This window comes from Pinus tabuliformis, chromosome 9, assembly GCF_031772625.1.
Source record: "Pinus tabuliformis cultivar Carrire ecotype Pingquan chromosome 9, CPIR1, whole genome shotgun sequence".
Classification (NCBI taxonomy): Eukaryota; Viridiplantae; Streptophyta; class Pinopsida; order Pinales; family Pinaceae; genus Pinus; species Pinus tabuliformis.
Window position 1 is genome coordinate 1,747,096,793 of NC_142307.1, and position 144,179 is coordinate 1,747,240,971.

General features: G+C 37.3%; 1 long non-coding RNA gene and 1 pseudogene across 1 annotated transcript in view; both read right to left on the minus strand.

The window, feature by feature from the left end:
• Positions 1-715, minus strand: part of LOC149155695 (uncharacterized) — a 1,169-nt gene extending 454 nt beyond the window's left edge. Inside the window, exons 1-2 of the long non-coding RNA XR_016263484.1 lie at positions 512-715; positions 1-271 (exon numbers count right to left, since the gene is read on the minus strand). The exon at positions 1-271 is cut by the window's left edge and continues 454 nt beyond it. This is a non-coding gene — a long non-coding RNA (uncharacterized LOC149155695). The remainder of the gene's footprint in view (positions 272-511) is intronic.
• Positions 716-19,335: 18,620 nt separating this feature from the next.
• LOC149155696 (putative glutathione S-transferase) lies at positions 19,336-116,642 on the minus strand (annotated as a pseudogene).
• Between the last annotated feature and the right edge of the window lie 27,537 nt (positions 116,643-144,179).

The following is a 144,179-nucleotide window of genomic DNA, read 5'->3' on the forward strand; positions in this document are numbered from 1 at the left end:
CTCTTTCTCTCCAACCATTGTCTTCATCCATTTTTCAACCCTCGGAAACTCAACCTCCTGTGCTGGCTTGCATTCCCCCAACGTTTCCATTGCATGGAACCAACGAGAATCGGAATTGAATGCAATATTCAGGAACCCAAACTGCTCTCCTCCGAAATAAGGCTTACTTCAAGTTCGACCTGCTGACAGCTCCTTCAGCGCCCCTTGGTATTCTAAATGCACAACGTTCTCCCGTGGTTTTGAAAATGGCATAAATTGCGTTTTCCAAAAACTGAAAGCAATCACATCATTTGAGATGCATTAGAATATCATAGAAATAAAACTAGCTCTAAAAATGCAATGAGATGATTTAGCCTGAGTGCAGTTATTAACGGTTCCCTTCTTGTCTACAAAGCCTGCCCAGAACCTTTCAAAGGGTCGGACATATGTGTTGGACAGCATGAAACAATTAGAGCCCAGCCAGACCTCAGCGATATATTGGAGATCGATAAGAGACTTACAAATGGCTTACCATTTTCGATGAGGACGGTCAACTTCTTGTGGACAGGATTCATCTGCAGCAGCAGGCCAGTCTTGGAGGCGAAGTGCTGTTCTAGGTATTCATATCTCACACCTTTCCTTTCCAATCCAATCAAGGCTCGGAGGGCAAGGGGACTAGGTCACGTGCCCTAATCCTTCACCTGCTCCCACCCCTCGCCCATCTTCATCATCTAGAATTGTGTAACTTCTGCACAATACACTTAAGTAATTTTGAAATTTCCGGTGTTTGGTTTCAATATAATAGTTTATTCAAATGAGAATATTGCGGTTGAACGGTGGACGAATTATTTTTTAAGAAACCCCAACAGTTACATGGTTGGGCGGGGTAGTTATAACGTCTTTGATGGGAACCTTACAACTGCAACGATAAATTAAGTCGCAGCTTACACATTTAATGAAAAAAAACAATTAGCCTTCAAAATTGTTGTTGGTTTGACGTGAGGGGACGTGATCAATGTGGTGTGTTTTATGATATGGATCTTTAAATTTATAGTCCATCACAATAGTGGTAGTTAGTTTAGGGACATTTGGTGAGCATATGTCTTATTCAACAAAATATCAGAACATGTTTTACATTATAGTCGTAATTAGTTTAATGTGTAGTTGAATATTTGATGTGCATAGAGTTTTAAATAGATTAAATATTCGATAAAATAATGTATTAGATGAGATGAGTTTCTATATATTGTAATTTTTTTCAAACATCATGTCAGCTATGTTTGCTCGGAGCATTTTATCTTGATTATTATTATAATATTTTCAAACATTATGTCAATTTATAATTATAGATTTTATGTTGAGCTCGGAGCATTTTACCTTGATTATATTATAATTTTTTCGAACATTAGGTCAACTTACAATTATAGATTTTATGTTTCTCTTGAGCATTTTATTTTGATTATTATTATGCATTAATTTTTTTATATGATCAACTTTGTTTTGACATCTTAACCTATAACTGTGGATTTTATGTCAATTTTGTTTACACTATTTCAATCTACAAATGTAGGATTTATCCTCAATTTGGTTCATGTGTCGATTTTATGTTGAGTTTGGTAATACCTCAACTTGCAAGTGTAGATTTTATATTAAATTTGGATTATTTTTCCTTTAGGGCATGTACAATTTGTAATTTTGAAAATAATGTTTAATTTAATAAAATGCCTTGTATTGCAATGTCGGTTTATTGAAGAGAATGGTTAGGTTAAATATGGACAGAGCATATAATTGCAATCACAATGTGATAAATTGCAAATTATAATTATTAATTATTAATTATATTTTATAAGTTTAGATGATATGTTAAATGTGATTTTAGTGTTCGGGAACTGCCTTCAGAATAGGGAGGCTGGGGCGGAGCGAGAGCAGGGAAGAGCGAATAGAGTTCAACGCGCGCAGGGGTAGTCAAGAACCCTATGAAGGGTAGATGAGGAGGGGGCTCCACTCCCTCCTATAAGGAGGCCCTGGCTAGCATGGGGAAAAAGCCTCTAGAAGATGTTAGGGAAAGAGGGGTGGAAGGAAAAGAAAGCACGGAAGCGGGAACATAAGAAACCGCAGAAAAGGATCAAAATGGAAAAAAAGACAAGGAGGTAGAAGACAAAAAAAAGGAAACTAAAGACAAGAAACACAAGGGACCCTACAAACCCAAAACAGATATAACTCCCAGGGTGATTTTAAATAATCTAGAGTTGCAACCGTACAGGGAACACATGGGGACATATGCCATCATCTGTAAGTTTATGGGACTATGGCCCACTGGAAAAACTCTACAATCATGGATCAGATACCACTAGAAACCCGAAGGAAGCATAGATCTTCACCTTGGGTCTAGGGCTTTATTTACAGTGGTGTTCACAAATATTGAAGACAAGGACAAAATATTTCAAGGAGGGCCCTACTTCTATGTTGCTGCAAGGCTCTATATGAGACCTTGGGTAATGAACTTTGTCCCAAAAAAGGAGGCTTTTACTTCAGTTCCAGTTTGGGTAAGACTCTACTCTCTACCTCTTGATTACTGGCAAAATGAATCGTTAGCGGCCATAGGCAATAAATTAGGATGCTATGTTAAAGCCTCTGAAGCCACTAGAAGGTGAAAATATACTTCCTTTGCCAGAATTTGTGTGGAAATGGACCTATCAGGAGCTCTACCGAAGGAGATAATCTTGGAAGTTTTTGATGAAGAATGGGTGCAAACAGTAGATTATGAGCACATTCCATTCAGATGTCGCAAATGCCATGAACATGGACATCTTTTTAGAGACTGTCCACTCAACAAAGAAATAAATAAAAGTAGAAGCAATACAGTGAAATAATCAGATAGTTTTCAAAAAGTGGTTAATCAAAGTAAAGTAAGTAAGAGAGGTCTGAAAAATCAGCAGTGTGAAGAATAACAGGTCAGGCAAAACAGTTTCCAGGTGCTTCAGGAAGAGGAAGAGAATACTAAAGAAGAACAAGCAATGGAAGGGAGTTCTACAGAAAAGGAGGAAGGGAAAAACCCAAAACAAACACAAAATGATGAGTACCAGAAAGAAGCCACTATGAGTGATGTTGAAGAAGAAATGGATCAGGAAATGACCTAGAATGACACGGACCCAGAGGACCATGAACTACTAGAAATTCTTGATAAAGAAAACCAAGACCTAGAAGGCTTCTTGAGGCAGGGCACCACGGGGGGAGTGGATTCGCGACCTCAAGAGGAACTCAGTAGAATACAACAACTGTTTCTATGGAGATCGAAAATTGGGGAGCCAGAGCGATGTAACAACATAGACAAGCAGGACAATAGAGGAGTGAAAATGACAAAAACTACACTGGGACTAGTCAATAGAAACCCAGGCAAGAAAAGAGGCAGGAAAAAGCAAAATGAACTCTTGATGGAGTGTGGAAAACTGATGATTGATTCAGGTAAGATGAAATATCTAGCCAGTTATTCCTTTACAAATATTTTATAATGAAGTTGACATCTTGGAATATTAGAGCACTAGGGAGTAAGAGAAAGCAGAGAATTCTTAGCAATAGAATGAAACAAGAAACATTGCATATAATGTTTATCCAAGAAATGAAATGTTCCATTCAAAAGGTAAGACAAATCCACAGTAAATGGCTCAACAACTATGAGTTTCTTGAAGTAAAAGCAGAGAATACAGCAGGGGGTTTACTCACTCTATGGAATCCCCACAAAATTGTCATTCTGGATGCTGAGGCATCCAGAAATTACTTATCCATTGTCATTTAACCAGTAGGAGAAAGAGATACCTTTCTTGTCACAAATGTTTATGTCCCTCAGAGAATAGATGACAAACTTAAGTTTCTGGATACCCTGGTGGATCTCAGGGGTAGACATGCAGACATACCCTAGATCATGGGAGGGGATTTTAACATGATTAAATCCCTTTCAGAGAAGAAAGGAGGAATAAGATCTCTAAGTAGAGACTCCACAGCTTTCCAAACTTTCTCTGACAACATTAATTTAGTGGATACTAATTGGAATACTGGCCTATTTACTTGGAATAACAGACGAGGAGGAGACACCCTAGTTGCCTCAAAGCTAGATAGATTCTTCATCTTTGAGAATCTTATGATAGATGGGAAAAAGGTAGCAGCACAAGTTCTTCCCTTTGGTGGCTCAGATCATTGGCCAGTCTAATTGGAAATTAAGGGCATAGGTACTCCTAGAAATAAACCCTTCAGATTTGAAAATATCTGGCTGTCTCACCCAGACTTCACAAACAACATTGAGAAATGGTGGTTAGAGGACTTGCAGATTCAAGGAACCAGAATGTATCTTCTTCACAAGAGATTAAAACACATAAAATGCAGGCTTAAGGAATGGAATAAGAATGATTTTGGAAATATTTTCGAAGAAAAGAGAGTAGTTGAAAACAAAATGCAGGCTCTCAACCAAGCTCTAATCAAGGAAGGCTTTGATAAAGAGATCAGTGAACAAGCGGATAAACAGTATAAAAAATGGGAGGATCTATGTAAATAAGAGGAAATATTTTGGAGACAAAAATCCAGAGTACAATGGTTAAAAGAAGGAGAGCGCAACACTAAGTTCTTTCATAGAACCACCATGGCCAATAGAGTTCACAACAATATCTCTTCAATCAAGAATGAAGCAGGGGAACTTCAGATATCCCATAAAGCTATAGAAGTTGTGTTAGTCCACCACTTCCAAGGTATAACACAGGAGAACATTTCAGATAGAGAGCAAGTCATCAGGGAAATTACCAGAAACATACCGAAACTAGTATCTAGGGAGGAAAACTTCAACCTTAATAGACCAGTAATGGAAGGGGAGCTAAGAGATGTAATCAAAGACATGCAAAATGGCAAAGCACCGGGCCCAGATGGTTTCAATGTGGACTTTTTCAAAGCTTGTTGGAACATTGTTAAGCAGGACATATTGAATGTTGTGGAGGATTCCAGGTCAAATAAAACTATTTTGAAAGCCCTCAATACTTCCTTCATCGCCCTGATCCCCACACAGGAGATTGCTCTTACACCGGATAAATACAAACCCATAGCCCTATGTAATGTAATATACAAGATTATATCCAAGGTTGTGGCTAACACACTCAAACCTTTGCTTCCAGTCCTGGTTTCTCCGGAGCAATCATGGTATGTGGAAGGCAGACAAATTCTAGATAATATCATTCAAGCGCAAGAAGTGGTGCACTCTTTAACTAGCAAGAAGCAGGCGGGTATGATCATGCAATTAGATATTGCCAAGTCTTATGACAAAGTAAATTGGGTCTAACTAAAGAAAATGCTGATTGCATTTGGTTTTGATCATCTCTGGGTTAGATGGGTAATGGCACCGGTGACCTCCTCCAGTTTTTATATATTGGTTAATGGCTCCCCCTCAGAGATTTTCAATCCTTCTAGAGGCCTCAGACAGGGGGACTGAATCTGCCCCTTCCTTTTTATTATCATGATGGAAGGGATGGGGAGAGCTATAAAACAAGTGCAATCTATAGGAAAGATTAAAGGTCTGCAGCTTACGAATAATGGGCAAGCATGCTTCAGGGACTCCCCATAGTCCAAGAAGCATCAAACTACAAAAGAATTCTGAATCTTTTTGCCTCGGCTTCAGGTATGGAAGTAAATCTCTCCAAATCTAAAATCTTTTTCTTCAATACCAATATTGCTATTCAGAAAAACATCTCTAGAATTCTTGGCTTCCAAAGGGATTCTCTTCCTTCAAAATATTTAGGAGTTCCTCTAACGGCAAAACCAATGCACAAAAGTATATGGGAACCTTTGATCAACAAGTTGCAGGATAAAGTCAGTAAATGGACCATCAGATCTTTAAACCTTGCTGGCAGACTAGTTCTTACCAAAGGAGTGCTTCAAGCAATCCCCATCTTCATGTTATCAGCCCTCCCAACTCCAAAAGGGGTCCTTCAGCAATTCAGAGATATTCAAAGAAATTTCATTTGGGGTCGGGAGGAGACCAAGAGAAAATGGCCCTTAGTGTCTTGGGATAAAATTTGTAAGCCCAAGAACCATGGAGGGCTTGGATTGGATGATCAGGAGATTCTGAGTAAGGCTCTAGGAGCCAAAATTTGGTGGCGTTGGGTCTAGCAACCAGAAACTCAATGGGAAAAGATATGGAAAGAAAAATATGCTAATTCATGGAAAAACAATGATCTTATAAGAATGTCGGAAAATATAAAGGGTTCTTATATTTGGAACAAAGCCTGGGAAAATAGAAGACTAGTACAAGAAAATAGCTTCTGGGAAATCAGAGATGGAAATCTTGCTGTTTTTTGGGAAGATAAATGGCAGCAAGAATCAATTCTGGTAAAAGAAGAGTTTATAGATCTTAAGAGTCCCAAGGTCTAATAAAGGTTAAAGATTTCTGGACACATCCTCATCTCACAGAAAAGTGGAGAGTCTGGAGAAACATAGATTGCAGTAATAACAATCTCCTGAAAACTAAAGCAGAGGAACTCAGGAAAATTATAGAACAAAGGAAGATCTTAGTGGTAGAGGGACAAGACCAACTGAGATGGGGAGAGAACAAAGAGGGCACCTTTAATCTTAAGGAAGCTAAAAACATTCTCCTTGGGCTAGATCCCCTGGTTCCAGACAAAATATGGCAAAACCTTTGGAAACATCTAGGGTGGATGAAAATCAAAATCTTCATGTGGATTGTTTATCATAGGAAAATTCTGACTTGGGACAACATAAGGAAGAGGGGTGTACAGGGGCTTTCAAGATGCCTGCTATGTGAAGATCAAGAAGAAACCTTGGAACATTTACTCAACAATTGCAGTTTCACATCCTAGTTATGGGATTTATTTGCTGCAATCTTCCAACAATCTGATAGGGAGAAAAGGAGCATCATTAGTACCCTCATTAATTGGAGGAAATTTTTTTTGGATAATGAAATTCTTAACTTAGCGTGGACTCTTGTACCAAGCTTCATTATATGGAATGTGTGGAAGGAGAAGAATAAAAGAATTTTTAAGGGAGAAAAAAATCCCCCTCAACACCTGCTGGAGTTAATCTAGAAACAGCTGGGAACCACAGTTCATAACCTTCGCAAAAAACCCCCCTTAGACACAGATTCAAAAACTCTCAGGCAGCTAGGGTTGCAGAGGCTCTCCCTCCTAGGCATTGACAAGAGGATCCTTTTGTCCTATTCGGAAAAAGAATTTTGGCATCCCCCTTCGAGAGGCTATTTAAAATACAACATTGATGGGGTTTCTAAGGGGAACCTGGGAACAACAGGGTATGGAGGTGTTCTCAGAAATTCAGAGGGAATTATACTTAGCATCTTTCATTACCACCTAAGCATAGCCACCAACAACATGGTCGAGCTTATGGCTATGGAGCAATGCCTAGATTTACTGAAGCAGGAGAACTGTCAAAATGTCATCATAGAGGCAGATTCAGAGTTAATTATCAACTCAGTGCAAAAAATTCACAATGGAACCGTACCGGATAAAGTTTCTAAACATTGGAAACTAATCCAAGTTTTCCAAAGGATTCAAATCCATATTTAGGGCCTACGCACTATCAGTTTCCACCATGTTCGCAGAAAGGTAAACAAGTTGGCAGATCTTCTGGCTAACCAGGGGGTCAGCTGCACAAGGAAAAATGGGTTGACGAAGTGGCAAGAGTTGAGGCCTAGTAGACTGAGAGCTCAATGCGATGATCAGGCATAAGATGATAGGGAGGTGTTTAGACCCAACACCTTGGGAAATAGCTCGAATGGATTTTTCCCTGGTTGAGCATTCCTTTTGGGTAATGGTTGTAGAAGAAATTGATCCTTGTCTGGTTATCTAGACTCAAGGTGTAAAAGTAATGCGGATCTCAGATGTTTCTCATAAGCCTTGGCTCGATGGAATACTTTTACCCTTGCTTTTTCCCAATCCAAGACGAGGTAGTTCTGTCTTTGACAGAGGAATCAAGTCTTTCGGTAACTGGAGGTTTCAGTCAACGAAGTCTACATTGCAAAACCACCTCCCAAGTGGTTTCAGACTGATCGCACGGCCCTCGGAGCGGAAATGGTTTTCGCGTGGTTACAGCGATCCCATTCATCTGGCGACGCGTGGCAGGGTGGGGGGGCGGAAAACTGCCCTCCATCGTGAAATAACTTTCCACCTTTTTTTCGTCGTGAAATTCTTCTCATCCGTTGGATTCGGGTGTTGCGAATCAATGGTGGTCTTTCGAAGTGCAATTTGGTGGGGCTGGGGTGGTAAACTTCTGGCTCTTTGGAGAAGCACGTCTTTTCTCGGCCGTCGATCTTCTTGCTTCGATGGGTTGTGGTGTTGGGTAGGGGTTTTTCGAGAGGGGGCCACGCGTTAGCACGCGAGTTTTCCGTAGGTGGGTCTGGAGTCTTGTCAGTATTATCTTAGGCTCTTTCTTTTTTACGTACTATGGTATGGGATAGCCCTTGGAGGCTTGGCTTTCTTTGCCTTTCTTTCTCTTCGTCATCGAGTGGACGGTGGTTTTTACTGTACAATATTTTTTGACGCATTGATATAGAAGGATCCATACTTGCTTAAGCAAAAAAATAAATGTGATTTTAGTGTTTAATGAATGAATAGGCATGTATATGTTGTAAATATATTTCTACAGCTGATGCAAAAGTCTGACTTGTTATAAGGAAATCAAGCTTTGTAAATATTGAAGTTGCAATATAGTATATACTAGTCTACAAATGGTTTCAAAGACCATGAGAATGCTAGAAAGGACAAAGAAATGGAGCTTGTGGGAAAATAATCATACATTATGAAGTGTTATACCATGACCTCATCGTTTTTTTTAATCTTGTACCTTACATGTCCTCCACCTTCCTTGACATAAAAAAAAAATCACCAAATGCATGTAGAAGCTTGACTTAAATAGTTTTGGGGTATGGTCTCATTACAATTATTATGTATACATGTAATAGTATTTCATTCTCCTACCTAATTGGAAGTTAACCATTTCACAACATCATAATGAACATTTTGACGTTTAAGATTTCCAACTCCTACAATGTCTTAGCACAATGTATTATTAATTTTTGTTATGGGAACTTGTAAGTGGAAATGGGGCCATCATGAATGCGCCAATGAAGGAATGACTGCACTGTAACCATGTTACACCAGAAAAATCCCTCTTCTGGACAATAGCAATCTCTGCAGATCCTTGATGGAAACTAGAAACTAGTAGGATATTTGAACTAACTTTCCCTAAGTTGGACTTGTTTGAATTATAAGAATTAAGGCTAATGGATGAGCCTCTTACCTATTTCATGAAATGATCGATGAAGATCCCTTGTTGTGACTTGATGTAGCTCCTTAATGCTTGATAATATCAGTAACCATAAACCATAAATAGATCAAAAGCATATGCGATATAATAATCCACACAAAACTTAACCTAACGATCAAGGAGATTAGGAATTGAATTTTCCTTAATAAACACCTTAAACAATTATAAACCATTCACCATTCCAATAATACAAATCAATGGGGAAAAGTGTTCATTTGTATTAATCAAAGATAAAGAGGACCGTTACAAGCTTCGCCTTGATACCATGAGGTTCCTCCCAAATGCCTACAATCTCCTCCTTAGATGACAAGCTTTCCGATCTCAAACTAATAACATAATTTTATCTTCTCTAAGTTCTGACCTCCTTTAACCCTCCACCCTCTAGTGATTTTATAGCCAAAGTGGAAGAAGTTTCAAATCCAAAAGAGGAGGGTGAGATCCCCTAATTGAGGGATTAGGTTTCCTTGATGAAAGGGATTAAGATGCATCATCTGAGGGTTCTAGTTCAAATAGTCATCGCGTGGAAGCTTTTGGTTGGGAAATATTCAACCAACTATGTTTCTAGAAAGTACTTTTTATTTATTCTCAGAGTTAGTTCAAGCGAATGCACTGGAAAAGATAGGAAAATTAGCGCATGTGAAACTTGACAAGGTGTGACAGCTATTTTCACCAAATTTCTCATCTCCTTCATGATATTTTTGGTGGTTTGACTTATAAGGGAGTTCAATCAAACATGTTTACGAATGGTAAAAAGACCCATAAATCGATCAAGTGTCATGGTCAAAAATTGATATGTAACAGATTTCCCCTGAAAGTGCGAAGTCTCTAAGATAAGTTTAAAAGATTGAAGTGCTTCATCATTCCAAGGATTAGATTAGAGAAAATGGTTGGAAACCTATTAGGAACATTCAAGGATTACAATGAAAATGTATATCAATAATCATCACTGAGGTAGGAATTCCTATACTTAAGGTAAAGCGAACTCAATGAAAAAATACGGAAAAACCAAAATCATATCCAAAATCATATAGATAGTAGACACTGTATGGATGCAACCATCTATCATAAATGGGTCTACATAATCATGAATATAAAATCTCCTCGCAATCTGGATTGATGAAACTAGATCGAGGGTCTTGATCTCCATATCTCAATCCATAGTATGAATGGAACCATGGGAGTGAATGTTTTGAAGTTGAACATGGTAGAAACCACTTGATTATTGACCAGTGATGTGAACCGTTAACAAGTGTGAGGGAAGCCACCAATAATGACCTTGTGTTCAAGGTACTTCCAATACAATCTATGAAGTGTGAATAAGTGGTCTGAAGTTGAACACTCATAGAATCATTCAATCAAAGGCCAATGATGAGAACCTGTCATCGAAGGCGAGAAACCTCACATTAAGGCATGCATGCCTCAAGGTACTGAAGGTTTCTAGATTAACTTCCTAGAGAATGAGATGAGGTCGATAGGAAGTGACCCATCGTAGGGAAGCCTATGACACAAAACAAAATGTCAAGTTTTGAAAATAGTTCTCAAGGATTGACTCAAGGATGGTCGACGCGATTGAAGGCTAAAATTTTCAAAGGAACTTAAACTGAGGTTCAACTTCTCTTGAACACATAACGACATGACAATTGATTTGGCAACATTTCACTTAATGATAATACCCAAAACCATGAAGAATTTCAATGAGGTTCAATTAATTGTAAGACAAATGGATTTCCCAACTCAAACATGAATGTGACGGAGTGTCATGTTCAAGAGCGACATGCTACCTTTAGAAATGAAATGTAAAATGGACACCTTTTTCGAATTTCCCCCCGCCATTACTCGCAAGTACCTCTTTATTTTTTACAAGCTTGATGAGGATTACATATGCATGGATTGTAAGCTCATCCTTCAGATGAGTCCATTGAGGTATTTTTAACAAACCCTAACAAGGAATGGTTCGGTCCCATTATGCTTAATGACTCCTAAACTATTTAGTTTTTATGAGTCCAGTAAAGAAGTAACCTGCTGTCATTTTCCTTTAAAGATTTTGAAAAAGACATAAAAATGAAACTCATTCAGTTCTTTTATCGTAAAATTGTAACGAGCCCGGAGAAGGTGAAGCTTGGTGCTTGTCAGTTTTAGGGAGTTAGGAGAAAAACATAAGTAAACTCCATAGTGTTATTTTTCGTAAATTTAGTCCCTCAAGCATGAAAAGGGAATAAAATAATGCAGAGAGAACTCTATTGACCATAATAAGTTAACGTATACATTTTTCGTAAATAGTCTTGGCTCAATCCTTAAAAGGGGTAAACTTATACTGAGTGGACAGTTGTTCATTTACTTTTACGAGTTGGAACAAACAAGTACTCAAGAATCTTTTAATTTTTAAAGAGTTTGAAAAGGGCTTAAAAGAGGACTCTATGATTTTTGGTTTTCATAATTTTTCAAGAGCACGAAAAGAAATACAAGTCTGCTAATAGTCAAAATGATTTTTTCTTGCTTGGTAACCTATCTTGCACATTTATACTCAATAAATCGTTATTACTGCTCAAAAATATAAATTTTACCCTCCTAAGAGGTCTTAAATATAAAAATAATATTTATTTTTAGCTCAAAAACCCTATAAAAGTGGAAAAAGTAAATTATTTCTCACCATTTGCATTTTTACAATTTGAGAGAAAAAAAGGAGTTTTTAACCACCAGACTTCTGGGATTGATTCCAAGCCAGCCAATGGACGAAATCACAAACCGCTTCTTCCAGGTAGAAGATATCTTCCTAACTTAGTTTTTTATTTGTTCAAATTTCCATTTTAAATTTTCAGTTAGTTTCTACGATAAAGGCACAAATGTAACCTTGCACTCATCCATTTTAAATTTAGTCAACAAACTCTTAGCATACTTACCCTGGGACAAGAAAGTTTGGCTAGAATCTCTTGAAACTTCTAGAACCAAACAATAAGGCAATTCTCCAAGGTCCTTCATCTCAAATTTTTGTGATAACTGCTGCTTGATTTCTTTAATGAGATTGTCTGCACTTCCTGTCATGATCAGATCATCTACATATAAATAAATCAACACTATCCGCCCCTCATCATTAAACATAGTATACAAATCAGGATCAATTTTTCTCCGTTTATAACCATGCATGAGGAAAAATGAATCCATTTTGTCGTACCAAGATCTAGGAGCCTATTTTAAACCATATAAAACTTTCTTTAATATACAGACTAAATTCTCTTCTCCCTTCTTAACAAACCCCTCAGGCTGCATTAAGTATACTTATTCTTTTAAATCACCATTTAAGAGAGTAGATTTAACATCTAATTGATGTATTTTCCAAGGATGCTTAGTGGCTGAAGCAATAATCAATATAATAGTATTCAATTTTGCAACAGAGGCAAATGTTTCATCAAAGTCAATACCTTCTTTATGGGAATACCCCTTTGCAACCAACCTTGCTTTATACTTATCAATAGACCCATCACTTTAAATTTCAACTTAAATAACCATCTGCAACCTATGGGTTGTTTATGATGAGGAAGCTTTACTAGATCCCAAGTATTATTCTTAATAATAGATTCATATTCCTCCTTCATTGCTTCCTTCCATTCACAACTCTTACTAGCTTCATGAAAATTAGAAGGTTCTGCAATGTTTAACATACCAGTCATGAGCACAAAATCCCTATACCGAGCTAGTAACTATTGCGGCCTGCTAGATCTCATAAGTGGTGGTGTGTCAACTATTCTACTTTGTTCTTCTCTTTGTGGACTGAACTCAATTTCCTCCTCTTTGTCTTTCTATTTCTGTTGTTGTTGTTGTTGTTGCTGACTGATCCCTGTTTCAACATCCTCATTTGAAAGTAAGGGTACATGCCATTCTTCATTGTCTTGAACATGATTTCCATCATCAACCTATTCATGGAATAATACATCTCTACTAACAAATACCTTGTGATTATAAGGATCAAACAACTTATAAGCCTTATACTCACTACCGTATCCAATGAAGTACATTTAATGGCCTTTGAATCTAACTTCTTCCCATTTTCTTTGGGAACATGCCCAAAAGATTTGCAACCAAATACTCTACGATGACTTACTACAGGCTTGAAGTCAAAAAATGCTTCAAAAGGAGTTTTATAATCAAGACTTTTAGTGGGACTCCTATTCTTCAAATACACTGCAGTATTGACAGCTTCTGTCCAAAAACCATTAGTTAGATTCTTACCTTTCAACATACTGCGAGCACACTCCACCAGTGTTCTGTTTTTCCTCTCAGCTACTCCATTATGCTGAGGAGTGTAAGGTGTTGTAAACTACTGCTGTATCCCATGCTCTTTGCAGTATTTGATGAAATCCCCTTTCTTGAATTCTCCGCCTTGATCTGATCAAAGAAACCTGATGAACTTTCCTGTCTTCTTTTCAATCATGTTCCTGAATTGATTGAAATACTCAAAGGCATGACTCTTCAATCTAAGAAAATACACCAATGCGAATCTTGTACAATCATCAACAAAGATTAGAAAATAGTAGGCCCCACCTAATGATCTTGTCTGCATGGGCCCACATAAATCAGTGTGTACAAGTTCGAGTGTATCCATCTATTTCTTATCTTTAACAACAGGGAATTCATCTCTATGTTGTTTACTGAATGTAAATGCTTCACAATCAATATGCAACATTTTCAAAACAAGAAGACCATTCAGCATACCTTTGTTCTGCAAGAGTAGAAGAACACTGAAATTGATGTGCCCAAGTCTTTGATGCCACATGTTTTCAACAGACTTATCCGATGACATCAATGCTTGTTGTGGTGTGCTCTTCACATCCAATTTGTAGAGTCCTCCTATACGAACACCTGTAGCAATAGGCTTCATCTGTTCCAATATGTCTTTAATAATACAATAAGATTTAAAGAATTCTACCTTGACATCCTGACCTGTAATCTTTGAGACAAAAATGAATTTCTTCTTAATACCAAGTGCATATCACATGTCAGATATATTCCTGATGTTTCCATCAGGTAGAGTGATAAGGAAATCTCCATGTCCTCTGATCTCGTACCCTCTATCATCTCCAAGGTATACTTTTACTCCAGTGTTGGATTCTCTAAAATTTCTAAACCATTGCTTTTTACCTGCCATATGTGAGGAGGCTCCAGAATCTATGAACCAAATATATTATTCATCCTCCTCAGTGGCTAGTGCAGTCCTAGCCATAAATAATCTGACATCTTGGTTCTAATCTACATCAGCCAGATGACCTGCATGTCTTTTCTGTTTGTACCTCTCCCCATCTGCCTATTTCTTATGGCAAAATTTAGCAATATGGCCTATCTTACCATAATATAAACATTTAGGAGTAAAATCATGTTTATGTGAGGTCATACCTTGTGGTGTTATTTTTCGTGATATGATGCCTTTCCTATTATCAGCCATTGCTTTCCCCTTTGGCTTGAACTTGGTCATCAATGTAAGATTTGGATTTTGAGGTTTGAGGGACAACCTCCTTTGTTCTTCTTGTAGCAAGATCCTAGTAAGCTCTTCAAAGACTGAAGGTTTTTCTCTTACATTCAACCTCGTTATAAACATATGATAATCATCCATCATGCCATTCATGGTAATCGTCACCAGATCACCATTCGACACATTCTCACCAATATCAGTTAGTTTATCCTTAACCTCCTTTATCCAAGATATGAATGAAGAAACAGACTCATTCTCCTCCATCTTGATGGAGAGAATATTTTTCCTGAGGTACAAAGTTCATCTGGTGTTCTTGATCTCATACATTTCTTTGAGAATCATCCATATATCATTCGCCATCTTACACTCCCGAATATGAGGGATGATGCAATCTTTGACTGATAACTTTAGGAGAACATTTTCATTCATCTCCCTTTTCTCTGAGCCTTGAATTGTTGTATTCAATCCACCAGTTGCAGTAGTCGTCTTGACCTCATCACCAGTGGCAATGCCATAGGCATTTTGTCCCTCAAGCAGAGTTTAGAGCTTAAACTTCCAATTGGTGTAATTGGAACCATCAAGCTTATTACTCTCATTGAGATAAGCTTCCACAATTTGGTTATTCATCTTGAATGAATAAAAAACTTCACCAATTTATAAACAACTCCGATCTTAAAAAAATAATCTGGGAAATGCCAGATCCACAAAAAAAGAGCCAAGATCTCCCTTTTTTTTCAATTTCCCCACCTTTTTCAAATGAAGAACTCCTCCTATTCTTTAAATAAAGAATTAATTCTTTAAAGAGTTTAAATAAAAAATATTTAAATAAAAAACCCATATTCTTTCCTTAAAACCAATCACCCCTTTTAATAACGAGCCACTCCATATTTTTTAATTAAAGATTTAAAACACTTCAATTAAAAAAAACTTTAATTATCTAAACGATAATTATTCAAACTTCTTGTTGCAAGGGGCCACCTCAACAGATATTAAAAAATGGTAGATTTTAATTCAACGCAGCAATGAACATTCAGTTCTCATGCCCTCTCACCAGATGGAAGAGGATCTCACGCTCCATCGAGGATTGCAATCCCCTGCACGTGGATTACTTCTTGGTGGTCAACTTCACCACAGCTCAAGTATGCCACCGATTTTCTCCTCTAACGGCTGCAATAGAAATGCATTGCCACGTAGCCCTTTCTAAGGCTCTCAACTCACCACGCATGACAATCACACTTGGACAACACTCAACAGTCCACAACTCTTCTGCTCGCATTCCACACAGTAATTCGGGTAGCAGATCTCCACGGATTTCAACCAGATCGCACACCCAAAAATAAAATCCTTCTCCACGTTGACAGCAGATGTTTAACAATGCAACAACTGTCAAATGCACGATTTCATGCTTCTCTGATCGATCCCACGCTTCTTCGATCAACAATATACAAAAAAAAAATGCAGCTTGAATGCCTCCTCCTCGCGGCCTCCTCTCAGATGGCAAGCTCCTCTTGGACAGCAGAGCACCAAAGTATTAAAAAACATGTAGTTTTTTTGTTCACCGAAACCGCAGCTTTTAGGCCTGATTCAGTACCCACCACGAGAAAAAAAACACACAACCCTTTTTTTTTCTTCACCTCAAGGTCGTCACATTTATCCACCAAGGATTCGCGAAGTTCGACGCAGTTATACAACACAAAATCGTGACATTCTACCCACAACCGTGCTGAGATGTGAAAATCCCACATGCGTTAAGTGTCACAGTGGGATAGTCGCATTTATGCACCTAAAATATGCGACGATTTCTCCTCAGTCGCGCCCTTCAGTGAGCGTATAGGATCCATAGCCCTGCAACTCTGATACCATGTCAAGAGTTGCATAGGGAAGACATGAAATGAAAACCAAAACCAGTCCACACTACAGCTTCACATTAATATGAATATTAATAGATACAATTTGTTAGGGACATCAAATCATAATCCTAGGAATACAGAAACTGAATAACTATAGAAAGGAAAATCACAACTACATAACAATAATAGCCTATTCTCCATTAATTCTAATGGGATTCAACACTCCTTTACTTCCAACACACTTTGCTATAGGTAGGGTGGCCACTGTAGTGGTTGATACATGGCATTCCAAAGTCTTGACTATTGGCATGAAGTTTTGACCTCAAAAAGAATATGAAGACCAGTTAAGGTTGTTATTTTCAGAGTTTTTTTAGGCTGCTCAACTTGGTACATGTCATTAAAAGCATTCTTTTATTTTTCTATAAAGTCTCAACTTGGTACATGTCATTAAAAGCATTCTTTTATTTTTCTATAAAGTTGTTATTTTCTGAGTTTTTTTAGGTTGCTCAACTTGGTACATGTCATTAAAATCACTTTTATTTTCTATATAGATTAGTAATTGCAAAGAAAACAACAAAAGAAATTTAAACTCAAGATTAATAACTGTAAGGAAAATAACAAAGTAAATTTAAGACATGACTAAGAATATTCTCTTATTGAAATTCTAGCTACTGGGAATATTCTCTTACATCTGAATTTTAACAATTAATGCACTTAGTTTAAATAGATGAGATTTTAGGTGCCAAATAAATTTTAGGTGCTAAAGGAATTTTGATAGTGTTGAATTCATTTTCATTAAAAAAAATTTAGCCAAATGTATTTTTCCCCAAAAAATAAAATAAAAATTACTAACTTGGAACGTCGTTAGACAAGCGAGTTGTTAAAAAATACCATATAATCTGGTACTACTTAGTTTCCGAGAGGCCTTATGTAAGGTCCTTGAGTTAGCCGGGCGCGAGTTGGTGTAAACGTGGGCGGGCGCACGATGCACGGGCGAGCACGCGATGAACAGGTGGGCGCATGGTGCACGGGCGGGCGTGCGGTGAACAGGCCGGCGCACGGTGCACAGGCGGGCGCGCGACGAGCTGGCGCACACGGTAAAGCGACGTTTGGGCGAGCTATATGCGACGAGAGTCTGAACGACAATTTACGACACTTGGAAGTTTATACCCGAATGAAGTGTGGGTGAAATAGATGGAGGCCGACTCATGTTAGAGGGCTGGCCGACATCTGCAAAGCGCTTGAGGGGTGTGTAAACTTGTATTTGGGGGTCGGCTCGGCAAGCCACCACCCACTCCAAACAGGCATATATATATTCATGTGTTTGGAGGCTCATTGGCATCAATGCATTGGACAAGCATCTTTGCAAGAGTTCAAGGAGAATACAAGTGCACAGAAAAGAGAAGGGTAATGCGCATAGCTCATGCGCACTTCTCATAGGAGGTTGCTCACTTGGCTAGCGTTCTTGGAATTGGTCGAAAGTTGGGCAAGGTGTGCCCGGGGTTGTTCTGAGGTGCGGATTTGTGTCAAGACTTGACGAGGGTGTCTTGGTGGCTCAGGTGAGCACCCGCGCATCGTGCAAGGTATGCACAAAGGTTGTAAAAGACAGGTTTGCCTCCGTTGTAAAATTGGCTAAGTATAGGCTTGGATTTTGCCAAAAATACTTGTGAAGCCTCTATTATTAAAGAAAGGTTGATTATAATATATTGTTGGGCAGACTCATTGTTCAGGGAGTTGTCCCTCCCTTTATACTGTGCAATTGTCTTCTTCGTTTATAATTTGTTGGGTCCCTATAATACTAGTGATTACCCCATTACTATTGTAGTTATACCCCTTATTTGTGCCCCTATTACCCCCATATTGTTATTTTTGTGCCCATAGAATCCCTCTATTGTTATTTTTGTGGCTTTATATTATTATTGTTAGGTCGGCTGGATTATATTGTGACTCCTTAGACTCCTATATATAGAAAGGAGGTTTTGTCATTTGTATCATCCAAGAATTGTTCATTTATGTAATGTAAAGGAGGTTGCCCCCTCGAAGAGGCTGAATTCTAAGGCGTTGATCTATCTTTTCTATCTTTTCTTGAGCTGGTTTCATAACATAATTGCTGTTGATAATGAATGAGTATGGATGTTCATTGGTATAAAGGATAAACATAATAGTACTTGGTTGCGAAACACAAACTAAGTAGGAGAAAGTGAATTAAGGCGTAGTCCACGAACATAAGTATTGGTGAAAAGAAAGTGTTCGGTGCTGCCGCACCTCGCTATAAGCGGTTGAAAGACTACCGCAGGTGTAGGGGCGTGACACCTTACCTCTAAATCTGGGATCTAGTTCTCAATAAGGGGATACTTGTCCGTATAAATACATATTATATAGCAATGTTGTCTCAACGATCGTACGATCGTAGTTTCGGATCAAAATCAATAGTATGTATTGCAACTTTCTTCCCCTAACACCATAAAATTATGGAACTGGCCAATTCAATGAGGAAGAAATTTGTCTCGGAGTGACTGTCACTACATAATTTTGTTGCAACGGGCACCCTTGACCCGAGAATCGGGTCAACGATGAGAAGCGGCTGGGCCTCGGATGACCCTAACCTACATTGGGGTTGGGTCAAGGATGGCCGTTGCAACAAAATTATGGTTTCACAGTCACTCCGGGATAATTTTCTTCCTAACTGGATTGGCGAGTTCCACGAATTTATGACGGGTCCTGGAAGATTTTGTACACGCTCTTTCTCTCCAACCATGTCTTCATCCATTTTTCGACCCTCGGAAACTCTACCTCCTGTGCTGGCTGGCATTCCCCCAACGTTTCTATTGCATGGAACCAACCAGAATAGGAATTGAATGCAATATTCAGGAACCCAAACTGCTCATCTCCGAAATAAGGCTTACTTCAAGTTGGACCTGCTGACAGCTCCTTCAGCGCCCCTGGGAATTCTAAATGCACAACGTTTTCCCTCTTTTTGAGATTCTCCCGTGGTTTTGAAAATGGCATAAATTGCATTTTCCAACAACGGAAAGCAATCACATCATTTGAGATGCATTAGAACATCATACAAAAACGTTTTCCCTCTTCTTGAGATTCTCCCGTGGTTTTGAAAATGGCATAAATTGCATTTTCCTACAACGGAAAGCAATCACATCATTTGAGATGCATTAGAACATCATACAAAAAAAACTAGCCGTAAAAATGCAATGAGATGATTTGGCTTGATCCCTTCTTGTCTACAAAGCCTGCGCAGAACCTTTCAAAGGGTCGGACATATGTGTTCGATAGCATGAAACAATTACAGCCCCGCCAGACATCAGCGATATATTGGAGAACGATAAGAGACGTACAAATGGCTTACCATTTTGGTTGAGGACGGTCACCTTCTTGTGGACAGTATTCATCTGCAGCAGCAGGCCAGTCTTGGAGGCGAAGTGCTGTTCTAGGTATTCATATTTCTTTTTCGATCCAATCAACGCTCGAGGGCAAGGGGACTAGGTCACATGGCCTAAACCTTCACCTGCTCCTACCCCTCGCCCATCTTCATCGTCTAGAATTGCGCAACTTCTGCACAAGACACTTACGTAATTTTGAAATGTCTGGTGTTTTGTTTCAATCTAGTTAGTTTATTCAAATGAGAATCTTGCAGTTGAACGGTGGAAGAATTTAAAAAAAAAAAAACCCAACAGTTGCATGGTTAGGCGGGGCAGTTATAACGTCTTTGATGGGAACGTTACAACTGCAATGATCAATTAAGTCGCAGCTTACACATTTATTGAAAAAAAACAATTAGACTTCAAAATTGTTATTGGTTTGACGTGCGCGGGTGATCAATGTGGTGTCTTTTATGATACGGATCTTTAAATTTACAGTGCATCACAATAGTGGTAGTTAGTTTAATGTGTAGTTGCATATTTGATGAGCATAGAATTTTAAATAGATTGAATATTCAATAACATAATATATTACATGAGATGAGTTTCTATCTATTGTAAAGTTTTTCAAACATCATGTCAACTATGTTGAGCTTGGAGCATTTTTTTCTGGATTATTATTATAATTTTTTCAAACATCAGCTTAATTTATAATTATAGATTTTATGTTGGGTTGAGCTCCAAGCATTTTACCTTTGATTATATTGCAAAAAAAAATTCAAACATTATGTCAACTTACAATTTTATATTTTATGTTGAGTTCGAGCATTTTATCTTGATTATTATTATGCAATAATTTTTCTATATGATCCGACTTTTTTCGACATTTATACGATCAAACTAATTTCGACATCTTAACCTATAACTGTGGATTTTATATTGAATTTGTCTACACTACCTCACTCTACAAATATAGAATTTATCCTAAATTTGGTCCATGTGTCGATTTTAGGTTGAGTTTGGTAATGTCTCAACTTACAAGTGTAGATTTTATATTAAATTTCGAGTATTTGTGCTTTAGGCATGTACAATTTTTAATTTTGAAAATAGTGTTTAATTTAATAAAATGCCCTGTATCGCAATATCCATTTATGGAAGAGAATGGTTATGTTAAATATGGAGAGAAGAGAATGGTTAGGTTAAATATGGAGAGAAAATATAATTGCAATCACAATGTGATAAATTGCAAACTGTAATTATTAATTATTAATTTTATTTTATAAATTTAGATGATATGTTAAATGTGATTTTAGTGTTCAATGAATGAATAGGCATGTATATGTTGTAAATATATTTTTACATGTAATGGAAAAATCTGACTTGTTATAAGGAAATCAAGCTTTCTAAATATTGGAGTTGCAATATATTATATACTAGTTTATGAATGGTTTTAAAGACCATGAGAACACTAGAAAGGACAAAGAAATGGTCTTGTGGGAAAATAATATTATATTATGAAGTGTTATACCATTACCTCGTCGTTTTTTTTACCTTGTACCTTACATGTCCTCCACCTTCCCTGACATAAAAAAGAAATCACCAAATGCATGTAGAACTTTGACTTACATAGGTTTGGGGCATGGTCTTATTACAATTATTATGTATACATGTAATAGTATTTCATTCTCCTACCTAAATGGAAGTTAACCATTTCACAACATCATAATGAACATTTTCATGTTTATGATTTCCAACTTGTACAATGTCTTATCACAATGTATTATTAATTTTTGTTCTGGGAACTTGTAAGTGGAAATGGGGCCATCATGAATGCGCCCATGAAGCAATGACTACATTGTAACCATGTTACATCGGACAAATCCCTCTTGTGGACGATAGCAATCTCCCTAGATCCTTGATGGAAACTAGAAACAAGCAGGATAATTGAACTAAATTTCCTAAAGTTGGACTTGTTTGAATTATAAGAATTTAAACTAATGGATGAGCCTCTTACCTATTTCACAGAATGCTCAATGAAGATCCCTTGTTGTGACTTGATGCAACTCCTCAATGCTTGATAAGATCTGCAACCATAAACCATAAAAGGATCAAAAGCATATGCAATATAATAATCCAAACAAAAATTAACTTGATGATCAACGAGATTAGGAATTGAATTTCCCTTAATAAACACCTTAAACAATTATAAACCATTCACCATTCCAATAAGACAAATCAATGGGGAAAAGTGCTCATTTGTATTAATCAAATATAAAGAGGTGCATTATAACCTTTCCCTGTATACCATGAGGTTCCTCCCAAATGCCTTCAATCTCCTCCTTAGATGACAAGCTTTCCAATCTCAAACTAATAACATAAGTTTATCTTCTCTGATTTTTGACCTCCTCTAACCCTCTACCCTCTAGTCATTTTATAGGCCAAGTGAAAGAAGTTTCAGATCCAAAAGAGGAGGGTGAGATCCCCTAATTGAGGGATTAGGTTTCCTTGACGAAAGGGATTAAGATGCATCATCTGAGGGTTCTAGTTCAAATAGTCTTCACCTAGAAGCTTTCAATTGGGAAATATTCGACCAACTATGTTTCTAGAATGTACTATTTATTTTTACTTTCTTGAATTCACCTGTGCAGGTTTATAGTGGCAGAGAAAGCATAGTTTTGTGCTGTTCTAAGAGTTAATTTGAGCGAATGCATTGGAAAAGCTAGGAAAATCGGCGTGGGTTAAACTTGACAAGGTGTGACAGCTATTTTTGCCAAATTTATCATCTCCTTCATGATATTTTTGGTGGTTTGACTTATAAGGGAGTTCAATCAAACATGTTCATGGATGGTAAAAAGACTCATAAACCAATCAAGCGTTATGGCGAAAAATTGATATGTAATAGATTTTCCCTGAAAGTGCGAAGTCTGTAAGATAAGTTTAAAAGATTGAAGCACTTTATCATTCCAAGGATCATATTAGAGACAATGGTTGGAAACCTACAAGGAACATTCAAGGATTACAATGCAAATGTATATCAATAATCATCATTGAGGTAGGCATTCCTATACTCAGGGTAAAGTGAACTCAATGAAAAAATATGGAAAAACCAAAATCATATAGATAGTAGACACAATATGGACGCAACCATCTATCATAAATGGGTCTACATAATCATGAATATAGAATCTCCTCACAATCTAGATTGATGAAACTAGATCGAGGGTCTTGATCTCCATCTCTTGATCCATAGTGTGAAGAGAACCATGCGAGTGAATGTTTTGAGGTTGAACATTGTAGAAACCACTTCATTACCGACCGATGATGTGAACCGTTAACAAGTGCAAGAGAAACCGCCAATAACGACCTTGTGTTCAAGGTACTTCCAATACAAGCTATCAAGTGTGAATAAGTGATCTGAAGTCGAACACTCACAGAATCATTTGATCGAAGGCCAATGATGAGAACCCGTCGTCGAAGGTGAGAAAATTGACATTAAGGCATGCATGCCTCAAGGTATTAAAGGTTTCTAGATCAACTTCCTAGCGAATGAGTTGAAGTCGATAGGAAGTGACCCATTGTAGGGAAGCCTATGACACAAAACACAATGGCAAGATTTGAAAATAGTTCGCAAGGATTGACTCAAGGATGGTCGATGCGATTGAAGGCTAAAATTTGCAAAGGAACTTAAACTAAGGTTGAACTTCTCTTGAACACATAACGACTTGATAATTGACTTGGCAGCATCTCACTTAACGATAATACCCAAAATGATGAAGACTTTCAATGAGGTTTGATTAATTATAAGACAAATGGATTTCCTAACTCAAACATGAATGTGACAGAGTGTCATGTTCAAGAGAAACATGCTACCTTTAGAAATGAAATGTAAAATGGACAACTTTTCCCAACCCCCCCCCACCATTATGGGAAAGTACGTCTCTATTTTTTTACAATCTTGATGAGGATAACATATGCATGGACTGTAAACTCATCCTTTAGATGAGTCCATTGAAGTCTTTTTAGCAAACCCTAACAAGGAATGGTTCGGTCCCATTATTCTTAATGACTCCTATACTGTTTAGTTTTTACGTGTCCAGTAAAGGAGTAACTTGATGTCATTTTATTTTAAAGGTTTTGAAAAAGTCACAAAAAGGTAACTCATTCAGTTCTTTTACTGTAAAATTGTAATGATCCTAGAGAATGTAAAGCTCGATGTTTTTTCTGTTTTAGGGAGTTGGGAGAAAAACATAAGTAAACTCCATAGTGTTATTTTTCGTAAATTTAGACCCTCAAACCTGAAAAAGGATAAAATAATGCAGAGAGAACTCTATTGACCATAATAACTCAACGTATACCTTTCTCGTAAATAGTCATGGCTCAGTCCTTAAAAGGGGTAAACTTATACTAAGAGGAAAGTTGTTCATTTACTTTTACGAGTTCGAACAAACAAGTACTCGACAATATTTTCATTTTTAAAGAGTTTGAAAAGGGCTTAAAAGAGGACTCTATGATTTTTGGTTTTCATAATTCTTCAAGAGCATGAAAATCAATACAAGTTTGATAATAGTCAAAATGTTTTTTTATTGCTTGGTAACCTATCCTGCACATTTAAACTCAATAAATCATTATTACTGCTCAAAAATATAAAATTTTCCTTCCTAAAAGGTCTTAAATATAAAAATAATATATATTTTTACTTAAAAACCCTATAAAAGTAGAAAAAGTAAATTATTTCTCACCATTTGTATTTTTACCATTTGAGAGCAGAAAGAGGAGCTTTTTACCACCAGACTTCTAGGATTGATTCCAAGCCAACCGATGGAAAAAATCAAAAATTGCTTCTTGCAGGGAGAAGATATCTTCCTAAATTAGCTTTTTATTTGTTCAAACTTCCATTTGAATCTTTCAGTTAATTTTTGGGGCAAGGACTTATAAAAAAATGTCCTCGGCCCCGTGCCAATTTCTTTCAATCCTATCTGTGCAATCGGATAAAATTTTCCAAATGGAAAATCGTGGCCTCTGTGAATATCTCCCAGAAAAATTTGCACAGTTGTGGCTTGTCTATAAAACAACGACAGTGTAGGTGGTGAGGGTTTTCAAAATGAAATATTTGGACCCCAAAAAATATGAGATCGACCTTAAAAATGATTCTAAAATTTTTTAAATGGTCATTTCAGGTTAATTGATTGCTCAAAATGGAGTGGAGGGAAAGAGAGCACGAAGCCAATGATTTGGTAGCTTTGGAAGATCCAGCTACCATGTAGGCTCTAAGAACTTGTGGCCTCCTGAAATACTTGCTCATTCTTGGGATTAAATCTCACGTAGATCTAATGACATGGCTGGCAAGAACTTGGAATGTCCAAGAACAATGTTTTGTGATTGGAGAGTATTGCATTACCATGGAAATGTAGAGGTACTACTGATGGGTATCTACGGTGGTTATGTAGAGGTGCAGCACCCAAGGATGGCAGAATTGTTATTTAGACCATCGAGCTCTTGCCCCTGAGAACCATTAATTTCACTGTTATCAAGCTGTGTTGTAGCGCCACCCTTCATTTAGCCACATGGGCACAGATGGAGATTGTCATGGAATTTTGGGAATCCATGATGCCCAATTTGTGCGAGGCAGTAGTTATAAACATGAACGAGTAGTTGACTAGATGCGAAAATGGGAAACTCAAGAATTTCAATTATGGCATCATTCTTATTTCTTTCACCCTAGGGAGGATTCCTCCTCTCCAGCCAAAACAAATTATAACAAATGAGGGGGATCCTAGGGATCCGCATATGATGAGATGGGTTTCACTGATGGCATGTCATGGTGGCGATGGATCGGTAGTGAGGTATACTCCCGATTTTTTTGACTGGTTAGGCCAGTAGATCATTTTGATCGATGAATTCCCATATGTCAGGATGGATTACAAAGGTGATACTGATATCCCACTTACAGTAGGAGCTTGTGGGGTGACGTAGGTGAGAATTTCTCATTTTGACATGTTTTAAAATTTAAAATTTTTAGGTGTTTCTTTCTTCAAAGGCTAATTATCTGAAATGCATGTGCAGATGTGGGCCTAAACCGACCAACACGGTTGAGGGGATATCATAGATGAGGCAATCAGCCTATTCTAGCTACAAAAGCTAATCCATAGGTAGTAGATATTTTGACAGAGCTAGAACAAAACCTACAGAGGTTGACCTTGGATATCCCAGAGAATGGGACATATGACATTTCTCTCAGATATCAGAGACATGCAGTTGGGGTTGCAGGGCCACTTAGACATTTACTGTGTTGAGTTGCGCTTGCTGTTGTTTTCTATCATGAGCATGATCATGCTTAGATGTTCTAGTTTCTAGGACCAAATTTTGATTTTTGGTGCTAGCATATTCGGAAAATAAAGGCCACAAGGCCCTATGTTCTCGTATTGCATATTTTCTAGACATACTTCTATGAAAACTCTATTTTAATGAAAACTACTACTTTGGCCTACAATTTATCTTAACCAATATATGAATGAATATTGTTTTAATTTACAAATGTCACAAATATCTATTTGACACACAATTAGCCAATGTATCTATAAATGTGTTTAAATTTCTTTGAATGTGTTGATATTCGATATAATCAAATTTCCTTTCCAAAATATGGACCCTTAAAAACATCCTTAACATTGTTGGACTTATTACTGCATAAACATTGTTTAAATGTAATACTACGAGCTATGAATCTACCCTAATGATCAAACATTGAATACCAAATCTGATGGCATCAGATAATAGCTTAATGACTATGCTATATTCTGCTATGTTATTTGTTTATTGACCGAGGCATATTCCATGAATAGAGACTAGCTCATCACTAGTGAAAAGATAACCTAGGTTGTGGAAGATATAATCTGAGTACTACAACTAGCACCATCAGCAAAGCCGATGTAATTCTGAGGGAACGTCGACATCTACAAATCAAGTGAAAAGCAAGAGAAGAAGGAAGTATAATATAAAATGTAAAAAACATTAACTATCGCACACACATAAAAAGAGTAAATAATGTACAAATCTCCACTAAAATTTTATGCATAATATTTCTTTAGGTAAAGACGATTTCTGGGCTTTCCTAAAGGAATAAAATTATAATCAACCATCGCATAGGCCCCTTTGGCTAATACATGTTTTATGATGTAAGGGCCATGCTAGATGGGTTTGAACTTTCCCACACCTAAATTGTCATGAGATTGATCATAAACCAAGAATAGGTCACCTTATGAATATGAATGAGGATTTACATTTTGATCGAATTGAGCTTTGACTCTTTTTTTGTGAACTTCGCTAGCTAGTGCAACATCACAACGATTTTCATCTAAACATGCTAAATGTCAAAAATTTTCTTTGTATTCAGAGGTAGCAGGTAGTAATTTGATATCTAGTTTTAGAGATGGGATTTCACATTCAATGGGAAAGATTGATTCCAAACCATAAACAGGTTAGAATGGAGTAAAATCTGTCCACGTTCTTACAGTAGTACAGTAAGCCCACAACATTGAAAATAGAATGGAATGCGAGTTCCTTTCTGAATACCAACTATTTGTTTAATCATATAGGTTAAAATTTTATTAACGACTTCAACTTGACCATTAGCTTATGGATAATAAGGACTAGATATGTCATGACATAGGACAAGATGTGCTGATAGTTTAACCATCACAAAGTTAGAAAAATGACTACCATGGTCTATAACAATAGCTTGTGGGACAACAAACCAAGCAATCACATGATTGAAAATGAAAATTGTTGCAGTTTCACTATCGTCTTTATAAGTAGGTATCACCTCAGCCCATTTTGTAAAGTAATAAACTCCAAGGATAATATACCCATGCCCCTGGCTGAGTGAGGGTTATAGGTAATGAAATCAATGCCTAGTTTGCAAAAGGACTAACAGTTATGATTCGGTGAAAAGGTGCTAGAGGTGCTTGCATTTTGTGATCATAGATTTAGAAATTATGGAATTTGTGGATCACAATAATGCAATCTTTAAACATTGAAGGCCAAAAATAATCATCACGCAATATATTTTTGGTAGTTGCATACCTGGATATATGATCACCATATGCTCCAAAATGGCAAGCCACATAATGTCGAAAAATAGAATAGGTACTGCGATGGTAAAGAGTGTCACCAACAATATTATATTGTTGGGATTAGTATTGGACTCAACAATGATCAGTTTTAGATAAATCATGCCTAAAATTTTAGGTTTGGAGATGTATAATGATATCTCCATACCATGAACCTTACATACTAATAAGAAACATATATTTATTATCAAATGAATCTTATTTTATAGATTCTATATCAGTATGAGGAAAGGCACACAATAGTTTAGTGAAAACCAAAGATTACTTTAATTTACATATTTCAAATTCTAAATCAAACTCGTGTAATATAACTATCCATTTGAAGTATTTTCCCCCTAGCAATTTCTTAGTAAGAATGTACATCATAGGGTTGCAATCTGAAATGAAATTAATTTTTCAAAGATTTATATAGAGACGGAGTCGTTGAACATCTTGAATAGTTGCCAAGGCTAGCTTCTCCACATGTGCATATTTAATCACAGTTTTAGTGAGATTTATACTGAAATAATAAATCATATTTTCGCTACTATAACCATCCTCTTGGACTAACACCATGCCAATAGTGGCATTGGATGCATCTAGGTACAAAAAGTAATCTCGATGATAATCAGGTGGATGTAGTAATGGTGCATTGGTCAGTGCATGTTTTAATGTATTAAAATCTTTATCAGTGAGCTCATCCCAGAAAAGTTACCCTTTTTCAACAATTGAGTAAAGCCCTGGGCTAGTTTGACATAAGTATGGATGAATCTACGCAAAAACTTTTCTTTCCCTTGCAAAATCTGTAGTTGTGGAAGGCTAGAAGGAGTAGGAAGATTCAGGATTGCCTCTACCTTAAGGGGGTCAACACAAATGCCCTCTTTCAACATGATGAAACCTGGAAGCCGACTTGATCGTACACAAAAAGCACATTTGTGCGGATTTAAGTGAATATTGTAATGTCTGCACCTAATGAAATTTTTTCTTTTAAGTGTAATGGATGATCATTCCATTTCATTGAATGAGATGGAAGGTCATATAAATAAGGCTAAAAAATATTAATTGATATCATGGAATGCATAAGACATCGCTCACTAAAAAGTTGCTCCAACATGTTTCAAGCCAAATGGTAGTTTGCAATAAGAAAAAATCCCCCATGGGCATATAAACACGATTTTGTAGTAATTGGCACGGAAATGTTTTATCTGACTGTAGCTACAAAATCCAACCATGAATGAAAAAATTTCATTCCCCGCAGAGTCATCAACAATCTGGTCGATATACGAAGTTGGATAATTGTCCTTGGGACAAGCTTTATTGATATCTCTGTAATCAACATATACTCGAAGAGTTCCTTGTTTTTTATTAACAAGTACAATGTTGGATACACAATGAGTCAAAGGAAAGGGGTGAATGAATCCTACATTCAATAGTTTTTTCAACCTCAGTTTTGATGGAGGAAACTTTTCATGGATGTATAAGATGTAATCATTGTCTAACATGCTCAGCATATCGATAATTTTTTATCTCATGTACGACTATGCTAGGGTCGATTCCTGGAATTTCTTCCTATGACCAGGCAAAGATGTCACAAAATGCCTGAAATAGGGTTTTTAAGTCTGAATATCTTCTAAAGAATAAGAAGGTCCTATATGAATATTTTCAGTTATGCTTGATTTCACTAAGATGTCTATGGGTATCATTGTTGATAAGTTCTCTAAATTATGTTCAGAATCGGAATAAAGGGTAGATATTTGACATCGAGGATCACTAAGAGTCTGAGATAAATACATAAATGAGAAATTATTATGAATTTTGTCAAAATATGGCAAGAAGGTCGAATGATGAGGAGTATCGTCCTATGACATCTCATGCAAGGTAATAACTTCCACAATCCCTTCATTATTTAAAGATTTTGTGTTAAGAGGATCAGGAATAGATATTGGTACTAAGCACGATTAATGAGAATATTCATGAGTAATCATATTCATTCGATTGTTTTGAGATGTTGATAAGTTGGAAAAGGAATAAATTTCCTCATAAGCCAACTCAAAAGGGCTACGCGGCATCTCACTTCCATATAAGACTAATTTTGACTTTGAAGGTACTTTCCACGGATCTACTAATTCAAAAGTACTTGATGTAATCGTGTGAATATGGGAATCATTATAAGGGAAATTAGATGGAGGGAACGAGAAATTTCCCATCAAAGATGAGTCTTTGAGAAGACCAACACCAACTTCATACAGAGTCATTGATTTTCCAACAAAAGGCACACTACTAGTGGAATTAGGATCTGAGGTATAGTAGGACAATTGGTCTTCCTTCACAATTCTTCCTATGTGAAGAAACATGATCATCCTATAATATGACGAGACTACTGCTGCCATGGTATAAGTCCACCTTCGACCGAGAAAAAGGTTATATTCAAGTTGATAATCAACAACCTCAACTTCTATTCTAACCATTTTACCATCTAATTCGATTAGTAAATCATTTAAAATACCGTAAGGACGATAACCTCTTCCACCAAAGGATTTCAAAGTTGTGGGATATTGATTGATTTTTGGAGAACCTAAATCTCTCCAACAAGAAATGGACATAATACATGTCGACACTCCTTCATCAATCACTATTCAAAAAACATGTCGACTTTTGACATGGACTGGTATCTGAAAAGCCAATTACTGTGGGAGACATGGGACATTATTCTCGAGATAGAAAACAATTAAATTGGAGTCATGAGGATCTACTACTCCAATTCTTGATAATAATAACTTCCTTTGTGCTAGACAAATCTGCAGCACTTCAAGAGCCGACATTGTCGAAGGTGACATAGCCAAATCTTCGACGATGTTATAGTTCTGAGGAGCCTTAGCATGAGGGTTAAGGGATGAATTTTGAAGCATACCCTTATGAGAAAAACATATTATCATATCAAGGTTTGGATTTTCAATATGTAATGGTTAAGAATAAGGAGGAGTAGATGTGGAAGTTTGACCAGCTAGACTGGAATCATCTCCATATTCAACAAGACTCTTTGATCCATAATCTTTGAATCTCGTTGCCCCCATAACTTTGGAAGACATCATCATGATATCTACTGATGTGGATGAGGATGGTTGGCCATGAGAAATCATTTTTCTTTGTCTTGAGGAGGAAGGGGATCCTTCAAAACAGTGGGAGTGGGTGAACCCTTGATAAATTTAAAAACTTCAACACGATGTGGAAACTCCTTGGTGTAATGATCTTCATCATAAAATAGGCAAGGATAACAAGGGTTCTTGTTTTCATTAGATGGTTTGTTCTTGTTTGATTTCTCCTTAGAATGAGTGTCTTGTTTAGCTTTCCCTTTTCCATTTTTGTTATTTCCAGATTTCTTACTTTTTCCATTAGATGATTCTATGATGTTAATATTCGAAGTAATTTCGGGAGAAGGATCTTCTTCACGTGAATCAGATATAGCCAAAATTTGAGTTTTCTTAGAATTATTCTTTTTATTCTTATACTTTTGGTTCATCGAACCAATCATACCATCAGCGACATGTGATCTTGTAAGCGCTGGATTAGTCTGACTGGGGTGGGGTAAATCTGAGATCTTTTCATACAAAGTATTGGACTGAGTATAAGCAAGATTAAGGTATTAAGCATGAGCAATTACTTGCTCCTTAGTTACAACACATGCTTTGGAAATATCTTTAGTTATTACAGGTAAAAGAGATTTTATATGAATTTAGTTTTCGATCTCTTGGATGAATTATTTCCTGATTGGGTACGAGGTCGAGCAGCTCTGTCTCCATGGCAGGATTTCAGCTCGTTCATGTGACGAGGTCAACAACGGACGTCCAACACCTTGCACAGTTTTATGAGGAGGTTTTCAGGTTTTAGAGAATATTTGTGCCCAATTTTGGATTCGAGGTTGTATGGCTCAGTTCTGCTCCACCCTCGTTTTCTTTGAATCCCAACTCAAGTCTATCTGAAAGCCCTCATAGCGCAAGCCCTGATGTCGAGAAGGATCTGGAACATCTGCCACGCAGCCATCATATTTCTTTAGGCGTGCCTGACTATGATGTTTTCGTCAATACCCTGAAAGGGATAACAAATGTCGCCGCAATGCGTTTAGGGGCTAGGTCGTGCCATCCCCAGATCGCGCAGAGCAATGGCAGGGGGGAAGAAGAAAAGAAATCCAGGACACGGCAGGGTTGGGATATGCAAGTTTTCACACTAGACCAGTCGTTGAAATCAAAGAAGGGGGACTGCATGATGCAGATCTGCTCCCTTCCTTAATGGATTGGCCCAAACATTGCAGATCGGCTTGGATCTAACCGATCTGGCCAATATTCGAGAACAACCAGAACCTAGGCAACAGATCGGTGGCAATGAGCATAGATCGAGCATCGGGTTTATAGATCTAGACCTGCAAATGGAAGAATGACCCTATATGAGGCTAGATCTGGAAGATCGTTTACAGCCAGAGCACACGAAAATTAGCCACGACACTAGTTTAGGCGGATCAGGAACTCAATCAAAACCCAGGCTATAGGTAACAACAACTCGTTTTCAGATTTTTATTAAAACCCCTGAGGGGAAAACCAGTTTAGTGTGGGTACATGCAGAAAGCACCATCATGCAGCTGAAATAGCAAATATGGGCATTGACGGGATACCCTGTTTAGATCCAACATTTGGTCAGTGGTAGGTGGACCCTCCAGGATAGTAGAACCCCGAAAAACTATGAGATTAGTCCAGAAACAACCATTGTTTTAAACCTTAGGATGAGAGGAGGGGCTTTGCCTCAGGGAAAGCCAAGCTCCTAAGGAGGAGACAAGGGAGGAAAGACAGCACCTCAACATCAACCCAAGGGAGGCTCCTCCTACAAAAACATTTTACAGGGTAACAGAGATCCAGGGTCCTCTCTAGATCAAGGCGGATATACACCTAGACCATACATAGTAATCAGCTAGGGCAAACTGCAACCCTTAACTTTGATTCTACAGGGCTTCATGATTTCGTTAAGTCCTATGAAATGTATGCCCTAATTTGCCGTTTTAACAGTTTTTGGCCAAAGCCAATGGATCTATTTCACTGGATTTCCACCAATTGGACCATGGAATGTGATATACATTTATGCTCCAAGGGGTTTTTTATAGTTAGATTTGCATCCACGGAAGTCAGAGATACAATCATTAGTGCTGGGCCTTGGGTTTGGGGAACTTCGGGGTTTTTTATGACCCCATGGTTTCCAGATTTTGATCCAAACAAAATGACTGTCTCCAAAGTGCCGGTCTAGGTCCACCTATATAACCTTCCCCTTCACTTTTGGAGTGAACGAGTATTGGAAGGAATTGGGAACAACATAGGGAAATATATCAAAATAGATCTGGAAAGGATTGATGAAAGGGTCTACACTTTTGCACGCATTTGTGTGGAAGTAGATCTAAGTAAAGGACTGCTGGACAATATAAGGCTGATCTACAAATAACAAAATTGGCTGCAAGGACTAGACTATGAAAACACTTCTTTCAGATGTAGGCTCTGTAGGCTGACAGGACACTTGCAAAGTACATGTACAGAAGCCAAGAAAGAAAACAGTAAAAAGAAGCAGAAAGGGAAGCAGAGGAAGGGATGGCAATTTCCCCCCCCTGATTCAGAGGACGAAGAATCAGAAGCAGAAGAGGAAGATACCCCGGCAGAGAATGCTGAGTTTTCCCAAGAAAAGGAGACTCAGAAGGAAGCCACATCAGACAATAAGATTTCACAGTTCCATTCAAATCAGGCAGAGAAGGCAAGCGAGGATCTGAGTTTGGGAGGGATCAAACAACATCACCACTCAGATACTTCAGACTCAGACAAGGAAACAGCCTCACAGAAAGCAGACATAGTTATTCATAGCTTCGATTGAGCCCACTCAAGGTGAGTGGCGCAAGGTCGAAAAGAAAAAGGGGAGAAAAACATGAAGTGTGAGTCCTTTACTCACTACCGGAATCCAGTTTTTCTGCCTTTTTCTCCCTTCTTATTTCATTTTCTTTTTTCTTCTTCTAAATGCACGTTAGTTTTGTAACGTTGAATGGGGTGTGAACGCACTCGAGCCCAATGGGCATCTTATGGAAATGCTTTAATGCATATGCTTGTGTAACTTTTCATTTTTTAAATAAAAGGTTACCGATTTTTTCCTGTGGAAAGAAAAAGAAGAGATTTTATGAACCATTCGACCAAAATCTAGTCTGGAATGTAAAATTTAGCCAAATAATATCTTCGTCTACATTCATGAATGTGATCTGCGATATGGGTTGACTTTGATTGTGTTAAAGAGGTTAAAAAATCATTCTCGTTATCATATCGAATGGGAAACTAAAAATGTGTCAAAAAGGTTGTGGGAACGGCATTAAATGTACTGAAGGAAGATTTCTACAATTATATATACCATTTGGTTGCCGAATCGGTTAAGGTTCGTTGAAAAAGTCGTAATCTAATAGAATTTTCATTTAATGAGTGTGACATGCACCAAAGATGATAGGCATAACATGGTTGGATGGGTCTTTGCCTGACTTACCTTGAAACTTAGAGATGTCACTAGGAAACTTAGTAGGAATGGCTGGCCAAAATGGTAAATAAAGAAGCGGATCATTGGTTAACTGAGAGAGGTCAGGAAAATCCACAGTTACAATGAATGGTAACTGGCAGCTAGGATACTCAGATGCATAATGATAACCCTGAAGGACGAGTCCTGTACTGGGAGGAGGATACCGAGGATATCCTAGAATAGCCTAAGCATTTGGAATCTGCATACCTCCTGGACATCCAAGATGAGCCATACCATATTGTAGTTGCATAGGTACTTGAAACCTATGACCTAGGTATAGTTCATTCTGAAACATAGGCTTCTGACCCATTTGACCTTGAATGTAATGCCCTTGAAAGGGTTGATTTTGTAAAGGTTGACCTTGGAGAAATTGAGTTTGAAAAGGTGGGCCTTGAACAAACTAACTCTGGGGTTGAGCTTATAAAGGTTTCCATTGAAACAACACTTGCATATATGGAAAATTAGGTTGTATGATAGGTATTTGGGGTATTGAAGGAATTGTAGGATCAAATTGAATACCAAATACCTGGGGGATAGACTAAACAAGTGGTTGCATTGTCACTTGTGATGTAAGTGGGACAATTAGTTGCGATAATCCTGGAATAGGAGTTTGAGGTGAACATGAACCTAAATTCTGAACATTTGTTGGTACAATAGACTAAAATGATGTTTGAGGAATACATGGGACATGATGCTGGAGTGGTTAATGGGTAGGTGTTGATGGATTAAATTGGGCAGTTGGTTGGACTTGAAAAGGCATACCTTGAAATGGTAATTGTTGTGTAGGTTATCCAATAGGTTGAACAGGTTAATACATGGGCAATTGAGAAGAAACTAGAATTGATTGTTAGTTTAACGAAGGGTTCGAGATTGTATTCATTCCTGGGTAAGGAATTCCAATGGTGGGTTGAGGCGTAACAAGTTGATCAACTGGTTTGAGGCATTTGAGCATAATTAAGATAATTTCCAACAAGGGGTTACCCCCCATATGTAGGGTAGGATCCAAATAAAGGTTGTCCTTGTTGGGGATGGAATCACCCCACAACATGTTGTGGGACTCGAAGCCCAAGTTTTGGTCAAATATGTTGTAAGACTCCACAAATTGCAGACGTAGAGAGTGAAATGTATAATGAGTCATAGGGTTGTCTGCCCTAAGTTCTGTAATGTAATGTAATGTCATGTCGGCCTACCCATGTTTCACAAACCATGGGATTGTATAAATAGAGTGAGGCTCCAAGTTGTAAAGGGAATTAGAAATAGATGAACAAGAATGGAGTCTAGAAGATAGCGAGCATAGAGAGAAGGTCTAAGTGTCTTGGGTCATAGTAGTAGGAAGAGGCTTTGCAGTTGAGTGCACAAAGGCCTAGTAGAGTCCACAACTGAGTGCGTAGACCCCTGCAGCTGAGTGCGTAGGGAAACATTGAGTCTATAACCCAAGAAGAAGAATAATAAAGAGAAGTTTGATTCCAAATATTGTGTATCTACTTTTGTATTACTTTCTATGCATTTATACTATTTTGTTTATCGCGCACACGTATATGAATACTGAACACTATTAAGTATACTTGGGCTCATACAGATAAGTTAAGTAATCAGATAATATCAGGTTAATAGTAAGGAACTAGGAAAATAACATGGAACACACCTCGAGTAGGGTTGTGTGAAGGCAGCATCGCAGGTTGCGAGGGACCGATAGATGCGCATAGTGATGTGCCCGTAGGGTCAAACTGCGGACCACCAAAAAACCATCAGACATCTCTAGGGTGCAGAAACCTGGTTCTAGCACCCTCCCATACTACTTCGGGTGAGACCTCAGTCCACACTCCGTGGACTGTTGCCAAAAGGTCCAGTAGTACTGGGATTTGTTTGGCTAAATCATCTCTGAACCTAGGTCAGGCCCATACAAGCCAACAAATGGTTCCATTTCTGGGACTAGGATCTGCATAAGGGATTTTTGATGTTGTGTCACTAGAATCCAACAAAGAAAGCAATTGAAGGGTGGTTGGACAAGAAGATTCACGAGTTCGTGGTGTATGAAAATAGGAATCTGTGAGTACTTAAGGAACAATGGTTGGAGCGCTACTTATATATGGAAATCCATGAAATTTTCTTTTCATCCTTTCCTTCTAAGCTATATGCATGGATCACGAAGCTAGCAGATTGTCAAGGAAGGTGTATTCTTGAAAAACCAATCGTGTGGTCTCCAGAATTACTGCGCAGACTAGAAGCGTCAGGAGATAAGATTATGTGAGTTGTGGAACATTGGCTCAATTGAATTATAGGAGGATTTATCACAAAGTTTGTGGTAGATATGACTGTCATCTACAGTGAGGTGGAGCGATGCTTGCTCAAGGGACCACGAGGTAAGTATATTAAAGCTTTGAACACTTGGATTAAGATGCTATTGTGTGAAAAAGAGGGTTATGCGAATAAATTAATGTTTGGGACTACACGAAGTCGTAAGATATACAAAAGCGGAGGTAGTGAAGAATTAGAAACCAATCCCTTAATTTCACCCTCGCAGGAAAGTGAGGAAGAGCTCGCGAAAGTTTCTCTGAGAAGCACGGTCAGTCTGATAAGGCAACGAATTTTACGCTTACCACCTCCACCTCCGTCGCCACTCGTCTCACCCTCCTCAACTCCATCTCCACCCACCCCACCTCCACCACCACCACAGTTTAGTATGGCGGGTGTGATCAAACTACCGGTATTTAGAGGAGTAGGGAATGAAGATTCGGACCAATTCTGGTTCATGGTAAGGGCAGTATGGGAAGCACAAGGGTTGTGGATGACAATATCAAGAAGGCTACACTGGTAATCGGGTTGCAGGATCTCGCCTTAACATGGTACATTAAGCATTCTAATGACCACGCAAACGTAGGAATCGCAGAAATCCATACCGTGTTGAATAGGGAATTTAGCAGGCCAAAATCAGAGACATAATCAATTATTGGGTTTAAGGAGATTGTGATGCTCCCAGGGGAGACCCCCTAGGGTCTAGACCAAAGATTGAAGAGTATGATTCGCAAACCCAACATGAATTTGATGTATGGGCAGTACCACGCATGGTTTGTAGCGTCACTAACACCGCATTTAAGGATGGCACTATCACAACAAAAGCTTTCCACCCAGGTTGAAGCTTTGGAGATGGCAATGAGATTGCATGAGACCCCTATACAAGACCCTAGTCTGGGAGTCCAACAAATCCATGCGCAACTGCAAAATCTGTGTCTAGAGATCTAGAGTTTGAAATAGGATAGGACACCTCAGCTAGAGGCGTGCGAGGAGGTATGGTGCATAAAATGCAAAGGCCAGGAGCATGACAAGGAACATTATCCATTGTTCACGAATTACTCGGTGGGAAGAGGGTCGATGCCGTTAAGGCCTGAGGTACAAGCAAGACCAAGCACGACGCCTACACTGTGGTGTGCGATCTGTCAGATAGGAGGAAAGCACACTACAGATAATTGTCATCTTTTGCAGAAATATACACAGACATCCCAACAATTGTTTTGTAATTTCTGTAGGTCAGTAGGCAATGATGAATGCACCTGTAGAAGCTACGAACTAATGATGGATCAGACTCCTGCCTACAGGGTACAGACCGAAACATGAGCCCTCGACCCAAATATAGGAATGGTGCACACCGGATTTTAGGGGCGCAGACGAGGTCGAGGTGGAATGGGACCAAGAAGGGATCGCAGACAACTAATTTGTTACAATTGCGGAGGGCCAGGGCACTATGCCCGCGATTGTACAAACCTGACAAGGACATCATGTTTGTATTGTACTCAGTTTGATCATGAGGCAGAATACTGCCCTACATTGATAATGAGGCTGCACGAAAAAGGGGTAATCCAGTCTCCTCTGACTCAGAATTTGCAGATGATGAGGTCTGAGCCACGCGAAGAAGACCCGAATGTAAGCATAGTGCTTAAGAGTAGTATGACCACTGGCGATGATAAAGGTAAGCAATCAAAAGAAAGTGTGTGGGTTCACAAGGCTCCTACAAAGGAACTCGAATTTGATTTAGAAGCGCAAAGGAGACATTCACGGAAGCTAAGAAGAGCTTCACGAAGGCCTCCACTTTAGGTAGTAAGGATCAACTAGAACTGGGGATGGATCCTTCAATGCTCACTACCTTTCTAGAGACATGCATGAAACTGCTACGTGACAAAAAGGTAGTAAAAGGACTACAGGAACTTATCACTAGGTGTGCACGGTTAGGAGAACCGCGCGTGGTCCAGAAACTGGGAAAGCATGCATTGTGCACAGGAAGGGAAATGAGGTTGATTGCGCAAATTGGCGAGTATGAAATGGATCAGTTAATCCTGGATCTCGGATCAGACGCGAATGTACTGCCGAAACAAACATGGGAATGCATCGGTAGACCCACACTACAATGGTCTCCTATTTAGTTAGAAATGGCGAACCAACAGAAGATCTTGCTCATGGGAATATCGCAAGGGATCACGGTGGATATTGAAGGTCCAAGTGCGCAGGAGGATTTTGAAGTGATAGAGATTATCGGTGATAGAAATCCCTATCCCATGCTACTAGGAATAGACTGGGCCACTGATGTGAATGGAGTCATAAATCTGAAGAAGTGCAATTTTTGAGAAAAGTCACTACGCATAGTAGTACCTCTAGATCTAGTCGAAGGAGTGTGATACACTGAACTGGTGCATGATGATGATAGTGATGACGATCTCGATTGCATTTACAAGATAATTACACAAGAACAATATTGGGTGAATCCAACAGTAGATGGAAGGATTTTGTGGGAGTGCGAAAGATCCTGCACTTCAGATTCAGATGAAGAGATAGAGCGATGGCAGAATCGGCTGCACGAAGTAACAATGCTTAATTGCAACATGATGGTTAGATCATTGTGCTGTGTGACAATAGAGGTAAGGGATCTGCCTACATATGATGGGTTGACAATGGTAGATGAATTCCTGAATAAATTTGAAATCGCAGTACCAGAATAATAGCGGTTCGATGCTCTAAAATGGGCACTGTGCGTGACACTCGCAAGATGGTGGGGTACACAACAGAGAAGTTTTGAGGACTAGTGCAGATGCAAGAGGATGATGCAACTATGATTTGGGAAACTGCAGATATGGCTAGTAGACAAATATGATGGACGAGATGATCCCCATACACACTTTGCGAAATGGACCAAGGTTCACGGGGAAGAGCCACATCCTAAATGGGTAAATTTATTCTATCACACCCTGGATGTCGTACCCATGAATTGGTATACTGAGATAGAGCTCTGCCATGGTACAAGTGAATGGGATATCTTGTGCAAGGGATTTCTGTTAACTTTCACGTTGAAGATTGTTGGTAGGATACTGTTAACGATGCGCCACAAGCAGTAAAAATAGCTATCTTCAGACTATCCCAGGAGCCAATGGAAGTACTTCAGCCATAATGGGTGACACAACTGAGCTGTGCGATAGAGTATTACAATGTAAATGTTGAGGAGGACGATGAGGACCCATGAGATATTAACATTCTAGAAACAGAAAGTTGTCGCAAGATTCAGGGACCATCAATTGAGGATCGTGACATCACCACACCGCTAAAAACCAAGTATGTGAATATTGGAATGGAGGCGGAGCTGAAGTATGCAATGCTTAGGGAATATTGGGATGATGCCATGATGGATAAGGTTGCTGAGTTACTCCCAGAATACCAAGATTTGTTCCTGACCAAAATTACAGATTTAAAAAGGATCGTTGGCAACTTAGGGATGATGAATATCACCCTGAAACCTGATGTGAAGCCAATTAACCAGCAGCATTAACACTTGAATCTGAAATATAAAGAAAAGGTTTGTGCAGAATTAGACAAAATGCTCACAGCTATAATTATTGAGCCAGTAGAAGAATCTGACTTGGTGAGTCCTATGGTAGTACAAGAGAAAAAGCAGAAGGGTGAAATAAGAATATGCGTGGACCTCAGGTAGCTGAACGACGCCTATGTACACGATCCATTCTTGACACCATTCACAGATGAAGTACTGGAGAATGTTAGCAGTTAGGAAGCATACTCGTTCATGGATGGGTTCTTAGGGTACCATCAAATCAAGATCGCGCAAAAATATAGGAGCAAAATGACCTTCGTGACAGAATGGGGTTGTTTTAAATACACTGTTATGCCGTTTGGACTGAAGAACGTGCCAGCCACCTTTACGTGCATTGTTGTGGCTATGTTCAAACAATACATCCACAAGTTCTTGGCGGTCTATCTGGACGATTGGATTGTCTTTGGATTAGTTAAGCACCATGTAGCAAGCTTACACTTGATGCTGGATACTTGCCGCCAACACCAGATTTCGCTGAACCTTAAGAAGTGAACATTCCTCATTCCCTTTGGAACCCTACTAGGACATGTGTTCTGCAAACAAGGAATGTTGGTGGACCTTGAGAAGGTTGTCATTATTCTAAATTTGGAAGCACCACAAAGTGTTAAACAACTGTGCGCTACTTTGAGACACACCAAATACTATGGGAAGTTCATCAAACATTATGCCCAAATAACAATGCCAACGGAAAAGATATTGAAAAAGGATGTTACATATTACTGAAATGATGATTGCATGAAGAGTTTGGATGTCCTGAAGGGGAAACTAGCCTGCGCTCCAATCCTGGTCTTCCCAAAATGGGATGTGGAATTTCATGTACATGTTGATGCGTTGTATGTTGCGTTGGGAGTCTTACTCACACAAGAGCGGGTGGAGGGCATGGATCACCTGATCGTATTTGCAAGTCAGAGATTGTCCAAATAATAAAATAACTATTCAACCATCGAGCGCAAGGGGTTAGCGATGTTGTACGCACTCCAAAAATACCGCCACTATTTACTTGGAGGAAATTTCAAGATGTATACTGACCATTCCGAGTTGAAATACTTGGTGAATAAGCCTATGCTAGGGGGAACATATGCAGATGGTTATTACTATTCCAATAATATGATTTTAAGGTCATAGTCAAGCCAGGACGCCTGAATGCAGGACCAAATCACTTGTCACGAATTGAGATGGGTGAGGAACCAACAAATTTGGAGGAGGGACTACTTGATGCACAGCTCTTTGTAGTGTGCATCGCGGATGGACACTTCGAAGATATAATCCATTTTCTAACAACAGGGACTATGATGAAGGAATACTCAGTCTAATAGAAAAAAGAGTTGGTGGTGTGTGCGACAGACTTTTCTGTCATCGCAGGGCACCTATATAAAATGGGAAATGATGAGATATTGCAAAGATACATACCTAAATTTGAATGAGGTTAGATCCTCGCAGAAGCACATGGAGGTGCTGCAGGAGGACACTATGCAGAACGTGTGACCGCACAAAAGATTCCTAGCGCAGGGTTATGGTGGCCAACCCTACTCCAGGATTTGAAAGCATACTCTAAGGCCTACGATATATGTCAAAGGATTGGAAAACCATCACAAAGGGATGAGATGCCATTAAGCCCACAACTGACACTACAACCATTTGAAAAATGGGCAATCAACTTTGTGGGACTATTCAAACCTCAGGGAAAGACGGGTAGGCGCTACATCATCACCGTGATGGAGTACCTGACATAATGGGCGGAAGCACAACTTGTCAAAGATTGCACTGTCGCTACGACTACAAAGTTTTTGTTTGAAAACATGTTGACCTGATTTGGCTATCCAAAAATCTTAGTCAGTGATCACAGAACACATTTCCTAAATGAAACCACTAGCGCACTCATAGAAGAGTTCCAGGTGTATCATCAGAAAAGTACACTTTATCACCCACAAGCTAATGGGACAGTAGAGGCATTCAAAAAAATACTCTAGACTGCACTAACCAAAGTGTGTGATGCACAGTGAAACGACCGGGACCTGTGCGTACCTGCCGTACTAGGGCTTACAGGACAATGTTGAAGAAATTGACAGGACAGACACCTTTTCGGTTAGTCTATGGCACGGAAGCTATCATGCTAATGGAATACATTGTACCTATTCCGTTAATAGCAGCGCTCATAGGCATGATGGACCGCGAAGCCCTGGAAGAAAGGCTCGCGCAATTAGAAGAACTTGAGGAAGAACTGTTTCTAGCTGGATTTCATTAGTAGATGCAAAAGAAGTGTGAAAAGGTCTAGCACAACTGCCATATCAAGTTGTGCACCTTCAAGGTAAACAACTTAGTGCTGTTGTATGACAACAAGTTTGAATTTTTTTTGGGAAAATTCAGAATGCACTGGCTGGGACCATACCTGGTTAATATAGTCACAGATGGAGACGTGGTGTAGTTAGTTAAACTAAATGGAAAACCCTTCCTAGGCCAAGTAAGCGACAGTCACTTGAAGCCCTACACGGGTGGGCCGATTATCTGGCTAACCGGCCAAAGCATAGTCTTCGCAAACAAATGATCCAAACAAGGGCATGGGACTATAAACATGCATAGCAAATGATGGTACAGAGGTAAGGACACAATTCAGACATAGAGGGTTCTGAAGCTAGAATGTAGCAGGTTCAGCAGGTAGCAACGCAGTGTGCTGCAGACATTGAGGCAGTTCGGGACCAGTTGGATGGACTTCGTGCCAAGATTGCCACTCTGATAGAGTGACATGAGGGTGAGTCAAGATGTTTGTGTTGGGGGCCTATTGGGCATGGAATGCCCCCCACAACATGTTTTGGTGCTCAAAGCCCAAGTTTTGGTCAAATATGTTGTAAGATTCCGTGAATTGTGGGCGCAGAGCAAGAAATGTACATTGAGTCATAGGGTTGTTCACCCTAAGTTTTGTAATGTAATTTCAGCCTACCCATGGTCCGCGGACCATGGGATTGTATAAATAGAGTGAGGCTCTAAGTTGTAAAGGGAATTGGAGATAGATGAATCAGAATGGAGTCTAGAAGATAGCGAGCATAGAGAGAAGTTCTAAGTGTCTTTGGTCGTAATAGTAGGAAGAGGCTCTGTAGTTGAATGCAAAGAGGCCTAGTAGAGTCCACAACTGAGTGCGCGGACCCTTGTAGCTGAGTGCACAGGGCGAAGTTGAGTCTGTAACACGGGAAGAAGAATAATAAAAAGAAGTTTGATTTTAAATACTATGTATCTGTTTTTGTATTACTTTCTATGCATTTATACTTTTTTGTTTATCACACACACGTATATGAATATTGAACATTGTTAAGTATAATTGGGCTCATATAGATAAGTTAAGTAATCGGATAGTATCGAGTTAATAGTAAGTAACTAGGGCAATAACATGGATCGCGCCTCAAGCAAGGCTGTGCGAAGGCGGCAATGCAGGCTGCGAGGGACCAATAGATGAGTGTGGCGATGTGTGTGCAGGGTCAAACCGTGGTCCACCGTAAAACCATCATACATCTCTAGGGTGCGGAAACCTAGTTCTATCACCTACCCATACTACTTCAGGTGAGACCTCAGTCTGTGCTCCATGGATTGTTGCCAAAAGGGCCAGTAGTACCAGGATTTGTTTGGCTAAATCATCTCTGAAGCTGGGTCAAGCCCATACAAGCCAACAATCCTCTAGGTGGAGGATAAAAAGGTTCCCCATAGGCAGGTAATAACCACCTATCAGGTTGATTTGAGGATTACCAACATTACCATAAATAATATTAATACATTCTTCAGATGTCAAACCTTCATCAGTGGGATTAATTACACTAGTTGACACGTTTGAAGTTTGATTTGAGGAAGAAGCTCCTGAATATGATCCAACAAGAGAGTGATATCCAGGCGATAGAAAACCACCATATAATGTTGAATCCGGAGAAGTAGAAATCATAGATGTATTTGATGAGGTACTTCCAGAAGCCATCATAGACTAGTGAAAATGAGGCACAATATAGTCAAGAGTCATGTATCATGTAATTCCTTGTCCTAAAAAGTTCAAGGGTGTGAAATACCAAGGGTTAGGGTGAAGAGATCTAAAAAAAACATTCGAAATACTTGTTGGTTCACTAGTAGAAACTATTGGTTCTTCCTCTTCGTCTAAAAAAAATTCTTTGATGTTAATGAGACCATGAGGTAGAATATCAACAATAATCAGTTTCACACATGGTGAATGTGGAGGATATGGAATATGCATTTTAGCAAGTGTATAAGATTCAGGTTCAGAAATTTCAGAATTAGGTTTGCCAATATCTGGTTGAGAAATGGGACTTGTATTTGAAAAGTCTCTAGTATCTGATTCAATTTGAATGAGTTCAGTAGTTTGTAAATCAATTTCTCCTGAGTGTGATCCTAATTTTTGAGTTTGATCAAGTTTAGTTTATATCACTTCAAGGCCTAAGATAGTAGATGTCTTCAGTTTATTAACTTTTGTTCCTTTTACGTAAGAGTCTATAATAGTAGAAGTTTTAGTTTTTGTTGTAGTTTTGGATCCTGATGATCTAGACTTTTCAAAATTTATCTTTTATAACCGACTTGGTGTATACTCAGGGGGATCCCCAAGTATCCTATGTGATTGTCTTGGCAATTCCGCCACAATGAAAAATTTTCAATTAATAAATCACACAATACCTAAATTACACCTAAATTCTCTAAAAAGTAAAAGCAACACAGAAAGTAACACGCGCTGAAAATGTAGGAGTTCAAACTATTCAAACTTACTCTTCATAGACACCAATAATTACTAGTTGGTAACAAAATCCAACGTCATAGTGATGAAGGTGAAAATATTTATAGAAATGAGCGCTTTGAACCATTTACCCTAACAACCTAGTTAATGAAACATTCTGGTGCAAGTAATGTTTCTGTAAACCATCTCGAGCAAAGATTACCCTCCAAAAAGTCCAAGTGAGTCTAGTCAAGTTCTGTTCAAGGTACAATAGGACCTTCCCTCTGCCATGACCTTAGGTAGAGCCCCAGGATTATAGTCACTAATTTTACCAATTACAATAATTTTACTTGGGGGAACAGTCATAGACCAAGCGTACATGCAAGAGTAGAGTAACCAGCTCAATCCCCTTGAAGGTCCGTCCACATGATCAATTGGAGGTTTACTTTCAAGTGACCCCAAGTACCTTTCACTACCATTATAATACATGAAAATCAAAATATCTTGGCTGATGAAGTGGGTATGATAACTTCACTTGATTCGACATGATCTCATGTATAAGAAGAGTTTCCCAGAGAAAATCTGAAATAATTGGGATTTCTCTCCCTAACTCAGGATTCTATTGTTTGTTTGTAGCTTTGGAAAGTTTACTTCCTTCCCTATTCCAAAGCCCTACACTTAAGCTATTGTAGGTGTAAATAGCCCTAAAAAATGTAAAATTCTAGATGAATTTTAATTAATGTTCTATTATTAAGTTGTTTCTTTACTCAATAGGTGATGGAGGTGAAACTCATGATGTTATGACACCACTCAAAATCTTAATGCACTAAAATATGAAATTTTCAACTTTAAAATTCGATGAAATTCTATTTAGAGGAAAATAAGAGTTTCTTTGATTTTTCTGAAATGAAATACAAAACTCGCAACTTTTCCAACTTTCAAAAACAAGAAATTCCATCTTAATGCAATGAAAATGTAGAAAATAACCAAGTTCTAGATTTCCTAAATATCAAATAAACCAACAATACTCTGTATAATTTATCACTCAAAACTTTCAAGCACATAGAAATCAATCACGAGAGTTTGAGGAAAAATTCATTTTCCCTATGAATGCTTTGATTTAATGATAACAATAGTGTAATTGTGAGAAATTCCCAAAATCGAAAGAAAAAATTTCCTTTATCAAACAAAATGACAACAATTTCTTCATGAAAGCACTAGATCTCAAGAAACCCTAATTTGCAATTCAATATGAGTTTGATAAAAAATATGCAAAATATTAAGGTTATCTAATGTATTTGATAGAAAAAAATAAGGATATTAGAAGCAGCAGGACAACCTATCTTGGTTTGATCAATCGAAAAACCAACTAGGGGAAACCCTAATATGTTTCTTCAAAGAGACCTAATTCTCAAAAGATATTAACAAAGCACTCAAATGAGTTTAGAAGAGATATAAGACAGTCCAAAAAAATATAATGACACTTCCAGAAAATCAAACTCAGGTATGTGTTGCAACAAAAGCCATTTTTTCAAAGAGTCTTAAGGATTGCGCAAGTCAGCAATACAAAACAGAGCACATGTGCTCAGCTGCTAAGGTCAAACTGGCATAGAATTGCACTCTGTTGATGATCAAAGACAACGCAGATCTCATAACCCCCCCAAAAAAAATCAAGAAGTAAACCACACAAATATGAAAATTAATTAGTTCATAAAGACTCGGGTTGAGATAAACCAGAAGGATCAAAAGGAAAAACTAAGGAAAAAGAAGAGAAAATAGACATTCCTCAGTATGGTCGCTGATTTGTTACATTGTACAAATCCTTCTTGCGGACAAGAGTGATCTCCCTAAATCCTTGATGGAAACTAGAAATAAGCAGGATAATTGAACTAACTCTTTCACTAAGTTGGACTTTTTTTCAATTTTAAGAATTAAAGCTAATGGATGCACCTCTTACCTATTTCATTAAATTCTCGATGAAGATCCCTTGTTTTGACTTGATGCAACTGATCAATGCTTGATAAGATTTGCAACCATAAACCATAAAAGGATTGAAAGCATATGCGATGCAATAATCCAAACAAAACTTAACCATTCCAATATGAAAAATCAATGGGGAAAAGTGTTCATTTGTATTAATCAAAGATAGAGAGGAGCCTTACAACCTTTTCCTTGATGCTGTGAGGTTCCTCCCAAATTCATTCAATCTCCTCCTTAGATGACAAGCTTTCCAATCTCAAACTAACAACATAAGTTTATATTCTCTGAGTTCTGACCTCTTCTAACCCTCTACCCTCTAGTAATTTTATAGGCCAAGAGGAAGAAGTTTCATATCGAAAAGAGGAAGGTGAGATCCCCTAATTGAGGGATTATTTTTACTTGAGGAAGTAGATTAAGTTGCATTATCTCAGGGTTATAGTTCGAATAGTCATCACTTGGAAGATTTTACTTGGGAAATATTCGACGAACTATGTTTCTAGATTGTGATTTTTATTTTTCTTTCTTGAATTCACATGTGCAGGTTTATAGTGGTAGACAAAGTGCATCTCTTTGCTATCTCAGAGCTAATTCCAGTGAATGCATGGGAAAATCTAGGAAATCAGCGTAGGTGAAACTTGACAATTTGTGACAAGTATTTTCAACAAATTCCTCATCTCCTTTAAGATATTTTTGATGGTTTGTCTTCTAATGGAGTTCAATCAAACATGTTCATGGATGGTAAAAATATCTATAAACTGATCAAGTGTCATGGCAACAAATTGATATGTAACAAACCACACCTCCCATATCTACCCAATTTCAATAGCCTGCCAAGATAGACACAAGAGGAAGAGCTATTATGACATGACTCAACCTCCTGAGTATAGTTAAAGAAGTGGAATTGACAAACAAAAAGTTTACTGACCTTCCTAAGGAGCTACAAGACTCCCAAAAGCTAAAACATGCATCCAGGTGCCCAAACCCTGAGTTAACTTTCTTTTTCAGTGATTTGGACTCCTAGTTGCAAGCATAACACTGCATAAATATGACTGTAGGCCTCTAGTCACATGCATAAGTCTGCAAGAGAGAAATTGCAGTCTAATTTTACCAGTACTTTTCTTCCTGAGACAACTTTTCAAGGCTAGTATCTTGACCACTACCCAGAACTTGATTAGGCTTTCTAGAAAAATAAATGACACAAGGAAAAAGTCTTTAACACAAAAATTAGTCAAGAACTTGACCTAACCAAGCTTAACCATGATCATCATTTTGTCAAACATTTTGTGAACATGTAATCTACCAGATATAAATGTATATCTGGACATAGGGGTCTCATGCTTATCTTAAAATCACCAAGAAGGTCTAATGCCATATCATAATTGTTACAATAACATCTATTAACTCATGCATTCAATACCCATTCATTTACGAAACAAAACATGTTAAGAGCCATAATTGTTGAAAATAGAAACAAAAAATGCTAAATATAGAAGTACTAAGAATAGCATTTCGGGATAAATTCCAATTTTAGTTAGTCCCTAAACTAAAATTGAGAATTAAAATTAAAATTTGATGTTAGTAGCTGTTTGAAAAATAATTAATTAATTCATCTTGAGTTAATTAGTTGGATAAAATCAAACATGAAGTCTATGTGAAGACATGCAACAGTTATTCCTTTGATTGAGGAAGTTATCCCTTAATTAAGGATACCAGGATGAGTTGTACTTAGAGTTGTAATTAGTTAGCTCAATTAGCTGAGTTAAATATAGTTAGATTAGCTCCAACAATTTGTGGAACTGATTGTGAGTTTAGTTAGTTAATGTATGCATGCATGTAACTAGTGTACTTCCGATAACTGAATATTCTCTCATAAATAACTCATGCATGTCAGTTCAATCAAAGACCCAGTTGAGATCAGAGGATGGGACAATGTACTATCAGTTGCAGGAATATTCCATTGAGGATATCTCTTGCATGCAGAAGGAATTCATTCCTTGGAGATTGCGTAGTTACTTCTGTGTTTGGTGAGTTGTGTGAGAGGTGAATTCACACAGGTGGTAGCCAGAGGACCCAGGAAAAACTGCGCAAGGAAATAGGAGGCTTGGAGGACAGGAGGAAGGCATATGTTGTGTCTATTCATTCTATGAGAAACATTGAGGGATTGTACTGAGAGATGGATAGCTTGTGAGCTAAAGGTTTGTGTAATCCAGAGATATTTCCACTTGTATGATAATACAAATAGCGGGGATTTTAGCTGAGGATTTACCCAGAGTATTCTTCTGCGTTCATGTGTGATTGATTTCTCATTCTTTGTTATATGTGTTATATTTGATCTTTCTCAAAATCGATTAAGCTTCCGTAAGTTTGTTTGTAGAAGTAGATCAAGTATTTTGATTTAGTTTATTGCATTATCAGGTGATCTATAGTGAGAAATTTCTACATAACTAGAATCTATCATGAAACCATGCTTATAACTAGCATATAACCAAAATAATAACAATGATAGAACAACCATCAAATCCACATTATAAAAAATACATTTACTCATATAATACAAAACGAAATAACTCTTAATAATATAGGAAAAATCGAAACAAGTAAGGTATTTCCACGTACCACCCGACCATAGATTGGGTTGAACCAAATCTCACTTTTATCCAATCACCTTGATCCAGGTGGATCCATACACACTTAGTGATCAAAGAAGGCTAAAAAATAAAAGTCTTAAAAATGCAGCAAAACTAGGACCAATTCATGGAACTCGGCAAGATATTTCCAATGACGCAAATGATGCCTCAATCTGAGTCTGTATGAGAAACTTATTGTATTTTGAAGTTTGACAAGACAAGGAAAAAGAGAGACCCACAGTGTGCTGCATGGTGTCCAAATCAGCAGGTGGGAACCTTGGCATGCATGGAAGAACACCATCCATTGACATATGGCAATCCATCATTGGCTCTTAGCCTTGCATAAAAGACAAAAGAAAAATATATTAATATATATATATATATATATATATATATATATATATATATATATATATATAGATATATATATATATATATATATATATATATATATATATATATATATATATAATAACTAAAAACCAAATGTGAAAACAAACAAGGTAATTATATATCACATAATGTTTATCATGATAATAACCACCTAAACCTTTAGAGGTCAAATAGAAAGAAATGAATATTCATGAAATGTTGGTAAGCCATAATAAAAATGGCATAAAAGAGGTATTGTTACATATGGTTATAACCGCATTATACCAACGAAAATTAAGGTAAGTTCATGATAATGTATGACCAAAAACCATTATATTATCGCAAAGTCGTTGGTGGAACAAACTTCAGTTAGATGATATACCATATGTAAATAACTAATGGTGAGTCCGTTACAACTATGGCATGGTTTAACAAAGGACGCAGTCAATGGAGGAGACTCGATTGTTACGGTCATGGAACGGTTCCTAAAAAAATTACAAAGGTGGTTATTGACACGACACTATTTATATAGTATGATGGTTACACAAAAATACAAGGTTCACAAGTTTGAAATCACAACCCTCCTCATTCCAATGCTTTAACAATGCTCCATTTTCTAGCCTTCTAAGGTGGAAAAATTTCTAATGTCTATCGGAGATTTAAGATCTAAGCCATAATCAGTTATCCAATAGAGGAGTGAGTGAAGAACCAAACGTAGGGGCAGGCCATGTCTGACATGAAGTTCGAGGAGAATATTCTCTGATGCAGGGGAGGAATCTTTAAATTCCCTTGGAGGCCATATTTTCACAAAGCGAGAACTATGCAAACTTTATACTCATTTTTCTCAGTTTTCTGCAAGAAATTAGATATTCATATCCCTATAATCACTGATATTCAGATATGGCCTCTCTAACTTCGGATATTCATATCCCTCTAATCGCTGATATTCAGATAATCTATCCTTTCGACCTCCGATATATGACATCTATCATACTTTGATATCCTCATTTCGTCGATCTCCAATACTAGGCTCCGATATGTCAAACCTGATATGGTATTAATTAAGGTCTATAAAGATATTGTGTCTGCTGTATATCAAAGAAACCATATGTAACCATGCTAAAAATTGTCGATATCAGAAAATATCTGACATAACTTTGTGCCTTCCACTTGTCTGCGTACGTCATCACCTCCGATACCACTAAGCTCGTTGCACATATAAGTAAAAAGCCACTTAATTAATTTAAGAAGGGTCTCATGGCATAAATGATGTTTTATATGTATTATAGTGTTTTTAATTGTTTTCACCATTTTAGTAAAAGATACTCTATTTACAACTGATTGTATTTTTTGTTATAACAGAGAGGCATATAGACATGATGATAATCAACACATCCATTCAACATTCTCAAAGAAACTTCTCCAAGTGGTGCGAAGAAAACTTAAAATGGGCAAGGGATTTGGAGCTATTATTCAAAGATCACCATGCCTGTGAATTCCACCTATCAATTACAAGCAAGTTGTACAATCTTATCATAGTGTTAGGTAAGCTAGGTATTTTCTTGACCATGGAAATCTATATTCAACCAAAGCTTGAACAAAAGCATAACCTCTAGATATATATTCTTTTAATAAACTGTGATGTTGAGAGATATGATGGGATTGATATTATATCTCCCTGTATAAATATGATTTTTTAGATGAGTTGATGGTGGGGAATGCATGAGATATAGTAGAGAATAGAATAGAGAGGCATTATTAGAATATGAGACTCTTTCTCAGATATATGATTTATGTGATTGGGGTTTGGTCTCTTTGAATTTTGAGCTATGTAAAGAGAAGCATGGAGTTGAATGTGATATTGGATCCATTCCATATTGGATCCTTTTAATATCACAACTATTCTATTTTGTCTCATTTTAATGGTTTCAATGAGCTTACCTTTGATACCACTCAATTCTTGCCGCGTATAAGTAATACCACTTATCTCTTGCAATGACGAAACCAAAGTGTGTCAAATGGCGGACACAAATGGATATCAAAGGTTGGAACATATCAGAAGTCAGAGGGGTGGCACATTGGGATATCACCATGGAGAGAATATGAGAGGTCAGAGGGAGTGTTGTATCACTTATCTGAGATTGAAGTTTTTAAAATCTTTCTCAGGTGATATCCAATTGCTAATACTCGGGAGCAGAAGAAATGATGTCGCAGGTGGGTCCAACAAATATAAAAAATTTGGTTTATCACACGTTTCATAATGTGACTTGCAACAAAAACTATGATATCAGTATTTCTTTGATAATGTGTTATTATATGCATTATGTGTTATTTGCGGTAGTTTTCACTTTATATTCATCAAAATTTGGCTATAAAGGTTTTTAAAAGAATAATCTGATAGCTAAGTTGCTATATTTGTTTATTAGAGATTCATAGCCACATGGTGTAACATGAGTCTGGTCTTAGGGGATATTTATCAATTAATCCTAATCATTTAAGATTTAAAACAAAGTTTTATTAACAACAAACATAGTAAGATCAAGGTAAACAAAATCTTTAGTGGATCATCTGTTCGACTGAGATCGGAAGGAAAATATCATTCATAATCGACCTTGGGTTTATACTGGAAATTTAAATAATAGAACTCATCAATGTTTTATTGGAAATAACCCAAAACATAACCAATCACAAAGAAAAACAACAACAGATAGCCTGAGAACCTTATAATAGTAACTTTCCAAAAATTTATAGGAATGATCAAATACCAATGAAATAACAGTGAAATGATTGAGAATCGATCAAATACAACAAAGGAGCATGTAACAACAGTATGATGAACTTGCAATGAACATGCAATAGTACTATAGTGAACTTGGAAAGAGTATTTAATTGAAATGAATATAAAACTAGTTAGAGAGAAACAAGTATAATAGGAAAATATTTGAAGACATGATGAGTAGATGCCTTTACATTTAATAATGAAACTTCAATTTCTATATCATAAAGATAGTGCATAAGACATTTTAAAGTTTTAACAATAATAGTAGGCCTTATCAAATTGAAATAAGTTATGACTTCATATTCAAATTAATAGAAGGAAGGATTATTCATTTATAATATTAAAAATCTTATAAAATTAGTTGTTTGATTTCTAGATATATTTGTTTGATGTGTACTAAAATACAGGAAGAGGTGCAAAAACTTTTTCATAAATGATAGTGATGGAACATGTACATAGAAAACTGCAATACTTTATGTCCATTTCTATTCATATATAAAGTGTAAGAAACAACAATGGCCACAACACTTTGTATCTACAACAGTACCAAGATGAGAATTGCAGGATTGCCAATCCATGAGAAAGTTTTTTAAATTATCTCTTTGATGAATATGTACAATAGGTTGGAGGAAGGCATTCAACTTATTTAAAAGGTTAATAGTTGACTCTAGGTGATGGAGAAAGAAGACTGAGCACGGAAAGTGTCTGGCCCTTATGTCAAGAAGAGAAGGTTGCTCGGCACATATTTCTTTACAATATCCATATAGTAGGGACAAATACTCGTTATCCGTCTTGATAGCCTACAAAAGGGGAAAAATAAGAGGTGTTGAATTACTTGAATGCCATAAGTGGAAATCACAATCATAATATTATTAGTATAAGTAAAGAAAAGTGTAAAACATTGATGAAATGAAAAATAACTACAAGGATAACAAGTTATGGAGGAGGAAGATTTTATTTAATTAAGAAAGGTATAAAATATTGAAATTTCAAGTGAGTTTGTAGCAAATATTTGTAAAAGAAAGAAAGTATATTGAAATTGAATCAAAATTATAGTTATTGATAGGGAATCATAAGAGACTAGATGCAATGATTAGACTGTAGATGACTTTAACGACTTTGATGCTAACATGGATTCCTCTTGTTGCATACATTTGACATAAGCATTGCTTTGCATGTGGAGTAGTTGCTAAAAGGAAATGGTGGAGAGATGTGAAGATCAGCCAAAGTTCTAACTCTGGAGATGGTAGTGAATGTTAAGCCTTGTTGGTCTATTTTTCCAATGTCCATTGTCACCTTTGGTAATGTCATGCCTTATGATTTATGTATAGTCAAGCCCCATGCCATTGGAAGGGAAATTTTCCTATGAGACCCTTGTGTTATTGAGGGAATTCGAACATAAGATGGGTTGAAGGTATCCCATGTAGGGCCTTTGTATTGGATGTAGTCAACAACAACAAAGGATGGAAACTGAGGGGGTTTTGATCCAGGTGCATATCAAATAGAAACTACTTTTCCAAGTGCTTCGTTGACAAGGCCTACTTCAACCCACAAGTTACATGTGAGGAAAACCTCTTGTTCATTGCAAATAAAAAAATTTTCATCTAATTGTTCATCTTCGTCATGTGTACCAATAGGATGGTGGTTCCTTTTCTTTATGTAGCATCGTGCAATTGGCATGTTCAATTCTTTTAGCATTTGTTTGTTATGAAAGGTGACATCTAGGTTGATTGGATATAGTTCCATTGCATTGTCGAAATCTTGTTACTCATTGCTTGACAAAAATAAATTTCTCCTTGATATGAGAAGGTTCCAGTCCTCCATAGTTGGTGTTGCATTCCTGAGATTCATGAGAAGTTGGTAGAATGCAAGTTGAGTAGGGTCAGGCCCCTATTGATGAAAGATGGTAGATAGTGTGATGACCATGTCAAATCTGCGCCAGAGGGCATTGCCACGTGAATTGTCGACATACATGGGGTTGTCCTTCACAGGAGATAGTTGGCCAAGATCACCAACAAGTACGATAGATTGATTTCTGAAAGGCACCTTCTGATACGAACTGAATGCCTCCCTTAAATGACTGTCTTTGCATGAAATAAGTTTGCGCCCAATAAAGTTCATTTCATTAATTAAAATGTATTTGACATGATAAAGTTTCTCCTGGAGATGTATAAGTGACATTCTTATACGAAGGGAATACCTCGCTTAAATGATTGTCTATGCATGAAAGAAGTTTAGGCCCAATAAAGTTCATTTCATCAATTAAAATGTATTTGACATGATGAAGTTTCTCTTGGAGATGTATAAGTGCTTGGCCCTCAAAGGAATGCAATGGGTAGAATGGATTATAAGCACCTTTATGTTAAATGCTACAACACCTGTTGGAGTGAGTAGAAGAAATGAGCTTGAATTGGGAGTAGATTCAACAAGAAATGTATCTTTTAGGGAATCAATTAAGTTAGACTTCCCCATGCCAGCATTACATTGGATGAGAATTCTAAGTGGAGGAATGGAGGAAGCGGTCCTAAAGTTGGTGAGGACAATGTTGAAAGAAACTTGCTAGGTGGGCTATATTGAGGTAAGGGTGCAGGGAAGTGGAGAGGGGCTACAATGGATTTAGGTGGATGAGCAACTGAAGTATATGAAACATATGATTGTCTCTTGCAAAGTGGAAGGGATAGTAGTATGGGCCCAATTGTGGTTTCAGTCAAAGTTGCGATGGCCACGCATGTCAAGGTCACCTATTTCCATGTTGTTTCTAGGGTGTAGTTGAGGAAGGAATTGCCATTCATCCATGGTTACAGATTCAGGGGGATTTGACATAACATTGGTGGAGGTGTCATCAGATCAAGGGGAAAGGGGGTCTTTAGGGGCACGATGAACACGCTATGCAACATACACATTTAATTTTTGTTCCCAATGTGAAATAATTGCTTCACAAGTGGAGCCAATGTCCAATGGGAGTGTGCAAAAATGGAAATATAGAAGTAGTTCAGTCCAACCGAAAGAAGCATACCATGCATCAATAGGAGAAAGGATCAAGCTATAGCAAGGCAGGACATAAACAATACTCGAAGGGTTTATTTGCTTCCACTGGTTATGTATATGGAGGAGTGCTCGTAGGAGGAAGAATGTTTAATGGAAAGGGAGGGAATAATTCTAAATTCAAAAGGGAAGGAAATAGGAGAAAGTGTTTTTTTTTGCAAATTGTGAAAGAGCATTTACATCCAGATAGTATTGTTTTTATTTTATTGTGGAAATTTCAAAAGATTATGGACATCCACATATTAGTCGTGTGACATGAAGACATGCACAAGGTAAGAAGTATAAAGAAGAAAGATGCGAGATAAGTAAAGATCGATTATATTTTTTTGGTTGTTTTTCTGTTTTATCTTTGTAAATCAGGAAAGAGTGTGTACGTCCAAGGGAAGAAGTATAAATATCCAAGGTGCAACATAACTAAACATCAAATAGGTTTAAGGTAAATAAAAAAAAACATTTTCTAACAAGTCATTGTTTGTATTTAATTGCACAAAACATACTTTAAAGGATGCAAATATACTACCTTGTTTAGAAGGAAGAACAAAAGAGAAGATATATTATATTTAAAGGTAAAAGATGCAACATTTTCTAAATGTGGAAGATGAAACATGTAATGTAGGTGTATATACATAGAGGAGAGAAGTAGAATGATGATGTGAAAAAAATAAGAGGGTGGTAGTCACATTTTGGGAAGTCCCCACCATATTTTGTGCAATGTCACATTCCATTTGAGTGGTGGACAACGTTTTTCATGTATTGGATGCCATCAGATGATAGAGGGCATGAAAATATGCTACCTTGTTTAGAAGGAAGAACAAAAGAGCATATATATTAGATTTAAAGGTAAAATATGCAACATTATCTAAAGGTGGAAGTTGCACTATGTAACATAGGTATATATACATAGAGGAGAGAAGTATAATGATAAAGTGAATAAAAGAAGAGGGTGGTAGGGGAAGAAAGAATGAACTAAGAAGAATATGAAAGTTGTTGTCTATATTTTAGTCTACATCAAGGAAGAAAAGGGATTTTCAAAGGTGGTGACCAACTGAAGTAGTAGATAATTTTTTGATACCCTTGAGGACAAGGGAACCTGTAGAGCCATAGTTTATTTCCTTTAAATTGATTAGTTCAAGCATCAAGTGATTGACACCATTGAAGTTATATATTCTCACACACAATGTGAAGAGGAAATGATGTCATGAAACCCTTGAATGAAGCTTGTGGATAGCACCAAGATCAGTGGAGAGTATGAACAAGTCTTTTGCTTGGATACCCATGAGTTCAGTTGCAACATGATCAAAATATGTGACATTTTTTAGTAGCCCTGTGTGGTCATGCATTTCAAATTTTAGTGCATAGTGAAAGTCACATTTTGGGAAGTCCCCACCACATTTTGTGTAGCACCACATTGCATTTCAGTGGTGGACATATTTTTTCATGCACTGGATGCCATCAGATGAGAGAGGGCATGTGAAGAAGTATAAATCTTGCATGTCAATAGAGGTGATGGTTCCACGAATAGAGAACCATGCTACTTTTATGAAGGGATGCAAGTATATGAGGTTGACAATTGCAGGTTGTGGGTGGGTTTGCTTGGAAGACCAAGAGAACCTTTTCCTTAGTGATGGTGAAGAACCCAAGTAGCATTTTTCATGAAATTGTGACTGAAGATAGTGAGTCTCTGGAATGTCAGGATCTAGCAGGAGGTTGCTCGTGGAGATATTCCCTATAATTTTTCCATTAATTTTGGCTATGCAGCCCCCTTTGATTGCAAGAACAGTCGAAGCACCAGAGGAGCAGATTTCGATGAGTTCCTTGCCTATAGCATGGCAATGCACCCCCCATAGGGTGATGTCAATACTATACCCAGACATGTCTACTAAGCTGAGAGTTTTTGTAGGTGTTTCAGGCACATCTCTTTGAAGAATCGTGGAGGTTGGAGAAGTGGACCTCACCATGCCAATGATGTCAAAAATTGAACCGAGGTTTGCATATCTAATCTCACTTATAGATTTGAAACGGAAACGATGGAAGGGAATTGTCGAAACATCATCCAAGCAAGGTTCAATAGTGGAAGTTGTGGAGAGGAGTACTTCCCATTTATTATTGAGATGGTTGTAATGGCTGTAATTTGTGTTTGGTTGTTTGATTGTCCCATTTTAAACCATATAAATCTGTCCAATTTGGACAAGGTCATGCAAGGAATATAGTAACTCACCAAAGGCATAGAGATGGATTCAATCATTAGCACAATCAATGAGGTCAAAACCAAATACCTTTTTGGAGGCTTGAACATTGTTGTATGAGCCAAGAGATGTTTTTGCAAGCACCCTACCCTAGTGTTGAAGCCTCGAAAATTGTTGCGACAACATGGGGGAAAACCACCTAGTCCTGACCTTAGTTAGCAAATCCTTTTCCATTTGGTCTAGTGGCTCCAACTAGGGATAATGGGACCATTTTCCCAGAAAATATTTTGATAGTGTTGGCGGCATGATATATGATGTAACGAGGAGAGTGATGGAACAAAGTGTAATCTGATCTAACTAATAAAAACATGCATATATCCTAATTTAACACTATTTAAGTATTGATATACTCGGGAATTAACTACAATACGGGATCTACAATGATAGCAATTGGTAATAAAGATCATTCAATTGAAATAAGAAGTTAAATCGTTTAACAATAATTATTTTGGATAAATAGTTAGACAAAATGATTGTGAGAAATATATCGCATATAAAATCATTCATGTATTTAGAATAAAATCAGAGCTAACATCATACAAAAGTGAAGTAATTCTAAACTATAATTCAGACTTTCATACATAAAACAATTGAAAGAAGAAGTATTACTTGATACATAAATAAAACATAAGCATACGATAAAATTACCATGTATGATAAGTCCTGCTCACATGCTTCAACAATATTGACCCAATTTCAATCAATCCATGACATTCTAAGATTATAAAAGTGCATTTCGATAGATCATGCTAGATATTTAAAGAAAATAGATCATGTTCCATTCATTTCATCAAAACCTCCTAAAAAGTACAGAAGTGCAATGTTTTGAAAAGTCTTTCTGATAAAAATATTGGACCCCTCTCTAAATGTATAAGAGGGGTTTAAATACTAAACTATATGTCTTAAAATATATTATTAAAAAAAATAGCCAAAGAGGTTCAAATGACCCTCCTCAGAATATGCAAAAATAAAACTAAAATAAAATAAATAAATGACTAACTCCTTTGAACTTGATCCCTAATATTGAAAATATTAGTCATTGGCTTGATCTGAGGTGATTGGCCGATTGTAGATTTTAATTGCCTATGAAATATCATATCTGTTAGTGTTGGCACCATTTTTTGCGTAGAGGTTGTTAAACACCTCAAGGTCATCCACTGACTGTGTGGTTTCACTAAAAAGTGCTAGTATGCTTCTCAATTCAGCCTATTTATCTCTGTGATTACCTCCTCCTTTTCCCGCGTTGCCTGTCTCCACTGCTGCTCTAACTGTTTTACCTTCAGAATAAATACTCATATATATTCCTTGACAAGATTGGTGGCACGAATATTTTCATTGCTAGCTTCTATTATTCTATTTTCTACTATCGTTGCTATTGTTGTTTCCCTTTTCGCTTGTTTCAGCCGAGAATCCCAATTCGTGAACATGATTTCCTTATGAGATTCTTCCAGCTTCGATAGGTCAGCCTTTCTCCCATCCTCTGATTCTTGCCTGGCAATAAACTCAGAAATCCTTTTATGGATTTTGTTGTACTCGATCCTCATGTCAATAACCTAGTTTGTTAACTTATCAATGGTCTCACAATAAGGAATTATCTGCGAGATTTTGTGGCAAAGTACTTCCTTTTGCTGCAATATTAAGGAATTAAGGCTGAGTGCCTCCTTGATGAATTTATTGATTTGTGGATTCTCCTTAAACTTATCTATCATATCTTGTATCTGCACATCTATTTTCACTAAGCTAGATTGATGTTGTATTATCATCTGTTCGAATTCCTTTTAGAGCTGGGCTACTTGTAATTCTGCTTGTTGATAAGACTTTTCTTGATCTAATTGTTTTTCTAGCAGCATAATTCTTTGTTCCTTTTCTTTGAGTAGCATTTGTACCTTTGTTGCTTTGTCAATCGTTGTTGCAACATTGGCTCCTGTGAATTGCGATAGTTTTTATGAGATTTTCAGATGGGTCCATGGGCGAGTCCTTCCATACGATGTCTAGATGGCTACAACGTCTAGCTTTCATTTCTTCCTTTGTCTCTTGACTACAAATTTATAAGTAGGGATATATAATACATCTAGAGGAGGTATTTATTCAATTCTTACAATAATTTCTGAAGTAGGAGTAGCAGGAATTATCTCAATGTCCTAAGTCCCTGTAGCTCAATCCTTTGTCGTCTCTAGATTTGACTTGTGCTCGGTTTTCTTAGGAGTCTGTATCTCAGATGTTTGCTCAAGGTTTGAATCTGTGTGAAGCTTTTTGTTGAATGGTTCCCATTCCTGTTCCAATTTAATAATTGGCCTTTTACCTAACTGAGTTGATGTAGAGGCAACTTTTGCTTATTTCTTTGCTGAGGTTTTCTCGGTCGTCCCTTCTATAGTTCCAACTCTGTCCTTTCTAAAATCTTTATTGGTGTTTCCTCCCCCATTTTGAGACTGCTGCTCTGAGCGTTTTCTTCCTCAGAGTTTTCTTTGGGGCTACCTTCCAAGCTTACGCTAGGAGTTGGCTCCCTTATTGGTTCAATCTGCAATAGGTCCAATGAGACATTCAATAATCTCTTTTCCTTATACACGTGGAAAGCCTTAACATCATCTTGAGTTAAAAGTACCGATGCCAAATGCAACACTTGTGAATATGTTTCCACATGTAGGAAGAGGTCATCAAAGGCGTCCTCTTCATGGGTGAACTGCTTTACTTTCACTATAGTAGTAAAATCCTTAACAGTGTCATTTGGGTCATAATGCCTTCCAGAAAATGTAGCTAATTTCAGAGATTTAATAATCTCTTCTTATTTTCATCCATGTCAAAAATCATGTAGTGCAAATGCACCACATTATAACAGAAATGTAGTCCAAATGGCCTTGTTTTTCTCTTTTACTCCTCTGCTTAATCTGCCTTCCCCTGCTATTTGGTAGCCTATTTTTCTAGCCATAAGTTTATAGACAACATAAAATGGGAGAAGATGTGGTGAAGAAATGCTCCCAAATACTCAGATGTAATTAGAGGTCTCTTCCCCAAACCATCTGAATACTGGCAAGCTATCTACCTCGGCCTCTTTAGAAAACCTAGGGGCGGTTCTATTGTACATTTCTTTATGGATGGGTAGCATAACTCTTTGACAGATTTTATAGAAATGGGGGTGAAATTGAGATTCCCACAAAATATTATGGTACATGTGGATGGGACTCAGGTCCTGTACAGTCCACTTCCATCCGATATTCGGAACTTTAGAACTAAAACAGATTGCATCCATTACAAAAGAACTCATGACAAAGGGGGGAAACATTCTTAGAGAATAATTTCTCTTCCTTATATATTCTATAATGGCCTTGGCCAAATTGTCATATAGAATTTGATCCCATTTCATTATTGTTGCATTCATTGTTACATCTATCAATGTAAGCCATTTCAGGAAAAACTTGGTGCTATCAGGTTTAGTAAACAATCTACATATCATTGTTCCTGCAAAATTATGAGGGGCTGAAATGGATGTCGTAGAGTATGTTGGTGTCGAGGTATGAACAAATTATCCACTCATTTTGATACATTAATGTATCAATTTGGGTGTGTATTCATTTCAAGGCAACACGGAAAGTATATGCAGGGCGAAGGTTACGATCTACCCTCAACCAAGGGTTCGTGATTGGCAATCAAAACATTGCTGAAACAGAAGTAAAACTGAAATGAAAAATGTAAAAAGGTATTCACAGTTATCCAAGAGATCTGTAACAACAACAAGAAATAAACATAGCAATAGAAAATACACACAACACAAGGAAACACACAGCACCTGATCAGAAGAGCAGGCCCAACTCTCTGATTAGGGCTGTGTTACTCACAACGATCAATAGATCAACAAAAGGGTTTATATCTTATTAATCTGAATATTGTTGTTACAATACCATCCAGGGGTCCCCTTGATATGGGAATGACCCATCTTTTATACAATACAAAGGAGAATAATTCTCCCCGAAACTTGGCAACTATATGCCCAAAGATATACATCAGTTGTATCATAGCACTAGTGCCGAGAGAGAAAGAACAGGAATGGTCAAAAACAGGTTGAGAAAAGCTGCAATTAGTTATGCTACTTCGTTGTGGTCGATTAGCTACTATGAATTGTGGAACTACCGCGATATGCTACACGGTCAACACCTGTGCTCCATAATTTTCGGTCATCACAAGTTTTAGTGGTTTGTGTACGTAGAAACCTTCATGAACATACTTCATTAATTAAATATCCCAAGAGATGATAAAGGGGAATTATCTCATAATGTTACATAGTAAATATATGCGAATGAATGCAAAAAGGGTGAAAAGAGGAGTGGAAATGCAGGAAAAAGATAGGCCGATTTGGTGCCCAACAGAGTACATACCCATTTTATCCCATTTGAGGTTGCCTTCACTTGATGTCTAGGTCTATGTGACGTCATCTGCGTCCTCATTTTCCTTGGAAAATTCCTCAAGGAAGCGTTTGTTGTAAAACTTTTGTGGCTCAGGGAACTAGTACATTAGTCATAGGTTTTTTGCTAAGAAAGACCCCATGACCTCTTGCCTGTGATTGTTGAATGTTTGGTCTGCGATGTCTGCCTCGTCAATTACCCATTTGACCATGTCCATGTATGGGATTATTTTTTATCGTGTAGCTATGTGGTGTAGGAAAGAACATGCCATTTCAAAATAGGAGGCATCAAATGACTCCTGAGCATCTGTTGTGGCCTTTGTTTCCAGTGGTATGGGCTTCTATTCTTCTAACAAGTTGTACATCGCCACCCATGTCTTAGTTCCTTCTTCTCTGTTGCACGTAGTATCTGAGAAAAGAGGGACAATTTCTGATTTCTCGAATGTAGTTTTCTTTCCCTTCTTTCACATTGTTTCTAACGATTCTCCTCGCATATTTTTCCTGAAATGAATCAAAGTGGAAGTTATCGGATAAACACAAGCAAGAATGACAATGATAATGAATGATACAGATAACTTGAAAAGGTGACAAGAAATGAGTTTTAATCAAATTCATATGAAAAAATATCGTATCACTTCGATCCACTTTTTAACATAAATGAAATTAACCCATATTAAATAGCCACTAATGGTCCCTTATCTCCAATTTTATTACTCATTAATATATCGCATCACAAAAGCGGGAAGGAAAACTTTTAAGCTTGTAGGCTTAAGCTGTGAGAATGTTGATTTTGCGATTATGATGCAATATCGCAAATCACATTATCGCACATTTGGTTGCGTGCTTTCTTGAAGTTCATTAGGATTCTGTGAGATGCGAGATAAGTGGGATATCGTTTATCGTTTAGAGCATAGTTTGTCTCATGGAATTATTACCTTATAAAGTGCTTTTCACTATGTGACAGAATTAACTCTCAATTTATAACACTCATTTATATCGGGTCTGAGCTTTATCGAATTTTAGAAGCTTGCGCATTTCATAAGTTTGGAATTTTAAATAAACTGACGAGATGCAATGAGGTTGACTTGTTCTATCACATTTCACATGTTTCATGGGTTTGTGTCGATATCTGATTGCGATAAGATCTTATTTTATGTGAAATGCCTTAGGTCTTAACTTTTGAATAAAGATTCCAATGATATCTAAGTTAAGTGCGGTGATATTTTTGTCATAATTCGTGTGTTTTGTTCATTAATAAGACATTTAACACACTTGGTCCAGCAGTATGCGAAAAGGCAAGAATTGCTAATTTTTCAAAGGGTTTTGACTCGATATCCTGATTTATTCCTAAAAGTTCAAAGGAAAGTGCCTAAGTGCTAAATTTATTTTTTGGAGAGTTTTTTTATCAAGGGTCCCAATTTATTAATGGAATATTAGCTATTAAATTAATAAATGGGGGGGTTGTTGCATAGCACAACATCTGGATCGACCAATTTTTTATGGTAGGGGCCTAGCACCATGAATGGCATGGTAACAGGAAAAGCACAGGACGAATGAGATGATGATAAAGCATAAGCCTATGTCGAAGCAGGAGTATGCGAGCAGGGGTCAAGTGATGTTAAAGAGCCCACTTGGTATGTGAATGGTTTTACAATTTGAAGAAGGGTCAGGTCCCGAATCAAAGCTGCATGACATTGAAGAACTTCGAGTTCAAGAACTTATATAGTCCGAAAAAGAAGGAGATAAAGAGGAAAGAATTACAACATTAGCTGGAATGTCAGTGGCGAAGGGAGGGAAGGAAAATAAAAACATAAAGGACGTGTTGAAGAGTGTGAACATACACATAGTTTTGCAAAAGTGTTCAAGTGGCTTCTTTGAGAATGATAATTTATCCCAATTGTAGGCCACTAGAGATGACATGGGCATTGTAAGCAGATGGAAGAAAAGTTTTGTGCTGAGAGGTACCGTTGAAGAGGGAAATGAAGTAGAATTGGGATGATGTCTTTTTCGAAGGAAGAAGGCCAAGTTCAACTATTTGGAGCGCTGGTTAGATCGTTGTAGAGCCAACTAGCAACTAAGTGATGACATTTGATGTCAAGGTATGATCCATGATGAGGAGGAAAGGAGGTGTCCTGAAAGGTGAAAGTGAGTGAAATGCTGTTAATGTTAAAAGGGAAGGGGAAATCAATCAACCATTGATCTCTCGCTTATAGGATTACCATATTTGTAGGAAAATGAAAGAACAATTCACAATTTAGATTGCTGCTAATATCGAAAGTAAGGGGAAATGAGTCATGACATGTTTAATCATATAAATATTCCTCTCTATATATGATGTTTTAGAATCTCCACACCCTATTATTCTATACATCTAGGCAATGCAGATATTCTTCTTAGAGTAGAAACATGCAAAAAAAAGTTATATATGGAGCATGAAAACATTGATACTTGGCATCTGATTTGACAAGGAAATATGGTTACCAGGTTCTCAATTCTCGCCTACTTGTTAGTGGAATTTCGAGACATGTATCCATGCGAAGGAAATAATAGTAGTACGTGCACCAACAACACAGTAGCAACAACAAAAATTTCAATGTGAAAAGAAGCAGAGTAAATCGAGGTGAAGAGGCTAAATAAAGCACACATCCATCCACCAACTAAGTAGAGGGAGAAATAAATGAGAGTAATGACAGATGTCATGGAGCTTGGTGCTACTAATGACAAAGATAATGATAGAGATCTTCATGCAAGTGAGAAAAAATATTCATAGTATGTCCATTAACTGTATTAATGAATAAAATAGCCCCCAAGACCAAGATGTGTGCATAGGATTTGAGCCTTAATCACTAAAAATTGTGGCATATTGATTAAATTTATATCGAAGCTTTTGGGAATTGATACTTTGACATCAGAAGAATCCTTTTGGAAATCTCTGAAACCCAACGTCCTATCGATCATATTAATGTGGCTCTTTTCAATAAATGGATAGTGGCTAGGGCATAAAACATAGGATAATCAACTATCGGAGTAAAGGACCCACATTACCCATCATTGTCTTCACTCCCGCATATCAGAGGTAATGCATATCAGTGTTTTCGTTTTGAGACACATTTAAAAGTCCTAATAAAATCATTTGTCGATACTCCGATATGGTTCCTCGTTGATATTACGATATGCCAATCTCTTGATATGTTGATACATGTTGCCTCTTTGATATGCATAAAGTTTCGATAGCATTAAAAATCGTGATTGGAAACTTTTGATAAGGGTGACTCTGATTTTGGGTTGGCACATGGTCGAGAGGCATTTAAAGGACCCAGGGCGTAATGCAATATCAGAGCATCGACATGTTAGAAGGTCAGAAAATCAGAGAATCAAAACTTCTTAAGGTAACAACCTTTGAAAATTTTCGATATGCATACAGTTCTGATAGCATTAAAAAGCATTGGGGAGCGCCGATAAAGATTAACAAAGCATTTCAACGTAAACCCAAAGGTTGACAAGCTATTTTCTCTTTGCTCTATTGGGACACTTGGAAACATATGATTGGTTCCAATAAGCTACACATGGAAGCATATGAATTGTTCTCATAAAGACACGTAGCCACATATGAATAGTTTTGATAAAGCTACAGTGGCATCTGACGTAAGCATGACGTGGCGCCATGGCAAGAATTTTTTGCGTTTTGAGGGTCCTAAGGGAACAAATCTAGGTGACACATGGCACGAATCACGAGGTTCGACGTGAAATATGATGACTTCATATTGAAGGTTGGCATATCGGAGGTTGAAGATCGCAATATTGACATATCAAAGGTCAGGATGTCGGAAGTCCTACATATCGGATGTCCAACATATCAATGATCACAACAATGGAGCATTAGGTACATCAACATATCGCAATATTGGAGCATCATCACATCGGAAGGTCGGCGAATCGAAACATGTTAAGGTGGCAACCTTTAAAATGTTGCAATATGCATAAAGTTTCGATAATGTTAAAAACTGTTAGGAGCACCGATAAATATTAACAAAGGATTTCATCACAAAACCAAAGGTTGATGGGCCCTTTCCTCTCTCCTCTAGCAGGACACATGGCAACATATGATTGGTTCCAATAAGCTACAAATGGTAGCATGTGAGGCTTCGATAAAGACAAATGGTAGCATATGATTGGTTTTGATAAAGCTACAATGGTATATGATGTTAGCATGACATGGCGATACGATAGGACACATGGTAGGGAGTTTTGATGTTTTGAGGTGCCTAAGGGGTTAACTCTGGGTGACACCTGGCACCACTCACGAGGTGCCACATGGAATATGAAGCCATCATATAGGAGGTTTCCATACCGGAGGTTGAAGATATTGACACTTTATAATAGTTGGTGATTGGAAACTTGCATTAAGGGGGACCTGGTATTAGGTTGGCACATGGTCGAGAAGTGTTTAAAGGAAGTAGGGCATAAAGAACTTAACAAAGGAGACATGAAAAAAATGTCCTTGTACCTTAAGGCTAGGTGACGGGTCACAGGTAATGGTCCTATGATGAGAAGTGTATGGAGGAGCTAAGCATAGAAGGGCCAAGCACATCGAAACTTGGTGTTTTCATAATGTATTTGCAAATGAAGTTCTAATGAGTTAAAGCTTCGATATAACACTATGGTAATTTTACAAGACAACACTATGGTAATTTTACAAGATATATTGGCTTTTGATAGTGTAAAGTAGAAGATTAAGAGATGGATGAGTCAACAGCTATAATTCCAGAACACCACTAAGGCCACCACAGTTGATTGCTCCCAACTGTAGAAAGTGGGGAATTCAACCTGTTAAGGGGAAGAAATATCAGCTCCATCCCTAGGCTCTCAAATTCCTTCGCACCTTAAGGCTAACAACATGTGCATTTGTGTCTTTATTTAAACAGTGAGTTAATAACCACTGTCAATAAATTGTGTGTCAATAGCCACCATTGAATTGGTATATTCTCTTTAGGATGACGAATCTACTAAAATGTTGTGAGGATGAACCTCATAATAAAAACCCTATCAGCTTAATTAAACCATATTTTCAGTCATATAAAGGCTTGTCGTACAAACGTAAGTAAGGTCAAACTCATGGCATATCAAATATTGATAGTTGTGTAGTTAGAATTCTGCAACCAGAAGTGGTTGGTAAAAAATAATTGGTAGCACATTGAAGGACCAAATTGTACAGATTCTTATCCTTCGATGACCAAGCATGCCACTACTAAAAGTTGTTTTAATTCATTCTTCTCATTCTAAAAACATACAAATATGTAGATATAGAGAATAGGAGAAATTGTGCACCAGACCCTTGTAGAATGGATAAAGATACCGATACGTAGAGATAGAGAATAGGAGAAAGAGAATAGGAGAAAGTGTGAAACAGACCCTCACAAAATGGATTAAATGGAAGGTTCCAAGCTTTTTGTTTTATGAAATAATATATAGTTTTTAATTATTAGAACGATGAAATAAATAATACATGTATAATAAATAACGAAATTGTAAATAATGTTGAGGTTATGAATGAATGTTAGACTTATGTGGACTAAGTAATTTGGAGGAAGTAGGTTTTATTTATTTATTTTTTTAAATGAGAAGCTTAAGGTATTTTTTTTTTCTAAATTGGACTAAATCTATATTAAGAAGAAAAAACAGAGTATTTTTCAACAGGCCGCAACCTGGAAAAATCAAGCCAGTACCATGGCTTTTTAGCATACGCATATGACAGAGTTGCATTAGATCAGCATGACAGAGATGCGTTAGATCAGGATGCGTTTGGAAATTACAATCCGGTTTGCGCATGTCGTGGCTGAGACCTGTATGCGCCTGACGCTTGCACTGTCCATTCGGTGGAAGGGAGTGTTTCAGTCTGTCCCCCTTACCAACATTACGCTGCCAGCTAAGATCGTTCTCCAGCTCAGAGGTGGGCCTGTGTAAATAGAAGAGGACCGCCTTCATTGACTTGCGTGGCCCGTTTTGAGCCATTGCCATGGCCCCTGTATGTAACCCATTGCCTGACATCTTCGACCTTATCCTGCTAGCTTTCCGATCAGCGCCTCTGTGCTTGGATTGAAAAGTCCTGATGTGCCAGAGCGATGCATTCCTTCTGTAGCTGTTCATCATTTGTATCACTGAGAGGGCCTGAGAAGTTGTGAGTCTGCTGACTGACCCCGTGGTTGGCCATTCTGTCTGCCACTTTGTTGGCTGTGCGTCTTATGTGCCTGAAATTGATGCTTCGGGGCATTCTCAGTGTTTCCTCCATCTGTTCCAATCTGCTGAGTAATCTCCAACTTGTGGCTATTTTGGAAGCTGGGGAACCTGCCTGGATTCTGATGACCGCTTCTATTATTATGAGGGAGTCTCCTTCAACCTCAAGAGGATACATGTTTTCTTGCTCTGCAATGCAGATACCTTTCCAGATTCCTTCCAGCTCCGCTGCATTGTTGGTGTCGATGCCGATATTGCCGTGATAAATGTGTCTAATTGTGCCTATTTCATCTCTGAAGACTCCTCCGTAACCAGCGGGTCCTGGGTTTCCCTTAGCCACGCCATCAAAGTTTAATTTGAACGAATTGGGAGCAGGGGGAGCCCAGAATAGAGGAGAGGCAGAGCTGGACGGGGAACAGGGGTTGATTTGGACCGGAGTGGAAAAGTCCATGTTCCAGGCATTTAAGATAAGGCGTTCCTGAGGGAGTTCTGGCAAGTCCGCCGATTGCCATTGTCTTAATGCCAGAGTCTCTCGGAGATTGTGCTGGAGGAGAAGCCATAGAGTGTCGATAGGCTTGCTGGAGTTGTTGAAGACCCTATTGTTTCTCTCTTTCCATAATATCCAATAAGCAAAGCCTGGGATGGGGTTCCATAGCGAGTTTAACAAAGAGCTTTGAAAGGGATGCCTTGGCCAGTTTCTGATAGTTTCTGCAGTGTCTTTTTGTCTTCTGCCAGATCTTCTGTTACAGTTATCAATTTTCTCCCATAGGAGAGTAGAAAGAGGAAAAGTATCCATTAGATGCACAGTTGTTTCTGCGTTGAGGTTACAGTTAGGACATCTCGAAGGTCCTATGAAGCCTCGTTTTTGCAGCTTGTCCCATGTGAGAATGCGCTGTTTGCCTAGCAGCCATAAGAAAGTCGAGACCTTGGGCCATAAACCTGGTTGCCATACTTGGTCCCAGAGTTTGTCTTTGTTTGCCTGCGTGGGAGTGTAGCGTAGGTGATGTGCTTCCTTCGTGGTAAACATACCCTTAGGCGTGTGACCCCAGCGGAGCTTGTCCTGTTGATCAGATTGCTTGATTTTCCTTTGTTTCAGCTCCTGCTCTACCTCTGTATAGGATTCGCCTTGCCAGTTGGCCTGCCAAGTGCTTGCTGATTTCCAGCAATGAAAATCGTGAGATGTTTGTTGTTACTAGAAATGATGAACATTGATGAGGTCATCATGCTGCATGTGAGCCTGCCACAATGGCTTGTGAAAGAGAGACGCTAGTTTTGGGAGTTGCTGCCATGAATCCTCCCAAAATCGAGCTAAGGTACCCGAGTGCACTTCCCAGAAGCTGTGTTCCTGTATGAAGGCATTGTGGAGCTTGGCCGCATTCCAGATCAGGGAACCGAGAGTTGTAGGGCAGATTCTAATAAGATCTTTCCATTGGCATCTAGGTACATATTTTTCTTGCCAAAGACGAGCCCAGGGAGTGTGTGGCTTGGAGAGCCAGTTCCACCAAACTCGGGCTCCCATTGTGTTGTTACTTTGGAGGGGATCTCTCAATCCTAACCCGCCGATTGCAGATTTCGGATTCTTTTAAGAACCCATTTTGGAGCAGCTAAAATAGAAAAGAGATATAGGGGCATTACCTGGAGAATGGATTTTATGAGGATGAGTCTACTGGCCATATTGAGCGAGCGAAAAGTCCATGAGGATAGCCTAGATTCCAGCTTGTCTATGAGGGTTCTCTAGGAGGCAGTTTTAATAGCCGAGTCCAGGAGAGGAGCTCCCAGATATTTCGAGGGGAGAGTTGCAATGGAGTATCCCAAAATTCTTGCTATGTTTCTTTGAGTGGAGGCTGGAGTATGAAAGAAGAAAAGTTGGGATTTGGTGGCATTGATAGAGGTGCCAGAGGCTTCAGAAAAGAGAGAAAGCAGAGGCTTCTTGAGATGAAGGGTGTCCAAAGAGCATGGTGTCATCAAAAAACTGTTGGTGAGACAAAGGGTGAAGACCATGAAGAGAGATGCCTTTCAGGGTTTGAGAAGAGATAGCTGAGTGGAGCAAACGGTTGAGGCCTTCAGCCATTAGAACAAAAAGAAAAGGGGAGAGGGGGTCCCCTTGACGGATTCCACGAGAGGGGTGGAAGGGCTTGGAGGGAGAACCATTGAGCAGGATTGAGAAGCTGGGTGAAGAGATGAGGTTCATAATCCATCTAGTCCATGTTGCATTAAATCTAAACGCCAGTAGCATCTGTTGTATATAAGACCAACTGAGTTTATCAAATGCTTTTGAAAGATCAAGCTTTAGAATCATACTTGGCTTTTTTAGAAGCTTCAGTGAATGAATCACCTCGTTTGAGAGGATTATGCCGTCCATTATTTGTCTTCCCTCTACATAGCCAGTCTGCTCCTGCGAGATTAGGAGTGGGAGAAGGGGTTTGAGCCTGTTGGCTAAGACTTTGGAAATAAGTTTATAGATGACGTTACATAGTGCAATAGGCCTGTATTTTTCGAGCGTGTTTGACTCAGCCCCTTTGGGAATTAATGCTAAGAAGGTGGAGTTAAGCGAAGGGAGAATCCAATGCATTATCCGTGATTCCTCCACTAATTCCCAAACTTCTGTGCTAATCAACTCCCAAAATTCATGAAAAAAATTTGCTGTGAACCCGTCAGGACCTGGTGCTTAGACATCTTTGATTTGAGCAATGGCCTCTTCCACTTCTTTCATTGAGATAGGTTGAAGCAACTGTTTGTTGTGGTCTTCCGTAATTATTTTAGGGATGAGCTGTGTAATTTTTTTAATAGCCTGATCTCTACTTTCTGATTGTTCCTTAAGGATTTCCTGGAAGTGTTCTTGGAATTCCTTTTCTATTTCTTCATGCTTTTCTAATTTTTCCCCCTACCTGTTGTTTATGAAAGCTATATTATTGTGCATCCTCCTCTGGATAGCGGATCTGTGAAAAAACTTCGTGTTTTTCTCCCCCTCCTTTAGCTAGCGAACGCGAGATTTCTGCTACCATAGAGTTTCTTCCTGCTGTCTGCATGTCTCGATTTCAATCCAGAGGATCTGCTCCTGGTGCACTCTGTCTCCTGTTCACCCCTCCATAAAAATTTTTTGTTGTAAAGTGCACATTTGCTGCTCCAATTTTTTTCACTGCTCAAATATATTGCCGAGTTGAGTATGATTCCAATTTTTGAGAACCTACTTGAGGCTTTTCAATTTCTGTTGAAATTGGAACATTTTGATTCCTTTAGAGGGTTTGAAGGTTTTCCATGCCTCCTTCACCACTGATTTGAAATTGGGTTTGGTAAACCAAAACGCCTCAAATCGAAAGGGTCTGTTGCTTTTTGTGCTTGGGCGTGCCCATTGCAGCAGAATGGGCCAGTGGTCGAATCCTCCGTGGGGCACAATAGAGGCCTGAAAATGCCCTCCAAGGTGTATGGCATTGTTCGAAATAAGAAAGCGATCCAGTCTTGAGGCAATGTGCTGAGGACCACTGCATTTATTGGACCAGGTATAGACTCCATTTGAGGTGTGAATGTCTATGAGGTGATTATTTTGAATAAAATTACAAAAGCCAAGACTGTCTCCTTCTAATTTCATTCTGTCGCCTGTTTGGTCAATTTAGTGATGTCTAAATTGCAACTTTTAAATGTCAACCCGGGGCTCGTAAGCTGATGAAGTGAGGTGTACTATATGTACTTAGGTAACTGTTTTCTTAATCTTTTGTCGTTTTTATCTTTTTAGTTTGTTTTTGATTGTATCTTTCCTAATATGATGTGATGGAGATGTAATAAAGCGAGTGAATGTGGGTGATTGTGATGATTTCTAAGTGATTTCTTGAAACTTAAAGAGTATTCTAAAAGAAAACTTGAACAATAACTGTAATAAAATCAAAGTTGAAAATCAAATAAAGGACTAATGGCATCGGCCCAGTATCTCTGCTGCTGATGAAAATGAAAATGAAATCTATATTAACTCAATGAAAAGCAAGAACAACTACTTTACACTATTTTAACTCTTCGTTAAAATCTAATCTATGTGAAATCTAAGTGAGACAAATCACACTATTTTAACCTTTTCTTAATCATGTGAGAACAATTATGAACAGGTCAGCAATGTGAGTCTTAAAGCAAAATAAACCAAGCTGCACTAAGTGATATTTTGGCTCTCAATAAAGATATTGGATTATGGAAAAAGAACCATCAATATATGAACAACTTGATAACTACTGAGCAGAAAGTAAAGTGCAAGTTAAAGAAATGATACTAATGAAAATCAAACTGCAGAAAAATAAAGGTCAGCAGCCTAGACAAGATGATCACACATGCCACTAGTTGCATAAAGAAAAGAAAAGAAAACTGTCCCGGGCTCGCCTAAGAAACTTGCATAACACACTTATCAGTCATGAACAAAAAGTGCAGAAATGTAAATCAGCAGAATTCAAAGTTTATGTACAGCTATTATACATGTTGAAAACGCAGCAATTAAAAGACATCTGTACAGCTATTATACATGAAACAAGAAAAAGAAATGCTGGAAATTAAAAGTAAAACTATTGTACAGTGGCTGCCGCAAACAGGGGCCCTCTGCCTACTTCAGCCAATCCAAAGAGCAGTTACACGCTTAGAAACAGAACAGTCTTCTCATAGATTAAACATCAAAATGTCAAGTACAGTGGGGAGCTCAAAATTACAAAACGATTACAGCAACGACTAACTATCCAGCGTTCAAAGACGCTTTATTTATAACAGAGGAAAGCAAACTAACTTAACGAAAACTAAGCTATTCAAGCAGCTGTGTAAAAACACGTAATCTTGCTGCGTCCTCGGATTTAGGCAACGGTCGTTGTGGGCATTCAATCTGCTGTTGGATTCATGTTTCCCACTGTCTTCGTGGCTGAGGAAGATGCCACCTGTTCTTCACATGCTCCAAAACAGAACACGCAGAGCTGTGCCACCGCCAATGACTTCTGTTGACCGTATTTGCCTCCTCGTTGACCACGGGTTTTTATGACCGGTTTGGGTGAGCTGGAAGGACACACACCATGTCCTCGGTTCCACGAAGTTGCCCATGTGGCTCTTCTTCCCGGAGGACACCTGGAACATATCATTTAATAAAACAGCTGCGGAATCTGGGGTTGGCTGCGGAAACCGGGATCAGCTGCGGAAACCCTGTGTGAGCTGCGGAAACGCAGCACTTTGAACCAAAATTCTAAACCAACAACAGTCATTAGCATAATTAGCAAACCATGTAAAAAGTCCTAAAATACAATGATTTGAGAAATTTGATGGAGGGAATGAGTGGCAAAAGAAGGAAATGAATAGGAAAAGGAGGTTGAGATGATGTGTAAAGAAATGCAGGTTTGAGGCTCAACATACCCCCTCTGTGAAGGTGTTGCATGTCCTCATGCAACCAAAACTTTGTCATTGTTTTTCAATCCATGTGCTCAGATGCTTCTGCCAAAACATCTAGCCTTCTTCTCTTTCTCCTTGCTGCCAAAATTGTCCTTGGTTTCTTGACTAAACACCTGAATTTCAAATTGATCAATGCCCTGCTCAGCTTCTTACATTTTCTCTTCAATTTTCTGTTCTTCTTCTGCCAGAGTCCTAAGTGAAGCATGGTATTGTCATGGACAATTTTGTCCACCTTGCTTTGTTCTTTCAATGCTTCGTTTTCTTGTTTAATATGCCGGTTCAGGACTTCTAGCTCAAACACCTCCTGTTTTAAAGATTGGACCTGTTCATCAAGAGGCAATATAGTGCTTGGACCTGCAACTGATTGCTCCAAGGTCTCCAAATAATTGTATACCTCCTGCTGGTCAGGGTCAATTTCAAGTGTTCTTCTTGGGCTATGTTCAAAATCAAATTCTGTTTGAGGTTCTGGCTGAAAGGGACTCTCTTCACGTGGAGGAGTGGACTCAACACGTGGAGGACTCGACTCAAGGTCAAGCTGAGTTGGAGCCTTTTCAGGTGTACCTTCTCCCAAATCAATGAAATGTGATTGTTTTTCTTTAGTCACACTCATTTTTTCTTTAAGTCTACTGCTTCTTCTCACTTGTGCACTAGTGCTCTTTTGCTGGGCACTCTGTTTTTCTTTCTGTTTCTTCCTTGAGAGGGCAACAGCTTGAAGTTGTGCTAGTCTATTAGCCAAGGTTTGAGAGTCTTCTTCTACTGAAGGTTCAGGTGATGGATATGATTCTTGAAAAATTGTTTTCCCTTTATCCTTTTTCTGTTTCTTGGTTTTATCTCCCTCTTTCTCTTCTTCTTGAGCAGTTTCCTGAGTTTCTACTGTAGGAGGATCTTGGGCTGCAACATCTCTTTCTCTTCTTCTACTTCTTTTTGGGATTCTAAGGGAACTGCTAGAGGCTTCAGTCACCTCTTGGAAATGGTTTCTGATTAGAAACTTTTCCCATGTATCCTTGTTATTCTTCAATTGCTCTTCTATGAGAATTCTAATGAACCCGTGATGATACAAGTGGGGTTCAATATGGCCTATATTTTTCTGGACAGTGGAGCTCATTTTCTTCAGGCTTGCTAACAGAAAGTAGGGTAAATTGAGGGCATGGCCTTCCATGAAATTCATCATAATCTTTGCATGGTACATATACATAATGCCAAAGCGGCCCTCACATGTGATAAACTTTTGAACAAGTAATAACAATGCAGTCCATTCTTCCTTAATTACATGCACATGAATCCCTTTAGTGAATATTGAAGTGTCCATACCTAGGTTCTTAAGCATGTCTTTCCATCCCTGATCTTCCAGCCCTCTATTCTTAAACCATCTGTCTCCCTCTTGTGGTAAACTGGTTGCTGCTGCTATGGTGGCCTCTGTTATTGTGAATTGCAGGTCCCCTACTTCCACGGTGTGTCCATTGAAAGATCGAGCAAATGCTTTCATTACCTCCTTATTATACCCTCTGAATTTTTGAATAAACTTCAACCACTTTGCTTTCTTTAATGCTTCCTTCATCTGTGGATACCCTTCTAAATACTTCGGACCCTCAGGTTCAGCTCTAAGCAGCTTCCCCATCTTCGGCTCTCAACTTCGGCTGAAGCTTGGACTGTGTGTGGATGCTCAAGGAGGATGCTTACGGGAAAAAAAACAGGTGGATTACGGCTGTAAGTGGAGTAGCCGTAACGTAATGCAAGGCGTATTGCAGAACTGTAATCGGGGTTTGAAACAGAGCTGTGGAGTTTGCAGCGAAAATGAGAGTGGAAATGGTGTGAGTACGAGGGAGTAGAAGACAAACACGAGAAATGAGTTCAATGCATGCGGAAATGGAGTGATAAGTAGATGGAATAACGGCCGAATCCTTTAGAGTCGGGTGGCTTACGCACACGTCTCAGCGTTGGCTGCGGAAATGATGGTAAGGAGAGCCGTGGTACATTGGGTTACGTCACAGAGGTACGGCCAATAAATGAAAGCGCAGCCCCATTTCGAGTTTGAATTAAGAGTGATTATGGAACCGTTAGAAAGGTATGAGGTGGATGAAGCATTATCGTGGAGGAGGAGTGGGATGATCTTGCCGAATCATTGCATTTAGTGGCTCTTTCCACGATTTAATAACTATGCATAAAATGACATTAAATTGTTGTTTGGAAAAGATTTTGATCATACCTTCATAAGTTTGCCATTTGTTGATTAAGGTTGCTGACCCATTATTGCTTTTTGATCTTGCAGATGCCTCATATCCTTGCTATCCTTGGTGATGATGATACCTCTGACTGTGATTTTTGAAAACAGAGTGCTGCTGTAGAGACAGAGTGTGCTGGTTGTGGAATCATTTCGAGCTGCGGAAACTGGTGCGAGCTGCGGAAATGGTTCCCAGCTGCGGAAACTAAGACCACTCCCCTTTAGCTGCACAAACTTAGTTAGGAAAAAGAACTAACTGAATGAAATAGTCCTGAGAGGGACTTTTATTGATGGAATGGAATGAAATGGAAATGGAATGGAGTGAAGTGGAATGAAGATGAAGATGAGATGGAGGTGAAGATGGAAATGACAAGTGAAGTGGAGTGAAGATGGAGAGAAAGAGAGATTTTTTTTTTGGAAAATATGGAGTGTCAGGTGTCCCTGATTTTCACTCCATATTTTCTGTATAAGACCGACAATCTGGGATTGGTTTTCAGGCTTATACACTTTTTTTTTTTTTTTTTTTTTTTTTTTTTCAGAAAGAAACAGAGACTAGGCTGATGGAGGAGAAGAATTCTTCTCCACCAGCCTCATTGCAGAATTCTCTTGAAAAATTTTGACAAAGTCCTCTTTTGAGAGTGGCTTATGATAAATTTTCAATCGGTGGCCATTCACAATGAGAGGAGTTTGAAACTCATCAATAGTCTTGACTCGAACTGCTCCATTGCTAAAGACTTCATCAATCTTATATGGTCCAAGCCAATGAGTTTGAAATTTTCCTTTGAAGTCTTTAAATTTTGAATCAAACAGTAACGCCCAATCTCCCTTTTGAAACTTCTTCTCTTTGATATATCTGTCATGCCACTTAGTTCTTTGGTGCTGAACTAGATCGGTCCTTAAAATTACATCTTGTCTTATTTCATCTAGCTCATTCAGCTGCTCCATTCTGTGCTTTTGGGCTTCTGATAGATTCATCCCTAACTGAACTGCCATCTTGAAGGTCTTGACTTGGAACTCAATGGGGAGCAAGACTTCTTTCCCATAAACAAGTTCATAGGGAGAATGTCCTGTTGTGTTCCTCCATGTAGTTCTATAGGCCCATAAGGCTTCAGGAAGCCTTTCTGCCCAATCTCTTTTGTGAAGATGAACAGTCTTGGTGATGATGCTCTTAAGAACTTTGTTTGTGGATTCCACTTGACCATTTGCTTGCGGATGGTATGGAGTAGATTTTCTGTGCTTGATTTTGTATTCTTCCATCAGCTTTTCCATCAAGTTAGATGTAAATTGACTTCCCTGATCTGTCACAATTTCTCTTGGGACACCAAAACGAGTAAAAATATCCTCAAAAAGAAATTGAACAACTGAATTTTCAGTGGCAGAAGGCAATGCCTTGGCTTCTACCCATTTAGTAACATAATCAGTGCAGACCAATATATACTTCTTTTGTTTAGATGGTGGATTAATAGGTCCAACAAAATCTAAAGCCCATTTCTCAAAGGGTTCGATGATTACCTGTGGCTGTAATGGCATTTCATTTGAAAGGGTTGGTCTCCCAATTCTTTGGCAGCTGTCACACCTTCTAGCATATTGTTTTGCATCTTTGAAGAGAGAAGGACAATAATATCCTAAAGAAAGGATTTTATAGGCCATCCTCTTGTCAGCAAAGTGTCCACCACACAGTTCATCATGACATGCCTTAAGGATGTCAGGAATTTCATCTTCCCGAACACATCTTCTGATCACACAATCTAGCCCTGTTTTAAACAATTCATTAGAAATCCATGAATACTTTGAACTCTCCTGAATGATTTTCCTTTTCTCATTAGGAAATAAGTGTGGAGGTAGCTTCCCTGTAACCAAATAGTTAGCAATATCTGCATACCAAGGAGTTTTAGTAGTTACTGGAAACAAATATTCATCTGGAAACTTATCCTCTACGGGAGAATCTTCGTTAGTATTTTGGATTCTAGACAAGAAATCAACTACTGTATTTTGTTTTCCCGGTCTATCTAACACAGTAATATTGAATTCTTGTAAAATTAAAAGCCATCTTGTGACTCTGCCATTAGTAACAAGTTTGTTCATGAGATATCTAATTGCAGAATGATCAGTATGGACAAAAGTTTCATAGCCTGTTATATAATGTCTAAACTTGTTGATTGCATGAACAACGGCTAAGAACTCTTTTTCAGTTACAGTATAATTTAACTCAGTGGGAGTCAAATTTTTACTGGTATAGTAAATGGCATAAGGAACTAAATCCTTTTGACCCAACACAGCTCTTAGAGCTGCGTCTAAAGCATCTGTAGAAATATGGAAAGGAAGTTTCCAATTTGGCCCTCTCAAAATGGGTGCTTCAGATATTCTTGTTTTTAGAGTTTCAAATGCAGATTGACAGTCAGGATCCCACTTGAATTCACACTCTTTTGTAAGTAACTTGAAGAGCGGAGATGCTATCTTGGTGAAGTTTTCAATAAATCTTCTGTAATATCCAGTAAATCCAAGAAAACTTCTAACATCTTTTTGACAATTTGGAATAGGTAACTTGGAGATGACTTCAACTTTTGATCTATCAACTTTAATTCCATCTCCTGAAATATGATGTCCTAAAACAATCCCTTCAGTAAACATCATAAAACATTTTTCATGACTTAATGAAAGATTTGTTTCTTTACATCTTATAAGGACTTTTTCCAAATTTTCTAATGCCTCTTCAAATGAATTACCATAAACTGTAAAATCATCCATATAGACCTCTACACAATCATGAATTAGATCAGAAAAGATTCCTAGTACTGCCCTTTGAAATGTTGCAGGTGCATTACATAATCCAAAAGGAAGTACTCAGTAAGCAAAAGTTCCCCATGGATAGGTAAATGTGGTCTTGTCCTGATCTTCAGGTGCTACCTAAATTTGATTGTAACCACTAAAACCATCCAAAAATGAGAAATACTTTTTGCCTGCTAAAGTATCTAATACTTGATCAATAAAGGGTAAAGGAAAGTGATCCTTCAAAGTTGCTTTGTTCAATTCCCTGTAATCAATGCAAACCCTCCATTTACCATTCTTTTTAGGTACTATAACCAAAGGGGAAACCCACCGGCTATCTGAAATGGGGTAAATGAAGTTTACATTAAGTAACTTTTGGAGCTCTTCTTTCACTATCTCCCTAAGGTTTGGATTCATCCTTCTTTGAGGTTGTCTGATTGGTCTATTGTTTTCCTCAATGTAGATGTGATGAATGCAAGTCTTAGGATCAATACCTTTCATATCGGTATACTCCCATGCAAATGCAGTAGAATGTTTTTGCAAGATTTTGGTTAGCTACCCTTGTTGTGATTTTTCCAATTTTCTGTTAATATTCAATGCTTTTCCTGAAAAAACCTCAATGGAAGAACTACCAAACTCTTCCATAGAGAAAAGAGACAATTGTCTAGATGATAGACACTCAATGTCAGAATCCAACTGAAATTGTGTGGAGTCATATTCTGAAGATGGTTCAAAGTTTTCTAATGTGTTCAGAATTTGACTATCTTCACTAATCTCAGAAATGGTAAAGACAGGTTGTATAGTATCTTCATCATCAACCCACTCATTATCCCCTATTTCTATAATTCCTTTTGCTGGAGGATAAAGATTGAACTTCTTTGTCGAATTACCATCAGAAATATACATATCCCCAGACCTACAACTTATGAAAGCATCAGCTGTGGCTAGCCAAGGTCTTCCTAAAATAAGAGGATGTCCTCCTAGATTACTCTTGGGAGTTAAAATCATAAAATCCACTGGATATTCCCAAGAGTCTAGGGAGACTGGAATGTCTTCCAATACACCATCCGGTTTAATAATTGATCGATCTGCCAATTGCAATAAAGTAGGTGTAAAAAGATGATTAGGAAGTTTTAGCTGTTCCATAGTCTGTCTACTCATAATGTTAATAGCAGCCCCTAAATCAATCAAAGTATTTGGTATTTCTACCCCATTGATATGCGTTTTGACAATTGGACTACCGAGATATACATATTTCTGTATAGTAATTTTTCCCATCATGATATCTGCAATTTTTCCTACCAGGTGGATCCTTCTGGTATCTCTTGGTTTCCTTCCTGGTCTTTTAAGGCTCAACTCCTTTATTATTTTTGCTAGAATAGGAACTTCCTTAATGGTTTGTAACAAGGGAATCTTGATACAGACATTCTTCAATTCATCTAGAAAATTATAGTCAGGCAACCAAATTTGTTTTTCCACTCCTTTGTCAATTTGTAATCTTTCAGGAAAAGGAGGTGTGGATAAAGATGCAGGTTGCTCAACTATGGGAGTTGTGGGGGTTAATTCTTTTTCTTTTTCTTTTTCTTTTTGAGTATTTGGGTTTTGAAGAGATACTTCAGAACCCTTATTGGCTTCAAGAGATTCTTCTTCAAAAATGCTTTGCTTTTGATCATTTATAGAAGGCTTATCTAAGACTCTACCTGATCTGAGTTGTACTTCATTGAGAGGAACAATCATATAGGTAGGAAATGGTTGACCTTCCAACATGTAAGCAGTTTGAGGATTTTTATTATTGGGGTTTGGCAATGGCTGAGAAGGAAGTTGATTTGACTTCTGTTGGAATGGAAGCAAGAGTTGAGAATTTGGATTCTGTTGAGAAGGTTGTTGTTGTTGTTGAAATGGCAATGATAGTTGTGGAGCTTGTTGATTTTGAAAAGATGGAGGATACTGGTAAAATTGAGCGAATCTCCCATAAGGATTTTGCATACCTTGTACCCATGATTGAAAAGGATTTTGAGGTTGGGACCAAGGTTGTTGCCAAGGATTCCAATTTGGTGGGGGTTGAAAATTCATAGAGTTGTTAAACCCTTGATTTTGTTGCCCCTGCCAAGGTCTCCTTGCTACAAAACAGAGAGATTCAAGTGTATTTGGATCTTCTTGAAAGACAACTTTGAGCCCAGGGATTGAAGGACAATCCTTGGTCTCATGATTCTCTGAACAAATTACACATGTCTCTACAACTTTTGCATCCAAGGGACATTCCCTTAGAGCATGTTTCTTCCTACACTTTGGGCAAAAGATGGCCAAAGCCTCAGCTTCTGCTTTCTGCTTATTGTGAATCTTAAGGGTGTCTAGTTGTTCACTAAGACTTCCTAAGATATCAGTTTTAAATTCATCAAGCATATTGCCAATCTCAGCCCTACTTACTGATCCAGTTGCAGATTTGTTTGCTCTGATGAGAGAAGGATCTCTAGGCCCTTTTTGAGTTTTAGACTTCCCCCTTGAGAGATGGACACATAGTTCTGCTATATCATTGAGTGAAAGTTGAGATATATCTCCTTTCCCCATCATGTTCAAAATATCTATCCATTCATCTCTAATGGATTTCAATAGAAGGGCTTTTAAGGTCTCCTCATCTAAGTTGTTCATTTTTGCTCTTTTCAAGTTGTATTGAAATCTTTCAAGCAAATCCTCCAAATTTTCATCTTCTTTTTGCATCATTTTGAATACCTCATCCTTCTGATTGGTGGGCATACAATAGTCCAGGTACCTATCCAAAAATGCCTGTTTCATATCATTCCAAGACCTAATGGATTGAGTGAGTAATCCCATGAACCATTTCAAGGCTGCTCCTTTCAATGTTGAAGGAAACAGTTTGAGTTTTTGAGAGTCATCCAGATAATCATAAGTTCAACAAACGACTTCAAACTCAAATAGAAATGTTTCAGGGTCCTCATTTCTCATCCCATGGAAGTTTGGGAGGACAGATGGTGAGATATTTTTCATGGTGGCTCGGGAGTCCTCATCGACTATAAGAAATCCGAATGAGTTATCTCCATCCCTATTTCCCCCAATGTTACCTCGACCTCCTCCATTGTTTCCTCCTCCTCCTCCTCCTCCTCTACCTCTACCTCTACCAAATCCAGGTGCTCCTTCTTCTGTCATGGTAGTCTCCCCGGAGACTTCAGAGTTTTCCGGTTCCTCTACTAAGGTTGAACGAGAAGGAATTTCTCCCTCTTCTTCAAATGATTCTACTTCTTCAATTACAATTTGTCCTCCTATGGAAGGAAGAAAAGGGTCTCTTTCTGATTCAGATTCGATAGATGGTGTGGGAGAGTCAACTATTGCCTCTTGAATTCCAGGAATCCTAGGGCTAGGAGTGTAAGTTGGAGATGATGGAGGTGTCTCTTGTCTATTCCTTGAAGTAGACGGACTTGTAAAAATCGAACTCTTGGCTCTAGCTAAAAACCTTCCCCTAGAATCTCTTGCTCTATGCATGTCATTTTTTTATTTTCCTTCAAGTCGGGGTAATAATTCTCTTTCTGATCTTCCAGATCACTCTAGGTGCAAGAACAGAGCATACTCAAGAAACTATAAAACCAATAACTTTCTCTTTTCTGATCCTCCAGATCACATTAAGTGCAAGAGGAGAGCATACTTTGAGAGGTTATCAATTTTCCTTCCTTGAAATTTTCTTGTTTTTTTTTTTTTAAGAATTGGCTACCTAATTTCACTTCCCCGACAACGGCGCCAAAATGTTTGGTCAATTTAGTGATGTCTAAATTGCAACTTTTAAATGTCAACCCGGGGCTCGTAAGCTGATGAAGTGAGGTGTACTATATGTACTTAGGTAACTGTTTTCTTAATCTTTTGTCGTTTTTATCTTTTTAGTTTGTTTTTGATTGTATCTTTCCTAATATGATGTGATGGATATGTAATAAAGCGAGTGAATGTGGGTGATTGTGATGATTTCTAAGTGATTTCTTGAAACTTAAAGAGTATTCTAAAAGAAAACTTGAACAATAACTGAAATAAAATCAAAGCTGAAAATCAAATAAAGGACTAATGGCATCGGCCCAGTATCTCTGCAGCTGATGAAAATGAAAATGAAATCTATATTAAATCAATGAAAAGCAAGAACAACTACTTTACACTATTTTAACTCTTCGTTAAAATCTAATCTATGTGAAATCTAAGTGAGACAAATCACACTATTTTAACCTTTTCTTAATCATGTGAGAACAATTATGAACAGGTCAGCAATGTGAGTCTTAAAGCAAAATAAACCAAGCTGCACTAAGTGATATTTTGGCTCTCAATAAAGATATTGGATTATGGAAAAAGAACCATCAATAGATGAACAACTTGATAACTACTGAGCAGAAAGTAAAGTGCAAGTTAAAGAAATGATACTAATGAAAATCAAACTGCAGAAAAATAAAGGTCAGCAGCCTAGACAAGATGATCACACATGCCACTAGTTGCACAAAGAAAAGAAAAGAAAACTGTCCCGGGCTCGCCTAAGAAACCTGCATAACACACTGATCAGTCATGAACAAAAAGTGCAGAAATGTAAATCAGTAGAATTCAAAGTTTATGTACAGCTATTATACATGTTGAAAACGCAGCAATTAAAAGACATCTGTACAGCTATTATACATGAAACAAGAAAAAGAAATGCTGGAAATTAAAAGTAAAACTACTGTACAGTGGATGCCGCAAACAGGGGCCCTCTGCCTACTTCAGCCAATCCAAAGAGCAGTTACACACTTAGAAACAAAACAGTCTTCTCATAGATTAAACATCAAAATGTCAAGTACAGTGGGGAGCTCAAAATGACAAAACGATTACAGCAACGACTAACTATCCAGCGTTCAAAGACGCTTTATTTATAACAGAGGAAAGCAAACTAACTTAACGAAAACTAAGTTATTCAAGCAGCTGTGTAAAAACACGTAATCTTGCTGTGTCCTCAGATTTAGGCAACGGTCGTTGTGGGCATTCAATCTGCTGTTGGATTCAGGTTTCCCACTGTCTTCGTGGCTGAGGAAGATGCCACCTGTTCTTCACGTGCTCCAAAATAGAACACGCAGAGCCGTGCCACCGCCAATGACTTCTGTTGACCGTATTTGCCTCCTCGTTGACCAAGGGTTTTTATGACTGGTTTGGGTGAGCTAGAAGGACACACACCATGTCCTCAGTTCCACGAACTTGCCCATGTGGCTCTTCTTCCTGGAGGACACCTGGAACATATCATTTAATAAAACAGCTGTGGAATCCGGGGTTGGCTGCGGAAACCGGGATCAGCTGCGGAAACCCTGTGTGAGCTGCGGAAACGCAGCACTTTGAACCAAAATTCTAAACCAACAACAGTCATTAGCATAATTAGCAAACCATGTAAAAAGTCCTAAAATACAATGATTTGAGCAATTTGATGGAGGGAATGAGTGGCAAAAGAAGGAAATGAATAGGAAAAGGAGGCTGAGAGGATGTGTAAATAAATGCAGGTTTGAGGCTCAACACCGCCTCTTTTTTCTTCCAGGGCTCTGATGATGTTGAAGTCGCCCCCTCCAACCCAGAGTGGAAATTGTCTGTTAGAATTCAGAGTCGTGAGAGTATCCAGAAGCTCCAGTTTCTGATTCAATTGTTGCGGGAAGTAGACATTTGAATGGTGTCCATGAATGTCTGTTCGTGTGAGATGAAAAGTGGCTTGGATGAAGAAATGAGAAGCGTGGAAATCGTGAAGACTGAGAAGTTGTGGGTTCCAGATGATCGCTAGTCCCCCCGATGCACCTGAGGCATCCACAGTGACGGAGCTGCAGCCGGCCCAGATCTTTCTCAGAATCTTTTCTAAGGTGGTACTGTTGCTTTTTGTTTCTTGAAGAAAAACTATGGAGGGCTTTTCTTGCTGTATCACATTTTTTAACATTCTATGTTTGGAAGCACTGTTCAAACCTCTTACATTCCAGGAGAGAAGCTTCATGAGGAACTATGGGGTTGAGATTTGTAGTACTTTGTCAGCTTAGGGAATCTTCCCGATTCCATGAGCAGTTCTCCTAGTATGATGGTCCTCTGTAGGTCCGTTTTGCACCCTCTTTTTTTTGTTTCTTTCAGGATTTTCTTTCCATCCCAAGGGCTTCCTGCTTGTATTCCTAAGAATTTGTTGTGATGTGCTTTGCTGAGAACTCCTTCTAGCCTTTCAATTTCCCATGGAGGGATTGAGTTATACTCTTTTTGTTTGCAGGCTGTCTCGAGCATGAGTATGTCTAAACCTTCTAAGCTGATACTCTCTGGATCTTCATCCATTTTTGAGGGCATGTTTTGTTCTTCCCTGGGATTATTGTCCTGAGTACTAAGGATTAGAGCCGCTTCCAGATCCATTGAAGAAGGTTGTGCTGCATTTTCTGGATCAGATATCTTATGAGCAGGGGAGACGAGAGGGCTTGAAGGAACTGAGTCAGCTGAAGTAGGAGGATGCTTGAGGATCCTGGAGGGAGAAGGTGTTTCAGCGTTATCCAAGGATGAAGCTGGAGGATTTTCAGAAGGTTCACTAGGGGTGAGTATTGCAAATCTGTTCTGGGAATCTAGCTTTTTGGATCTATCAGGAGCAGGGGTAGGTTTCTTTGCATGACGACGACGATTAGGGATTTTGATGAAGCCTTCTGAGTCTGTGCTTGGATCATTGACAGAGGGTTTGGGTTGAGGATTGAGGGGACAATCCCTGAAGAGATGGCCATGCTCATGGCACTTCCTGCAGTGAAAAGGAATGTGCTCATAATCTAAAGATGGAATCCACTCAAAGTCGTCGTGGAAAAGACTTACCGTATCTGCCAGATCTTTGGAGATGTGCATTTGGACACAGATCCGGGCGTAAGAAGTGTATTTGCAAGTTTTAGTTTCCTCAAAAGCTTTGATGAAGGTCCCCAGGCTGTTGCCTATGTCCCTTAGAGTTTCCTCCTTCCAGTATTCTGCAGGAAGGGAATACATTCATATCTAGACAGGAGCCCAGCTGAAATCCTCCTTGTCTGGATCGAATCTTTCTTTCCATTCTCTTAAGAACAGTCCAGAAGAATTAAAGAAATACGGACCTCCTTCAAATATTCGTGATTTGTCCTCCAGACAGTTAAAGATTGCCGTGAAGAAGCCTTTGGGGCCAAGCTGCAAAGTAACTTGTCCCTTAGGCTTCCATTTTGAAGCGATCCAGCCATTTAGGGCCTTTTCAGAAGGCCAGAATCCGAGGAACTTGCCGATGAGTGCATGATCCCTCATAAATTGAATTTCGCCATTGATTCGTTCGCTGGGTAGCTCGACTTTAATTCTTTCAACCTTTTTTGGTATGCATGTGGATGAAGTCGCCTTTGTTGGTATCTTAGGAGCTTTCTCATTCCCGCCACTATCTTTGCCAGTGTCATCGCATGTAGCAGCAGCTTCTTCTTCATTAGTAGCCGAATCTGGTCCTTGTTTTGTTTCATGGAGGCTTGCTGATTTGTGCAATGGATCATTGTGTATTTCCCTTGAGTTGTTAGAGGTTGAGCCAGAGTATGGAGGGGGGGAGGATCCCGCCCCTCCTGGGAGTGCAGTCATTAGAGGACCATCAGTCAGGGCGCTTCAGATTGAAGATTGAGCGCTACGTGAAGCAAGGGTTTCAGTATGGAGAGCCGAGGCGATTTCGAATCGCATTTGCAGAGTGTGTTTTTACCATCGGTTCCACTTGCTTCAAACAAGTCGTTTTTTAAAAATCAAAGCTTAAGGTATTATAAGGCAACTATTTAAAAATTTTGTTGTGTTTTTCTTTTAAATGAGTATTTAAGGAACTTATAGTTTAGATGTTGGATTGTTTTCTGGAGAATTATTTAAATGTGTTACCCATTATTTGAAAAACTTAAACGAGTCTCGATCTATTTAACTTCAGATCTTTGATGTGTTTAGAGGGATCAAATCCCTCGAGGTGAAAACCTTCTGAGGAAAAGTTTGCACCTCGAGGGATTTGATCCCTCTCGGCGCATGATAGATTAGGAGTTAGATGGTAGGTTTCAGTTGAGGGAAAAAATTACACATTTTTAGATTATCATTATTATGTATATGTTTGAGATAAACTTCATACTTTGAAATTTATATGATGTTTTCTTTCTTTGACATGACTATATCATTCTCTTCTTTAATTTTCTTTTTGTTGCTTGCATTGAATGGTTTGTCTGTGCTTTGATGCTTTGAGTGGTTTGTTTGTTTATGTGTTTCGATTTGAATGATAATGCTTGTGAATGTTACAATTCTTGTGTTATATTTCTATATCTATATGTAATTGTCTGTTAGTAATTAGTTGGTGATAAAGAAGGGAGAGAATCTTGAATGGTTTGTATGTCTGTGCTTTGATTCTTTGATTGGTTTGTGAGTTTATGTGTTTCGATTTCAATGATAATGCTTGTGAATGTTACAATTCTTGTGTTATATTTCTATATATGTATGTAATTGTATGTTAGTAATTAGTTGGTGATAAATAAGGGAGACAATATTGTCAATATTTAGACAGAGAATTGAGAATTGGTAGTGCACATTTATTTCATTTACTTTTAGGTATCACAACCTTTTCCAATTAATAATTATTAATAGTTCCCTTACTAAATATATCTTCAAGAGTAAGATTAGTCTTACTAAATATATCTTGAAGAGTAGTTTTAATAATTTACTGAATCAAGATTACTCTTACTAAATATACCTTGAAGAGTAGTTTTAGTAATTTAATGCATCAAGATTACTCTTGAAATCATTTGTTTCATTGCTAATGTTTGAAATAATTTACTTCCTTCAAAAGTTTTAATGAATTTTTTTATCCATAGTTTGTTTTGGAAAAGTCAAGAAATAATGTAATTTTGATTTTTTTTAACGAGTGGCGAGACTTACAAAATATTCACATTATTTTTTAGTTTTTACATCTTTTCATATCGATTATATGAAAAGGAAAGTTGAGATCATAAACTATTCAATTCTTTAACTTGAACTATTGTAGCAAACTTCATACCTTGTCTCTCTTGCTCTCCAATTTGAATAGGTTGAATCACTATAACACAAAAACCAATCCGCATTGTCAATCATTTTTTTGTACCATCATACATTGAGTTACATCAAATCAGAAATCATGATCTACACTGAAATCAATGCATCTCATGCACACAATCAAATAAAATTAGAAAACATAAACACTAAAATCAATGAATCTAATGCAAAAATTCATATAAAATTATAAATCAACATCCACACTAGAATCAATGCATCTAGTGAAACCCTCTTGCTCTCCAATATTAATAGGTTGAATTACTATAATACAAAAAACAATGCACATTGTCAATCATTTTTTTTATGCCATCATACATTGAGTTACATGAAATTAGAAATCATCATGTACACTGAAATCAATGCATTTAATGCACACAATAAAATAAAATTAGAAAGCATATACACTAAAATCAATGAATCTAATGCAAGAAATTAAATAAAATTATTAATCAACATCTGCACTATAATCAATGCATATAGGGCAACCAATCAAATAAGATTAGAAATCAACATCTACACTGAAATCAATGCATCTAGTGCAAGAAATCAAATAATATTAGAAATCAATGTCTACACTAAAATAAATGCATCTAGTGCAAGAAATCAAATAAGATTAAAAATCATCATCTACTCTGAAATCAATGCATCTAGTGAAAGCAATCAAATAGGATTAGAAATCACCATCTACACCAAAACCAATGCATCTAATGCAAGAAATCAAATAGAATTAGAAATCACCATCTACATCTAAATCAATGCATTTAGTTCAAGAAATCAAATAAAATTAGAAAATATCTACACTGAAATCAATGCATCTAGTGCAAGTAATCAAACATGATTAGAAATCAACATCTTGTAACAACCCAAAATAAACATGTAATTAATTAACTAATCAAGTTCAAACTATGAGTAACACTTACCTGTGGTTGAAGTCTGCTTACCGCGACAAGGTTTTGGGGATGAATCTCCACCCAACCGTAGGCTCAATTGTGCAAGGATTTGCTACAACTAGCCACCCTCGAGTCCTCAATCAACGTACTACTGCCAATGAATCTTTTGTCTTAAAACACTATTCTCCCAAGAGAATAGATGATAGAAACTCGGAAAGATGGAATGCCTCCCATCCTCCTCACCCTCTGGGACATGCACACACTCCATGTGTCTACATGCGAATTTGATTTTTAGCTTTCTTTACTTTTTCATTTTTTAGTTTTCTTGTTTCATTTATTTTCTTTTCTTCATCTTGTTTTATTTTCTTCTTTTTCTTGTTTTATTTCTATTTATTCTTGTTTAGAGAATAACCATTTTTATTTTTATTTTTATTTTTTATTTTGTATATATTTTTAATATCATTTATCATTTATTATTTTTATTATTTAAGTGATTTATTATTTATATTATTTATTATTTTTACTCTTTATTATTTGTTATTAAGGGGAGGGATATCATCAAATAAACTGGCCCACTTGACCCATTTGTTTTTTGAACTTGTGATGAAAGTTCGATTTGGAATTTTTTTAAATTTTGATGTCTTATGTTTAGAAATTAAAACGTACTATTTATATATTTATATATTTTATATTTAAAATTATTTGATAACTTTTCACGATAATATCCAATGAGGGTACCTCTTTTTAGAATGCATAATGCAAAATAAACTTTGTGGTTTGTACAAACGATGTGCATTCTTGGGTTGTCCTAGTTAATTATTATTTTTCTTTCTAATTAAATGAGATATTCATGTAAGCATTTAGTGTATTTAATGTACATTTTGTAATAAATATAAATATGGATTTCAGAGCTATTATAATAGGAGTTTAGTTTGAATTGAGTTATTGTAAAGTTTTATAGTAAAATTTGATATAGAAAAGAATGAAACTCATAAACTAAATAGTTTATTTTATTATGTGATATGATGTGCATTCTTGGGTTGTCCTAGTTAATTATTATCTTTTCTTTCTAATTAAATGAGATATTCATGTAAACGTTTAGTGTATTTAATGTACATTTTGTAATAAATATAAATATGGATTTCAGAGTTATTATAATAGGAGTTTAGTTTGAATTTAGTTATTGTAAAGTTTTATAGTAAAATTTGATATAGAAAAGAATGAAACTCATAAACTAAATAGTTCAGTTTATTATATGATATGAGTTGGATTGGGGTTTTGAAGTAATGCTTTAAATGAAGGATTGATTTACACATAATTATTAATGGATTTGGTTCGAGGGGTGTGAAGTTAATGGTAGTGGATTGGAATTTTAATTTTAAATTTTGATGGCTAATTTAATGGTTCTATTATTAGTAAGAGATAATATTTATTAGTTTTTTGCTAATATTCTCAAAAAATTTAGTTTCCTTTACCAAATAATCGTATATGACATGAATGTGACCTATAGATGTATATAAATAATTGAGGAGAATCGTGTTTATGAAACCATTGTGAAAAATTAAGATGTATTGATGTAATAAGAGCATAAGACAAAAAGTTAAATCTTAATTAAAATAAGTGGCAATAAGGCAAGTCTTGGAGTCCAATTATATGACTTGTACAACCCATTAGAATATAAAAATAGATAATTAGACATGATTTTGATGAGGGGTAATGATGTAGATGTGGTGCTTATTTATTTATTTGTTATGATAATGATATTGAATGCTCAAGATGGATATGATATGCATAGGGATCATGAGGTTATGATGTGATGTATAGTGATATGTGGTTCATTTATTATGTGAAGTCATGATATGTCTTTGATGCAAATATGTTGATGTTCTAACTTATGATGGTATTTCATGAGGTGAAGCATGTGATATTTGTGTACAAATTTATGACATGCATGAGCATGCAGTTCATTATTATTCATAATGTTGTGGTTAACAATGATGAATGTTACATAATGACATGTAAGACTTGGCATGTGGATTATTTTATATGATACTATGATGGTATAGCTAATGCATTGGTTGCATGTTGAGGTGTGATGATTGACAGGGCTCCACAAATAGGCTGAGAGGGCTGGTTTATTTGATGATCTCGTGCGAGCCCATACGCATGAGGGAGAATAGGTAACACCATATGGTCTGGGGAGAAACTCAATCAAAACTACATATGACAGTGGTTCCTTTGTCTTATGTATAGCTCTTGATGGATAGCTCTTGAAGAGCTATGGGACCATCTTGAGGAGGCCAAGTGCTTGATGTTCTAGAATAGGTGCCTATTATTGGATTGGGATGCCGAAGTCTGGAAGGGATGTAAAGGACTTCAATCCGTGGGGTCGTGCACCTTAGTAGTTGTGGAGGGAGTGGGCGAGCCTTGCGAGATGCCCGAAGTCATTGAGTACTAGACTGGATACCTGCCTTGGGGCATATGAGGTCTGAGTCAGGTGCTAGCCTTGGACTAGGATACAAATCGTGTCAGGCTTATGCCTGGTGCCGAAAGTGGGAAAAAGGACAGAGTTTCCTTGAGATTTCCTAGGGTGTTGGGGACTTCCGATGCGTGCTGGTTATACTAGTTCAGCAGAGGGTGTTGGCAACATGAAGTAAAAAAAAAAATAATAATAATAAATAATAAAAACACAACTTCGGGACGAAGTTCCTTAAAGTGGGAGAGTATGTGATATACCTCCCCTTAATAATAAATAATAAATAATAAAATAATAATAAATAATAAATAATAAATCACTTAAATAACAAAATTAATAAATCATAAATGATATTAAAAATATCATTTATGATTTATTATTTTTATTATTTAAGTGATTTATTATTTATTATTTATATTATTTATTATTATTTATTATTTATTATTTATTATTAAGGGGAGGGATATCACACATCTACACTGAAATCAATGCATCTACTGTAAGCAATCAAACATCATTATAAATCAACATCTACACTAAAATAAATGCATCTAGTGCAAGAAGTCAAATAAGATTAAAAATCACCATCTACAATGAATTCAATTCATTTTATCTTCTTCCCTCTCTTCCCCACTCCATCTATATCTATATATCCCTCCATCTCTCTTTATTTGTCTCTCTATCTCAAGCCCAAACATACACACTCTCTCTCCATCTCTTCCTTTTCACTCCCCCTCTCTGTCTCCCACTCCACTTTTCTCTCTATATGTATTTCTTCTTCCCTCCCTCTCTCCCCTTCGAAATCCATCTCTTTGTACTCCATCTATACTCCTCTCTCCTCCTCCTCTCTCCCCCCACCATGTCTCTCTCTCTATTTTCCCTCCAGCCTTGTCACTATCTCCCTTCCTCTCTCCTTCTCTCTCCCCCCTCCATATTTTTTTCTCCCTCTCTCTCTCTCTTACCCTTCTCTACCTCTCACTCCTCTCCTCTCTCTCTTCATTCCTCCACTTCCATCTCCTTCTGTTTATCTCCTATGCAAGAAATCAAATAGGATTAGAAATCACCATCTACACTTAAATCAATGCATCTAGTGCAAAAAGTATTCTTCCCTCTATCCCTCCTCCATATATATCTATATCTTCCCCCATATCTCCTTCTTTGTCTCTCTATCTCAATCCATCCCCACAAACACACATGCTTTATCCCACCATATCTATCTATCTCTTCCTCTCTCTATCTCTCTCTTCTTCTCTGTCTTCAACTTCCATCTATATATATCTATATCTCTTTGTCTCTCTATATCACTCCAAAAACATACACATTATTTCTCCATATCTATCTCTCTCTCTCTCCCTCTTCCTCTTCCTCTCTCTCTCTTCCCCTTCTCTCCCTCTCTCCCTTCTATCTCTCTTCCTTCCTACGCTCCTCTCTCCCTCTCTCCCTTCTATCTCTCTTCCTTCCTACGCTCCTCTCTCCCTCTCTCCCTTCTATCTCTCTTCCTTCCTACGCTCCTCTCTCCCTCTCTCTCCATCTCCCTAATCACTCCCTCTCTCTCTCTCTAGCTTAATCTCTGTGTCTTTCTTCTTACCTCCCTTTTTCTCTCCCTTCCTCTCTTGTATCTCTCACATCCTTTCTCTCTTTCTTCCTCTCTCTCCCTTTCTCTCTTGTCTCCCTTTGTCTCCCTTCCTCATTTCTCCATCTCTCTCTATCTCTCTCCACCATCCAAATCTATCACTATCTTTCCTTCTCTCAGCCTCTTCTCTCTATATCCTTCTTTATCTCTCTATTTCACCCGAGACATATACACTCTCTCTCCATCTCTCCCTTGTAACTCCCTCTTTCTCCACCTTTTTCTCTCTATGTGATTCTTCTTCCCTCCTCTTTCCGTCTCATTCCATTTCTTTATCCCTCCCTCTCTCCTCATGTCCAGCTCTCATATTTCTTCCCTCCCTTTCTCTTCCTTCCTCTCACTCCCCTCCCTCTATCTCTCCACCTCTATCACACCATCTGTTTTCTTCCATCCTAGTTAATATACATCATGATATACTAATATATTTTATAATATAACAAATTTAATATTGTATTAATTTTAAATTATTAAATTTATAATATATTAATATTAATATTGGATTTAATGATATATTTTTACATAGTTTGATGTGTAAATATTTATGTCTTTAGAGATTTCAATATATCCATAGTATATGGTTTTCCTTTAAAGATTCATTTTACAAATATTAATTAAAAAAAATATTAAAAGATTTTGGAGCAAGATTTTTTATTTTGGGTTGAATTAACCTTTTACTTTATAGCAAAGAGTAAAGATGTTTAAAATTTTACATGATTTGGATGTGTTGAATTAACCTTTTTACTTTATTTTACGAAATGGTATTGACTTTAGAAAAGAGTAAATATGTTTAAAATTTTCCCGATTTGGATGTGTTGACTTAACGTTTTTAATTATTCTTTCTTTTTATTGGTAAAAATATATTTCTTTTTGTTGGTAAAAATAATGAGATTTTGGTTATTACAATAAGAATCAAATTACAAACGAATGAATTATAGGATATTATTTTGCATGGGTTTGAAAGACCACCACATCATGAACCTATGAGGCCATGACACAAGATCAAGGGACCAACTTATAACCAATAGATAGAATGATGCAAAATCATTACTTCTTATTCAAGAAAATTGGGATGATCGCATTATTCCCAGGATCAACAACAAAGCTTGCAATATTTTGGAGATAACGTAGAGTGAAAGAAGCTGAAATATTGATCATCAATTTTGAAGATAATAGACATTGATCAACATAGCTTTAAGCCACAAAGCATTGTAGTTGTTAATGAAGGACCCACTGTGATAGGAAAAGTAGAACATTTTTGTATTGTAGATACGATGTCAATGCGGAAGAGGATAAATAGATAAACAAGACATGAGACTGCAATACCTAAAAGCTCCAAAAAAGTTCTAAAAAACATCTTCTGAATAAATTGCAGAAAAAGAAAATTATTTTGTAGAAGATCCAATTTGTGAACATGGTGCAAAAAGTAAATCCCACTATGAAAATAAATATGGAGAAAATGAAATTGAAACCAGCGCATAAGTGAGAAGAGAAGAACTTAGTCATAAAATTGAGTTTGGTTAGATAATATTTTCTTAAAAAGTGACTTGGAAAACCCATGTTGGATTAAGATGGAAGTTAGTATCCAAAGCTATATCAGAAAGTCAAACAAGAAAGATAAAGGAAACCGTCAAAGTTTTTGAATCAAGTAACCATAGAAGAGGGGATGAAAGAAAATGGAGAATTTTTTTTGTCATTCAAAAGTAGAAAAAAATTCAATTAGCAGTTTGGAAAGATACGAAGAATATAAAATTTGGAACAAAACCAAAATAAAATGATACTACATGGAATTGAGAAAAACATTCCAGCCTAGCTAGAGACTTGGACAAGTAAGAAGTTTATACTACATGGAGTTGAGAAAAACATGCAATCCTAGCTAGAGACTTGGACAAGTAAGAAGTACGGGTCATAATTAAGGAGTGTTGGAATGTTTTGACTTACACTAGCTATTACTCTCCCTAGCTAGTAGTGGTTATAATTTATTGGAATTTTTGAAAGATGTTAATTACTATCCCTTACTGTCCACGCCCATCCTATCTATTAGTTTAGGCGAGTTCATAAAAGGCTAAATTTAGAAACAGTTAATCATGCATGTGTAAGTTCAAATTAAGACCTCTATTGTTAGCTGTTTTTTCTCTATTTAATTATATATCCTAAGCAATTTAAAGAAATCAGTTAATGTGCTATTGTATAAATTCCTCTTCTATCGTTCAAAATGTATATCAAACTTTCCCACAAAAATGACATAAATTAATATTTACGCCATAAGGCGTTTCCCTTTGAAATGAACTTCCCTAAAATCCACTTGTCATCCCTGTGTGCCGTTCGATTATGTGTTAGAGGATTAGAAGATTGTTAATCGTTCGATCAAGGTAGTTGAATGGTTGCAAAGGTTCATGATATTTCAAACAACTGCAAACCCTCCCCTGAATGCGGCTAGATCGGAGCCTGGAAGATGATGCCGGTGAAGACGAAGCAGGTGAACAGGAATGGAAACGAGGTCGTGTACGGGAGGAAAGGTTCGATGGTGCCCTTGGCGAAACTTCTGAAGCGCGAGCTCAAAAATGAGAAGATCGAGAAGCCGACTATTCGACATGGCCAGGCGGGCCAAAGCAAGAAAGGAGAGGACTTCACTCTTATGAAATAGAAATGCCAGAAAATTCCAGGGGACGGGTCCTCTATCTTTGCTGTTTTTGTGGTATGTTCTGGTTATCCTCTTGGTGTGCACTAGTTGCATTTGTGTTCATTTTTTGAAGGTCGGATGTGTAGCAATAAACGCAGTAAGTGTCAGTCAAACAATGTTTATTCACAACTGCATAACATTCTATTCTATATTTTAGCAGTTTCTTTATTAGGCAAACAAATTTTGGGGAATCGCATCGTTAGTTTTATTAATTGCATCTTTTTATCACTTGTAAGAAATCTCAAAGAATTCTTTTCGTCCAACCCAAGATCTTTTCTGAATTTGATGGGCATATTTTTAGCTAGCTCATGGAAATGTACGATGAAAACATCTGTCATCACTCTCTTGATGAAAGCAATTGGGAAACATGGTGCTATTTGCCACATAGATTACATTTTGGGAACCTGAAATGTCTATCAAGCTCTAACTGCGATGGTCAAAATGAATTCATAAAGGATGGTGCATGAGACTAGATGTTGGGAACCTGATATGTCCATCAATCGCAGACTAAGAAAGTCAAAATGAGTTCATAATGCTGGATGGTGCATCAAAATTCTTTGACACCTACACAAGGGCATCATGTGGAAGAGACCAGAATGTTTCCTATAAAATTAAAGCATTTGTATAGTTAAAAATGTAAAGATGACTCTGGATGCATCTGGGAACTACTGTTTAAGTTAGTTGAGATTTCAATGAATAACAGCCCCTGATTCTACATTGTTATGGTTATTTTGTGTCTAATTATGAATTTCTAAACTTTATGGTGAGGAGAAACAACATAAATACCTTAGATTAAGAAGTGTTCAATGATGGAAGAGTTGTTTTCTAGAATAATTTCTTTTAAGCTGTATTTTGGTTGTCTATGCTGACGAAGTTTTGTTTTGTTTGGTGTAAAAGCTACACGAAGCAATTATGCGTGAGGATCCTACATTATTTGAAAAAGGCATAACTATTGAAGAATTCAGGAGAGGATTTATTCTTGGTGACAAGATTTTGCATCCTGCTATGGTTAAAGTGTCAGCAGGACCAGGTCCTGCAAAAGCTGCAGAAGATTGTGAAAATGCTGCAGAACATTCTGCTAAATCAGCTGGAGAATGCAAGGAAACAACAAAGGATGCTAATGCATCAGATTCTTCTGATGTCTCAGAAGAGAGAGAGGCATAGTGATTTGCTGCTCAAATTTTGTAGGTTTGTTTATTTTTAGGCTAAATGCATTGTTATTACTGCCTTGTGGACCTCAAGGTTTACACAAAGTCTGTTTGAGTTGCTGAGCCTTCCCTATTGTAAATGGCAAGCAGACAACATGGTTGAGGTATTTTATTTTCTCTAATGATAGCAGTTGGTCTGTGGCCACTGGGCATTTGTTGTATTAGATAGAAGCTCCTCTCCATAATTTAATATATGGTTGCAACTTGCATGTTACAATGTGTTAACAGTGAGACAGGTCTTTTATTGCCATTGGTTTTCCAAATCCTGATAACTATTTTTACTTGAGCACCTTTGTTCTTGTCTTCATAATATAGTAGGGTAAAGTTTTCCCTATGGGATTCTTAAATGGGGAAAACTTTATAGTTTGAGGCCTTTTTAGGTCAAATAAATCATAACTAGATTCAATTTCGTCATAAGTGTGGTCTGCAGTTGGTTCTCTTATTTTTCATCCTATTATATTTGATACTGCCAGTTTTGTGGTCCTATTTTAAATTAGTGATTATCCAAATGAATACGTTTGGGTGGAGTTTAAGATTGTGTTCCTTTGTTTACCTCTTAATTTTCGCATCTCTGGCTAAGAAGCAACTGCCAGGAATGGCATTCGTGCATTGACGAGGCAGCATGGGAGGGGTGAAACATGTCCCTTGTTGTCCTTCCGTACCATTAAACCAAGACCCAGTTAATCTGTTATTTTTTGTTTTGTAATTTGAAACAATTTGTTAAGTCTCCCATCGTTGTTTTCCTGGTGTAAGGCTATTGTAGAACACCACAATAAAAATATATAGGAAATTTGATCAGCGTACTGTATATGGATCACTTGATTCATGTCAGTACCCTGTTGAGAATGAATGAATGTTAAGACCCTAAATTTTCACTAAAAAATTAATGGTTCTTGCAACTTTAGTTGTATGAATGTTTGATGAGGTATACAGTTGCTATATGTGAACTGTGGGATCTTGTCCAAGTTGTCCTGGTTAATTGTTTGTTTGTAAAAGTGGAGGATTCAAAGTTTAGTCATACTAAAGATCTTATTTATGGTGGTTTAGGTCGTTCAATTCAACTATTTAATCATATCTTTGTAGGCTTCTCATGGTCGCAGGCTTTGCCAAAACTGACAAAGAATTTCAGGTCAAAGGTATATAGATATATTCCTGTGGATGTGCCATTAATATTTTGTTAGCTGCATGTCTTGTTAGCTGAAAATATATTTGCTTCTTTTGATATGTTCCAGAGGTTAGTTCCACCAGTGGCATAAAAATGGCTATTATTTTCTCTTGTTTGTCATATTATGTTTTGGATTTTCTCGAAATTTCAGGACATTTTATCTAAATTATATATGGATATTTATGCTGTAGCCTTGTTCAGTGCATCAGTATGTCACAGGGGCAGGTAAAGACATCTTTCAAGGAATTGAGAATTAAATTTGACACTGAAAATTTGCACCTGGAGATACATTTCACTCGGGCATTCTAACATATACTGGATGTAGTAATTGAGGTTTAGGAAAACTAGTTCATAATGCACAAATCTTAGATTTTGGTGTGCACTAGTTGCATTTGTGTTCATTTTTTGAAGGTCGGTTGTGCAGCAATAAACGCAGTAAGTGTCAGTCAAACAGTGTTTATTCACAACTGCATAACATTCTATTCTATATTTTAGCAGTTTCTTTATTAGGCAAACAAATTGAGGGGAATCGCATCGTTAGTTTTATTAATTGCTTCTTTTTATCACTTGTAAGAAATCTCAAAGAATTCTATTCGTCCAACCCAAGATCTTTTCTGAATTTGATGGGCATATTTTTAGCTAGCTCATGGAAATGTACGATGAAAACATCTGTCATCACTCTCTTGATGAAAGAGATTGGGAAACATGGTGCTATTTTCCACATAGATTACATTTTGGGAACCTGAAATGTCTATCAAGCTCTAACTGCGATGGTCAAAATGAATTCATAAAGGATGGTGCATGAGACTAGATGTTGGGAACCTGATATGTCCATCAATCTCAGACTGAGAAAGTCAAAATGAGTTCATAATGATGGATGGTGCATCAAAATTCTTTGACACCTACATAAGGGCATCATGTTGAAGAGACCAGAATGTTTCCTATAAAATGGAAGCATTTGTACATTAAAAAATGTAGAGATGAATCTGGATTCATCTGGCAACTACTGTTTAATTTAGTTGAGATTTCAATGTATAACAGGCCCTGATTCTACATTGTTATGGTTATTTTGTGTCTAATTATGAATTTCTAAACTTTATGGTGAGGAGAAACAACATAAATACCTTAGATTAAGAAGTGTTCAATGATGGAAGAGTTGTTTTCTAGAATAATTTCTTTTAAGTTGTATTTTGGTTGTCTATGCTGACGAAGTTTTGTTTTGTTTGGTGTAAAAGCTACACGAAGCAATTATGCGAGAGGATTCTACATTATTTGAAGAAGGCATAATTATTGAAGAATTCAGGAGAGGATTTATTCTTGGTGACAAGCTTTTGCGCCCTGCTATGGTTAAAGTGTCAGCAGAACCAGGACCTGCAAAAGCTGCAGAAGATTGTGAAAATGCTGCAGAACATTCTGCTAAATAACATGAAGAATGCAAGGAAACAAAAAAGGATGCTAATGCATCAGATTCTTCTGATGTCTCAGAAGAGAGAGAGGCATAATGCTTTGCTGCTCAAATCTTGTAGGTTTGTTTATTTTCAAGCTAAATTCATTATTCTTATTGCCTTGTGGGCCTCAAAGTTTACACAAAGTCTGTTTGAGTTGATGAGCCTTCCCTATTGTAAATGGCAAGCAGACAACATGGTTGAGGTATTTTATTTTCTCTAATGATAGAAGTTGTTCTGTGGCCACTGGCCATTTGTTGTATTAGATAGAAGCTCCTCTCCATAATTTAATATATGGTTGCAACTTGCATGTTACAATGTGTTAACAGTGAGACAGGTCTTTTATTGCCATTGGTTTTCCAAACCTTGATAACTATTTTTACTTGAGCACCTTTGTTCTTGTCTTCATAATATAGTAGGGTAAAGTTTTCCGCATGGGATTCTTAAATGGGGAAAACTTTATAATTTGAGGCCTTTTTAGGTCAAATAAATCATAACTAGATTCAATTTCATCATAAGTGTGGTCTGCAGTTGGTTCTCTTATTTTTCATCCTATTATATTTGATACTGCCAGTTTTGTGGTCCTATTTTAAATTAGTGATTATCCAAATGAATACGTTTGGGTGGAGTTTAAGATAATGTTCCTTTGTTTACCTCTTAATTTTCACATATCTGGCTAAGAAGCAACTGCCAAGAATGGCCTTCTTGCATTGACGAGGCAGCATGGGAGGGGTGAAACATGTCTCTTGTTATCCTTCTGTACCATTAAACCAAGACCCAATTAATCTGTTATTTTTTGTTTTGTAATTTGAAACAATTTGTTAAGTCTCCCATTGTTGTTTTCCTGGTATAACGCTATTGTAGAACACCACAATAAAAATATATAGGAAATTTGATGAGCGTACTGTATACGGATCACTTGATTCATGTCAGTACCCTGTTGAGAATGAATGAATGTTAAGACCCTAAATTTTGACTAAAAAATTGGTGGTTCTTGCAACTTTAGTTGTATGAATGTTTGATGAGGTATATAGTTTCTATATGTGAACTGTGCGACCTTGTCCAAGTTGTCCTGGTTAACTATTTCTTTGTAAAAGTGGAGGATTCAAAGTTTAGTCATACTAAAGCTCTTGTTTATGGTGGTTCAGGTGGTTCCATTCAACTATTTAATCATATCTTCGTATGCTTCTCATGGTCGCAGGCTTTGTCAAAACCGACACAGAATTTCAGGTCAAAGGTATATAGATATATGCCTGTGGATGTGCCATTAATATTTTGTTAGCTGCATGTCTTGTTAGCTGAAAATATATTTGCTTCTTTTGATATGTTCCAGAGGTTATTTCGACCAGTGGTATAAAAATGGCTATTATTTTCTCTTGTGTGTCATATTATGTTATGGATTTTCTCGAAATTTCAGGACATTTTATCTGAATTATATATGGATATTTATGCTGTAGCCTTGTTCAGTGCATCAGTATGTCGTAGGGGCATGTAAAGACATCTTTCAAGGAATTGAGAATTAAATATGACACTGAAAATTTTCACCTCGAGATACATTTCACTCGGGCATTCTAACATATACTGGATTTAGTAATTGAGGTTTAGGAACAATAGTTCATAACTTCATAATGCACAGATCTTAGATTTTGGTGTGCACTAGTTGCATTTGTATTCATTTTTTGAAGGTCGGTTGTGCAGCAATAAACGCAGTAAGTGTCAGTCAAACAATGTTTATTCACAACTGCATAACATTCTATTATATATTTTGCAAGTTTCTTTATTAGGCAAACAAATTTTGGGGAATCGCATCGTTAGTTTTATTAATTGCATCTTTTTATCACTTGTAAGAAATCTCAAAGAATTCTTTTTGTCCAACCCAAGATCTTTTCTGAATTTGATGGGCATATTTTTAGCTAGCTCATGGAAATGTACGATGAAAACATCTGTCATCACTCTCTTGATCAAAGCAATTGGGAAACATGGTGCTATTTGCCACATAGATTACATTTTGGGAACCTGAGATGTCTATCAAGCTCTAACTGAGATGGTCAAAATGAATTCATAAAGGATGGTGCATGAGACTAGATGTTGGGAACCGGATATGTCCATCAATCTCAGACTGAGAAAGTCAAAATGAGTTCATAATGATGGATAGTGCATCAAAATTCTTTGACACCTACACAAGGGCATCTTGTGGAAGAGACCAGAATGTTTCCTATAAAATGAAAGCATTTGTACAGTTAAAAATGTAAAGATGAATCTGGATGCATCTGGCAACCACTGTTTAATTTAGTTGAGATTTCAATGAATAAAAAGCCCCGATTCTACATTGTTATGGTTATTTTGTGTCTAATTATGAATTTCTAAACTTTATGGTGAGGAGCAACAACATAAATACCTTAGATTAAGAAGTGTTCAATGATGGAAGAGTTGTTTTCTAGAATAATTTCTTTTAAGCTGTATTTTTGTTGTCTATGCTGACGAAATTTTGTTTTGTTTGGTGTAAAAGCTACATGAAGCAATTATGCGTGAGGATTCTACATTATTTGAAGAAGGCATAGTTATTGAAAAATTCAAGAGAGGATTTATTCTTGGTGACAAGCTTTTGCGCTTGCTATGGTTAAAGTGTCAACAGGACTAGGTCCTGCAAAAGCTGCAGAAGATTCTGAAAATGCTGCAGAACATTCTACTAAATCAGCTGAAGAATGCAAGGAAACAACAAAGGATGCTAATGCATCAGATTCTTCTGATGTCTCAGAAGAGAGAGAGGCATAATGCTTTGCTGCTCAAATTTTGTAGGTTTGTTTATTTTCAGGCTAAATTCATTATTCTTATTGCCTTGTGGGCCTCAAAGTTTACACAAAGTCTGTTTGAGTTGCTGAGCCTTCCCTATTGTAAATGGCAAGCAGACAACATGGTTGAGGTATTTTATTTTCTCTAATGATAGCAGTTGGTCTGTGGCCACTGGCCATTTGTTGTATTAGATAGAAGCTCCTCTCCATAATTTAATATATGGTTGCAACTTGCATGTTACAATGTGTTAACAGTGAGACAGGTCTTTTATTGCCATTGGTTTTCCAAACCTTGATAACTATTTTTACTTGAGCACCTTTGTTCTCGTCTTCATAATATAGTAGGGTAAAGTTTTCCCCATGGGATTCTTAAATGGGGAAAACTTTATAATTTGAGGCCTTTTTAAGTCAAATAAATCATAACAAGATTCAATTTCGTCATAAGTGTGGTCTGAAGTTGGTTCTCTTATTTTTCATCCTATTATATTTGATACTGCCAGTTTTGTGGTCCTATTTTAAATTAGTGATTATCCAAATGAATACGTTTGGGTGGAGTTTAAGATTGTGTTCCTTTCTTTACCTCTTAATTTTTGCATCTCTCGCTAAGAAGCAACTGCCAGGAATGTCCTTCTTGCATTGACGAGGCAGCGTGGGAAGCGTGAAACATGTCTCTTGTTATCCTTCCGTACCATTAAACCAAGACCCATTTAATCTGTTATTTTTTGTTTTGTAATTTGAAACAATTTGTTAAGTCTCCCATCGTTGTTTTCCTGGTATAAGGCTATTTTAGAACACCACAATAAAAATATATAGGAAATTTGATCAGCGTACTGTATATGGATCACTTGATTCATGTCAGTACCCTGTTGAGAATGAATGAATGTTAAGACCCTAAATTTTGACTAAAAAATTGGTGGTTCTTGCAACTTTAGTTGTATTAATGTTTGATGAGGTATACAGTTGCTATATGTGAACTGTGGGATCTTGTCCAAGTTGTCCTGGTTAACTGTTTCTTTGTAAAAGTGGAGGATTCAAAGTTTAGTCATACTAAAGCTCTTGTTTATGGTGGTTCAGGTGGTTCAATTCAACTATTTAATCATATCTTCGTAGGCTTCTCATGGTCGCAGGCTTTGTCAAAACCGACAAAGAATTTCAGGTCAAAGGTATATAGATATATGCCTGTGGATGTGCCATTAATATTTTGTTAGCTGCATGTCTTGTTAGTTGCATGTCTTGTTAGCTGAAAATATATTTGCTTCTTTTGATATGTTCCAGAGGTTAGTTCCACCAGTGGCATAAAAATGCCTATTATTTTCTCTTGTTTGTCATATTATGTTTTGGATTTTCTCGAAATTTTAGGACATTTTATCTGAATTATATATGGATATTTATGTTGTAGCCTTGTTCAGTGCATCAGTATGTCGCAGGGGCAGGTAAAGACATCTTTCAAGGAATTGAGAATTAAATCTGACACTGAAAATTTGCACCTGGAGATACATTTCACTCGGGCATTCTAACATATACTCGATGTAGTAATTAAGGTTTAGGAACACTAGTTCATAATGCACAGATCTTAGATTTTGGAGTGCACTAGCTGCATTTGTGTTCATTTTTTGAAGGTCGGTTGTGTAGCAGTAAACGCAATAAGTGTCAGTCAAACAGTGTTTATTCACAACTGCATAACATTCTATTCTATATTTTAGTAGTTTCTTTATTAGACAAACAATTTTTTGGGAATCACATCGTTAGTTTTATTAATTGCTTCTTTTTATCACTTGTAAGAAATCTCAAAGAATTCTATTCGTCCAACCCAAGATCTTTTCTGAATTTGATGGGCATATTTTTAGCTAGCTCATGGAAATGTGCGATGAAAACATTTGTCATCACTCTCTTGATGAAAGCAATTGGGAAACATTGTGCTATTTGCCACATAGATTACATTTTGGGAACCTGAAATGTCTATCAAGCTCTAACTGTGATGGTCAAAATGAATTCATAAAGGATGGTGCATGAGACTAGATGTTGGGAACCTGATATGTCCATCAATCTCAGAGTGAGAAAGTCAAAATGAGTTCATAATGATGGATGGTGCATCAAAATTCTTTGACACCTACACAAGGGCATCATGTTGAAGAGACCAGAATGTTTCCTATAAAATGAAAGCATTTGTACAGTTAAAAATGTAAAGATGAATTTGGATGCATCTGGCAACTACTGTTTAATTTAGTTGAGATTTCAATGAATAATAGGCCCTGATTCTACATTGTTACGGTTATTTTGTGTCTAATTATGAATTTCTAAGCTTTATGGTGAGGATCAACAACATAAATACCTTACATTAAGAAGTGTTCAATGATGGAAGAGTTGTTTTCTAGAATAATTTCTTTTAAGTTGTATTTTGGTTGTCTATGCTGACGAAGTTTTGTTTTGTTTGTTGTAAAAGCTACATGAAGCAATTATGCGCTAGGATTCTACATCATTTGAAGAAGGCATAATTATTGAAGAATTCAGGAGAGGATCTATTCTTGGTGACAAGTTTTTCCGCCCTACTATGGTTAAAGTGTTAGGAGGACCAGGTCCTGCAAAAGCTGCAAAAGATTGTGAAAATGCTGCAGAACATTCTGCTAAATCAACTGAAGAATGCAAGGAAACAACAAAGGATGCTAATGCATCAGATTCTTCTGATGTCTCAGAAGAGAGAGAGGCATAATGCTTTGCTACTCAAATTTTGTAGGTTTGTGTATTTTCAGGCTAAATTCATTATTCTTATTGCCTTGTGGGCTTCAAAGTTTACACAAAGTCTGTTTGAGTTGCTGAGCCTTCCCTGTTGTAAATGGCAAGCAAACAACATGGTTTGGGTATTTTATTTTCTCTAATGATAATAGTTGGTCTGTGGCCACTGGCCATTTGTTGTATTAGATAGAAGCTCCTCTCCATAATTTAATATATGGTTGCAACTTGCATGTTACAATGTGTTAACAGTGAGACAGGTCTTTTATTGCCATTGTTTTCCAAACCTTGATAACTATTTTTACTTGAGCACCTTTGTTCTTGTCTTCATATTATAGTAGGTTAAAGTTTTCCCCATGGGATTCTTAAATGGGGAAAACTTTATAATTTGAGGCCTTTTTAGGTCAAATAAATCATAACTAGATTCAATTTCGTTATAAGTGTGGTCTGCAGTTGGTTCTCTTATTTTTCATCCTATTATATTTGATACTGCCAGTTTTGTGGTCCTATTTTAAATTAGTGATTATCCAAATGAATATGTTTGGGTGGAGTTTAAGATTGTGTTCCTTTGTTTACCTCTTAATTTTCGCATCTCTGGCTAAGAAGCAACTGGCAGGAATGGCCTTCTTGCATTGACGAGGCAGCGTGGGAGGGGTGAAACATGTCTCTTGTTATCCTTCCATACCATTAAACCAAGACCGAGTTAATCTGCTATTTTTTGTTTTCTAATTTGAAACAATTTGTTAAGTCCCCCATCGTTGTTTTCCTGGTATAATGCTATTGTAGAACACAATAAAAATATATAGTAAATTTGATCAGCGGACTGTATACGGATCATTTGATTCATGTCAGTACCCTGTTGAGAATGAATGAATGTTAAGACCCTAAATTGTGACTAAAAAATTGGTGGTTCTGGCAACTTTAGTTGTATGAATGTTTGATGAGGTATATAGTTGCTATATGTGAACTGTGGGATCTTGTCCAAGTTGTCCTGGTTAACTGTTTCTTTGTAAAAGTGGAGGATTCAAAGTTTAGTCATACTAAAGCTCTTGTTTATGGTGGTTCAGGTGGTTCAATTCAATTATTTAATCATATCTTCGTAGGCTCCTCAATTGTTAAGTGCTTGAATATATACACTTGCACTTAAAATAATGGGTCCCCATTGATTCAAGTGGGGAATTATGTGAACTTTTGCTTTGAATGTTATTTGCATAGTTCAGAACTACATGCATGCAAAATCCACTTAGATGGTTTCAAGAGTTGATATTACTTGAAAGTTCTAAACGCTTAAATGACAACGTGAAATCATTTAGCTTTTAAACTCGATTAGTTGTAAAATCTCTATCTGTTCCATAGCGTGTGTACTTCTTGTTTCTATAATGTAATAAAAAGTGCAGTAAATTGCAAATTCCAGTGTCTGCAATACCAAGTTTTATGATTTGTTGCTTTTCATTTGGAACACAGTTATTAACCTGCTTTGCTTTCGTATGAAAATGTGTCCTTGTGAATTCATGAGTTAAACACGAATGGGAGGTTTTGCAATAATATTACACTTTAGGATCATCATAAATATCCTTGGTTGTGAATGACACTTCAAATGAAATAGTCAGTGATTGATAAAGTTGCGCTAGTTGTAGGAGTCAAAAGTGTGACATGCAAGATCATAATAGAATAAAAAAAAACAGACTTGCAGTAATGGAAAGAGGATTTTATTATTTTTATCTTTTATTTTTTATTACACCGTAATGCATTTCCCTCTGAAATGAGCTTTCCTAAAATCCACTTGTCATCCCTGTGTGCCGTTAGATTATGTGTTAGATGATTAGAATATTGTTAATCGTTCGATCAAGGGAAGGTAGTTGAATGGTTGCAACTGTTCATGATATTTGAAACAGTTGCAAACCCTCCGCTGAATGCTGCTAGATTGGAGCCTGGAAGATGATTTCGGTGAAGACGAAGCAGGCGAACGGGAATGGAAACATGGTCGTGTACGGGAGGAAAGGTCCGATGGTGCCCTTGGCGGAACTTCTGAAGCGCCAACATGGCCAGGCGGGCCAAAGCAAGAAAGGAGAGGACTTCACTCTTATGAAATTGGAATGCTAGAAAATTCTAGGGGATGGGTCCTCCACCTTTGTTGTTTTTGCGGTATGTTTTGGTTATCCTCTTGTGGCAATTTATTTAGAAATATTCTGTTTGTTTTGTTTTGTTCATCTTATGGTTTAGGTTCCTCGGCTGTCGGTCTTTATTTATTGTTTATAAATTAAATCTTAGGGGTTTATTTGTGTGAGCAAAGAGATTTGAACTCGTACCTCATGCATAACTAAAAAGTATTTCACCGTGGGAAAACATAAGGGTTGAGGGGGGTCGTAAAAGAAGTTGTGAATTTGGTTTGCGATGTCTATTTTTCAGGTCTCTGTTCTTCGGAATTTTTTCGGTTGTTGATTTATTAGGAAACGAACACTTAAATGCATTTAGGCACATATTTTTTTTCCCATGTTTGAAAATTGCATTGTATTGTGTGTGAATCATGAAATGAAATGAACAAGTGGAGTGTTGTTATGTCATTTTAGATCTTCAATGGGAATAATGGATCAGTGGCAACTCTATATTCAAAGGAAAATCTACTGAAAGATATTATGAGTGCCATGCCAACAGGTTTGAGTAGAGAAGACTAGTTATCAACGTTACCAAGAGCCATGGTCGCAGGCTTTGTCAAAACCGACAAAGAATTTCAGGTCAAAGGTATATAGATATATGCCTGTGGATGTGCCATTAATATTTTGTTAGCTGCATGTCTTGTATATCTTTACTAGTGGCACTTCCTATCCTTCTCGTTCTGATATTTGTTGGTTTTACCAGAACAAACATTGGGAACCACCGTTACTTTTGTGATAATAGATGGCTGCACAGTCACGGTAGCATCTGTAGGTGATTCTCACTGCATTCTAGAATCTCCTGGAGGGTTGGTTTCTCTTTTAATTGTTGATCACAGGCTTGAGGCCAATCTTGAAGAGTAATATTCTTGCCATGATGCAGAACAAACCATGACCCTTTGTGCTATACGAGTGTCTGTATTCCTTTGGTCGGTTGATTGTGGAAACTGGTCTTTGTTTAGCCAATTTATTGTTTCAAGCTCTTGATTTGTATTGATATATGATACTGTAGGAGAGAGTGCATGATGGCTAGTGGTGGTGAGATTGGTAGATTGAATACTATTGGTGGAGCCGAGGTAGGAATCTGCAAAATCTTTGGTGGGATATATAGACATAAAGAAGTAAATTTACATACTACAATAAAGGCTCATAAAACTTGACCATGCTTCTTTTGTGCAAATATTGCAGGAAGGTCATCAAATTCTTCCTTTTATCTGCCATCGGCCTAATACTAGGCATATTCAGTTGGACGACAATGGAGACTATTCTTCCAGTTCAGGTAGAGTTGGATGGCTCTGCCTTAAAAACGTTGATGAGAGCTCAGATGGAAGTGTCTCGGACAATGGAGATCAACATCAAGGAACTTTTGTGACATTAAATGGAGATCTTGACATGGAATTAGATAAGCTACTCAGAGCCTCTACATATATATTGGGTGCCAGTGGTTATACTATATTGTATAGGGCAGTTATGGAAGATGGGCTGACTTTTGCAGTAAGGCGACTTGGTGATGGTGGTTTGGAAAGGTACAAGGATTTTGAAGCAGAAGCTAAAGTAATCGGTAGGGTTAAACATCCCAACATTGTTCGCCTCCAAGCTTTCTATTGGGGTATAGAGGAAAAACTGCTGGTTTATGACTACATTCCACATGGAAGCTTGGAAAATGCCTATTATGATGGGTTCTCCTGTTCTCTTTTTTCCATTTCATGTATATCTCCAGGAAATCTTGTTCAATTCGTTTCTGTAGGGTTGTTTTTGTTTTTTTTACAAAGATAGCCCTTCAATCGCTTGCATATTATGAGTTTCTTATGGATTACACAATCGCCCCCTATTTAGCTAATGTTGGTAATCACACGCCTGCATATTATGAGTTCCTTATGGATTCCACTCTTTTCACATGTTTAGCTACTGCTGGTAACCACTAGATATTCAATGACATTTGATCCCGATACCTCCTTGAGTATTTGCACTATAGCATCTTCTAACCAAGCTAATCTTTGGGGCTATATTTTCTAGATTGTTATCAACTAACCTTGGTGGCATTTGATATTATATTGAATTTTCATTTGCTATTATTCCAAATAGTCTGCAGGCTTATTCAGAAGTATCCCACTGGCTTGGTAATTGCACAAGTCCCTGAAATTGAAGCCATCACTAGTAAGGTTGATTTGTCCATGCCTTTTAGAATGACCGTGTATGAAACTGTAGACCTTGAAAGTCTTTTCTATATTTTTTGAAGGATACAAACACCAGGAATAAGAAAATGAAGGAAAGTGAAAGTTGCAGGTTGTTTATTCCTTTGGGGTTATTTTTCTGGAGATTCTTACTGGGAAGCCACCTTCAGATAAGGATTTTGCAGCATGGGGTCAAAACTTTGTTGATGACAAGCATCGCCTTTTGCGCATCATAGATCCTACTCTTCGACCAGAGGTTGAAGGAAGGGAAGAAATCTCAGTGTCTGTGGGGATTGCATTGAATTGTGCTTCTGCTTCCCCTCAAAAGAGACCATCAATGAAGGAAGTATTGCATTTTCTAGAAAAAATGCCATCATCCACAACCAATTAACCAATTCTTTCTTCCTATGTAGCATCCTTGCTTTGACATAATTTGGACAGAGATGAGGACTTACACCCACATTCTATGTTCAACAGCTCTACTTAGACATTGACATAACTTAGATAGACACCTCTATGATTGGGACTCAGCAACAGACAAACTCTGCTGTTATGAAATGGCCAGAGTCTTCTTAAAAATTTCAATATTTCTACAGTTGAGGATTGTAGCAAAGCTCAGGGATCAAACTTAACTCCATGCTTATGAGGCATCCACGTTCTCACAGTTTACTTGCAGCTCATTGTCAGTTTTAATGGGAAGGTGATATATGGTGTATTATTGTTGCAGTGGCAGGGGATAGATTTTAATTGTTGGTTGGACCAAAAGAAATTGATGCAAATCAATATTGAAAATTAGATTTATTGGTTCAGCTATAGTTTGCATATACAAAGAAGAAACTGCTCTTTTTTTAGGTTAGAATATTTATATATACATGTTCATCTCAACAACAAATGATAATTTATCAAAACCATGAGAATGCTACATAGCTTCCTTCATAAGCCTTCTTAGGAAGACCATGAAATAAGACAAGTGACCCTGTGCTTGTATTTGTATCTTATTCTACATAACATCTTCTTACTTAGCTGGAGAACAATTGGCTGCAGTATTTATATAAGTTTCTGTGGAATGTTTATGCTGTTATAAATTGAACAGGTCCATTATACCATATTCTTGGTAAGCCATATTTTATTGATCACTGCATTAATTACTTCAGTTTGGAGACTGAACACATCATAATGATCAATTAATTACATTACAGTACTGGGATATTGTGTTACATCATAACAATATTTTCTGAGTCGGTAGGCATGGCGGCCCTATGATGCTTGTAGTTTAGCAAGGAGGGAGAGAAGATGATGCCGGTGAAGATGAAGTCAGCGAATGGGAATGGAAACGGGGTCGTGTATGGGAGGAAAGGTCTGATGGTGCCCTTGGCAGAACTTCTGAAGCGCGAGCTCAAAAATGAGAAGATTGAGAAGCCAACTATTCGACATGCCCAGGCGGGCCAAAGTAAGAAAGGAGAGGACTTCACTCTTATGAAATTGGAATGCCAAAAAATTCCAAGGGATGGGTCCTTTACCTTCGCTATTTTTGCGGTATGTTTTGCTTATCCTCTTGTGGCAATTTATTTAGAAATTTTCTGTTTATTTTGTTTTGTTCAGCTTATGGTTTAGGTTCCTCGGCTGTCAGTCTTTATTTATTGTTTACCAATTAAATCTTAGGGGTTTATTTGTGCGAGCAAAGAGATTTGAACTTGTACCTCGTGCATAACTAAATAGTATTTCACCATGGGAAAACACAAGGGTTGAGGGGGGTCGTAAAAGAAGTTGTGAATTTGGTTTGCGATGTCTAATTTTCAGGTCTCTGTTCTTCGGAATTTTGTCAGTTGTTGATTTATTAGGAGGAAGAAAGAAAATGAGCCCTTAAATGCATTTAGGCACATACTTTTTTTCCCATGTTTGAAAATTGCATTGCATTGTGTGTGAATCATGAAATGAAATGAGCAAGTGGAGTGATAAATGTTGTTATGTCATTTCAGATCTTCGATGGGCATAATGGATCAGTGGCAGCTCTATATTCAAAGGAAAATCTACTGAAAGATATTGTGAGTGCCATGCCAATAGGTTTGAGTAGAGAAGACTGGTTATCAGCATTGCCAAGAGCCATGGTCGCAGGCTTTGTCAAAACCGACAAAGAATTTCAGGTCAAAGGTATATAGATATATGACTATGGACGTGCCATTAATATTTTGTTAGTTGCATGTCTTGTATATCTTTACTAGTGGTGCTTCCTATCCTTCTCATTCTGATATCTGTTGGTTTTACCAGAACAAACATCGGGAACCACCGTTAGTTTTGTGATAATAGGTGGCTGGACAGTCATGGTAGCATCTGTAGGTGATTCTCGTTGCATTCTTGAATCACCTGGAGGGTTGGTTTCTCTTTTAACTGCTGATCACAGGCTTGAGGCCAATCTTGAAGAGTAAGATTCTTGCCATGATGTAGAACAAACCATGACCCTCTGTGCTATACGAGTGTCTGTATTCCTTTGGTCGGTTGATTGTGGAAACCAGTCTTTGTTTAGCTAGTTTATTGTTTCAAGCTCTTGATTTGTATTGATATATGATACTGTAGGAGAGAGTGCATAATGGCCAGTGGTGGTGAGGTTGGTAGATTGAATACTGTTGGTGGAGCCGAGGTAGGAATCTGCACAATCTTTTGTGGGATATATAGACATAAAGAAGTAAATTAACATACTACAATAAAGGCTAGTAAAACTTAACCGTGCTTCTTTTGTGCAAATTTATGATTGCTGGTCACAATAGGATGTTTTTATCTTTGCTAAAGTGCGTCATATGTGTTCGTTTTAGCTTTGATGAGTTTATAAGCATCAAAGATATTTACATATGGTATACCATTCTGCTACAAAATGGCCTATCCTAGACTTACACTTGTTGTTTCTTTCGTAGAAGTACTAGTAATTTAAAAATTACTGTGCTTAAATTTTATCTACGAAATTGATGCAAATAATTATTAACTAGTTATTGATAATTTTGCCCACTGAGTTCCCCGAGGTCGAGTATAATGCTTCCCTTTCTTATCAAAGAGTATTGCTTATCAAAGAGTATTGATTCCTGTTCAATTTCAACATTCTGGATAACCAAATCCAGTTCTCTCTAATCATTGCAAAAGGGAGTCCATTGTCATGTAGGGTTTGAATTGTTATTCTCCTCTTGTTGCATGCTAATCTTGATCATCTTGTTCAGCTTCTAAGGTTCTTAGTGGCCTATCCTTTTCAGATCGTTTCACATTAAGATTGACTAACACTATATCTCAGGAAGGTCATCAAACTCTCCCTTTTCTCTACCATGGTTGGCTAGGAGTAGCCAAAGGCCTGGCTTATTTACATAAATAAATTAGCAATGCAACAACATAAATGTTTGCAACAAATTTAGAGAGATCCACCTTGTTGAATAATGCAGACACCACATAGATAATGGATTTCCGCACTTTATGCCTTACGGCGTTTTCTTTGCAACATCTGGTGCAAATGCTAGTTACCTGTTTAACCCGACAAGTGCCTAAATTTGTCTGTTGTTACAGGCCTCTTTGTCTTCGTCAGCTAGCGGCAGCTCCAACCCAACGAAATTGTTAGAAATGCTTTGTGATGGGCAAAAACAGGATACCTTGCTTTCGTTTCTGCTTGAAACACAGCAAACAAAGGGATGTTCTTGTATTCAATCTGCTTCCAGGTTCATCTCTTTTTTGTGCCCCTAAAATTGGCCAACTTTCTTACAGCAGACTGTTGTCGAATCACTTACAGAATATATCCATTTGAAGATTGTGAAATCACTAACAAAAGATATCCATTTGAAGGCTATCATTCATATTGCAGGCCGCCGTTTCGCGTTCATTTATTCATTCATCGAGGGAGTGGTTCATCCAAGGGCATCTCGGGTCATTAGCTCCTTAGGCCTTTTCCACTCTTTCAGGGGCGTGGAAAGTCATGAACACTGTAAACCCCCATCCTTCCACCATCAAAAAGGCCACGGTCATGGTTGATACGCGGGATTCAACACTCCTTTACTTCCAACACCGTTTGCTATACATACGGTGGCCTCAGTAGTGGTTGATACGTGGCATTCAAAAGTCTTCACCATTCATAACCCTTCCTCAAACGTCATCACCTCCGGTAACCCTTTCTTAAAAGCTTTGGCTTTAATTACATCTTGTAAAGATGAGAACAGAAAAAAAATTGAAGACAGGTAACGGATTGGTAACTGTAAGGAAGATAACAAAGTAGATATGAACACTGGATATATTTGACATGACTGAGAATATTCTCTACATCCAAACCATATATTTTAGCGACTCAGAATATTCTCGAATTTTTATTTTCTTATAGATCGATGCACATGTAGTTTAAATCTGTAGTCTAATCAGGTGGAGGAGGAGTTGCCCGGAAAGTTATGGAAATTTCGGTAATATTTAGATAAAATCTGGCAAGGATTTTTGTAAATTCAAGTCATGGTTGTTAAACTTCAAAATTTTAGGAGTTGTAGACATTTTTGATGGTCCTGAATCCATTTCTACCATCAAGAAATACTGCCTCTACAAGATTTTTTGAATTTTTTTTGCCCAGATTCCTTTTGGTCGGCCGCAATTCCTCGGCCTCGTTAGAGGACTCCTAGTTTAAATAGGTCCCCTATTTTGGTGTCAAAAAGTTTTTATAGCATTGAATCTATTTTCACCATCAAAATTTCTCAAATTTTTTTAGACACATTTACCATCAAAATTTCTCAATTTTTTCAGCTGGAATTTTGATGCCAAGGAGCTTTTCTAGTGTTGAATCCATTTTCACCATCAAAATTTTTCAATTTTTTTAGCCAATTTAAACAAGCACAAGCGGTTAAAAAATTCCTTAATTTATTTTGAATTTTGAATAACTTCTATTAATTCGAAATAATATAACCATCTTACAAATAAAATTCATCAAAAAAATCTACAGCTTCCAAATCTTCTCTTTTCTCTAAACTTTGACGTCATATCCTTCTTTAATTTAAAAGTAATGAAACTTATTTATGTAATGGGGGCAAATTTATAAAATCTGTATTGAAAACTTGTTTATCTATAATCCCTCCATCAAAGAAAACCAATCATTCATACAATTAAAATTAAGGACACATTCTTTCTTATTATATTTTCTAAGTATCCATTTGAAAACACATATTTTCTAATATCACTTTAACCTTCTATTATTTTTTGCTTTCTTACCTTTCATTTTCCTTCTTTGTATATGCCATTATCTCTATTCAAAACATCTTATAACAGAGAATGAATAAGTCACTTTCAAACATTTTCTTTTCTTTCCTCCTTTCTAGATTTTCAAAATTAAAAAAACAAATTTTTTAATTTCACTTTTTACTTATCACTTTTACTTTCAGTTTATTTTTTCACCTTTTACTTATCATTTTCTTTCCTTCTTGCCTATGTCATCTACTTTCACCAGTTTTCTTTCCTTTCCTTTCCTTTTTCTAGATTTCCAAAATTGAAAAAACAAATCTCTAATTTCTCTTTTACCTTTAATTTTTTTATCTACTTTTTATCTACTTGTCATTTTCTTTGCTTCTTTATATACGTCATCTTGCTTTTATCTATTTCTATACCATCTTGCCTCTATCTATTTCTGTTCAAAACCTCTCATAATAATGAATAAATAATCCTTTTATATGTGTGCCATAGATTTTCAGTTAATATAATCTAATAGATTAACCATACTTGTTCGGCAGGCATCCTGCGCCAGAAAATTAACCAACTACATTAACCTCACGATTAATCCCTTATGGTACGAATCGGATTGAATATTTTGGCGAATTGTTTGACGCTCGACCTGAAGGGGCAAATTTCCATACATTTTCCCGGATTGAATTTTGGCGAATTGTTCGGCGCTCGACATGAATTGGTAAATTTCCGTATTTTTTCTCAATTCGGGCGAATTTGGTAACTATGGTATGTTTTGCAACTTCCTGCCCCTAACATCATAAAATTCTGGAACTGGCCAATTCAATGAGGAAGAAATTTGTCTCGGAGTGACTGTCAATACATAGTTTTGTTGCAACGGCCACCCTTGACCTAAGAGTCCGGGCAACGATCAAAAGCAAGTGGGCCTCGAATGCCCCGAACCTACAATGGGGTAGGGTCACGGATGGCCGTTGCAACAAAATTATGGTTTTACAGTCACTCCGGATAACTTTCTTCCTAACTGGATTGGCGGGTTCCACGAGTTTATGACGCGTCCTGCAGGATTTTGTACACGCTCTCTCTCCAACCATGTCTTCATCCATTTTTCGACAGTCGGAATCTCAACCTCCTGTGCTGGCTTGCATTCCCCAACGTTTCCATTGCATGGAACCAAGGAAATGAATGCAACATTCAGGAACCCTAAGTACTGTCCTACTGCTTCAGCGCCCCTTGGTATTCTATTGCACAACGTTTGCCCTCTTCTTCACCTTCTCCCGTGGTTTGGAAAATGGCAAAAATTGCATCTTCCAAAAGCTGAAAGCAACCACAACATTTGACATGCGTTAGAACATGATACAAGGAAAAATAGTTGTAAAAATTCAATGAGATGATTCTAAGTATGGTTATTAATGGTTACCTTCTTGTCTACAAAGTCTGCCTAGTCTTTTAAGGGCTCCGTCATATGTGTTGGAGGGCATGAGACAATTGCAGCGCAGCCAGACCTCATTGATATATTGTAGAACGATTAGAGACTTACAAATGGGTTTACCGTTGTGAAGGAGGATAGTTGGACAGGATTCATCTGCAGCAGCAGGTCATTCTTGGAGGCGAAATTCTGTTCCTGGTATTCGTATCTCACATTTTTCTTTCCAATCCAATCAAAGCTTGGAGGGTAGAGGGGCTAGCCCACATGCCCAACACCTTCACCTGCTCCTACCCCTCGCCCATCTTCAAGAACTAGAATTAAAATTATGGTTGTCCAACCTCTGCACAAGTCACTTACGTAATTTTGAAATGTCTGGTGTCCGGTTTTTATGTAATTAGTTTCTTCAAATGCGAACCTTGCAACAAATGCAGTAGGCGTGGAAGTTATAACGTCTTTGATGGGAGCGTTATAACTGCAACGATAAATTAACGCGCAGCTTATATATTTATTGTAAGAAAAAACATTTAGACTTCAAAATTGCTATTGGTTTGACGTGCGGGGACGTGATCAAAGTGGTATAAATTAACGCGCAGCTTATATATTTATTGTAAGAAAAAACATTTACTTCAAAATTGTTATTGGTTTGACGTGCGGGGACGTGATCAAAGTGGTGTATAATTGTAGTTGCTTTAAGGATTAGTTTAAGGTACAGTTGAATATTTGGTCAGCATATGTGTACTTTGAATTCTCAATAACGTAAGTATTTGGTGAGCATATGGGTACTTTGAATTCTCAATAACGTAAATATTTAATAACATATTAGATATTTTTATTATAGTAGTAGTTAGTTTAAAGACGAGTTTAACCTGTAGTTGAACATTTGGTAAGCATACGGATCGGTTAAAAGCTCAATCATTTAAACATTCCATCAAATAATACTATGGATGCCCGTTATATTTTTTGCGCTCTTTTTTCTTTTATTTATTATTTTTTCTATATTTTTAATGTTTTTTAAAACATCATAACTTATATGCGTATATTTTACACCATCTCAACTTATATGTGTAGATTTTACACCATCTCATCTTATAAGTGTTGATTTTATGTTGAATTTGAAGTACAAGTAGATTTCATGTTGATTTCATGTTGAGTTTGGTAGGAACATCTCAACTTATAAACGTAAATTTTATGTAGAGTTTGGTAGGAATAGTTCAATTTATAAACGTAAATTAGTTATTTTTTTATTATTAATTTTATTAATTTCTTAGTTTGTAGTTTGAAACGAGTATTTAACAAAATGTATTATAGTGCAATATAGAGTTATTCGAGAGAAAATGTGATATATTAGCAGTTTTAATGAAAAATATTAACATTATTTTTATAGGTTTATATGGTACACATAAATTCGATTATAATGTTCAATGAAATATAGGTGTCTATATGTTGTAAGTATACTTTTATGACTAGTGTAGCATGTTTTCCATGGGAAACCAAGCTTTGTAGATATTTGATGTGCTTTTTAATTATTCTTCTAATTGTTAAGAAAGACAATTAAAAGTATACTCATTTAATTGTCAATCGCGGATTCATTTGGAACTTGCAAATTATCCTACACTGTATATGCTAGTGCAATCTATTATGTGTCATGAGGTTGTAGTATTCTAAATATTGTTACGGTGACATGATAATGATTCTTTCACAAGCCACCACTTATTAAAAACATTGAACTTTTGAAGGAAATTAAAGAACTCTTGAGGAAACTAAATCACACCTGCATAAAAGTAAACACTTTCATAGGAAAGTAAACACACCAACAACTATGAGGTTCCTTGCTTTCATTTAATAATATTCATGTTTGTTGTAACAACTCATGTATTAGTAGGTGCTTATGATGCAATGAATGACAATGAAATAACTTAGAAATAGAATGCATACATCAAGATATCATATTCATACATATCTCAATCATTAAACACCGATTTTGTTGAAAACATAGAAAAAATAACCTGCATGTTAGTTGCAACAAAAACCAAAATTCCCATAAACATACAAATCCATACAAAATTAATTAGTCAATTGATTAACTGTGAAGCTAATACTTGAATTTTATAACCTAGAGTTTCTACAACAATTAGTTAGTGGAGTTGCAGCATAAGAACTATCAAAATTGTAGCAAAAGGAAAATAACAAAATTGCAACAAAGGATAATTAACTACGAATAAATAGAAATATGAATAATACCTATATACTAATTTTATAGGAATTACCATGCTAGGGAGGGGATCCTACCTCCTTAGATGAGGTATTGTTAAATATTCAATTCAGATCATAAAAATGCCATTAAACAATTAGAGTAAAGGATATTTTTTATTGCAGGAAATGTGGAAATTACATAGTGTGATTTTACGATAATTTTTCTTCTCCCCACAATATTCAAGAGAAGGCATGTATTTAGATGAGATGTATATTATCGTAAATGAGTGAAAGATAAAATAACCAAGCTGAAAGAATTATACAACTCATCCTTTTATAATGGTATTCCTAGAAATAGGTAATTATTGAAATGTTGACTCAGATCAGTTGGGATGCATTGGAATGTGAGTTGTCCTCCTTATTTAGTCACCCACTTACCTCCATTGTCTTCCATCATGAGAAACATCTGCTGAATATATAGTTGGATCATTGACCATAGAGCTAGTGAGATATTTTGGAGTTGCACCAAGGTGGAATCTGGGCAATTCAAGAATTTCAAGAACATCATTAGGTGATGGGTGAGTTGCAACATGTTTATCCCTGCGAGTAGTAGTGTTGGGTTTGGATTAACATATTCTATAATCAGAGTTGCAGTAAATGTGTGCTACATCAAGAGTTGTAACAGGGGAGCCACACTACTTGCACCCATTTGGTTAGTGGAGTTGCAACATCTGTGTGTTGGATAATAACACTTATTGTAACTTTAGTAAGGAATTGTAACACCTGTTGCAGAGTTGTAGCTTTTGTCGTGGAGTTTCAATAGCCTAAAGGAGTTATAAGCATTAATATTTTCTCATGGATGAGAGAGTTAATATAAAGAGTGACAATTTGACAACATAATGCATAAAAATTAGCATAAATGTGACATAAAGGAGACTATTTATATCTTCACTAGAAATACAATAACCATGGAGAGAAAAGGCACAAGGAAGAAATGAAAAGGTGGAAAAATGACATGAAAAATATTTTGGATAATGCTGGAAATGTGCCAATTTGGGAACCCGTCATCTCCCCCCAGCCAAAACTATTGCATGTCTCCTATGAAATTAGTGATTAGTCAAAGCCAGAGAGAACATGCCTTCCATGGAGGTTACTTATGCTGAAATTTTCTTGTCCTTCCTAATTTAGGATGTGGTTTCCTCCCCTTTTCTAAATGGATTCCCAACAAGAAATTTCCTTTTTCTTGGTTAGGTTATAGTCTCTCTTGAAAGGCTTGTCGAGGAACCATATAATGGGATAGTGGAAGTTAAACCCTATCTAGTTGTTCCATGTTCCTCCATGAAACTCATATTTTTGCACTTTTTGTAAAGAAACCTAAGAATTTCCATGTTTTAATGGTTCTCTTTGTTTTACCCTCTCCCTATCTTGCTTCTATCTTTCTATGCATCTCTCCTTGGTATGTTTCTTGAGTGAATTGATTTGGTCCATGCAATATACAATGGCCTCTTGCTTATTGTCTACTGTAAACTCTACCCTTGGGGAAGAAGAAATCCATATCTAATGGTTTTGAATTTCTTGTAGAGGCATGGAGTGTTCTCCTCTTATCCATAAATTTCTCTCAAGATAGTTTTTTGCAACCTTGCAGGCTGTAGCCAAATCATATTGGTTAGTCATAAAGGAGCTAAAAGATATCAGCTAAATATCCCCCACATAGTGATTGGGCTTCCAAAATCTATCATGAAAGATAAAAAATTGCGCTTATAGTTCACAAAGGAGGTTTGTTTCCCCAGGGGTCCACTTCGGGTATTCCATAACAAAGGTGAGTGCACTAGTTATCTCAAAAGGTCTACCAATCATAAGTGTGTTTTTCTGGAACAACAAAAATTTTCATGCAAGAACATATTTTGTTGAGGGGAAGGAGGTCAAGAGTTGAGGGCTACTTCCATCAACATCACTAGATGACTATTTTGGATCTCCAAGTTATAGATTTTTTATTCTATTTGGTCCACCTCTTTTCTTAGGCCTTCTTCTCTTCCTTCCCTTTCATCTTGTACATATATATTGTCTCTACCCATTTGTCTTTCATCCCTCTAAAAATATTTTGATGCTCCTTCAAGGCCATATTCCTCCATAAGAACCCATAAATTTTTTCCACTTATTGTTTTGTGCCCTCATCCATCCCTCAGGGATGTTAAGCTATATCTCTTTATCTTCCCCTTTCTCGGTTTCCATATTAGTCTAGGTGATTTTATCAGTAGTGGCAATTGTGAGACTTGTTAATTGAACTACAACATCTCTTTTATTTATTTCTCCATCCTCCATTGTGTCCTTATGTTATTCAACTGGTTGACTAACATCAACAAAATCTATTTCCTATGATAGATATTCAAATCCCTTAAAATATTTCAATAGTTTTTACTCCTCCCTCAACATTTTAATATTTTTGGGTGTTTTCTTATTTTTCATTATGCTTATTTTGTTTTTCTGAATGTGCGATGCATATATAGACAAAGTGTGCATAATTCTTACCTTTCTACACTTCTTGGGAGTAGTAGCAATTATTTCTTTATGAGTAGCAACATTGGTTTCCTTAGGAATAGAAACAATTATTTCCGTAGTAATGGTAACAATTATTTCCTTAAGAGTGGTAGTAGTTGTATCCTTAGTGCCATCCTTTTCTTTACAATATAACTCAAATAAGGTAGGAAACCCTTCTCTAAGAGTACCCATTACGAGTACTTGTGGAGTAGAAAGGGCATATTTTCTCAACTCTCCAAAGCCTAGGTAACCTTACAATATTGGTTCTTGTGTAACAACAGGGTTTTCATCTTACTCGTGCTCATCGACTCCTTCTTTCCCTACTATTTCTTTTCGAGAAACAGGGGTATCATAAGGATTCATTTACATTTTTTCATATTCGTCTACCCCTATTGGTTCATGTGGGGAAGTAGGGATGTGAAATGTTTCTTGTGTTGCAATAGGACTATACCTAGTATTCCTTTTCTTTGGAATGTCGGCGTATGGTGGTATTCTCCGTGTTAACCCTCTCACCCTTTTAGTATCTCACTTTCTACTTATTATTTCTAAATCATTGTCATTGCTTATTTCCCCTTATGGAGTCACAATGCTCGAAATTTACTTCTCGATGGTTATTAGTGATTATTATGTGGTGAAGGGAGTCACCATGATGCAACTCGCTAGAGCGATTCCTAGAATGTTAACTTCAAGGGTTATGGAGTTACAACATTGTCATTTATTAGGAGAGTTATATGAATAGGAGCTACGATGGTTCCTGCACGAGATATTCTCATGTTCTTCCTACTCTACTGAAATTGTGTTCCACTATTAACTTGATGAATCTTTGGTGCAAAATTTCCTCCCATGATTTTCTTGCGCTTTGTGCATAGGTTTCCATATTCTATAACATTTTGAGTGGGAAATATTATAGGTTGAGGGTGTAGCCATGCCTAAGATCGTCAAGGAGTATGATGTGTTGGAGATAGACAATTCCATAACATCCTTTACTCTTGATGTAGCTTCACACTATATGAGCTATGCCATCCCAAGGATTTTGTAGGGATGGGTGGTCGAAACCTATCCCTTTCTTCACTAAGACATCTTGAGGTTCCAATAACTATTGGATGATCTCTAGTTTGGAGGTTTCCATGTTATACCACTACTCTCCTATGTGGGGAATCCTAGTCACTTCTACTAAAGTTTCCTTAATCACCTCTAAAACCATCATGTCAACATTAGATGTGTTGGCTTTGAAATTTGAAACAAACTCAAGTGCCACATCATTATTATAACCATTTGTCTTTGCACATATTCCATCCATCTTTCATTTTGAAAATTGGCATGAATATGTTCATAACCATCCAATATAAATGCTTTGACATGTTCATGGTGAATGAGAGACGCCCCATGGTACTTGTTCTTCCCTTCATCTCCATTGTTACTACTACAAGGGGAAACCTAACAATTTCTGGGGAAATTTCTAAATTCAGGATGGATAGAATGTGATTAAGGAAGATTGGTGGAGGAAGTAATAATAGGAAGGAAATGGAACATAAAACTTATTAATTACACAAGACATTGGAAAATGCACTTGTCAATTCTTACCTCAGTGACTTCAAGTTCGTATAATTTCTACATTGGCAGCTGGCGCAAGAACTCACATGATTTCATGTTTCCATAGGAGTTATAGAAATAGAGGTTGATTGTGTCCTAGCCATGAATTACAACATCAACATCACATACTGGGGTTGCAATAATGGAAACTGCAACAACAATATCAAGTTACATAATGATAAGTGTAGTTTTGTTGCAGACTAGAGTTGCAACAATGAGAATTGTGGCAACAAGGGCTACAACTACCATAGTTGTAGCAAAATGAGTTAGTAGAAATCGTGTTCATTGCTACTATGTCATGGTGGAGTTGTAGCAACAAGAGTTTTAAATACAAAATTTGCTTTAACTCACTTAGTCAAAATTGCAATAAAATCTCAATTGGAGTTGCCACAAACGACATCAATCCACCCTGCATATTTCTAAATAGGTGGTTCAAAATGCACCACGTATATTCAGTTTTACCATATTAAAATCACTTTCACTGTGGAAAATAATTTAGTAAACCAATGTTATTAAATAATTTTATGATTTAAATAAAAAACCCCATGAGAATAATTAGATAAATCATTATTTATTGAACTTTCTCTAGGAATAATTTTTCAATCATTATTTAAATAATTATTCCTTGCACATTTAACTAAATCCCTTAGGAATATTTAAATAAATCACTATTTATTTAATTTTCATTATTTTTTTATTAGAATAATTGTTAAATCACTATTTAATAATTATTTTATTTCATACCATTATTAATTCTCACGAAATAACTAATAAATCATTATATTTGTTAATTATTTCTAAATAAAGATATTTAACAATTTTAAATGTATTTTTCATCTCCAATAAATACAATAAAGTATTCTAAGTGGTTAGATCTCGGTTTGGTTAATATTATTTTATTATTCTCCATTTTTTATATTAACTCAATACTTTGTTATAAATAGGAGGGTTTTTCATTGATTATTCACCATGATCATAATCATCATCACCATTATCGTCTTTTTTCTTTGGAGATCCCATTTGAGTTCTCCACATTTTGTCTGGGTTTTTCACATATTGACAGAAAATATCATTTTCGGAAGCATCAAGGACATCAAAGGACCCATACCACATAGGGGAACTTACAGACCCATATGTGGATCTCCTTCACCAGGTGTTTTAATAAAATATTTATTCAATTAAAGTCTTTCCATTTGGGTTATTGCATTGGATATTTTCACTTCTGCTTTCTATTATGGATTTTCTTTATTTATTTTTTGTGGTTTTCCATTTTTAATGAAGATCTAAATCGCAAGCAACCATCAACTTGTTGCTAGGATCACTTCTCACCTAGTGACATAAGTGAAGTGTTTTTGGTCCACCTTCCAAAAAAATTCACACAAACGAATGGCGACTCCATTGGTGTAATATCAATGTTCTTGGGTGACTGAAGTTTCAATAAATTTCAGGGCTTTCAATAACTATTTTTAGCCTCTCAATTTCTATTTATAGTATTAAACCCTATTTTGTCAAATTTTTAGATTCTGGTGGTTTTTTGGTTCTTTCCGTGGGTCACATGCACTAGCTGAGCAAGAGACGACAAAATCTATGAGAGATCTGTCGACTGAGAGTCCCGGGAGAAAAACACACTTTTCAGCCCCTTAATTGAGTTGCAGAGCACACTTTTTGGTCCAAAATCTATGTTTTCCTCTGTTTTAGGTCACTACCTGTGTTTTGGAATTTTTCCAGAAATTTTTCAAAATCATTTCAGAATTACCAAGATTACTATTTTTAGACTTTTTTTGGGTACTTCATGTAGGTTTTAACCCTGTACGGAAATTACCTGCATACGAATTCTAAAACACATAAAATAGACAATGCGAGAGCATAACATATAAAACACATATACACAGAGATTTTTCCCCTGGATCCCAAAACTATGACTACTAGCTTGATTTTTCATTATGTTCCTTTGAATGTTACACATATTTATGCATGTTAAAGCATCCAATACCATGGACCGAAAACCATCGCGTCCAAAAACCCATGTGCGAAAATCATGCACAAAACCATAGGTAGGTGCGCCCAACCTAATATAGTGTCCTAAAACAAAATTTTCTGGGGTGATGCCCCGAACACCATAGATTGGGGTTACCTACACCCCTCAAACCCCCTGTGACTCCTCCCGCTACGCAATCGGTGCAATGAAGGTGGGGCTTCGCCCCCCCTCTAACCCCCCAGTTAACTACGTGGGCTAGTCATGGAAAGAATATAACAAAACCCAACATTATCCCACTTGTTGTTTCCTTTACATAGGGGGTCACATGAGAGCTTAGTCATTTTTCCAGCCCTACAATGCCCATTGTTTCTCTACACCAAGAGAACTTCTGAGAGCTCACATATTTTGTCAATGCATCTGTAGTATTCTTCAAAGTGTCCACCTTTACCAGTAACACCTTTTTGTCTTCTATCATATCCCTCACAAAGTGATATTGAACATCAATTGTACTTTGTCTTTGAATGATATGCAAGATTATTTTCTAAGAAAATTGCACTTTGGCTATCACAGTATATCCTTATAGCTCCCTGTACTAACCCCATACTTGAACACAATCTCTGCAATGAAAATGCTTCCTTTCTTGCATGATTGGCTGACATGTATTCTATCTCTATAGTTGATAGTCCCACTACAGATTGTTCCTTACTCATCCAACTGATTGCACCTCCAAATAGGTTAAACACATACCCACTTGTAGATCTTCTCTGATCCAAATCTCCTTCCCAGTCTGCATCAACAAAGCCACAAATATCTGACACTATCCAATCCTGGTCTTCCTTGGTAGAACAAACAATAATCACTAGTGCCATGCAAATACCTAAAAACTCACTTCACTACTATCCAATGCTCCTTCCCTGGTTTTGACATAAACCTACTCAATATTCCCGCTACATGTGCATTGTCTGGTCTAGTACAGATCATTGCATACATCAAGCTACCAACTGCACTTGCATATGGAACATGGGACATGTCCCCTTCCTCTTCTTGTGGCTTGGGACATTGTTCAACAGATAGCTTCACACTACAATAATAGGAACCTTCACCGGTTTACTATCTTGCATATTAAACCTCTTCAGTATTGTCTCAACATACTTTGTATGGTTTAACCAGAGCTTCCTCTTTGCCCAATCTCTTTTAATTTCCATGCCCAAAATATAGTTTGCAGCAGCATGATCTTTCATGTTGAACTTGGAGGATAATTGGGTTTTCAAATCCTGGATAATTTCTTTATCATTTCCAACCAGCAACATATCATCCACATACAAGACCAAACAAATAACAGGATCACCAATTAATTTAAAATACACACAGTGATCTGCTTTACTGCTGGTGAAGCCAAGTCCCCGTACAAATGTATCCAATTTCTGATACCACATCCTTGGTGACTGTTTTAACCCATACAGAGACTTCTTTAACTTGCATACAAGTTCTTTCTTAACCTTCACCATAAAGCCTTCAGGTTGCTTCATGTAGATTTCCTCTTCCATATCCCCATGAAGAAATGTTGTCTTCACATCCATCTATTCTACCTCAAAATCAAAAGCAGCAGCAACAGATAAAAGTAATATAATAGAAGTTACCTTGGCAAAATGAGAAAAAATATCACCAAAATCAATTCCGAGCACTTGGGAATAACCTTTTGCTACCAACCGAGCTTTGTATTTCTCCACCTTTCCTTCTGCATTTGTCTTCTTCTTGAACACCCATTTGTTTCCAATGGGTTTCCTTCCAGTCGGCAACTCCACCAAATCCCAAGCCTCATTTTTGTACAAAGATGCCATTTCATCAACCATGGCATCTTTCCAGAGTTTTCCATCCTCTAAATCTACTTCTTCCTTCACAGTTCTTGGATCATCAACAGTAACAGATAAATAAAATTTTGAATAGAAAGTAGATGGACTATACCTTTCTGGCTGCCCTCTTTCTCGAACTCATCTTCTCACACCTAGAGTTTGTGGCTCTTCATCATTTGATTCCTCCTTTGTTGTAGAGTCTAATTCTTCCTCCTTTAGCTCAAACTCTATCTTCTCAATTTCCTTTGGTTGGACTTCACGTTTAATAACATCTTTTACCTCTATGAACACCACATCTTGGCTGTACACAACGTTCCTTATTACTGGGTTCCAAAGCTTATAACCCTTTAAGCCATCCTTATACCCAATAAAGATATACTTTTCAGATTTATTATCAACTTGGTTCATTTCTCCTTTGGAACATGTACATATGCATCACATCCAAATACCCTTAGATGTGAAAGAGAGGGTTTCTTACTAGTCCATACCTCTTATGGAGTCTTATCCTCCAATGCTGATGAAGGTGATCTATTGACCAGGTAACATGCTGTCTCCACTGCCTCTGCCCAAAATTTATGTCCTAACCGGGCACCACTGAGCATGCTTCTTACGCTTTCCATCAACATCTTGTTCATTCTTTTTGCAACTCCATTTTTCTTAGGTGTGTATGGAGTAGTCTTTTGTCATGCTATACCACACTTCTTATAGAATTCTTCAAATACCTTATTGCAAAACTCTCCACTGTTATTTGTCCTCAACACCTTTATCTTCTTCTCTATCTGATTTTCCACCAAAGCCTTAAATTATTTAAACCTGTCAAAGACTTCAGATTTCTTCTTAAGGAAATATATTCATGTATTCCTTGAGAAGTCATCCATAAATGATACATAGTACACAGACTTACCTAGTGATGGAACCTTCACAGGTCCAAACACATCACTATGCACAAGTTCTAATATATGTTTCTCCCTCTTACCACTAGAGGGGAAACTCACCCGATTCTGCTTCCCATATACACAATCTTCACAGAAATAAAAAATCCAAAGAGCTATTACTCATACCTTCTACCATACCCTTATAATGAAGTATTCAAAGGCCCTTCTCTCCAATATGTCCAAGTCTTTGATGCCATAGCATGGTCTTCTCTCCAGAGACCACTAGATTTTCTGCTCCACTTTTAGGAACCATAGAACTGTTGCACCCATCAATAACAATGCTACCCTGCAGCCTGTACAGAGTTCCAATCTGAACTCCTTGCATCAATACTAGTGCTCCCTGAACCATTTTGTAGGTATCCTTATCGAACATTGTTTTTACACCTGCATCGTCCAACTTGCTTACAGAAATCAGATTTCTAGCCAATGCAGGAATATGCAGAACACGTGGAAGTGTTCTAACCCTTCCATCTTGCAACTTCAACTTTACTTTTTTGCGACAAATAATATTAGCCTTCCTGTCATCCCCCAAGAATACGTCACCACCATCATATTTCTCATACTCGCAGAACCACTCTCTATGGGGAGTGAAGTGAAAGGATGCACCTGAGTCAATCAACCATGCCTCATGATCTACATTTGTAGTTGAAGAAGCCAAGTACACATCCCCACCTTCATCTAAGGTGGTTTTTGCCTCTGCAGAAAGAGCATCATTAGATCCCTTTGCTTCAGGAGCTTTAGATTTACAGTCGCTTTTGTAGTGCCCTTCCTTTCCGCATTTCCAGCACAACACCTTTACAGGTTTTTTTAGAGATTTAGATCTCCCTCTAGATTTAGATCTCCCACATGATGACTTATTTTTGCTTCTATTCTGGGACCGTCCTCATACCGATAAGGCATCACCATTCTAGCTCTCCATATTTTTCCGTCTCATCTCCTCCGTTAGCAAGGATGAGACTATTTCATCAAACTGCAAGGTAGTTGCATTGCTACCTGTTGCAATAACCAGACTATCCCATGAATCTAGTAGAGAACACAACAAACTGATGCACTTATCTTCATCTGAAATTTTAATATCAACATAAAATAACTGCCTTACCATAGTATTAAATGTGTTCAGATGTTTTGTCACTGAGTCTCCATCTTTCATCCTAAGGTTGTATAGCTTTTTTTGTAAGAACAGTTTATCCACCAGAGACTTAGATTGGAACAGAGTCCCTAACTTGTCCCAAAAAGCCTTCACTATAGCTTCCCCTGATACATTCAACAATACTGAATCTGAGACACATAATTGTATTGTGCTCTTAGCTTTCCTATCCAACTTCTTCCATTCTTCATCGGACACTCCTGATGGTTTAGTACCTAGATCTATAGCGATCCATTGATCTTATCCACCAACAGATCCTCCATATTCAGTTTCCACAACTCAAAACTATAACCATGAAATTTCTCGATCTCTATCTTTCCACTGCTCACCATCTTCTTTCACCACCAGAATCAATCTCACAGATCTTCTACTGAACATGGTCTACCACAGGCTCAAGTGAAACCCCTCAGCAACAGAGATGTCCCCTTGAAGCCAAAAAAGCTCTGATACTAAATGTAGGTTTTATCCCCGTACAAAAATTACCTACATACGAATTCTAAAACACAGAAAATAAACAATGCAGGAGCATAACACATAAAACACATATACACAGAGATTTTTCCCTTGGATCCCAAAACTGGGACTACCAGCTTGATTCTTCATTATGCTCCTTTCAATGTTACAATACATATTTATACATGTCGAAGCATCCAATACCATGGACCGAAAACCATTGCGTCCAAAAAACCATGTGCGAAAATCATGCACAAAACCATAGGTAGGTCCACCCAACCTAATATAGGGTCCAAGAACAAATTTTTTTATGGTGCTACCCCAGAACCCATAGAGTGGGGTTACCTACACCCCTCAAACCCCCTATGATTCCCCCCACTATGCAATTGGTGCAACAAATGGGGGGCTCCGCCCCCCCTCTAACCCCCTGGTTAACTACGTCGGCTAGTCGTGGAAATAATATAACACAGCCCAACACTTCACTTAGATTCTTAGTCTCCCTTATCCCTGGATCCACTTGATTTGTCTCTTTGACGAAGGAAAAATGCCCATAGGATTTATAATACACCTCCACATTGTTAGGAAGAGATTTTTTAAGTAAGGAGTCTAGGGTTTTTGGCATTTTCAGCGACTGATTTTCTGAGTCTGATCCATTAATTTTCAACTCTTTTGGATAGGTTTGTTTTACCTTTTCTCCCTTTAGAGCTTGGGTTTTACTTTTCCCCCTTAGGATCCCCTTGCGCATCCTAGGTCTTAGAGCTTCACATCTATCCTTTGCAACATTTTTCACCTCTGTTTTTTGGTGTTTGTCTACACCATTTATAGAAGATTTGATATTATAGACCTTGGTTCCTTCACATTAGATCTTTTAGGCCTCTTTATGTGTATTTCAGTAGCTTGTTTTCCCTCTCTTGTTTACCTGATTAGCATCCCTTGTGGGTGCGGTTTTGTGTGCTTGATTTGCTATTTATTTTCTTTCATTTTTAGATTTATTTACAGAATTTAGTCATTTTACCTTCAACATCACATGGAATCATGAAACATGCTTAATTAACTCATCCACTTGATAGATTATTTTCAAACACTCACACCCTAATCGAATCTGATCTTGGTTCACACCACCAAGCCAAAACTTGAATCACTACATCTTAATAAATCAACACACATAGGTTAAGCCCACTTGGCTACTAGGGCCAAACAATCTTTATAGTGTAGGTGTAGGATCAGTGGGATAGGCTTCTAATAACACCCATTGATATCTTTCATTGAGACATAGAAGTTGACATATTAGGGGGCTTAAAATCCTTCACCATACCATGGTCAAAGATGGAGTGAGTCAGAAACTAGATTCAGAGCAGGTTAGGCTATGTCATCATGCAAGCAGTTCTCCTCGGGGCTACCCAAATTGTGGCATGGAATGTCATGTGATGACTGACTACCAAGAAGCTCAATACCGGACCACCCCCATGGGATGAAGGTAATTGTGGTGACCAATATTAGGAAAACAACCTATAGTACTGGCTGTGGGAAGAAGCTTGTCCTCTACCCCACCTCTCTTTGGAAAACTCTCCTTGTAGGGATCATAATTGGTCAAGTAAGAAGATATTTGGAAGGCCATCTAAAATAATAGATCTAGGATTATTTAGGGACTTAGATCACCTATAGTCTAGAGGTATTTTTCTTTTATAGGATGTATGTTTTCTTGTATTAGAGAAATATCATTATAATAGTTAGTTTACACTTGGCACCACTACACTAGGTGTTTTCTTGTTGTCTGTTGCTCTTTTATTCCTATCATCACCCTTTAGTTCTTAGATCATTATTGTATGGAAATAATTGCACTGCCTAGGTGTTTGTTGTGTTGAATTAAACCTCTTCACCCTCAGTTCCTGTTAGGACATATTACTCCTCCCCATTGAGTTAGACTGCATCCTCCCAATCCTCCATCTAGTCATCATTCTGATTCTGATTCTGTTGATTCATCCATTTCATCCTTTGATTCTCCATCTTCTCTACCTCATATGCCACCATGACAGGCACCAACATGGGTGCATAAACCCAGGGTGGTAACCCAGGTACCAACTAGGGTACCTACACCAACGGAACACCCACCGGTGTGGTCACTCCTACTCCCTTGCTTCGTTTATGTCTGGTTTAAGTCTCCCCAATTCTAGCCATCTTATCAATAATCCACTTCACCATGATCCCACATAGCCAACTATGCTTACTAAATTCCCTTCAGGCATCCCCAAGTTTGAAGGTAATCCTGGCAAACATCAAACTAATCATGTTCGCTCACATGTGGTGTTCATCAAACTCCATTACTAGAGACTCCATCCATCTACATTTGTTACAATGAAATATCACTTGTTGATCGGCCCAGAGCCACTTATTCCACTTTAGTGACTCTTGCCACAACTTTTTTGTCATATTTCTAGTTACCTCTCCATTATGATATCAGTACCGAACTGTTGACTGCTTTCTGTCAAACTTCTGCCACTCGCCTTTCCGACCATATTCAGGAATGGCATAGAAGGAGGAGTATTTGTAGCACTCTTGATTTCAAAGACCAAGTGTATACGGATTAGTTCCTTAGATCATTGTTGGATCCCATTTCTAAATATGTCCCATCACACTTCCCACAGTCTAAGGAAGAAGAACTCATGTAGCCTTAAAATTTGATCTGATCTACGCCGAGTCAGGTTATGTTTATGCTTTCATCCCTGGTCTTCCTCGGCCTGGTGCTCATAATGCACCGAGGGCATCTCATGATGCCAATGGGATAGCTTGAAACATATCACATCCTCGATCATTTTCTCCACCTCAAGTGAGTTATGTTCCACCTAAGGGAGGCACCATTTCCGCTTACAACTATCCCTCCCCCAAGCCTCCATAGAGCGACCCTTATCCAAGCCCCATCACGCCATATGCATATCCCTATTCATGTCAATAGATGTGAGGGCCAACTTTTGCACCACGTATTTATCTTAATGTTTCCCCATATTCTTATTATAGGTATGCACAATCAATCTCTCCATCTCCTTTGACACTAGCACCCAAGCCCTCCATGCCTGCTCCCCCTATGTCGCGACAACCACCTCCTTCACAAGGACAAGTGTATTCTCAACAAAGTAGACCTAATAATTCTAAACCCAAGAAAAGGAACAAGAGGAAGGGTAATCAAAATCAATAGTCTCAAGGTGATCAATGAAAATAGGGTCCTCCACCCACTGACCTTTAGGGTCCCCAACCTAATCCCACAACCCAGCAATATGGTGGTCAGCCCAAGAAAAACAAGGGTCTTCGTATGAACAAGCCTTGTGACTGTTGTAGCGTATATGGTCATTATATGGTCATTATACCCATGAGCATCATCTTTTACCTCAGATGTGGATAATGTGGGAAGCTTAAACCACTTCTCAATGATTGGAACCCATCGCTCCCCCTCCTGCTTCATCTCAACTGACAATGCTTACAATCCTTTCCCTCATCAAGGATACATAGCTACCAAACCTACACAAGGTTAGGCAACTCAACCAGCTCCACCATCTAGTCACCATGATTATCAGATTCTTATGACGAATTCTGATGAGGTAAATATCGAGCATGTCAAACTTCATACTCGATGTTGTCAATATGGCAAGCCACTCACTAAGTCTATTAATGAGCCCCAACCCAAATTTTCCACTGAGCCTCTATCATCACCCAATGACACCTTACAGATCCCTTAGCCTAAGGTCAAGGTTACTCCCAATATCCCCAAAGGTCGCTTACGTTGAAACGCTACTTATACCAAAGCTTCTCATACATATAGCATAGTAGATGACTTAGCACAGTCTCCTACTGCCATGTCAACATTGGAAATCCTCTAGACATGCCCATCACAATGAAAATCTCTATTATCGGCTCTCAGTGCCATGGATCCTTAAGATAATCAGACAATTTCCTTTCATGTTGAAAAGTTATAAAATCCTCCCCCACCTTCATCCATCGCATTTCAAATGCTAGTCTCCATTAGAAATTCCATTGTTCAGCAGTGTATCATTGATGAAGGTGCCTCCACCTATGTGATGGCCAGCAGTGTTTGGAAGTAACTTGTTTCCCCTTAACTATCCCTATCCACCATCACTCTTCAGGCATGGGATGGCCATCCTTTACAGCCCCTTGGCTTATATTGCAACTACCCAGTCACAGTTGTCGGTAAGACTGTCTGTATTGACATTGAACTCATTGATGCACCACTAGATTATAAAATCCTTTTGGGTCGTAGTTATACTTCTACCATGTAGGCTTTCGCATCTGTGGTTCATCATAAGATGTTCTTTCCCCACAATGGAAAGATCATTGCCATCGATCAATTGGCACACTATGATCCAAAAGCCTAGACTTACCTTAGTCCAGCATTTCTTCCGTGACTGAAAATAATAATGTCTCATCCGTCTCTCCAGGAGTCTACAAAGATTACACCTTTCTTGCTGCTTACTATGGCCCACCACCTACCCCTTAGCCTATCACATCTACGTTTTTCATGCTCTAAGCATCATAGGCCACCCATAAATGTTTTGGTATGCCTTCAGAGAAGACCGAACCTCCAAAAAATATTGTTCCTAACTCAACCTAGCCTACTCGTACTACTCCTCAAGGACGTTTCCCTTTAGTTGGTGCCTCTCCTAACCCATTTCCAATCGGAACCATTCCCCTAGGACTTAACCATCTCAGAGCAGTTTCTCCACGCCACTATTCTTTTGGTAGGATGTCGTTCCTATTTCCACCTCTTGGAGTTTATTCTGAACTTGTCATGGCTACTTTAAGTCTACCCAACATTACCTTGGGGGCCCCAATCTGGTACATCGATCCTCCCACAAACACTCCACCCAACCAGCTTAAACCTTACACTTCTTTGACCCCGGTCCAACATGTTGTTCCTACCCCAGACTTTGCTTGAATTCCACAAAAACATCAATAGGAGCCTACTGCTGTTGTGAAACCATTTGGCAAGGGGGGAAAGGCCTAGAAAAAGGGAACCAAAGATAAGGCCCCCCAAGCAACTCTAGCTCCACCTAAGCTACCAAAGCCTCTTCCTCCTTGTACTTTGGGTGATGTTGCCAGTCATGCCAAAATTAATTGTCCTGAACTCCCTCATCTTAAATATGTGGTCACTAATATTTTCCCTGATTCTAACATTCCTTAGATGGATGTCACCTTACTTGAGTCAGCTAAGAAGAACATATCATTATGCACAAATCACCCATGTGCTTTGTATGATAATTATGGCCATTGTTCCCATCGTTTTCACTGTCTCAAAGATTTTTGTGATACACTTCAAGTGCTTCATGAATTAGAGGTCTCTCATAGTGAGCTCACTCCTACACTAGAATAGGTCTCCATACACCCGTTATGATACCTCCCCTGATGTCAAGATGATGGATAGTACCACTTCTATTCTATACCTCTTGTCATCCATGAGATCGATGGATTGCAACTCCCCTGATGTCTCCTATTGTGATTTTATTGAACCTTCTTTGACGAAAACCTCGATCTCAACATCGATAGATATTCCATCTACTTGTCATATGTCTCCCAACCTTGACGATGCATATGTGAACCTTGTCTCTAATGAAGATGCTTCAGGTAGCTCTTCACCATCATATGGTCCTTCTTCCTCCACTCTGCCTATCTTCCATTCTGATGAAGACATCATGGAAGCTATGCCCACCCCTGATTATCCTTGGGATGATATGCACCTTCACGCATACTTCCTTCGCATCAAACCCATGACCAATATGTTGTGGAATCGAAAAACTTCATCCAAGGTGAGGTCAATTGTTTCAATAACTCCTTACTTCGAACCGATGAATGTGAGCCACATCCACCTTGTGGCAATTACATTGATACTCAAGGTTTGGGTAAGTGAGAATCCACTTTTGAGAGTCTAGGAGAAGCAATTCTTGCCAACTCTCCTAGTGCATCTGGTAGTGTCAACTCCATTATCATTATTCTTCCTAATTTAGGAGAACATCTAGATTCTCATATCACTTATGATCACTCTTGGGATGATCCACTTACTCATCCATCCATCTTACGTTAGCGACCAAGTCCCTTCAACATTGTTGTTATTCAACCCTCATTTTTTGTAGGAGAGCATCAATTCATTATATCTGAAGCCACTCTTTGGCATAGTGACACCATGTATGCGAACCCAAATATTTAGTCCATTTGATTCATATATGTGGTATCAAACAAGATTGGTAAACCAGCAGGTCCTTTCTCTAACTGTATCTATCGATTATTCCCATAAGAAGACAACCATAAACAAATGGTGAACCACATCATCAAAACATGTTTGGAGTCCACTACTCTAAATACATCTAGTATGCCCATAACATACTCCATCAATCTATACCAAATTGGGGGACACATATGCCCCTATATTTACTCATCATCCTTTAGAGGATCTCATGCCAATTGGACTGTGATGTTTGAATCCCTTATTTGAGGACTTGGAATACATTGGCACTCCATAAACTCCTCCTAGTAGGGGGCATCATTCCCACCTTTTCATACCAGATCAATCCCCTCCATCACATATCATGGGGGGAAGTATCCCATGCTTGGGGGAATGATGGTTCCCCCTTTAGCCACATTATCACTTGATTAACATAAGTCTCATCCAAGACCCCAAAGCTCTAGGTATGGTTGATTATCCTTTCATTCCTTGGATAGTTTTTCCCACTAGCCTATCTGGCGAGCCATATACACATCACATATTTTAGATGCTTGATACCATATATTCAACCATGTTTGACTTGGTGGGTGGGGATGACTCTTGGCCATTTACAGTAGTTCATTCCCTCATTTTTCTCTCCTTGATTCTTCACGAGGAACCATCCTTCTAAGAAGCATTAAGGCCACTTTTAGAAAAGTAAGATTACCCACTTGAAAGATGCAGATCTAGATTTTGATGGTGAATTTTTCTGGTATGAACTTCACAATATCTAGGGCCTTGTCCTCCTCTCCAAATTCTCCATAGCTCATTATGCAAATGAATTGGATTTGGAAGCAAAAATCCCTTTTATAGGAAAACTCCTATTCTTTCTATTGCCCATTGCAGCCAAACTATAGCTTCGCTCGATGAACCATTAGCGCCATTGGAAATCTATGACCGAGTTCTATAATGGGTCTCTCTTTGTCTATGGTAATTTGATACATCACTGGGGAGCCATTTTTTCCATGAGGTCTCACTTTTCTGCCTCTTAAAATCAAATTTCTTCATTTGAGCCACTCGTACTCTGGTACCACTATACCTTTTCACTGATTGAATCACGCGTTGATTTTTTTCATGAGTAATTATAATTTAATCATGTTTTGATGGTCCCCTACGGGCCTCCCCCATGTGGCAGCATCACTGAGTCACCCTTGTTCAAAGCATCAGATATTAGTCACCCTTACATTCATGGAGTCTATTATGTGTCCCCTTGTGTTCCATTATAGTGTTTCATACATGATCATGTATCATCCCTGTAATTTTACTCATATTTGGCCTCTAGGTATACTGCTCCGTCTTTGCCAAACCTTCGTTTGAGTCATTATCCATCCCCTTAGGAATCGAGTAACTCACTGCTAGGTTAACCATCCTTATTATTATGCTCTGACAAGGGAAGTCATCCATCCACCACCCATCTTCTTTCCTTCGATCATCATCCTTGGTGTCAATCCATTAGTCACTCTACTATGATCCCTCACGGATTTGTTAAGGATTCCTTATTGCCTTAACTCTAGTTGGACTTCTTCTATTGACCTCAACATATTTATTCTAGAAGACTAGTCTAGAGGGCACTTTACCTTGGTTCCAACTTCCATCTTTGTTTAATGCCTCTGATCAAGAAAAGGGACTCATTATTTCCCTTTGACGTGGTTGTTTCTCACATGCTCGACATCAACTCCTTATCACACAATTGAGATTTTTACACTTGACGATTTGTTGATACAGATGATTGTCTCAGTGATTCCTGGGTGTATGTGAGATGTTCCAGACGTCATGAGGTGGTGGCCGTTCAGGTATCCCCTAAATGCCCGAATGACCACAAATGTTGATCTAGCCTCAGATGTAGTTCCACAAATGTGATGGGTTCGGTTTTTGCCGCTTGTAGTGCCCACAACACGCATGTCTCCTTCATATGATCCATTCATATCTTCTAAGCCATTTCCCATCTAACATGACTTCTTTGGTTGTCATCCCCACCCCCCCCCGTTCACCATTTCATCTCGAGGGGAATTATATCTAATGTACTCAAATGTTATTGTATTAAGTCCTGGCCTATGTTTATCCATGTGCATTATGTATATGGGATCCATTGTATTATTTCATGGCCCATTGATGCCAGTGTATCATGTATCATGTTTTGGGTACTTTGTAGCTCAGTCCCACATTGTTGAGCTTATCATTATTATTTGTACGCAGTTATCTCGACCGGTATGGGTATGCCTCCCCTGCCTAATTCCAGATCATGTACTACCACATAAAACGAGACTTCTATTAGTTTAGTAGGTCTCACCCCCTCCATTATTCGCCTTTCCTTGACTTTCTTCAGTTCTCTCTCTCTCTTTGACTCCCATTTTGGTGTCTCGGGAACTATAATCTACAATGTATTTCAGTCATATGATTTTCTCCTAACACTCATACGTGTGGGGATCTAACTAGGTCGATCAAAATACACCATCTAGATTTAATTTTACCATGGTAAAATCACTTTCATTGTGGAAAATAATTTAGTAAATTACTTTTATTAAATGATTTTCTCATTTAAATTTAAGCAACCCATGAGAATAATTAGATAAATCATTATTTGTTTAATTTTCTCTAGGAATAATTATTAAATCATTATTTAAATAATTATTCCTTGTCACATTTGACTAAATCCCTTAGGAATATTTAAATAAATCATTGTTTTTTTTTAAATTTACTTATTTATGTTATTAGAAAAATTGTTAAATCACTATTTAATAGTTATTTTTTATTTCAAAATGTTCTTAATTCTCACGAAATAATTAATAAATCATTTTATTTGTTAATTATTTTTAAATAACGATATTTAACCATTTTAAATGTCTTTTCCCTCTCCAATAAATTTAATAAAGTATTCCAAGTGATTAGATCTTGATTTGGTTAATATTATTTTATTATTCTCCATTTTTTAGATTAACTCAATACTTTGTTATTAAAAGGAAGGTTTTTCATTCATTCTTTAGCATGATCATAATCATCATCACCATTATCGTCTTTTTTCGTTTTGAGCTCCCATTTGAGTTCTCTACATTTTGTTTGGTTTTTTCACATATTGAGAGAGAAGATCATTTTTTGAAGCATCAATGCCATCAAAGGACCCATCCCATGAAGCGGGACTTACATACCCATCTGTAGATATCCTTCACCAGGTGTTTTTAATGAAATATTTATTCAATTAAAGTCTTCCATTTGGGTTCTTGCATTCGATATTTTTACTGTTGGTTTCTATTCTATATCATCTTTTTTTTGTTGTTGTAGGTTTCCCATTTTTATTGCACATCTGAATCCCAAGCATCCATGAACTTGCTGTGAGGGTCACTTTTCACCTAGTGACTTAAGTGAAGTGTTTTTGGTACACCTTCCAAAAAATTTCACACTAGCAAAAGGGATGAGAGAGATTTTGACATAACCATCACACAATTTTGTGAATTGCCTTTCTATTTTTTTTAACCATGCCATGCACTAGTGAGGGATGGTTTTCACATGGAACATGCCCATGATTTCCCCTCATGGTATTCACACATGGTGTCTCTCTTTTTTTTAACAATATCATGCAAGAACTGAGGGTAATTTCCAGATGGCACGAGCCCATGCATGCCCCTAATTTTTTTACACATGGAATTTGTTCTTTATTTTCTTTTTCAAAAAATGAAGAACGTAAAAATGTATCATCCAAAAAGGATTTCTCCTTTCTTGACCAACTCCAAATAACTCTCAAGCCAACCATGTGTAATTTTCCTTATAAATACTTCCTTATATAGAGGTTGGTGATACAAGTGAAGCTTGTGTCCATTTTCCATCATAAGGATCTTTAATTCATCTATTGTGCAAATTTTGATGGCTTTATTATCGTACACCATGTCAATCTCCTATGGGATGAGCCATCGAGTTCAAAATCATCCCATGAAATAGCAAAACCTAGTCACTTGATCCAAACACCTTATTTTTAATGAACCTATCATGCCACTAGACTCCCTAATCTTTTATTATTGTAGCTTGATGTAGTGCAACTTGACATAACTCATGCAACTCATTTATTTGAAGAAGTCTCTATTTAGGAGTCTCTAAGAGTCTATTGCAAGTTTTTGCTTTACATAGTGTTTGGAATTTTGTCTCTATGAACAAAATCACCCTCTTCCCCATACACTAGCTCATACGGTGTACATCCATTGTTTGTTCTCCAAGTTGTCTTGTAGGCCCATATAGCTTTAGTGTGTATGTCAACACAATCCCTAAGCTTCGACTTCATTGTTTTGGTGATGATGGCCCAAAGAACCTTATTAGTCCCCTCTACATATACATTTTCCTACAAATTATATCATGTGGTTACTCTGAGTTTGATACTGTATTTTTGCATTAATTATTCAATAATCATAGATGTGAGCTGAGTTCCTTCATCTCTAATATTTCTTATGGAACCCCAAACCTTGTGAATATTTCTTCGTTAATAAATTTCACAACTGATTATTCAGTTAATGTTGGGTGTTCCTTGGATTCCATCCGTTTGGTCACATTGTTTGTGAAAACAACAATATAATAATTCTTATAGGAAGGGGGATTTATAGGTCCCACAAAGTTAATAGCCCTTTTGGTAAATGGCTCCAACACCACGCATGGTTGTAATGGAATTTCATCTGATCATACTAGCCTACCTATACATTAGAAGTTGTCACACATATTCACATATTTTTTGGCATCTTAGTAGATGGTTGAACAATAATACCCTCAATGGAGTACCTTTTACTCAATTCTTTTGTCGACAAAGTGGCCTCCACATAGACCATCATGGAAGGGCTTCAAAATTTCACGGAATTCATCTTCTCATACACATCTTCTGATAATGAGGTCAGTCCCCATGTGGAAAAGGAAATCATCGATCCATGGGAATATCTCACCTTCTCTAATGATTCTCTATGATTCATTCATAATATCATGACATGGAAAATTTCCTACAATGAAATAGTTACAATATCTACAAACCAAAATGAATTAGTAGATACTGCAAAAGGTTGCTCGTCTAGAAAGGAATCCTCAACAGTTTTCTTATTTTTGTTGGATCTTGTTTATGAATGAAAATAAGAACTACAATTTCCCTTCCTAGTTTTTTCAAGATGGTAATATTTAATTCTTGTAATAAAGGCAATCATCTAGTAATCCTTGCACTAGTAATAGGTTTGTTCATTAAATATTTAATAGCAGCATTGTCGATATGTAAAACATTTGAATACCTTGTGATATAATGTCTAAATTTATTGATAATGTGTACAATGGTAGAAATTATTTTTCTGTTACAATGTAATTCAATTTTTCTAGTGAAAGGTTCTTGGTGATTAAATAAATTATGTATGGATGATTACCTTCTTGTTGTCCAAACACAATTTCAATGGTGGTTTCATATATATCTATGGAGATATGGAATGGAAGGGAGAAATTAGGCTCTCTCAATATAGGAACCTTCAAAACATAGAGTTTAACATCTTCAAAGGAATGATGACAAATATCTATACATGAAAACATGGAATTTTTGTTAAGTAATGAAAACAATGGAAAATTTGTATGTGGGAAATATACAATAAAAAAATGGTAGTATCCAACATGTCCTAGGAAACCTTGTGCATCATCCTGTGAATGTGGAACATGTAGGTCAAGTATCACCTTTATTTTACCCGGATCCACCTATATACATTTCTTTGAAATATGGTTCCCTAGTGTAATTCGGTTAGTTAGCATTATGCAACATTTTTCATTACTAAGAGAAACACTATATTCTTTACATTGTATTAATATTTTTTCCAAATTCGCCTTCATTGAACTAACATCACTATAAGTTGTGAAATAATCCAGATAATTTTGGATGTAGTCATGAACAAGAAAAAAAATAATTCCAATCACAACTCTTCATAATGTGTTTGCCCAAATTATATAACCCAAATGGTAACACATGATAGGGAAATGTTCCCCATGGGTAGGTAAATGTTCTTTTATCCTAGTCTTCGGGAGAAATTTGGACTTGGTTATACCCACTAAATTCATGAAGGGATGAGAAATACTTCTTCCTTGGAAGTTTATCAAGGACTTGGTCAATAAATGTAAGAGGGGAGTGATATTTATGCTCTCTATAGTCTACACATATTCTTCACTTTCCATTTTTTAGGGAACTATGACTAAGGGTGAGACCCATTGGCTGTCAGAAATTTAGAAAATGAAACAAGTTATAAGAAACTTATGCAATTCTTGTTTTACTGTATCCATTATTGTATAGCTAATCCTTGCTAAGGCTTTCTAATCTATGGTGATCCTTCTTTGATATAGATATGGTGCATGAACATATTTGGATGGATCACTTTAATGCTCGTGTAGGACAATGAAGATGAATCACTATGTTTCTACAATTTTTTGGCCAATCGATTGATTTTCTCTAGTGTTATCTCTCATTTGATTCTCAAGGTTTTCTCAGGGCTTATTTTGATGGTTTCTATGGGTGACATTGGTCTTCATAAACTGAGAAATGAGTTTTAAGTAATGAAGCACTAGTAGAAGTTAGAGAGGGTTGTACCTTAGGTTGCATAATATGCTCAAGGTGGTGTGCATTTGAAGATGAAGAGGATGAGGAAATGAAATTACAGATTTAATCATCCTTTATTTTATCTACAATAACAATATATTGATCTATGTTAAGTACTTGATGGGTTGCTTTCTCTTCATCACTATCTTCCTTATTTTCCCAAAGAGGTGCTTTGTAATCCATGTTAGGTTTAGTAGGTGGATATAAAACCAATTGTTTTGGTGGAAGTTCCATGGGAGAATTTCATACTCCCATATCTATATCTGATATACATGTTTTCAATGGAAAATCATCAACATTGAAGGATAAGAGTGTATCCCGCAAAAAAAGATTTGGGTTGGAGTACCATGAAGTTTGTGAGATACTCCTAGGAATATAAAAATATCACCACATCTTTCAGGATCACTTTTGGCTTAATAGTTTACCTATCAGTTAATTTAAGTATGGTGGGAGTCTATATGTCTCAAAAGTCCTATGGTTTCCATGGTTTCTCATGTCATTACATTTAAAGCAGAATCCAAGTGAATCAATGTGTTTGGGATAATAGTATTATTGATTTTCAAATTGACTACCTGGCTTCCAAGATGAAATTATTTTTCTGTGAGAATTCCTTCCATCATTAGATCCTACATTTCTCCTATAACATCAACGATCTGATGATATTTCCTCTTTAATTGGGTTTCCTCAAACACAGTTCTCTTACTGCCTTATAATAGAATGGGATGTCTTTGATTACTTGGAATAGTCGAATTTTAACACATATATTCATGAATTCTCCCAAGAAATAGAATTCTAGCTAAGCTAAAGGTTTCTCTAGATTCAACCTCTCAAGATAATGGAGTCCTTAGGGATTAGTGTTCTTAGGTTCAATTCTCAATGTTTTGATAAACATTTCTTGCTTAGGTTCTTCATTACAAATTTCCTTATTAAGGTCCTCAGCATGTACTAGAGGGTGTTTTTTGGCTAGTGTCTTTCCTGATCGCAGGTGGATGTCATGGAAATTTTTGGAAGAAATAGAATGATCTGGGTAAGCTGCCATCCCAACAACTTGTGCTCGCTAAGTGGGTCTAATGTTATTGGGGTTAGTAACAAGTTGTGAAGTAACTGGGGTCGTGGATGGTTAGATGTAGGTTCTTCCATAGGTGCATAAGGGAAGAGTTGCATGGTTGGTTTAATGAAGGGTCTTTGAGGCCCTCCATACATGAGGTCTATTCATCCTTGATGCCAACCTTTTTAAGGATGAGAGGCCATCCATGGGTTTGATGCTAAGCTCCATAGTTCATAAGAGTAATGCATAGAAGCATTAGATGTTAAAATATGCAACTGTGGTCAAATTCCACTTTTTACAACTCATTTTATGGAGATTATTATTGAATTAATTCCTCTTTTTTAGAACCCTAAAATCAACTTAAATATCACTCAAAACGGATAAATGAAAGTGTACTTATGAAGAAAATCCCACATATGCATATTTGATAAGGTCAACCCTAAAGAAAAGTGGACACCCTTGGAAGGTTGTAAATATAATTGACCTCTACCTCATTTGGACATCATCACGAGACACTCTTCTATATTGGTTTTTTTCTTGCATACATTTGAGCCCCATTTTCCGAGGAGCAAGTTCGCTCGAAGATGAAATTGTAGGATTTGAAGTTCGCATTTCTATTTTAGGGTTTTGGGCCTCCATCGTAGGCACAATGAAGAGAGATCTTGACGAAATTTGATTACTAATAGGCTAATCCGAACCAAATTCTTTTATTTGTATGCACAACTTGTCCTTCGTGCGATCGATATCTAGGATTTCATAATCTCAGTTGCAAACTGTAGTCACTCACTTGTAGGCGCCAAAAAGAAACTAGAATATTTAAAGTTGCATGTGTGTCTCCCCCTCCATGTGACTGATACCTAAATGATGAAATTTAACTTGTCCTAATATTTTAATTAGTGATTCTAATGTTTGATAGTAGACTGCAGATAATGATAGTTTGTTATAGGCTTTAGAATCAAGATTTTGAGTATAATCCTTAATTAGTTCATTTCATATATGTTGTAGTTAGTTTTTAAGAATAGTTATATGAATGAAGATATGGATCATTGTTGTCGCTTTTTTTGAATCATTTGATGACAATCTAATAAGAAGAAGAATTTGAAAGGGTTTCCCCATAGTGGGTTTTTCCCTGGTCTCCAACCAATCCTAGTGTCTCTATGTGTGAATGATTTTGTTCTATTGTTCCTTTATGTTCCACTACAGTGATGATGATGATATTGTTCTTTTATATAGTTTCATATGTTGTTGAA